Source organism: Chelon labrosus, assembly GCF_963514085.1.
Source record: "Chelon labrosus genome assembly, chromosome: 12".
NCBI lineage: Eukaryota > Metazoa > Chordata > Actinopteri > Mugiliformes > Mugilidae > Chelon > Chelon labrosus.
Genome location: NC_140345.1, coordinates 2,063,361 through 2,200,146, shown reverse-complemented (window position 1 = coordinate 2,200,146; position 136,786 = coordinate 2,063,361). Strand labels below are relative to the sequence as shown.

The following is a 136,786-nucleotide window of genomic DNA, read 5'->3' as shown; positions in this document are numbered from 1 at the left end:
AACCATTTGTCTTGTTTTTCGTTATTTATTTATGTTTTTATTTTATTTTTATTTTTTTAACAGATAAGCAGGTCATTTGCAAAATGACCCGCTCATGGCTTAAGGCAAAACTTCATTTCACCAAAACTGCAAGTTTTTTTTAGGTTTATGACCCCCAGCTGGTTTTAAATCCACCTGCCTGGCTTAAGGAATGTGCACAAATATGCTGGCAGCACTGCAGGCTGTTCTGTTCTGTGTTCCATCCAGTTTTCTTCTGCTTCAATAGTTAGGTGTCGTAATCACAGCTGTATCAACACACATTAAAATGTACGTGTTTCAATATCAAAACACCTAGACATAATCTCATTGTGTATACATACAAAACATATGGCCCTTTCCTGAGTAGGTGTTTTTCACACACAGTCTGGCTCAGTGCCTCATTCATATATGCACTGGAAATACAACCAGGAAACCCCCTGAGAGCATGATAAGAAGAAAAATATTTGTTTTCTTTGCATCCCAGAGATAGCTTTCACAAATCCTGTTATGTTTACATCTATAGGTTTACACTGCATGTCAACATTGACACTGTTCATCTTTAGACCCAAAAGAAGGATGCACCTAAGTCATGTTGCAAGATGGAGTAAACAACACACAGGATATACAGTATTTCAATATGTTAGTTTGGTGTACTCAGTCTAAAGTAAAACTAGTATAATTCATACAGTAAAAATCTTAAATGTTCTACTTTAAGTGCCAGAGAAGGTATTTTTAGCCTCTAAACCATAATCATTATCAAGGCAAGACCTGGGTCAAATTGAAAAAGATAACATTTAGTCTTTCTAAACAGCAGTTTATGTCTGGAATGATGGGAATGTAAATCCCTCAGTAGCAGAAGGAATGCTGCTTGAAGCTGGACTTCTACCTTACGTGCCTTTTGGAGACAAGAAAAAGTATACTTTCTGTTGTTTAGTTTACCTTCATTAACATGAATGAAACAGGACAAAATAATGGAAATAGTTGGAGCTGAATTTAATCCCAAACTACATCCTACAAGATGGTCAACTACCTAACTAACACTTCTCTCTAAAAAAACTGAGGAAGATAAATAAATAGTCCTCAAAGAGCTAGGACTGATTCATAGACTCTTTTTTATTGGACTACAATAGTTTTAGCATACCATTTGTCAACTTCACTCAGTCTCTTCAATAAAGATGGCATAATCCCACACAGGCCAAATTCATGGGAAATCATAATATTCTAACACAAGTACAGCAACATTTTCCTTTAAAATCTGCACTTGTCAAGCTGAGCCTGAGTAGTATCTTGGTGGAAAACAAGACAGTACACAAATGCAAATCTGACTTTCCTAAACTCCCACAAGTTTAACATTTATACTTTCAGCCAAAAGTCAAAACAGCAATGATAATAATCCCAATAATAATTCATTTATTTTCAAGCGTTCAAGCTCACAAGAGGAGTAGGTGTTGCATTTGTCATGGTTTGTTTAGCTTCCTGGGTTTCTGTTTATTGTATTTTGTTAACTTCTTGGTTTTTCATAGTCATGGTTTAGTGTTTAGTTTTTCTGTTTCCCGTTTTATTTTGTTAAGTTCTTGATTTCCTGTTGTGTTACTTCCGTGTTTTCCTTTTGATTAGGTCATTGGTTTCTCCTTGTGTTGTCTTGATTTGTTTCACCTGTGTCTCGTCACCCCTCTGTTCCTCGTGTCTATATATAGCCCTGCCTTCCCCTTTGTTCCTTGTTGTGTCATACTGTTTGTTTGCCTCGTCCATGTTCCATGTTTGTGTTTCATGCCATAGTTTTTTCATGTCTTTCCATGCTATAGTTTTTCCATGTCTTATTCTAGTTTTTCATAGTGTTTTGGTTTTTGGATATCCTGCATCATCAGCAGCGCTTTTGGTTTTTTGGTCTTTTTTATTAAATACTTTTTCGCCCACTCCTGCCTCAGCCTCTTAAGTCCTGCATTTGGGTCCTAAACTCCCAACCCCTGCTACCCCATCGTGACATCGTTGGAGTAGGTGAAGTGATAATTCGTTGCTAGTAGTACAGTATGTGGCCCATAGCAACTCAAGAATTCTGTACACTAGGGTCCACAGTGTGAGTCCAGCGTGTAATTACCAACCTGGCTGTGGAATAAATGGTTTCTATCACTGATTAAACTGTGGTATCTCTCAGATTTGCCATGAATAGCGTCATCCAGTGAGCCCAGAGCTCAATTACTGCATCTGATATTTACTCAGCAGTCAATAGGTTTGGTGGCAAACAGTTCTTTCATTGACATGTGTTAGCAGCCCACTGCCCCCTATACGGCAGATTAATCTGGCAGCAGACTTGTTTCACTGGCCAGTGTTCTGTACTCCTGGTTAATGAGGCTCCGTGCTTACATGCTGTGCACAAACACAGCTGCACTTGTGCTCGAGCTGTAAACATCCTACTCCCAGGTCAATATGTTCATCTAGCTCAGCATCACACACACATGCTGACGTTGTGCCTTCTGTATATATTTTGTACCTTTTTCCTTAACAGGACTATGGCCGTAAAGAGACAACGAATACTAAAGATAAACAGTTAGAATTAGGGTGTATTCACACCTGCCTTGTTTAGTTCGATTAAAACGAACTCAAGTTCGTTTCCTTGCTTGGTTCGGACCTTTTTGACTGGTGTGAATACAATCACTCGAACTCTGGTGCGGACCAAACAAGCGGACCGAGACCCAGCTGAGGAGGTGGTCTCGGAGCGGTTCCTACCGAACCCTGGTGCGGTTCCTTTATGGTGTGAAAGCAGCCCGACCTCGATCCGACCCAAGTTGCAAAAATCTACCTTTTTGGATTTGACGAGCTCCCGTAGTTTCCCGTAGTTTTCGCGCATTATGGGAAATGTAGGATAGCCCAGTGACACACACGACAGAGAGAGACACGTGAAGCAAACAAACGCAGGTAGGTTAGGTAGAGATGAGCCGTTGCAAAATAACGAGCATGATATGGTTAAACTCATGTTGCAACGGTCTTGACGCTCGAGCACAAGCTGTAAGTTTATAAACCATATTGCTAGCATAATAACAAGTAGACCTACAGTACGCAAAGTCTCCATTGTAGCCTATTTACGTGGGACATTTGGCTTCCTTCTTTACCCCGCCTATACGTTTACCAGCCAATGGCTGAACGACCTTAGCACATGTGTTTTTGTTTATAAATTCTGGTCCGGTTGCAATTAATCACAGTGTGAAAGCGAACCGCACTAAAAAAAAAAAAAGAAAAAAAAAATTGGTCCGGACCAAAGCAAGTGAACTGACGGACCTTCCTGGTGTGAATACGCCCTTAAATTACTTGTTCACCCAAATTACTCATATTTTATTTTTGTTTTTTTTTCTCTGAGAGACCTCTTCACCATTTGTTTGGATGAAACATGTAGTTAAAGTTTCGATAAAAAATTGCCCAAACCAGACAGACAGATACTACAGACCTTGGGAAATATAAACAAAATGCTAATTTTAGAAGCAATACAAAACATTTAAAATGTATCTAAAATGTGTAGCAAATAACACATTGTCCTTACAGTAGTGTGGAGCATGCAATTCCTTTAAAGGAACAGTATGTAAGATTGTGGCAAAAACAGGCCAAAACTGGTACTGCAATCACTTTCAAAATACTGTAGAACGGTGTATCCCCTCCAACCTCCCCCCTGACTCGAGGTTGCCAGGTTACCGAGGTAACGTTAGGCTACTCAATACGTCTCAATTACGTTTCACATTGCCATAATCGACGTGCTAATGTTGTTTTCCTCGGCGTTTCAGCATAATGACAGAGAAACGGGCTCATAATGCATTGCTAATGTTAGCAATGACGACTCGCCGTTTTTATTTCCCAAACAATTCCTTACCTTTTCAATTCGATGACCCACCTCCTCTGTATGCGCTAACGTAACGTTACTTTGCACGAACATGCATAACTTTGTTCGACTGTCGTGAATATTTTAAATGACCATTTACATTATGTACAAGTAAGTTAGCCAGGAGAAAATTAGCAACGTTGGTGTCTGTCTTCAAATTCTTCTCCGTTTTCAGCCGTCTCCATCTTTCAAAGGCATCTCCTATACAAATCCTTGTTTTATTTCGGACTTTGTCACGACGTAGTTCGGATTCATAACGAGGTCTTAGGTTTAGTAACGTTATACATGTTTTATCCGACATGTTCATAGCTGCAGCTGCGGTAACTAGAGCAGAGCTGGCAACCGGGATGACGAAACTCTACTGACTTCGTGATTAGTAGATAGGTGGAGGGTGGCGCCTCAGACCAAAACACAACATGACAACAATAACATCAGTTGAGGGCTTTCACTTTTAAATGACAATATCCTGGCCGGACCACTGTTGTCACTGATATAAGTATTTGAAATTAACATGATTTCTTCATGTCTAGTGAGATATCAGGGCCATTTTATGATTAATTGAAATACATTTCTTACATACTGTTCCTTTAAGTAATTGTTTAAAATGGGCTCTGCAGGAAATGATGTTTCATGAAGGAAATATCACATCAACATTCTCCCACCAACGAAGAAGAGACAGTATCTCCAGTGAAAATGTGTTATTCACACCTGTATGCAAACTGAAATCCTTTCTAATGCTTATTGTTGTGGCATTTCATTATAATTAGATCTGAAGTGTTAAGCAGGTTAATAGCATCACTACCTCCAACTTCTGTTTCTGTGAGTTGCCAGGAATTTTCAGGCTCACAAGTTGGCTAGTAAAAGTTATTAATTACACCTAGGCTTTTCCTGCCATGACAAATGAAATCATCCACCGTATGAAGGGTGTACATCTGGAGACACAAGGAGGTGTATATTTGGTTTTCTGATACTGTTCCAATTGTTTCAGTAGAAGTTTGCAAAATATGTACTTATGAATAGCTGTAAGAATGAAGGGCTAGAAAATGTTATGGTGGTCTGTCTTACTCCAGAAACATAAAAGTCTACTTCACAAATGAACATTGCTCAGGAAAGAACAATACGTACTGTGTTATTGTGATTTCGCCCCACCTAAATGCCATTGCCTTGTGCTCTGTGCTGTGATGTGTGCTATTGGCGGAATGAGTAATAAAAGAATGCATAATCAATGACTGAGTAACACCAAGTGGAGCCAGGGGTCTTATTCTTCATATCAAAGTAATAACTAACTGGGCAAAGGGACTCGTTAGTTATTTGGTTTAATGGTGCACCTGTTATTAACTGTGGTCCAGAAAATCACTCACTGATATAACCTGTGATGGGAGTCTGGGTTTGTCTTCTGGCAAGCTGCAGCATGCCTCTCTGAAGTTGTCACCACTGCTGTGTGTGACCACAGGACACAAGCATGTGTGGCCAAATCTCCAAGAAATAGGTGATTGTACCATGTAACTGGAACTGTTGGAGAATACCAGATGTTAAGTTTCTCATAACTGACAATGAATAATAACATGAAACCTAACTGTCAAACTGTGTGATAATCGTCTTGCTCCTTGCACAGACGAAACCTGGTTACAAGAAATAACTGATTAGACACAGTGGGCTAAAATGGATGTGATAACCAACCTGTGCTGATAACATTGCAACAACAGTTTACAACAGTGAATCCAATGTGTGAGAGTGTGGGCAATGCCAGCATTGCCCCATAGATTGGCACAAACATCTCTAAACAGTGCAAGATTGGAAAAGAGAGAAAAGGGAAAGCTGGTTTTCAACACTAATCTGAAAAAAAACAACTGACACTGGGCCGGTGAAAAATGGGTTTTAAAAGATTTAAAGGGCCACAACAGAAACATGGATCCAGAGACTTCAGTATACAAACAAATCCCCAAGTAACCAGAGTACCTTAGGCCACAGCTTCTGCTCGCGCTCAGTAAAACCCAGCTTGTAATCTTCTAAAAAGGGCTGCGCCTCAAAGGGTTGTAGGGGAATCTCCCCAGGCAATAAGTGTTTTAAAGAACACAGTAAACTGTTAGTTAATCTTTTCTAATCTGAAAATCCTATAAAAAGACTCAAACCGACAATGATCTGATCCTAATAAGTATTATTGTAGTGAAAACCTGAAATAGTGTCAGTGTCATGGGACCATATTCATTCTAATGTAGAACCCAATAGCTGGCCGCTTATGGCAATACTGGGATTTAAATAAAGAAAAGTTCTTCAACAGAGATGTGTCAAGCATTGGCACATTCACTGCACCATCAGCAAATAATATATAAACAAATAATAATAAAAAAAAAAAAACTCTTTAGCCTCTTAAGGTAGCAGCTTGGTAAGCACAACAGAGCTTTACGTAATCATGCCAGTATGCTCAAAATGAAAGTGTTGAGCAAATACAAAACAAGGTAACTTTAGCTGAGCTGGAAGTAACTGAATAACATATTGGATAAATTGATAATTTGACGTGATGACAGCACTACTTAAACTGTGGTTGGAATTATCTTTGATGGATCAAACACCTGTATTAAATATGGTAGCAGCGTATCTGGTAATTGTCACAGTATTTCAGCATCAGTGTTAGACTGACAGCGGATTAGCTGACAAACCATCCACCTCTAATTAGAGTCATTTATACTATAGTTAAAAAAAGCAAATAAATAAATAAATAAATAAAAAATAGCCCCAGCCTAAATCTGACAAAATAGTGTTTCAAGAATGTGTGCCAGTTTGTTCCCTGATGCAGCAGAATGCAACTGGGGAGAGGAAGTGAAAGATGCCTGCCTTTCAGCTTTACCACCGCTCAGCTTTTCCTTGAGCAATTCTGGCCTTTATCCCCCAATTACCTCAAAGTAGCTGCTCAATGGCCAGTAGATGAGAATGTGTGTTTGCACTACACTCAAAAAAATAATTTGTTCAAGTTACTTAATATAGTTATGTCAACAATTTCCACATAACTGTGTTGTGTTCAAACTAATTTAATACTACTATTACAGAGTACATAATTAACTTATGTGAAACCAACAAGACTGTATTAAGTAATTTCAATATTATTTGGTCAAGTTAGCCTTAATTGATCAGGCAGTGTTCAGCTAACTTAACAAGCATTCATTACACTGACCTAACTCACTAATGTAAATGTAACTCAGTTCCAACTTAACTGACTTGAATAATCAGTACTTACATAGTTTTCTTTATTATCAAGTTGGTGATTAATGTTGGACTTACTAAAACTAGTTATGTCTACAATTTCCACACAATGTAGGTAAGTAAATTCAAATTACACACCTTAGTTCTGTGAAAAATATTATTTATTAACAAACAAAACATTCATTCATCTTCTTCTTCTGTACCCGCTAAGTCCTGTTAAGGGTCGCGGGGGTCTGCTGGAGCCTATCCCAGCTGTCATTGGGCGAGAGGCGGGTACACCCTGGACAGGTCGCCAGTCCATCGCAGGGCCCACAAACACAAACAAAACAAACAGCTAGCGTGAGCTAACATGTGTTCATATATGCTAGATTTTCACAAGACAAGTAGTAGCACCGGCAATACCTCTCTCTAACCATTCACGAATGTTCCAACATCAGAAAATATACTTAGACAGAGATAGATGCCAATTTGATGAAATCAGGCACTTGACCGAACACCCGTCAGTTTTCACACAGCAACAGTGGAGTTTGTGGAATCAGCTTCTGAGCATTCTCAGAAACCCATCTAGAACATTCTCGGTGTGATTGTGCAATTCACTCAACAGTGTTATGTTGATTTACTTAGCTGGCTTCTTTTGCTTTGACAAGTTTTCATTTTAAGTTACACTTATTAAAGTGGACTTGGTTTTAAAACCAAACACAGAAATGTTAATTAAATGTAAAATAGGATCATTTATTTAATTCAACAACTCACAGAGTTCACTTTTTTGAGTGTAGGCAGCCTAGAGATGTGTCTTTTGTGAAAAAAGGATAGTAAGAAAAAATATTGGTCTGTTCAAGTCAATTCTGAACAAATCTGGAATTATTGATCGACAGCATTAATATCATGCTTCAAAACATCTGGGAAAACTGTTTTATTACTGTATTATTTATTACATTTATACATACATTTATTATTATTTATTATTAGTAGACAGACTTAGCATTTTACCTTTTTAATGAATTTGACCTGTGGCTTCAACAACGCTCCATTTTTAAGAAATATATATAACACACCAATAATTGAAATGTGTTTTATTTATACAAATACTGATTACTTCGGGAGGTTATCTTGTCTTGACTGATGAGTAAGCCTTCAATATCTGTGGTTAGGCAGTGAGAGTGCTGTAACATAGCCACATGATAATATTGCGTAAGTTAATAATTCACTTTACTCACAACCTCAACGACATAATTGTAGTAAGTAAGTAGTAAGTAGTTACGTCTGTATAATAATCCACTTAAGATAGTCCTGAAAGTTTTGAATACAACAGATTTGATTAAAGTAAAGCTAAAGTAGACGTCTTCTATATATAAAGCACACACTTTAAAGCCGATGTGAAAGAAAAATATCTTAAACTTACCTTGAGATGTGGAGTCAGACCCAACTACTCACTCCCGGCTTGAATTTTCAAAACAAATTTTAACCTGTGTTCGGCAGCAGACACTCAGAAGGAGTGACTCAACACTGGGTAAGTTAGCCTGTGGCATTCTGTCTGCTCAGATCATTTCTACATCTCTCTCTCCCTCCCTCGCTGTCTCCCTCTAACTCACTCTTCTGTGTGTGTGTGTGTGTGTGTGTGTGTGTCTGTGTGTGTTTCTCAGGAATGTGGAAAGTATCATGGAAAATATTCTCTCCTGCCTCAAGAGTTCACATCTTTTTTTTGTTGTTGTTGTTTGTTTTAAATCAGATGTGTCTGCCTTGAGTAATAAAACAGCTTGACCAAACATAAGAGGAAGACTGTCACTACATTAAACCAGTCAAATGTTATTTTCAGACATATCTGAGGGTATTATTCTAGCTATGCAGACACATTTTTGCTTTATTATTTTGGTGAGATTTGTTGAGATTTATGCCTTCAACATTGTTGAATGTAGAAAAGTTGCCCAATACTCACTGACTGATATCAGTGTAGAAACTTGTCTTATCTAAAAATGACGATGCTGTACCAGGCAAACACAAAATATGTAGGATTTTGAAGTGTTTTGAGAGTCCCGTGCCTGAGTCATACCTGCAAACACTTTTTCACCCATTTTCCCCAAGTTTATCTCCAATTTCAAAGCCGTCTTCCTCTTACTTACATAAATTACACAAGTTGCCATATTAAGTATTAAGAACTACATTCTAAATACTGTTTTAACCAATCTGTCTCTTCAAGCTGGCAACCTACAACCTTGAGGCACTCTGCGATCTGCTAGGCAGGCCAGTTGAATGTTAATATATCGACTAGCTAACGTAGCTATTGTCAGCATGTCAGAACAAGATGGCATTCCACCTAAAAACCCAAATACACCAGCAGATTTAAGCAGAGTTGGACTGAACAGTTTCCATTTATGTTGCATTTAGTGATCATGCCTTCTGCAAAACAAATGATAAGAGAATTTATTACCAAGCCACAGACAGACTCTAATTGTTGGCCCATAATTTTGTGAACTGTGAAATGAACATATGATTTCCAACTGTGAACGTAGACGTGAGTTTCGCTCACTGGAGGAAAATAACGACGTTCAACCCCCGTTCAGGAAAAAAACGAAATTTATGGCATACAGCATGGCTTGAGCAGCTGAAAGAGGAGTCGCCTCCGGTACCGCAGAAGCAGCTGGTCCACACAAACATTTGAAGGAGTTATTTGAAAAAAACAATACAGATTCTGGTGGGGTTTTTCTGCCAATTGTGAACATGACCTGTTCATTCTGGAGTCTATGAACTTAATTCAAAATTAAAAAATGTGAACTATGAACTTAAACTAGTTCACTTCATTCTGTGCGGACTGAACTTTAAACTAGTTCTTGTTTTCCACAGCACTGCCTGTGGTTAGCAACTACAATTCAGTCAGCAAGGCAGTCAAAGAGGGGAGTAAGTACTGGCTGATGAAGTTTATTCATGTCAGTCCCCAGGTTTGTTTTTAATACTTGGATCCATTTCAACAAGAATATTACTCAGAGACCAGTAGATCATGAGTAAGTGTATGAGACATCACGTGGACATAAACCAAAGTTCCCCACACATCTGAATTAAGTCGATGTATGCGTAACTACTGGAAGGTTTTGTACTTCTTTGGCTGAAAGAAATTCAGTGTCTTTCTTTATGGTTTATGATAATACAGTCATTGAGAACACTGACATCTCTTCCGTGGGACAGCGAGCTTGCAGAGTAAGATGAGACAGAGTTCAAAAGTTCAGAAATTATGCTACCTTTCATGTTATGAATAGGAAAAATACTTCTGATGATGTTGGTTTTTTTTTTTTTATTATTATTATTTTTTTATGTTTTTGTTTTTTCATCTCTCCGGGTATTTCGGCTTTCTAAATGGACCGTAGGTGTGCATATGAGTGTGAATGGTTGTCTGTCTCTCTGTGTTAGCCCTGTGATAGACTGGACTCCTGTCCAGGGTCCAGCATCCCCCTGCGACCCTTCACAGGACAACCGGTTACAGAAGATGAATGAATGAATGAATGAATAATGCTTACAGCATTCATCGAAATAATTTAGCAAGTTTAGATACCCGCCAATATCTGCTAACCATCTCAAAGTATAGCTAGGACAAATGGGTATGCCAGTAGTTATTTGCAAGTAATACACCATAAACAAGTCTTGGACAAAAAAATAAATATAAATCTGATGACGATACAATTCTAATCATTCTGAATGGTTTGACATCACTGTCTTCTATATTTAACTCAACCGAAAGTGTGTTGCAGAAGCTGTTTATTAAGCCTCTTCTAATGGTTTTGGGGTATGTATTGTGCTCTTGTTCCCTCCGCTTACAAGGTAATTACTGACCACTGAATCATTTTCCGTTTTCACGATCATATCTTCTATGTCGCTGTATGACTTAGTTTCCTAGAACAAATTCCACTCATTTAGTATTAAGGAGGTTTGGTGACTCTCTGGTTCAGCTCTGTTTTTTTTTTTAGCTCAGTGAACAATACCAGCTGTACTTGTGTCTCTGTGTTGAGCTCACTGAGTGTATGCTGAGTCACAGGCTTTCCTGAGCGTCTTATCACATCTGAGAGTGTGCTGTTCTTTTAACGTCAAGCAAATGTGGTGTGTCCGTTCTGGAAATTGCTCACTTTCCCCATTTGTCTAATTTGAGAAGTTTCACTGCCTGAACTGCACAACCTTCTCATTTTCATGGGCCAATGTTTCTTTTAACAATCAACATTTCAGAGAACACTTGTTTTCAACCATGTTCAACCAAAGTTCAGGGTATTTCTCTTTATATTAAACACAGATATACATGAGATGCCAGTGTGAGAAGTCTGTCTTTTTGGAAAACGACAGGAGTTCAGAGGACAGAATACAAACACAGGTTGCAGAAAGTTAGGAAGCATTCAGTTTAGCTACCTTTCTAGAAAGTATGCTGTTAGATGAATAATAAATACCTGCTGCAATAGCATATATGCTAACTTCTTTAGAAGCTGCCATTGCTATTCTAGCTTCTAGTTACCATAAACTGTATAAAGAGTGGACACCATGACAACTCCTCAAACGTGAAGTCAAAGCATGTGGAGCTCCCCATGGTGGCTGGCTGCACTATAGGTCATAAACTCCATGTTAGTGGATGGGACTTGGGCCAAACTAAAACGCTAAAGTACATGCCAAATATCATCAGTCATTGTAGGTAGTTAATATAATGCTGATGTATGTTCAAGTGTCTGTTGGCATGACCTTAAGAGTAGGGAAAAAAGTGCTGTGTTTCATTTCTTTGCAACTGGTGAGGGTAGAACACAGTGCAGTATTAATTAAAAGGAAATGCCAGTCAGTCTAGAGGAAGTATGGGTGGGTATTGGGCTCCACTCTTGGACAGCACTGCGCAGACTTCCTCCAAACTCACAAGATTTGTCAAAAGTCTATGGTTGCTAAAGTCACATACACTGACTGTGTATAAAAACTGATGAACCCTCCGCAATATCATCCATGAGAGTCCCTAAGAGCGGTTTTGAGACTTAATATGGGTGGCTCTCTTGGAAGTGACTCTGCATAACTGAAGTATGAAGGGAGCTGGGCAGGCAGGTGATGCCTAGAAAAACAACAAGTGAAATGTGATAGCACCCACCTGTCACTCTAAATAATTTTAATCCTTAATATACAGTAAAAAACCAGTATATGCTTATTTGCAGCAGGCCGTAAACATATTCTGTTCTGCAGCTGGTCAGTTTCACATTAAGTTCTGGAGCCACCTTCAAAGTAAGACATTTATCTTTATCTGAATGGATTTTTATTTTCAGTGTATCTAAGTTATGTTTAACCGTGAAAGAATATTTTAATATTTTGGGAAATAAAGCAAATCCTGTCTTTCTGGTTAGACACTTTCACGTCTGTGCAAAGTATGGAGCAACAGACAGAAAGCTGCATAATACAAAATGCCTGATTCTCAGTTTTACAATACAAGTCATTTACACAGACAATAATATGAACTGGAACTAATGAACCCTGTAATTGTTTGTGAGCGTGAGTTTTCATGGTATCTATAGCTATTTAATTGGGGTATGCAGAGCTCAAACCCACACATGTTGAATTCTCAACATATTATTACTGTCATTAACCTATTTTTTCACTTGCTGTGAAACCTAAATTTAAATCCACAAAATACATGGGATGTAGAACTAAACTTTATTTCCTTATTAGGAGCTTCTCAACTTTAGAGAAGCCGTTAAAAGGTGGTAAAGACAAATTTTCCGATGTTTTAGAAGTGTGAAAATCCCTCACCCTTGACAGACCTTATTACCCTGCATGTGATCAGCTCCCTTAATAGACTTATTTTAACTGGTGTGTGCAGTTCAATTAATTTTAACATTGAAAGAAAAATGAGCAGTCTCACTAAATACTCTTAAGAAAGACAGAAATGGATATTTCAGCTGAAACACTGTTGAATCTGAATGTATTGTTCTCCTTTTTAAGTCCTATCAAATAGCCCACTGGCTAGTGTTACATCAGTTCTGTCTGTTGCAGCGGACAGGTTTGACTCAAAGGTTATGTTTGTGCAGATTGGGGTGATTACCACAGGCTTCAAAAGAACGACTTCAGCCTTGAAATTCAAAACGGCATGCTGGCTGAAATAAGGCATAACCAGTGGAGACTGGATTTATGACTCCTTTTACAGCCTTTTCACACAATGAAAAGGCTGTAAAAGCTTTTGAATACTCTTGTGTAAACCAAATATTGGCCAGTAGATGGTGATGAAACCTGCTCGTCTTGACAGACAAGTCCAAATGAGTGTCAACCATTTTATGAACTAGTGATCAATCTGAGCAATATCAAATAAAAATGTAAGGTAATATTAGAACAGGGATTTTACTTAACAGGGTTACCCTTGAATAATGAGTAACATTATGGATTATATAATAATGTTTTTTTTTTTAAATAATTCTGCATGGAAGGTTACATATTTCAAATGAGTGTTTACCCAAGCTTGCAGTTTATACTGTATTATAATTTTAAAATAATATACATTCACCAGAATCAGTATTAATTTGTAACACCATAATTTTAAGCTAAATTAAGCGATTCAGTTGGAATAAAGGCAATAGATCACTTCTTTATACTTATATTTTATTAATTTTCACTGCACATGTTCAGGGAAACACATGTCCATATGGATTTGTTACATGAATATCTATTGCACTATAGATATCTGTTATTTAAAAATACATGTCATGAGATGGTATTAAACTGGCATGGCAACGATATAAATCTTTTTTTTTTTTAATATATAATAGAGTTTGGCATGTTACTTTTAAAATTAGATATATCAATACACAGAATAATGGGCACACATCATGTACAGTACTTGACACTCAAAACCCCAGAGCAAACAAAACAGCAACCCGCCTCACTTGACGTCGATCCGTTTACAGCAGATAGCATGATCCACCAAAAATGGTTTCCTGAAGGCAAATCAAGAGCTTACTTTCAAGGAGTTTAGCCTTTATCGGACTGGCTGACGATGACAAATGTAAGTGAGTGATAACTGAATTTCGAAATAGCAGCTGTGTGAAGATCCATATCAAAAGCAAGGACTTGAATGGACAGGAACTGACGCTTCAAAATAGCAAGTGTTGGTAAATGCTATATGTCTCCATTCCACACTTCCCTGACACAAGTATATACATTATAGTGATGCCATGTTCAGTGGAGGATGATGACTGGGTAAAACGCTGAATGATGGGTAATTCCACCCATCTAAAGAGTGGAAATCAGCTATACTGAACATCAACTCACTGACCATATTCAACAAGGTCATCACTCCTGGTGAGTAAACAAACTGTGTCCCAAATCCACACTACAGCAGCCTTTTAACACATTCTTACACATAAAACTGTCCTAAGTAAATGTGTAATGGTTAATGGTTGAAAATAACAGAGTCAAACTTGAACTTACCAATGGTGTCAACTTCTATTGGTTCACACATTTAATCTTTATGTTGTCATGTAATGGTCAAGTAAATGACTTTCCTATGTAGAACAAGCTGAAATCAGAAGTTAAGTAAGTAACTACTGTAAATGCATCGAGAGAAGTGAGTTATTACACTCATCTGATGTGCAGTCACTTTTTTTTTTTTTTACAAGCTAAGATGTTACATTTAATATGACAGCACGGTTAGATATTGCTGTTCTTGGGAAACAGCTGGTATACAAGGTCTTCATCAAAGCAGTTAACAAAATGGTTGTCACTCCAAAAAACAATGTGACGGGTAAGTAGATTAAGTACACCAATCACGCATAACATTATGACCACCTTCCTAATATTGTGTAGGTCTCCCTTGTGCCTCCAAAACAGCTGTGACTCATCAGAGAATGGACATGAGCCTTCTGAGGGTGTCCTGTGGTGTCTGGCAACAGAATGTTGCCATGGGTCCTATGGGTTGAGGGGAGGGGGCTCTCTGAATCATGCCCCCTTACTCTTGATCGGTTTGGGATCTAATGAATTTGGAGGCCAGGTCAACACCTTGTGCTGTTCTTCATGTTTTTTTTTAATTGTTCCTAAACTGCTTTTGTGTGCGTCTGTGTCAGGCTGCATCCTGCTGGGGATGGCTGCTGCCATCAAGGAGTGCCATTGCCATGGAGTGGGGGTACCTGGTCTGGTCTAGGTGGGTGGTACATGTCTAAGTAACATCCACATGAATGCCAGGTACAAAAATTCCCCAGCAGAACATTGTATTGTCACAAGATGGTCAATGTTATTTATTTCTCCTGTCAGTGGTCATAATGTTATGCCTGATCGGTGTATGTTCAGCTTTGTTACTAAATGTTGTAAATTTAATTTATTTTTTTTCAGTTCAGTTAGATTTTTATATCAAGAATAAGTCCTAGGCCGAAATGGCTTGTGTGACTCATATCTGCAACCTTTAACCTCAAAATTGGAGTAAGAGATCACAGTTATGGTAAAATAAACCAATGCTTTGTAGGTGACAGTCAATACACCATTTCAAACTGACTTAACTTTGTCTGTCACCCACCATGACCCCATGACTAACAGGTTTTGCAGCTGCAGGACTGTCATTTGGCTACTGAGAGAGACATTATTACACTGATTAATTACCAGAAGATACAGTAAACGTTTAAAGCACCAGAACAAATTCCTGATGCCGTTATTCTTCTGGTGGTCTCCTTTAGTATATAGTATGGACATGGGGCACAGTGAAGGAGCTAATGATGCCAGACATATTTGCCTGATCAGAACTGGATAGCACAGGGCTAGCTTCTCACAGTGCCTTCTAAATTAAACCACATCAACACATACAGCAATGAGAAGTTACAGTTACAGTATAAAGGAGGTTATTCAGTAAAATGCTGTGTCTGTGTATCTATGCTTGTAGAGTTTGTATCTTGCCAAAGATCCCTGACAGGATCAAGGCTGTTAACGTCCTAACACAGAGACACCAAGATGATTACTAAGCATCTTAGGGCTGCGGTAGGTTTGTGAGTTCGGCTGTGAGGAAGACCGATGTTGTACACATGCTCAGGGTTTGTCTGACACAAAATATTATGCAAGTTATGGAGCAAGGGATTTTGCAAATGAACATGAGAAGAAGCGATAAGCGCAGGGCAGATAAGGGTTAACACAGCTTTGTTTTTTTTTTCTTGTTGTGGCACAGTCAGTAGCCCGCGTCAGTGCAATGCAGAAAGCAAGCAGATCCCCGAGCAGCAACACACAACCAAGCTGAGCGAGAAACACAACTCACGATTTTCACACTTGAGAACATATTGGCTGCCCAAATCCCTAACGGTGTTGAATGAATTCTTTAATACAGCACATGTCGAGCCAGGTCCATTGTCTAATTAGCTATTGACAATATTTCTGCCACTGTGAAAGGCTTGGCACAACCAGATTTCTGTACCTTTAATGAATGACTATTCTCAGAGCTCTGGAGGACATGCTAATCCGCTGCATAATTCGTTACCGCACCATATCTATTCCTTTAGTCAGCTGATTAGTATTTATAAGGTTTGGCACGGTTTTTGGCATTCCAGTACTGCTGAACCGCAGCTACATTCTCAGCACTTTCTTTTTACATTCAGCTTTAATCTGTTTCCTTAATAATTTTTTTCCAAGGTTATCAGAGGTAAGATTAAATTGGCGTGATGTTTAATCCTAAACCCATTGTTCTCGTGGCTGGTTGTGGTTGCTGTTGTTCGTCAGTGAAGCATTTTGTAGGAATCTGCCAAGCCTTTAGTTTCACAGCATAAAGTTAACAATATATTTCCTTTTCCATTTTGTGCTGTTGTCTCTGGGGAAAGAGACAAAGCCATCAGTGGTTACAAATCACGTTCTAACTATGGCATAATAACCCAAACCATCAAGACAAACTGTCACATACAGTACGTAGGCAGCAATGGTAGAAATCAGCATCTGCAGAGCAATGAGATACAAAACAAATTCACAGATCTAAGTACAAGCCTTTTTTCCTCCTGGCAAACTGTGAAATGAAACTTCATTTCCCCTATTCTAATTGGTAGTCACTGAAATTTCTATAGCGTAACACCTTGTTCACACCTTTACGCATTGTCAAGCTGACAGAAATTGAATTTCATTTGCAGCTTGTAACTCCCCTTTGCCGTAGAGCTGTTCGCTCCATTTCCCAAAGCCTTAAGATGGACACTGGATTTTTGCACTAATAGCCAGCAGCTAGCATACCAAGAATTAGCAACAAGATCACTGTTGGTTGACTTGCACCCAGATTTTAGACTTAGAATTAATGATTTTGTTAAATAGATTAATATTTAACATTTATCTGTTGAATGCTTCTGAGCTCTTTACTGCTAACAGTAAGGAGTTGTGGGCGATGCGGTGTTCTGATGCTCTAGGGGAGGAGGATAGATGATGTCATGTATAAGGAAATACAACAAACAAAGCTGTGAACAAGGCGTAATGACGATGTCTGATACCATCTGCTAAAAAGTTGCAAGAATCTGCGTCATCTGAGAAGGAGGTGCTGAGACACAGTGATGTTCGAGGACGAGCTCTGGCCTATCCGCCTAGTTCCTGTCACGAAGCTGACACTTCCTTCCAGCGATGTTGTTAGACTCAGCTGCACTAATTATAGCGCCACGTCCAACCGAGTCTGCAGTATTCTGCCTTTACCGCAAAATTGTGCTTAGGAGTTTATGTCCCAGAAGTGTTAAGGCTTTTTAAATCTCAATACCAGACATATTTTCTAAGTACTAATGAGCTATACCAATGAAGTTTAACAAGATGAATGACTAGATGAAAGAGCAGTATTAAAGGTTTACACGTCACAAATAAGCACAATCAAGTCAATTTCAAAATAAGTAGAGAAATGGTAAAAAGAATTGGCCTGGTATTGATGTTTTTTTGCCCAACTCATAGGATATGTTTAGCTTTTTTAGTCAGATAGGAAAGGTTCGCAAAGCACGTAATTATGGTTTGACGTCAGCTCATAGGCAATAAATCCTAGTCACTTTAGTTTAAATGATACACATTTCCCAGTTTTTATCTTGTTAAGACAGCTGCGGCTGCAGATATGTTGCATTATGCTAAAAAATATAGAATTCTACTCCCTTATTCATTTGTATTTTCTTGCTTCTTTCACTAAAAACCAAAATACAAAAAGGTACAACCCAACTATATATTTCAGTGCTCTGCGAACCTATCCTCCAAACACTGGCTCCTTGTCTTTCCTTTCATTGGGAGGCAGTAAGGATGAGGAGTTAGCATTAGCATTAGCTGCAGTTAATGAAGCCACAGAGTAGCCAAGGCGAGCAGGAGCGATGGCCCCAAGGTGGAAGCAAGGGAGGCAGCCAGGAGCCTGCCATCATTGACCAGCCTGAAGGAGATGACCTCCACCTTGAATCCATCTTCAGTGGCCATGCAGCGAAAGACACCTTCCTTCAGAGGCGTGTCAACCATTGGCCCCAGGACACAGAAGTCTCCAGAGAAGAGGCAGGGGTAGTTCTTGATGCAGTTGTCCTTTTCCCAGCGGTAGGTTGCATGGAAGGAGCGCACAGGGCAGGGAAGAAAGACAGAGGTGTTGGACTGAACCATCACTTCTCTTGGGGAAGTACGACGTAGCTTCAGAGCTGTAGTGACATAGAAATAAGGAGTTTTACACCTGAACGGTCTAACTGTAAATGTTGATTGTACTTCTCTCTGTGGACACAGAAATAACTCATTCCATTTTAAAGCTATTTTTTTTTCATATATATTTGTTGCTCTGAACACTCAACACTATTTTGTAGATGCCAGGCTTAATAACTTGGCAGCATGAGCACCTGCCTCAGGGCCCCAAATGTTCAGGGACCCAAAGTCCATGTAGTCCCCATATTCATTATGTGCCCTGTTGGTTATTTGATTAATTGCAAATTAGTTTGGGAATGTGTTCCATTAAAGCACAATATTAATTTGAATGAGGAGGCCCTAAGGCAGGTCCCACATTATTACCTGTTTGATACAACCCCTCTTTGCTAAACAGTCAATATGGAAACACAGATCATTTTTCTGCAAGGTCCCCCTGGTGGGTAAACCCAATATAAGATTTGCAAAGGGGAAAACGTCTTAGGTGATTACAGTTTTAGTTTCATGCCTAGCAGAAATAAACAGAAGAACTAGAAAGTGGTCCTGAGCTAAGGGACCACTGTGCACGAACAGAAATGCAGACAACAACATCCAGAAGTATGCATCTTCAACAGAAAATAAGAGGAGGATGTCCACATCAACCCTTTGAAGCCATACATGGTAAATAACAATCAGGAAATTAAATTTTTGTGCTTATAAGATGTTTAAACAAAAATAAATAACTGATAACCATTTTTCAATGTTAATTTCATTATTTTGATTGGGTATCATATTTAATACGTCAGGCATTTATATCAATCTGATTGACCACTTTTAAAAAAAAAAAAATATATGATTTCAGAACAAAAATAAATGTCAAACAAACATGTCTTTTTATGGAATTAGCCTCATATACACATGTCAAACACAACAGAGGGTTTGGCATGTGTATGTGAGAGACTAATTCTGAATAATGTCCCTAACAGCCCCAGAAATCTCATTTGATTTCTTCCCAAACAGGATTCTTTTTATGTTGCCTTGTGGTAGACTGTTTCAATCCTTGATCAGGCAAAGAGGGACTGATTTTTTTCTCTGAACTGGTAAATCTATATTTAATAGGTTATGGTAGTCCATTAATTGTGTTAGTGAAAACTGAGGAGGAGAAAAGATTATAATGACCTGTTGCACAGAAAAATCACCCAAAAATATCTAAAAAGATTAAAATTATATTTAGTAACCGTATGGAATTAAGTCAATTATCAACCTAATTTTACTATAACATATAGTGTATGAATTATAGGTTTCTAGATCATATGGTAGATTCTAATCATATGGTAGATATCCATATGATTAATTAGCAATTCATTTCCCTCCAAAAATCTTCAAAGCCAATCCTTGCAAGCAGCCATTTTGAAAATGGCTCACGGACGCCTGCTATTGACTGTGGAGCATGGCTAAACCCACCAGGGGACAGATGACAAGTACCAAATTGTACAGGTTTTTCAGGTAAGTCTTGATTAACTGGGTGGTGCAGAGGTCTCAGAAACTGATGTATCATACATGATACATCATACAGGTGACAGTATAGTGCTGCTTACTCTGTTTGACTAGCAGGTAAACAACACAGAACTGAGCTCTTGCCATAACCCCCATAACCCCAAAGAGATCGTAAGAAATATTTCGTTTTGAAATATTTTTCTCTTACAAAAATGTAGTTTTTAGTGGTTTTGATATCAATTACTGCTGTGAATACAAACAACAATTATTTTGCCATTTTGGTAATGTTGAAATATCAAGTTGTGAAGACCAATGTTTGATGATTACACAGTAACTGGTCAGTCAACTCTGAATGTAGTCAGCATCATGTAATAAATATCCATATATATTTCTAAGTGTAACAAAAGGGTAAACATGTGTAACCCTTTGTAAACTAGCACCTTAACTACACAAAACATGGCAGGCCTGTGAAGCTTTCAGATTCATATGCATACACCTCATAAAAGTAATCATCTTAAGGATCCTCAAGGACAAGAAATAGTCTATAATATAGTGGATTTCAGTTTCACTGAATGACAATCTGTCATTATCTTGCTTTACTCTAGAGTGAGGATGAGCATAGTAATAGGCTTCAGTGAGTTTTAGCCTTTGAGTGTTGAATAATGCTGAATCAGCTCAGCTGGACAGCCAAGCCATAGAGTTGTTGTCACAGTAGCCTGCTTGGTAGCTGCAACTCATTCATAGCTGCCAGCTAAAAATGAGAAGCTTGCTTTTGGTGAACACCAAAAACAGCAGTACTGGATTCTGAATGTTATCACTGTAAACACAACTCTGTGTGAAACTGGAACACATTGGCAGGGATAACAGTGATCAAGTCCAAGAACGCAGGGTTTAGAAGTGAAAAACCCATCACTGAGAATGGCTCGCTGTTTTTTTACTACGTGAAAAATAGAAAGCAATTGAAAATAAATATGACAAAGCCTACTATAAAACTTGGTGGTGTTTTGTGTAATTGCCTTCCTATTATTCCTTTGCTCCAAGATATCAGTTAAAAGATTAAAACACATTGCTTCTTCACATTTTTAAATCTCTATTTTCTGAGAAATCAGATCGAAACTTGTTACTGTGTCCATAGGCAAAACATGTGGCCTCAGTGACACAACTGGGAATAAATGCAGTGTTAAAGTCAGATCACTTGAGTAGATAGCCGTCCCTTCAGAGGCTTGTAGTTGTCACGATTAGACGAGCTTATAACTGGGTTTTAAGCTGTGAAACAGGCCAAGCCGTTAAAAAAAAAAAAAAGTCTCACCCTGTGGGTTTTTGGACTGTTCAATTATATGATAATCATCTTTGTACTGTAGCTGCTCAGAGAGGTTCATTTTTTGTTCAGTTTAATTAAGATCCAGAGAGAGTGGGAGAGAACAGATAAGGGCTCACCGGCTGCTTCCCCGCAAACTGAGGAGTTCGAATGGTCCAGATTCTGAATGAGTGTCCTGTTAAAAAATAATAGAGGACATATTAGAAGCATGAAATACTACCACAAATGATTTATGAGTCTCTGCATCAACCCGCTGTTAGTCACAAATTAAAACATGCAGAGACAAATCATTCGACAATGTTGAGACGGGAAAAAAGGAGAAAGGACTCAAAAACTTATTATAGCATGATTGATTTTCCTATATTTGAAATGGAAACGCAACCCTGGAATTTCTTAACCAAATTAAACACAGTCCACATATTAGTTATGGAGTTCTTTAGGGATTTTGGTGGTTGTCGTGTTATTCTTTGAACTGCAGTTACTTTGTAGCTAAAGCAAATTTCATCATCTAATATCATCTCATTACGTCTGACGGTACTGAGGCTGTGTTTTTAAAATTGCGTTGCCTCTTATCTCCTGCCGGCTCAAGTAAAAGCGGCCAATAGCTCTGCAGCAGTGACGTCATATCTAATCATACCCAGTTGTGACGTTGTATCCAGGCGGGATGGCGATGCACTTCCTCCTGGCCTTGTCCCAGGCGCAATACGGATCCCGGGCAAGGATGCACTCCCTGCATGTGTTGCCATAGCGACTACAGTCAGCCAGTGGCAGTCGCTGGACCTCCATCGCCGTACCAACATACAAGTGTCCCTGAGGAGGAAAATATGTGATATAGTATGTGCCTTTTGGACTCAATGACCACATGGATATTACTGAAATATATCAACCAATGTTTTGCAAGTCAGATGAAGACCATTCCTCTGCCAAAAAAGCTGAAAGCATATTTGATTTTTAGGGTAACGGACCATCACTTTTGTAGTTATTTCACTTCTTAGACCATTTTTTAAAATTACTTTTTAAGTGAAATGATCATCTGATCATCATCTATGGCTCTGAAAAAGCCTTAATGAAAACATGAATTATCTTATTTTATCTTTTTTTTTTTATCTCATTAACAAGTAATTCTTAACAAATTATACAAGAAACTGTGAAAAACACATTTTTCCCTTTTTCTCATCTGGTCACAGCTGCAGCTTAATGTCATTAATCTTCAGTACATGCACAAGGGGGTTTTGCAGCCTTCTCCAGCATTGTTCAAGCCCTGATGTATTATTTATGATGAAAATGCAGATGAAGCCACCCTCTACACGGTGCAACAGTATTACTCATACCTTTTGGGAGTCGATGGCCATGTTCAGAACGGGGCCCTCATTGTGGAAAAGGGAGTACTGAGATATGATGAAGGCCTCCTCGCTGGTGTGAAGGACTTTGAGAACTTTGCCTTGTTCTGTAGAAACAAATAAAGAGGAGACATTGTAAATGTAGGGGAGGGAGGGATCACAGGTCTGCAGTCTTACCTGAAAAAAGACACATTGTTGGAGTCATGTGTTAAATATTGTCTTTTCCAGTTTGGAGGGCTACTACTGTTGCAGTATTACTTTCGTTGTATTTCAGGACTGTCTTACATATTCTGTATGTCATGGTAGAATAGGCTTCATCTTTAATGACACTTGATGAACCGCTGCTAGTTTGCTAGGTGACTTCCTGCTTAATGCATCATGGCACAGCAGTCGGTACAACCCCTAATACCTATTACTATTAATGCCAGAACACATCAGTATTTTCAGGTGTTTCAAAACCATTCTTTAACTCATTCACTGCCCACAATGTCCTGTCATGTAATAATATTTGACTGTCAAATAAGATATAGAGACAACAATATGGACATAATTTCCTAGGAGGGAATACTAAGGAATACTTCTTGAACTTGTGCGTGTGCGTGTCTTTGGAAAAAAAATAAAAAATAAAAATTCAGTTGAGCATGAGCATGATGAAGTATGCCTCATGAAGTATGTTGAGTAGTTTGAGCACTGCTGTCACCTAGTGACGGGAGGCTTGTTTATCATTCAAGCATGAATAAAGACATTAATACATTAAATGGATCAGTCATTATTTTAGCTGTGAGCCATCACTTTGCTTCATACAATGAGCTGTTATAGACGGTTTACAGGATCTAGCATTTCTCAATATTATTTTATTTAACAATACTTTTTTTTGGTTCTGTCTGTTTCACTGGACACAAAGCCAATGAACACATTCTGCCCTGACTGCACAGTGTTCCTTTTTATTTCTTCCTTGCCAAATAAATTGACAGAATTAAAGGCTCCCTGCAGAAAATACTATCCAGCTTGTGTTGTCTTTTGTCACATCCTAGATAATTCTTCCTCCCCCACTGTGAAAATGTGATTACAGTGATACCTTTTTATCTCACATCCTCGTTTCCTGAATGCTCCCTCCTCTCTGAGGCACATTAGTAATTAGGCAGCCAGGTTCTTGCTGTCACTTGGACTTTTTTGTCTTCAAACTGCCTTGTCTTCTTCATAGATTTCAAATATTTTTTATTCTCTGTAGTCAAAGATAACATTTCCCGTTGTATGCAGTTTACTTTCTTGATGATTTCTATGACTCTTCAGTCCTGACTACACCTATTTTCAGCTCTTTCATCAGCAGTGTATCTGCACAAAGATAGCTGCAAGACACTCTGAAGGGGGAAAGGGTGACAACGCTGAACTCATGTGGCATCTGCAGATTGAATCTGTTTTTATATTTATCCAGAGAGGGTTTGCTGAGAGTGATGTTCTTTTGGAGTAAACTCCACAACCCTGTCACATCTGTGCAGCGACTTGTACTTATTGTCTAAAAGCTTTGATTATTGTACAGACAGCTAACACACAGTATAACACATTTTTGCAGCTGTGATTCAAACTCTCCTTATTCTACTAACAAGATCCCTTCTTGTTAAAGTACAATCGTTCGCTAGTCCAGTTTATATTTTACCCAGCCAGGTACCACCTCGGCCTGCCTCTGTAACCTTTAAGCTACTGGCACCTCAAGAGTCACAATGTGTGAAAAGAAAATAGCTTCTGAACTCAAACATAAAGTCAACTTGAAACAAGAGCAAGCCCCTAACATTCCTTCTAAGCTGCCTAAGGGGACCTTTCTGATGTATCACCTCCATGACTGAAATCGTCCAAGCAGCTTTACGTTCTCTGTTGGTCAGTCTGGCAGTGAGTTACAGGGAAAAAGGAAATCTTTTACTATAGCCTGTTGAGGTCTTTTCTGAATCAGAGACTAACAACCCCAGTTTCTCCACTGACTTATAAAGGCCAGCAGCATTTCATAAACCCTATGTTGCTTTTTCTGAAGCAACTCTTAAGGGCTCTGGCACAACATGCTCGTAATCAGTTATAGCTGGTCTGTTGAACTCCACTGACCAGCTGTTGATCCTTTGGATGGTTTGCATTTTTCTTTTCATAGACCCATCTTTGTCTAGATCCCAGCATACTAGGAATTAAGTTGTTATTGGACAAATCTTTATTGTGGTATTCATGCCCCGGACAGTAGTCAAGGAGCGTATGGACTGTACATACCACTCAGTAGACACCCATCCCAGGCCACCTTGCCGCAATGTTGGTTAATTGCATTTGCGCATCACATATGATCTGTACAGTGATCGAATGAAAATGTTTCCTGTTGACATATACAAATTCATCATGTGATAGCACTTTTATAGCAATGTGTGTCGATAGCTCCGATTAACATTTGGAAAACTGACTCTCGCTGCAAATTGTGGTTTTATGTTGACCTCTTCAGCTGCATTGTATGGGAATTTGATATACCTGGCTGACAGTCCTGATCAGTCAGCCAGCTCCCTCTGGAATGCCCCGGTTGCTAGGAACCCCAGTGTGGCCAGCACCTGTATGGATATAGGCAGCACATTGCCCCTCGCTGTGTCGCGCTCCAAGGCCGGCCACATCTCTGCGCACATTTCCAGGAGGATTGCCCTCGGGAACCTAAAGCAGCTGAGCTAGTTGTTATCATGTGCCAGTAAATCCTCTCTGTCTCTGAACACATGCTTTCTTCATATTCCACCATTTACAATTGTGCATGCTTTTATATCCACTCATAAAATTGCAGACACGTGGGTGTGTTAATTATTCATCAGTGTTAATAGTTCATGTGTCTCTGATGTGCACATCACTCAATCTGAGGACTAATTGTTTTTATGTTTATTTATTATAACAGTTTCCCAGCATCACCTCAAGTGTCATCAAAGGAACATCAGCTGTAGAAACGTGCGTACGCCAGCCATGAAGTTGGCGTGAGGCACCGCACGTTTCCACAGTCATTTCACTCTTCATACATCTGAACTTTGCTCTGAAAAAGAACGTATGCCACAGTTTTGTGCATATGCGCCCTTTGTATATGAGGGCCTTCAGAATTTTTTCATAATATTTTTATACTTGTGGATTTCAGAGCATTGCCACCTGACACAAGTAATCAGATTCAGTGAAGCTCTCCTTGAAGGCACAAAATTATTTTTACATTTGTTTTTTGTATACTAAACCAACAGATTTTAATGTGTAAAACTGGTGGAGTTCCCTTTTAAGACACTTCTGACCAAAAGTGACTCTGAAGGAAGACCCACCAGAAAATACTTAAAACACCAACCATTAAGAGAGATAGAAATTACTTATCACTGCAACCAAAATACTGCAAAATGGTCCATTCTTCTCCTGAGTGTAGCCTAAAACATTGAGTAATTAATTAGTCAAATGATCAAGGAACTAAAAACAACCATATTCATTTATTTTAGGAAACATTACATTTGGACTCTGGTCGAGCAACTGCTCTTTTGCAACTTGCAACATTTTGTTGGCTATGTTATGAAGATCACAGCTATTGAAGTATCTGGTTATTATATGCATACATTCTACTTATTTCTCCACCAGTGATCAAAAGGCAATCTACTTTGTCTGTTGAGGATTGTCAGCCTGCATCTTTTGCGGGAGTCCCAGAGAGGCCAGTTAGATGGATATAAAAGTCAGGCTACATTGTGCACTAATTAGCTAATCAGGGCCATGGCACTGCCCTGTCAGTTTCTTCTAGGTCATCATTTTAAAGTGACTTCCTTCAGCCTCCAAACACATCACTGCCAAGCAACTGTGACTGAAATAAACAAGATGTGTGCCTCTGTGGGTGCAGGAATGAGAAAGATGAGAGGAAGTTGGATTAACTATGTTTTCTGCCACCGACAAAATTCACTTTTGCATGGCACCAAAAGCTGAGTCACTCTACTTGAGTCGATAAGCGTTGAGATGAGAAGACAAACGGAGAGAAGATAAACATGGAAATATGGTTTATCATAACAGCTAAGATTACAGCTCTCACTTTCTTAAATTGTGCAGAAATATGACACACAACGGAGTGAAAAATATATCACAAATCTTGCAAAAAGTGTATGGTAACAAATCAACTGATGGTGGCGGTGGTGGTGGATGTAAATTTCATCTGAAAATGATCCACTGATGTTTTAATTAAAGACTGTGATAAAAAAATGGATATTTGCAGCTATAGTTCTGCTCAATCTGTCCCACTTTTTATTTGGTGATAGGAAAAAATAAAAGTAAAAACATTAACATTACAATTATTCTCTGTTAAAATAATGAGATGAATGTGTCCTGTCTAGTTTTTCTATAAATGGAAAATAAAAATAATTTTGTGCTTACCCCGTCATGTGCTTCCTTGGAGGCTAATATATTCTGCATTTCTCCCTTATAAAACACACCAATTATCTGACAGTCTTGAATCCAGTATTGTTTAAATTCTGTTTGCTAGCTTGCAATCTGCTCTGCATTTTTCTTTTCTTCCATCATTTTAAAACCAAACTGCAGACCATAAACTTGGAATAATTTTGTTTTCAGACACAGTCCTCTTTTTAATCTTATTTATACCTATACCTACTGTATACCAGCCTGATACTGGGGTGATATCACCCTTTTGAAAAAGCTCTTAATCTGAATTGCTTGCCATTAAAAGGATTTCTGTTTCACTAATATGGCTACTACTCTTCCTGGGGCTCATTAGTACACAGAGATATAAGTAGAAAAAAATCTGTCCATTTACACTTAATAATACTCATCAGTTAGATGCCCTGTTTAAATAGGGGTTTTAACATGAATTAAAAGGAACCCCAAATGTATGTGGAGGGAAACACTGCATAAAATTAGTTGGGGAGTAATTTAAGCAGGACATCTGCTGTGTGTATAGAGTAAATGTTGGTGTTTGGTCTGATTTTGAAAGAGTATTCTCACCAGACAAAATGCATTAGCCCAAACAGAAACATGCACCAGAGTCCCTTTACAGCCGGCTAATTCAATTAAGTTTATCTGGTCTTCAACTGGAGCACCCTTGTTGAGGATGAGCTCATCCCTTTCAATGGTAATTATTGTTCGAACAGTGATATTTGCTCTCTTGGCTACCATGCTAATATGAGCCACCGCTTGTTTAACAGCACAGTCTTTTTGTGAAAGATATTTATTGGAATTTCCATCACCAGGGAAGACTAATACCCCTGGCTGCCCAAAATGCATCTGCTTCGATTTCACTGTCACTGGTCTCGAGGTGGACCCTGGCTTGTCCGCCTCTGATTGGTTCAGACTGCTCTAATGCAGCGATCCATCAGGACGAGCTGTCTGTCTGCTTCACTCACTAAAGATTAAATTATTTCAAGATGAGAGCTTCTCTCCATTATTTGTACAGATACAAGAGCTCGTTGGGAATTAATTATGCAGATTGATGAGCTTGATCTGTTACAAGGTCTGAATATTTATAGCGTTGAAGTGAAGGTGATGCAATACTGAAAAACAGGAAACAGGAATGCTTTTAAACCTGAAAAGAGAAATCCTAGATTTCAACCCTTTAATCAAGAGTCAGTCGCTGTTCTTGAAGAAAAAAAAATGTAATAAAAAAAAACAAGAAGCATTCTGTCAGTGTGTAACAGCAGATCAGTACAACCTGTTCCCCTGGCCTTGGATACCAGTGTGACTCAAACTGCTCCAGTTTCTTTTTAGGCCACCACAGAGACCGTGGCTGTTCATAGCTCTCCATCCTTTCCCTCCTATTACTGACACAGATTGTAAAGCCCACAGCGAGAGACCATCAACTTGTCTTTTTTAATGCTATATTGTTTGCCATGTGTTAAAAATACAACCAGCCCAGAAAGGCCTGATGAATGACAAGCACATATCGACTGCAGCAGTGAGAAATTGCACTCTGAAAGATGACACTTTGCTCATCTTTTGGTGAACTTCAGAGTGGCGAGACACTCATACACGCATGAGCATATGACTTGTGATGGTTGCCATAGCAATCTCCCTGAGGCACAACACAATTTTTGAAGTAACTGCTGTGGGCAACAGCAGCGGCTCAGAATGGCTGCTTTAAACACACAGAAGGAGTGAAGGCCAGCAATTGTCTGACTAGATTTTCAGCAGAACAGATTTTGACTTTTTACACACCTTTTTACTTCCCGACTCTTGAATTATATATATATATATATATCATAGACTCCACAATGAACAGTTTGCGTTCATTTTTTTTCTTTTTTTTTGCAAATGAACAGCTTCAAGCTATTCTTGTTCAATAGAATCTCTGACTGACCTGCCCATCCATCCCCAGCCTGTCATATTTTTTCCCACCAGGTTCTGTACTGCTCTCTCAACCACTGACTGTATATACTAGGAAATAACTCAAATGCTTGTGTGGACCAGCTGCTTCTGCGGTGCCAGAGGCGGCTTCTCTTTCAGCTGCTCCAGCTATGCTGTATGCCGTAAACTGCACGTCAGCTTACAGCTGTCGTGAACCTTTTTTTCTTTTTTTTCTGAACGGGATGAACATCGTTATAATATACTCCAGATTGAGCGAAACTCACGTGTACGCTCACAGTTCACAAAAATATGAACGCGTTGAATGAACGTGTTCAACGAACGTTTTGCTTAGAGATCTAACACGTTTTCTGCAGCTCCAAAGAGCTTTGTAGTTACTCTTGACATCACAGTTTTGGCTCTGCAACTCATTCACTGTTTGGTTCAGTTGCAGCGACCAAACACTTTCCCCTCAACATCAAGCAGCTGTTTTCAGCTGTAGAGTGCTGATAAGCCAAGCAGGCAAAGTTTGTAACCAGAGGACTGAACTGAAATATCTAGAGGTTAAAGAGCTTTTTTTCCCTTGGCTTGTAGTTCCTTGTTTTTCCTTCTTTCTTCTCTTGTGTTTCTAGCATTTTTATATGTTCCTTGTGCCTCTGAGTGTTTCCTTGTCTAAGTCTCCCTTGGTATCTCTGTGTGTGAGTTCTATTGTCTTATCACGTCCTGTTTTCTTTTGGTACTTACCTACCTTCTTTGTCTCTAGTGGTTTTACTTCCTCCCTCTCTGTGTTTTTCCTCCAAATTTTGCACTTATCAGTCCAGCTCTTCTCCTTGTCAGTTGTCAAGTGCTCCTTGTGTAGTTACTCGCTCGTCGCATTTATTTATTTATTTATTCAAATGAAGCCCACTGTCATGAGTATTTGACTGACTTCCGTGGTTTTGTGTCCCTGAAGTATAACACTTGTGAAGAATATTTTTTTTTCCAATGTCAAATCAGATCCCAAAATACTACTAGAAAGAGCCTTTTGTTCATTAAAGCATTTGTGTTATGCACTCTCTTACCTGCTGGTGGCAATCTATATGTTCTCTACATGTCTCCAGTTTTCTGTGACTCATGGGGATGACAGAGCTGCAGTTATGTGATCAGTCTGCAGTTTGTGAAATTCCCATTGGTTTATTTGCTTTAGCAGTAGTTTCCTTTTTTTAGGTTATAGGAAGCACACAGGTCTGACAGCTGCAGCAGGGTTTGCCTAGGTCACTTGCTGTTTTGCTAAGATTGAGTGGTCTGTCATTTCCTTTTGACTTTCTGTTCTGTTCAAAGTTCACCCTTTATTCAGCCTACTGCTGAGTGTACACATTACTCTGTGAATGAATGGATGGGTCATATGCAGGAAGATAATTTCCCCACGAGGCATCAATAAAGGATTTATAATATTATATTATCATACAATTTAGCTGGATTACCTTTAGACATTCAGTATTCTAAAGTGCCCCAGTTCACTGCAGCTGGACTTTTTTGATTCTTGGGTTTCACAAGAAGAATCACTGTTCTACCGGCCACATGGAGAGTTCCAGGTTCTATTCAGGACTATCTGTGTTTGTTAAAGAAATCCAGTTGCCTTACTTAAGCACTGGAATCTTCACACATATTCAAAGCACAATAATATGGCATGGGTTTGTCTCTCAGCTTGTTTAGAGTCCTCTATTTTCTAACATCTGAAATAATTAATGCAACTTTAACAGGGACTCCAGTTCCAGTGGTTGATCTACATATGTTAGTATCTGCATACAGTTAGGTTTAGGCTAGTGTTAGTATTAAAATAAAGGTCAGAGTGAGTGGGCACCGACAGGCAGAGGTGGCCATATGAGGCGGCAGCTTGTGCTGAATGAAAAAACACATACAAGGAATGGGTTCGCTACTTTTAACCCATCCAAGTGAGCACCCAGGGAACTGTTTTCAAAGCTCAAAGCTGCTTATTTAACCACAAGTCAGTACAATCACCAGATTCAAATTTAGAAATATGATGTGTCACCAAAAGCATACTGCTACACAGGAAATAGATTTTAAAAACAAACACTGATGCATGCACACACACACCTGTTCCGAGGTACAGGACGCTGTAGTGCTCGTCGTTGACCGCCAGGACAATGTCCGCCACTGTATGTGTGATTTGGTCATCCGTGGTGAGGTCGAGAGCCGGACCAACAGGCCGAATCACGTCTTCAATTTCTGGGTGGTATCTGATTACCCCCAGGTTTTTGATGTTGTTTTGACTTTCAGCTGTCAAGGGGTTTTTGCGGACACACTGAGGAGAGAAAGGATGTAATTGATTCAGACCAGGATGCCCGCTTGAATAAACAAAACACCTTCGGACTATGAGCTTGAAATTGCTTCTCTTTTATCAGCTCGGGCCTTTCAAAAATAGCAATTCAGTCTTTTTGCAGACTCAGCACAGTGACAAAAAAATAGATAAATAAAATTCTTTCTTACCATCCCGGGGCGATTGCTGCCGAATGGACTACTGTAGCCCTTCAGTTTAGATGTGGAGAAAGCATGGTCAATATCTTCGATGGAGTATGCACAGATTACTGTTTTGCCCCTGAACAGAGGTGGAGAAAAGGATGATTATATTCACAATAAAGGCAAGACAAGCAGTTATAAGGGCAATCATCAGCTTGAAATTGTCAGCTAACTACTCATGCTATAGTCTCAACATTCATATGACATCCTAAGTAAGTGAAACTTCCTGTTTTAGGTCTGGTTCTTGTTCATGCTTTCTGATCTTGTCCTGTATGGAACGTCAGTCACTGAATTAGTTGTATTTTATCCTGTTTCTTCAGTCTCACCGTTAAGTCCACCTAAAAACTTGTTTTCAGTTTGTTCAGTATTAGTTTGTATGCTATTGTGTTTAACTGTGACCTGATAAAGGACTCCAACTGAAACAAGCTTTAAGCTTAGCCGTGGTTAAAATTAAAAATCCATTTTGTCAGTGCAGAGTGCGATTATCGTCAGTCCTTGCTACATTCCAGTGCATCTCTCTTTTGTTTGCACTGGACAAAGACGCACAACTTCATAACTCACTGTATGTGAAAAAGAACAATGTTTTACTTTAGCTGGTATGTGACTGGAATAAAAGACTTATTTGACTTATTTTGGAATTTAAATTATGCATCATTTATCTGATTATACATTTAGTAATACGCTTCTCTCTACTGAAGAAAATTACAAAGCATTCTGTTCTGTACTTGTATTAGGATGATAACTGATATCAGTGGATCATGATTTGCATACTTAGTGGAAACTATTTGAGATTTTGAATCCATCTGAAAACTGCTGTCACAGTAAAACATATGTAACATGACAAACTTTGTTTTAAAATCAGTGGGTGCACAAGTGTCTTTGTGCTATTTATCAGTTTGTTGTGAATATACCAAATTATTAAGTCGACTGACAGGCTTGAACCTTAGATAACCCTGGTTCCAGAGTTTTACCTTCAAGGGTTTTGTTTGTGTTCCAGCTCACCATGCGTTTGAAAAGAGGCCATACAGGACACCAGCCCTTTTGTCCTGAGCAGTCAGCACCACCGCCTGCTTCATGTTGTTGTACTGCTGCTGACTGTTTCCAGCACTGCACATCACCCGTGCCTTCATAAAGGTGGTCCAAGAGTCTGACAGCAGGGCTCTGATGCCCCCTTCATCAACCTGGATATGACATAGAAGAACTGTGACAACGAAGTCGCCAGACAGGTTTCCAAAATGATTATGAGTATTTCTTTGTGTCCACTTCCAAAATACCATCCCCTAGCCCAGGCCACGTATTTCCTCTTTCTGGTATTTTGGAAAAGAACTCTGTGATGTCATGGAATTTACCAGAAATACTGCACAACTTCTCAGAGCATTTAATACACAGACACTGGTTCAACATGTGTGTAACCTGGTTTAGCACAAAGACTGTAGGTAGGTGGGACAAAGCAAGTCTAGAGTCACTAAAGTCAGCAAAGTAGGGCATAAGAGAATGCAGTTTTACCAGCTACCACAATACACAGTAATGGAGATATTTAATGAAAGATACCTGGTGCATTTATTGTAACTTAGCACAAACACTTATAGCAAACAGTATATAGAGCTTGTTCTCTACAAGATACTCCAAAGCTGACTCATGTACATGTTATCGTATGTGTGGATATCAGCATGGCGTAGGAGTCATGTTGTGTGATATCTGCTGGCATTTTAGATTTTTTTTTATCATATCATGGCATGGAGTTTGTCCCATCCCTTGACATGCATGTCATCTCAACGCTGTTTAGTGATATTCAAAAGCTTAAAATTTATATCTATAACACATTGCAAAGTTTAACAAGATAAAGTCAGGTGTACTGCTTACTTCTTAATTTTGAAGAGGTTAGATGAGATGACATTCATCTGGTAAAACCAAATTAAGAAATTCCATGAATGCTTGAGACAGAGCCATCAGTAAAAATAAAATATAATTTGATTTGGACCCAAGTTTGACATTCATTTCAAGATTAATTCAGAGAATAAATCATGAATCACGAAGGACACCCCGGATGTCTTATCTTTGAAAGCTAATTAAGAAATGTCTGCTTTGACATTACTGATTGGAAGGTTTTGTGAAAGGCAACATGCTTACAAGTTTGTTCCCAGACCTGTGCAGCAGCACTTGTAAATCCTATATCCAGGTCAGATTCACCTTATAAAGTATAAAAAAAGGGAACTTGTAAGGAGTGGGGGCGGCACAGTGGCTTGGTGGTTAGCACTGATGCCTCACAGCAAGAACATTCCGGGTTCAAATCCATGGGCCGACAGGAAAATCTGCTTTGAGAATACTGTTCCCTCCAGTGCTTCTCAGATAACAAGCCATGGATTAACCCTGATATTAAAGCTCTGCTGAAGGAGAAGAAGAGAGCTTTCAGATCAGGGAATAAGGAGGAACTGAGGACTGTGCAGAAGGAGATGAGAAGGAAGATCAGGGAGGGAAAGGCCAGCTACAGGAGGAAGATGGAGAAGCAGCTGCAGCGACAGAACATCAGAGGGGGGTGTGGAGAAGCCTGGAAACCATTTCGGATCGGCAGTGGGTCAACGATCTAAACTACATTTCAATATGTTTGAGCAAGCACCCACTCTTCCCCCCATGCAGCCGCTCACTCACTTGCTGACACCTGGCTCACATACAACCACTTCACACCAGGATGGACCCACTCATCCCCCACCCCGTGCTTCACAGGAGACCAGGTGAGAAAAGAGCTCAGGAAGATAAAAGCAAGGAGAGTAGCTGGAAATATTCAGAAGGTCTTTCCTTCCTGCTGCTGTTAGGCTCCACAACGAACATGCTTAATATGCAATATTATCACTCCTCAAGGTTCCACACTTTTACTACTTACCATGTACTGTGTACAACTTCATACCCCAGTTACACCTGGTCCATCTGTGCAATATGTTCATTATATTTTATTTTATTGTTTATCTTTTATACCCTACACTTTTTACTCTTGATATTTTTTCTGCCCTTTTGTATGCTGTTGTACACTGCAATTTTCCCATTGCAGGACAAATAAAGGTTTTTCTTAATTCTTGATTATTTGGCTATCACTTTTGAGGAGCTGTTCTGCCATCCATCTTAATTTACAGTCTATGCTCCAAACACGCAAGATGGCACTGCCCGTATCCCTGGAATCCTAGCGTCAGTTTGGCCATTGGGACGAAGTGGAGACCCATTTTTTCTACACCCTATGCTTCGAACTAATTAAAAAAACTGGACTTTTAAAAAATTACAGGCAATGTAAGTGTGATTTTTGTCTTACCGTGCATACTCGGCCTATACGGGCCCTGTATGGCTCCTCATCCACTCTGGCGGTCTTGTTGATCTCACTGAAGAAGAAGTAGATCTCCTCCTTGAACTTTTCCGAAGATGGGATTATGGCTGCACCGGCAAACTGCGGATCTGACAATGAGAGTTACATGAGTCAAGATATCCAAGACATCTCTTGCAGTAAGTGTAGCTTTATTTCATGATTGTAAATTAGTTTTGGTTTAAAGTAGGACTGACAATATTAAAATGATACTGCGTAAATCAACATGAGGATAAATGGCTCATCAAAATGGATGGGTTTCTGACAGCGAATACACCTACATGTTTTCCCCATGGGAATGATAGTAGATGATTTACAGAGAGTACCACCCACCATCTCCATATGCATTAGTCTAAACCTGTATGGTGTCTGCGTGACTATCCTACTCCTACTCACTTAGCAGCCAAATGTTCTCTGTCTTCAGGAGTTTCTGGGAGCCAAACGTACGCCGGATCGTGCCAGCGTGACCTTCCACCGACGACATAGCAGAATACAGACTCCCGTCTGAGATGGCACAGAAAAAAGCATAAGAGAGGGTGAATGGAGGGTGAAAAAAAGAGAGGGCACACAGTAAATTTGATGGATCAGTGCAAGTTTCAGAGGGAGAGAGATTGGAGCAACACAGAAGGGGATTGACTGAGGCCAGAGGAGAGGAAGATACTGAGAAGAGAATACTAAACACAGAGTGTGAAAGCAAAAAGAGAACAAATACAGAATAAAAAAAGGGGGAGGGGGGGTAAAGCAAAAGCAAAGAAGACATCAAGGCAGGAAAGCTTTCTGCACAGTTGAGCAACTACCAGTCAACATATTCCTCCAAAACCACTTAGAGTTCTGTCTCCATAGCAATGCAGAGGGGGAAGCATTTGAAATCGCGGCAGTAACATCTTAATTAGGACTGATTGTTATTTGAATGCCGCTCAGCTCAAGCGAAGTGCTGCCTCTTTGCTTCCACAATCGATGGAAGAGCATCCTGCAGCGCAAACTCACCTCTTACTGATGAGAGTGTCTCTTAAAACAATCCATCTGCGTTAGATGGTTTAGCAAACAGACTGTTTGTGTGTGCCTGTCATCAAGCACTAAAACTACTGAAAGGTCACTTTAATTAGAAGCATCCCAGTTTCGTTAATGTGATGCACTGCTAAATGATCACGCCATTAAGAGTTCCATTCCCCATGGAGTGGAGCAAGGCATTAAATGTGACAATCTTGTGAAACTGATAGACACAAACACAATGATACAACAGCGGTAGACAGATATATGTCTCTTGATTGTTTGGCACTCAGGGTGGTGTGATGCCTTCATTTTGTTCTTCACTTGACAAATTTCATATATGATCTGCCAAAGTGCATCTGTGTACTTGCTTAATTTATTTTTTCCGTTTTTTTTCTTCCACTTTATGGGGGTTGGACGTGTTTTTAACTTCTGCCTTCTTGCCTTCAAATGGACCTTGAAAACCTATGGTTGCAACATGAGAAGAGGTGTTCACAAAATATTTTTGATTCAAATGGGTACATCAACCCTAATGCGCGGTTTATACCTCCGCATCAATTTGATTCCGTAGTTAAAGTGACAGCCCATGTCCTACGCAGACCGTAACGGCCAAGCCTGACGTGCACCTCCCCAGAAATGTTAGTATTTCCGGCTGCTTCTACATCTCCACAATTTTTTGAATTGATTGTTTTGGATCAATAACGATGGAACACATCAAAGAAAGGTTAACTGAGGAGGTTTGTAGGATTCATCTTTGGTGAAAGTTGCAAAAAAGTTTCAGACGCCAGTGCTGAAAGTGAAGCAGGAAGTAGAAAGTGAAGAAGGTAGTAGAAACAAAAATTAACCCAACGGGCAAAAAAAGACAGTGCGGACTAGTGTTTGGGTAGCGTTTTTACAGAGTGAGCCAGACTGACGAGTGCACAAGTATAAATGGCTGGCACCCGCGTATGCAACGTGCGTAGGTTAGCGAGAACAGCACTGCCATTTAGCAAGCCAACAACATTGCAACTTAATGTAGAAGATACAACGGCACAACTTTGGTGAAAAACAAAAAAAAATAATATTTTACTCAGAGATATAAAATTACAAAGGAATCTCTATACAACTGAATCACAAAATATTAACTTACCATTAACCTCCGTCATTATAGAAAACGTCAGTGAACACGTCATAACTTGTGAACTTGGACATAAAATAACTTTTTCCAGTCACAAGATTGTGAATACCAGAGCGGGGAGCCCTTCTCATGAACATAGTTATCACCCATTTAAAAGAAACATAAGGGTAGGAAATCTTACACCACACTATACAGATACAAAAGCCCTTGGGGACCAATTTGGGATTTAACACTAAACTCAGTTTTCCAGTTCCCTAAGCAGCTAAATGCTGTGGGTAATGCCATACTCTTATATATATAAACAAGAACATTGTTAAACACGTGAGGCTTTGCATGACTTGAATAGAAGGTGGTAATAAGAGACAGATCACCCCTGGGAGCCCAGGACTCACAAGTGCCGCTCCGCTGCTCCTGACTCAAATGAGCAAAGTTAATATAAAGAGCTTAAGGTAGCTTTGTTCCAAAATAAGATGCGTCACAGAGCAACCACTTTCAAAAACTGAGGTAAGACTTATGAAATGTTGAGACTCTTCTTACAAAATTGAACGACTCCAAGTGAGACTTCAGTCAGAAAAACAATTTCTTGCTTAACCCATCCATCGACCCGTACAATCCTTTTAGAGTTGTTACATTGCTCCTGAAAGACATCTCGTTTCAAGAGTGGGAAAATTAGCATTCACTCCCCGTAGTCAAGACAACTCAACCAAGAGTGTACTAAGAGGCTGAATGTCAACCAAAACTGTGTGACATGATTTTCAGGAATGTCGACGTACTCTTATACACAGAAACATCATAACTTTTACCAAAACTTTGCAAATGTTACCAATGTTTTGTTCATCTTTCATAAAACCGTACGTTTGATAAAATACAGCTATTTTTATGACTAACATGCATCAAATTAATCTTATGTCATGGCTCCCTTGTTGCCTTTCCTTTGCTCTTCATTGTCACACATATACCGGAAAGAGCTATTTACAAGTTAAACTGGAGCAAAACAACAAGATCTGAAACACAACTTCCTGAAATGTGACCACTATGAACTGTGAACAGATCTGCTGTCTTGCTGTCATTTTTTTAGCGGATACAGGTGTGTAACCTTCACAGTGCATTGCTTTTGTTCACTGAGGTAGCAATACATGCTGATTACTGTGCTGTTGTGTCATGGGTAATGGCTATCTTTCAGCACTGCACACTCATATTACAGAGGGAATGTTATTTTCACTTTCTGGTGTGACTGAGTGGAAGCAAATCCTTTTAGTTCTACACTTTCTTCAGTTCATATGATCCAATGAAAACAGGCTTTGAACGACACAGTCCTTCACTGTAACCCACACAGGTGCCAATTAACCCCACTAAAAGCACCTGTATGCTGCCTGCAGCTTAAGTTCATCAAGTTCACTGTTAACAATAAATCCTCTTGGTCAAGGGTGTCTCGTAGTAGTTTCTTTGATAATGAATTCCAGTGAAGGTGTATTTGTAAGGCTTAGTTCCTTTCTCTCCCAGCTAAACATACACTTCAGCACGTAGACTTATTACCTGCAGGCAAGCTGATGGACCCGTGGGAAGGGTAGGGCGGTGAGATGTCAGAGGCTGAGGCTATCTGCCCACCCTGGACATCAGTCAGCACCGTGTCATTTACCTGCACGGAGAAGGGAGTTAGACATTGGAGCCGGGTGGAAGTCTGAAGCATTTAAACCTTATTCTTCCCAACAATGTGTGTTATGCTCAGCACTTACTGCTATCACACAGAGCATATCAATTTAACCCACTTGAGAAGATTTTCAATGATAAGCATAAATGTCCTCTGTGGCAATAAATAACTCACAGACTCAGAAATAACAGAGCAAATAAATAAATGCTAATTGCATCCCATCTTTATTCAGGCTCTTAAGTGAATCACTCACAACAGCAAAATGTAAGACCTACATACTTAAAGGTACTCATCTGAAGAAATTCTTACCAGCATCCAGCACCTGGGGCTTCCAGCATTTGTCCCACATACTATGAATGTGTCATTAACTTTCTGAATGACGGTGATGAAATTATCACACTCCAGCTGTTGGACAAAAGGAAGAGTAAGGTGAAAAAAAACCCCCGAAAAAACAGGGACAAAAGCAGAAAATTATGCACAAATACACAGATTGGAAGAGGGATTAAAGATTAAAAGAGACGGGGTGGGGGGAACAGGAGTGCATGTGAAAAGTGATTAGAGAGGATGAGACAGCACAGAGGGAGAAAGACAAAAAGAAGCCAACCAAGGGACTGACAAAAAACAAACTGAGGAAAAGAGAAAGGTGGAACAGAGACAGAGAAAAAAAAGCAAGAGCACTACACAGAAAAAAGATTACGGGAGAAAAAGCGGACTGCTCAGAGAAAGACATTTAAGAAAAAACTGGATCCCGTCCATGCTCTGAGCATCGTTGGCAGACAACACACAGGAGGATTAGACCTGCAGTAAAGCACCACAGTACTCAGTATGCATCACTTATTCATTATGCAGAAAATGGACTGCTATCCTCAAGACGTTACTGGATGGAGAATAAAATGTATACTGAGCACAAGTTATCTTTATTTTCTGCTTTGCTCACATCGAATCAGGTTGGCTGTCTTTAACAGAAATGTGTAGAAATGTGTCGTAAAGTGTCAAATCACAAATCCAGATGGTTCTCTGAAGACAGTGGAAGTGTGTTACCAAATCCTAAAACCAGGGCCAGAGCTCGTGTGAGTGTGGGTGGATATGTAGGAGGATTGGTAGGCGTGTGGGTGGGCTGAGAATTGTGCAAGTGTGTATGTAAGTTTCTGTTCTTGGGAGAAGTAGTTTGTGTTTCGGCGGCGATTTTAGATCGTCCTCGCTAACACGTGGGACTGGAGTTAGAGTGAGGGAGTTTAAATTGGGAGGGTTATTAGGCTTATTTGTCAAGACTGCCATAACTTATCTGGCAAAATAACAGATACGTTTGTGTTGTTTTGTGAGCAGAAGCTGGTAAGTTTTGTATTTTATGTGGCAGCATTGTTTTTCAAGATTCTCCAATCGGGGCCATTCTTCATTCATTCAAGGCCTGCCTTGTATTCACCTCACAATTTGTTTCTAAATCCAGCTTTCAGTGGTAATCCAGTAAATTGCATTTGCGTCCAATGCAAAGACTTACAACAACATTTATTTTAATTAATTCTAACCACAATCTTTCTCTTTTTAGTTGTTTTATCCTAACCTTAACCTTGCTGCCAGGCACACAGATTGTAAAGGCATTTGCAATTTGATGTTGGATTTTAATAAAGTTGTCAGACTGGAGACAACTCAAACAAATAAAAAAAAAATGAATATAATGAAAATAAAAGCTGCGGGCTCCTATAATCTCATTTAAGAGGCTTCACTTCACAATTTGCAATCCCCAAACCTGAGCCATGATTACGAGTCATAAGGGAATTGGCAAAACTCCTTACATTAGACAACTGTTTGTATGGCCTGAGCTGTACTCCTCAGGATTTAATAAACAAATCTGTCAGCATCAATGATGTAGTCCTTCCAGAAACATTCTCTGTAGCTGATCACAACCTGACTGGCCCTTAGGGAGAACTGATTGAGTCATTTAGAATGTAGGGTTAAGATAAGAATGACTTTCTTCTTACGTTCCAGATGGACTGATTTCATCATGAGTGTAGTTGCTTGTTATTCTCAGCTTTGGAGACTATGTAAACTCCAGATGAGCTCATCCTGAAGTGGGCTGACTAAAAACCACTCAGTATGTCCGTAACACTAAAAGTGCTACCCACTGTTAACCTCTAATCTCCACCTCACTTCACGGGTAATGCTTACCCCTGCAGGCTGTGTCTGTATATTACTGAACAATGTCCTGTCTTTCATTCCCCTTCACAGGACCATTGATTTTGCTGAATCACTCAGGACATTTTCATTTCCCACCATCTGTCACTGCCAGACTATCTGGAAGCTCTAGCTGTTTGTGCAGGAAAGACACTGCTTTCGTTCATGTCACATCTCTTTACTAATGCTTTTTTGAGACACAGTTGTGGTAGGTTCAACATATAGACATCGGTAGCAGTACAGAAATGGTAGAAATCAAGGCCCATCCAAACTGAAAGCTCACTGTGAAGGTTATCACTACAGGACTTTTCAGTATATGTTATAAGGCTCTCTTTCTCACATCAGTTCTGTTCATGAACCACAGAACCAATTGCCCTTTAGCAAACCAACATATTTCAAACCACAGCACAACTTCAACCTTGCAGTCCAGTAGCTGGCTAAACCTTTCCTTAAGCCTGTGGTCGCAAACTCTTCCACAGGTTTCACATACAATTTGTATTTAGAAGTCTTCGAGATTCTGGTGATAGGTGTCTTGATTGACATAAAAATGGGAGTTTCATTGGATGCCCAGAAAAGATGTTTCCTCCATTTTACTTTTATTTACGTTTATTTTCACTAATTACTACACTAAAAGTCATTACACCATGAACACTGTGCACATGAACGAACTTCCATGTGAACGTGTTGGTCAAAAATCTTCACGACCAGTATAATCAGAAAGAATGAGCACAGCCTGTGTCAGTGATCATACAGACACTTAACTACTGCTTTTACAGACTCGAAATCTTTCCCTAAAGAGTTCTAGGTGCTGTATTTTAAGATTTAAGTTGTTCACTGGGAGCATTATTAGCTGAAGTTTTGCAGTTTTCCCCAGACTTCCTTGTTTTTAATCCCATGGCATTAAATTTAAGACATTCATTCTGGCAAACATCTTGCTTTCTCCTCACACTCATCAACTACATAACAACTACTACATTTAATAATATGGAATGTTGGGCGGCACTGTGGGGAGGTGGTTAGCACTCAGGCCCGGAGTGGCTAATTGGGAGGACCGGGACAATTCCCGGTGGGCCGGTCTGACTTTCGGGCTGTGAGGGCCGGTGTTCAATTATTATTTTTATTTATTTATTTATTTTGGGCCGGAGTTCGGGTATCACGTGTATGCTGTTACCGCTGTCGCTGGGCCGTCTCAGACGCAGCCTGACGTAACACGTCCGTGCACACCCCACACACTGTCAGTGGTGTCTGGAGCCTGGCTCCAGCCCCAGAAGTGCAAGGGTGTTTGCAAAATGGAAAATAAAAATAGCAAAGGTGGCGCAGAAAAAGCAAGAATTAAAAAGAGAAAAGCACTGGAGACAGATGCAGCCAAATGTGCAAAAATCGGCAGCTTTTTCAATAAAACGTGCTCGTGGTCTGAAACGACCAATGAAGATGATGAAACGGGTAAGACAAGATGTTGAACAAAATGCAACTTTACCTGCACTGTTCAAGTTAATTAATTAGCCTATCAAGTCAATGAATTGCGTGGCGTTGTAACATATAGCCTGTCTAACCTAACGTTATATAATTTAAATAATAGTATGATGCGACGCCACATAACTGGCCACATAACTGGCCACAAACTTTGTCTTGTAGCCCCTCAGATGCAAGATGCATCTCCAAGCACCAGACATGAGCCCACAGGTCCAGAGTGTGCAGGTAGGATTGCTCATTAAGTGAATATTATTAGAATTAATATAATGAAGAGTATGGTGTAGACCTGCTCTGTATGATAAATGCCCTGAGATAATTGATGATGATAGATGATTCAGCACTACAGTAATGAAAATGACTTGAATTTTTGACTTGAAAAAGGGGAGATTTGTGTTGAGATTTATGACCATTTTTATGATTTAGTGTCAGAGGCAGAGCACTCATGTTGAAATAAATCCACATTGTGAAGCAACCATTACTTCCACTGAATTGGAATTATTTTAGAAAACATACACAGAATTACAAGGCTTTAGAGAACAGTGCGCTATTGTAGCCTTAACATGTAAAGTTATAATTACATTATTTTAATATAGGTCGTGATCTAAAGTGGGCTGGTCTGAGGCATGAAACTCCAGGGCTGAAAATGAGTCCCACTCCGGCCCTGTTAGCCCTGATGCCTCACAGCGAGAAGGTCCGGGTTTCGAATCCATGGACCGACTGGGCCTTTCTGTGTGGAGTTTGCATGTTCTCCCTGTGTCTGCGTGGGTTCTCTCCGAGTACTCCAGCTTCCTCCCACCGTCCAAAGACATGCTCATTAGGTTAATTGGTGATTCTAAATTGGTGATATGGAATCTTATTGAACCGTATGGACCAATGTTTAAGAATTAGTTTCTATATAATATGAACTCTTAGTTTAATTACCCTACTAATGATATGAGGTACATAACTGGCAAGTGTGAATCTTCAAGTTAATAATCTGCGTAATCTGTGATTAACAGAACTGTATCAAAACTGTAAAATGGTAAATGTGGTCTTTAAATACATAAATAAACTAAATGCAAATATACTGTATTTCATTCTCTTACCAAAATTGAATTTTATTTTGACCTGCCCTGTATCCTGCGCCTCTTAAGATAACAGAATGTCACAAAACTGTTCAAATTATCATTATTTTTGTGTGTACTGCTCCTTTAGCAAGTGCAACGGTAACAGCCAACCAGGTAACTACAGCGCTGCTCGCTGAAGGGAAGGAGAATAATTAGCGCAAGAGCAAAATGGTAGGCACGTACAAAGTTTGCGGACTTTTCACTCTTGATACAACTGAACTTTTCCGTGAGCGAGTACGTACGGAACGTTTTGGTACGTACGCAACCTTCGTACATGAGGCCCCAGGTTTTTAGTTGGGATTGCTGGTGTGTGAAAACACCTGCCACTGCAGAAAGAAGATGGCAAGCCACCCATAGGGAGAGATTTGGAGGATCACTATTCTGCAACTGGACTGATAAAGGACTGGTAAGGCACCAGACTGCGGAAATGTGGATTATTGGTTATATACATTGATCTGTAAGATCTGAGATTTGAGTTGTAATTTTTTGGTACTTTAGTGAACTGTGTTTTTTTTTTAATTATTTACTTTTTCCTTATTGTGTGCCAATTGGAATTACATGAATGTAAAGTTGTGTAAAGTGAGTAAAAGCTTAAATAGAGCAGGTTAAGCAAAGTAAAGAGAAAGTATAAAAATAGAACTAAACTCATAAATAGGCCTAATGGAGATAGAATAAGAACTTAAACTGAGTAAACTCAAAGGACATACCAGGAACTAAACAACCAATGTAAGAAACCTAGGTATAAAATTATATCTAAACTCAAATAGGTTGGATTAAATCCAAATGAGATAAATAGGGATAAATAACCTTATTTTTGGAGATTTTGGTTTCATTTTGAATGATTGAAGGGAAATTGGTTGGTTGAAGTAGTTCATCTTTTTTATGTGTATGTACGTATTTGGTACCAACATATTATTATTATCTGTGTTCCCGTTATCCAGTAATTACCGGTCAAAACGTCCGGTGAAAAATATTCCCTCCTGTACCAGGAAATTGTGCACTGACAAAAGTTCTGCGTTGTTTGGAATGCAAACTGTGGTTACATGTGTTAAGTTTTTTAAACGCGTTTTTTGTAATTAATTATCGTTATTAACTTTTTTTTTTAAATGAGCAGCTTCGAGCAATTCTTGTTCAATCTCTCACTGATCGTGCTCATGCACAGCACTGCCCATAACTTTGAATTTAACTTTATATCTATTAACACAGTTGTTTTAATTCACGCCGATATATTAATGGATGCAACATTTTTTGCTATTTAAAATGTTTACCTTTTTGTTAAAAAAAAAAAGACTGACTCGTACCTTTACAAATGGCAATAAAGTCCATTCTATTATAATCTAATAGTGGTCAAGTAACTACATACATTTTCATTGGTCTGATTTTTATTTTTTATTTATTTTTTGTTGTTTTAACCTGTCTTCAAGATTTGTGGGAGCAAACCGGAGCACCCGGGGAAAACCCACCGATGAAGACAGGTTAAAAGGGGAACTACTGTTTTTTACAACCTGGACCTTCTTTCTGGCATAAAATACGATTGTAACCATATAACTTTTGTGTAATTTGCTGTCGTTCGGGAGATAATCAGCTCAGCGCATATCCATACTGTGTGAGTGAGTGGGGCACCAAAACGCAGCCTCTAGATAACGCATTATCTGCCGCGAAACTTGTTCATTTCACCAATAACTAGTTATCGTACAATAGTAATATTCCCCGTTGAGTCCGGAGTTACCTGTTGTCTATTCGCGGACGTGCAGCAGTTTGTTGTTCTTAGGCCAAATGTTCCTCTCTCTGCCTCCACATACTCCTGTCAACAAGCTCCTCATCCGTATACTCTTGGTCACGGTAAGGACGTCCATCATAAACAGTCGTTGTCCACAACCTCAGAATCTGAATAATATTCAGCCATGTTGCAAAAATCTACAGACCCCGGATGAAGTCTTCTGACCTGGATGATGTCATCTCTGAGCGGCGCGCGCACCCGGCTTGTTTCCCTGTAATTTGCTACTGCTAGTTTTTTGGAACATGGCTGAATATTTTTCTGAGGTTGTGGACAAACCATAGCAGTAGCAAATTACAGGTAAACAAGCCGGCTCCTGCATGTGCTTGCGCCGATCAGAGATGACATCATCCAGGTCAGAAGAGCTCATCATCCGGGGTCGGTAGATTGACCTACTGACCCCGGATGATGATAACAGGTAACTCCGGATTCAACAGGGAATAGCACTAATGTACGATAACAATCAATACTGGTGAAATGAACGAGTTTCGTGGCAGATAATGGTTATTTAGAGAATGCGTTTCGGTGCCCCAGTCACTCCCACTATATGGATATACGCTGATCTAATTATTTCCCGACTGACTACACATTACACAAAAGTTATATGGGTGTGTAAACGATCGTATTTTATACCAGATAAGGCCCAGGTTGAAAAAAAAAAAAATGTAGTTCCCCTTTAAGTCAATAGACTTCTTATCAGATGTCACTGTTGAATGTGGAGTTGTTCTTCCACTTAGCTGGTTTCCTCAAACCCAGGAAGTGGCGGGTTCTTTTCCAGACTGATTGCTTCTTCTCCTCCAAGACATCATTAACCTCCATGGGATCAAGGAGGGTAAGGGTGGACATTTCTTGCCTGCAGAATGACATCTCAGTTTGGTGGTTTTCCTCAGCCACCTCCATGGGTGTGGGATCAGGGAAAGCATGAGGGATGGGTGCCTCCTGACTGTACACTGATGTCTGATTCATTGTCTCTGATCGTGGTTCTTCAGGGACTGGATCCCATTCTATGGGTGTGGGATCAGGGAAAGCATGAGGGATGGGTGCCTCCTGACTCCAGAATGATGTCTTATTCACTGTCTCTGGTCGTGGTTCTTCGGAGACTTGAGCCCTCTCTATGGGTGTGGGATCAGGGAAAGCACAAGGGACGGGTGCCCGCTGACTCCAGAATGATGTCTTATTCATTGTATCTGGTCGTGGTTCTTCGGGGACTTGAGCCCTCTCTGTGGGTGTGGGATCATGGAAGGCATTGGGGATATATGCCTCCTTCTTGCATGGTTCTTGACGTCTGGCTATTTTCCTTCGGGGAGGCCCATAGTCGTTTCTCTCCTTGATCTCGGTGGAGAGCTTAATGTTGATGGAGACCTGCTTTTTGAGCTCCAATTCAGTCTCCTGTAGTTCCTCTCGAAAACAGATCTCCTTCTCAGAGAAATACTTTTGAAGAGCGGTGATCTCTTCAGCCATTTTTTCACTGAGGGCATCTCGTTGAGCTCTCAGGTTGTTGATGAGCTCCATATCTTGAGCCACCTTCTCTGTATGGGACTTGTTTGTCTTTTCAAGTTCTTGCTTAAGGCTTTCAGCTTCCTGCATCACTGTGATAACATCATTATGATATTTGGTGCTGAGCTCCTGGTTTAAAGCCATCAACTTCTCCATATCTTCTTGGAGAGCCTTGTTTTTCTCCTTCTCCACCTGAAGCTCATGTGAAAACCTTTCCTTGTTGACTATATGGGCCACCTGCAGCTCCTTATAGTCTTTGTGCAGGTCTTTCTTCTTCTTATGCCTGGTGGTATTGTGGACTTGAGCTTCAATTTTTGCAGTGCTGAGCGTCTCTGCATCGGCGTATTTCTGCACTCTCTCTAGCTCCTTCTTGGTTTCTTTCTCCCTGTTGATGTACATTTCTTTCAGGGATTTCTGTCTACGCACCTCCAACCTTGCTTCATTCAGTTCGTTGGACTGCTGGTTTAGTTTGAGCCCCTGCTCATCCACCAGAACATTCAGTCTTCTAATTTCTTCAAGAAGCATTCTGCGTTCTTCACAGTTAATCGGCTTCCTTCTCTCCTCTTTAAGCTTCCTCCTGGTTGGGCACTTTGGGTTGTAACCTGCCATTTCTTACAAAGTGGAATCAATGTAATGAAATTGGAAAGTAATCAAATGTTTTGAATTGCAGTGTGTCTCTGAACAGATATCTGTATCAGTGATCCGCGTGTTCGCTTCGTCTCAGTGGTGTGTGTCTCCTTCTGAAATATCGAAATAATGTGTTCTTCTGAAAAGCTGAGCTCCTATTTAAAGATTTTAGGATTTCAGAATTTTACCTTTGATCTTTGTCTTTGATCTTTGTCTGTGATCTTTGTCATATGACCTTTGACCTTAGTCATGTGACCTTTGAACTTCAGTCTTCCAACGTTCCATTCCGTCTTCTTCTTCTATTCTTTTTTAAGTGTTTACATTCAAAATCACATTCTGCAATTCAAATATGGTCCATCACATTCAAAACAAGTACAATTTTATCTGTCTGACATGTTTCAGTCATAAAATAGTGATGGTCCGACTGTATGAAAACCCAAGTTGTCTTCAGTTTGGCACCAAATATTAACACAGTGGTTTTCATTCGCACTGGTTAATGAATGGATGTAACATTTACACATTTGGGCAATAAAGAGTAGCCAATTAACCTATGGTGACACATGGATTCACTGGTGCGTCAAGTGTTAAAGAGTGACTTTCAGGTTTGTAAAAAAGGGGGATGAAAACTGCCACAAAAGAACCAGACATATCTTTTTTTTAATTTCACGCATACTTCATCCTTATCAAAAACTGAAGCCAAAGCATTTTGCCAGACAAAATTGTCAACTGGTTTTCCAAGTTGTTGCCTGACAACAGCTTGACAATGGTGTTAGGTCTGCCCATGCCGGGATTGGATGATTGCTTTCTCAAAAAAGATGCTGCTGTTTCATGTCACAATATGAGTCGAATCAGTGGAGTGGAAATATTCAAAGGTCTGAACTCTGGCACGCCAACATTACCCACAGTGCAAATTGAATACAGATAGTTTAGTCAGAGAATCCAGTGTGTTGGGAAAATTGTGGAAACCTTATAGGCGGCAGATCATGAAGTAGCAGATCATGCAAATGTGTTGCATTCCTTTTGGTAAACATGGTTCTTCCCACCGACAATGGCGACCATTGTTCGTTACGTTAACGCTCATGAAGACACACTCTGGTTTTACACTATATCTCACTATCCCCAGTGCTATTTTAAGGTCTCAAAGGATAGACAAGATTGTAAATGCAGTCTGCATGTGGCCACCTGGACTGGGTGTTTGATTAGCCACTTGGTGTATTACTTCCCCTTTAGTGTTGTGAAATGCAGCGAAATATCTCTGATTGTACGATTGCATTTTTTTTTTCTCTGTATCTGTTGAAACATGCCCCATGATGAAATCCAAATGGCTACACCAGGCTACACCACAAAGACCTCTTCCGGATTACAATAAGCTACTACCTAGGAGGCTAAGAAGAGTTACAAATCCCAGTACCATGCTGGCCTCTTCTAAGTCATACAGTTTGCCTATAACTTACGCTTTAGTAACCAATACTAAATGTAAGCCAATAATTATAACATTTGTGTTCAAGATATTTTTCTCAACCACTAAGCATTTAAACACTTGCCTGAAGCTCTACCATACTTCATTCTTAGGTTGGATCCTGTAATAAAACCAGCCATTCTCCCAGTCTCTCTGTGGAATCACATTAAATTATGACAAACTCCTTGCTGAACTGCAGTGTTGTTTCAGGATGAAGTTACCTTCATGACCATTTTCTATGGCTGTATACGCTACGGTGTGCATTTGTCGTTTCTATTTGAATTATTTGCTCCATCAGTTGATTAACATAGGTGAATAGGTTAATTAAACCTGAGTTTTGCAGAACAAAACTCACTGTAGATAATGATGATGATGATGAGAAACAGGAAGATGTAGATGATATGCACAGATGTGAGAGCTTTGCAGAGGTCATGGAGGTGCTGACAGTGAGGATGAGTCTCTACCTCAGTTGGTGCGGCCTTTGCCTTGCAGGTCTCAATTGCAGTCTGATCGGATGCCGCTGGGATCTGTAGGAGGAAGGACCGTTTAGTTTGTGCCAAGTAGTTTCACAGCTGCTCTGTTCCAGCATGAAAACAGTGACCCTGCTGCAGCTTTTAAAACACAATCCTCTCTGAAAAAAAAAAAGCCAGCTTGTTATACAACAGTAATCCTTGTTTCGGAGAGAGAAGAGTTATTTTATCAGTCAAGATTTACTTCTTTTCCTTGAATTGCCTCCACATTTCCCAGAATTACAGTAACAAACCCTAAAAGAATCGTCATGAATTCTCACTACATGAAGGTGAGGGAGCAGAAAGAGTCGTACGAAGAGGCAGAATGAATTAATCCTTTTGAGAAAACTCCTGCACCCTTGAGTCTTGATTCTCCATTGCAAAGTAGATATGTGAGTTTTCTGACCCTTTAATAATAAATGTCCCACTCTGCAAATGTGAAAAAGAACTGTCACTTTCCATTCTGTGCGGCTGACGCCAAGAGCTGATGTTTGCTCTTGGTGCATTTAAGAAATTTGTTATTTTTCTACGGCTACACTCCACTAAACAAAACTGCACTGCACATACCTCAACCTGACAAGGTGTCGCTTAAATGTGTAAGTAAGAAAAACACACCGTCACACAACATAATAAAACTTTATGCCAAACATATTAACCTTCAGTGTTTTTCCACAAGCCGTTATTCCTACGTCGAGGAACACCAAGCCAATAATCATTCTAAAAAAAAATTCAGATTTGGCTGAAACACCAGCTTTGCAGTCGCTTCAATTTGTTCGGCTAGTCAGTGCTGACACTATAACCCACACACAATGTGATCTCATGCCAGTCATGACATTATTACCTCAGTGAATTATGTTTTCTCCGCACACAGAGATAGATGTAGCATCATTAATGTATGCATGACCTAACTTCCTCTGTCTTTGCTAGATCTCAGCTGCTGCACTGGGTCAGCAGCAGGCTGACCATCAGATGGCTCTTTGCTCTCTCTGGCTCACTATGTCGTCCTCACAGCGGGATGGCAGCTATTTTTGTTTTCAACCCAATGCCCTTGGCAATCAGTTACAGATTTAAGACACATTTTTTTCATATATTTTCAAAAGAATTTTGTCTTTGTGATCCCATGTTACCTTTTTAAACAGCTATAGACATTTTCCAGCAAATACCGTACTTTACAAGTTACAAACTTTAGGAGTTTTAGGTCTCTGCTCAGGTCAAAACTGTGTGGAAAATCACAAAACCTGGCAAAAAGACTGATATCCCTCAACCTGTGCCTAATTTCTAAGTAGTTGTTGGTGATTTAAAACTATTCTCTACACTGGTTCCTATCATAAAGATAATGATTAATCAGTCCTAATAGATTCATTCATTCATTCATCTTCTGTAACCGCTTATTCCTGTTAAGGGTCGTGGAGTCTGCTGGAGCCTATCCCAGCTGTCATCGGGCAAGAGGCGGGGTACATCCTGAACAGGTCTCCAGTCTATCGCAGGGCTAACACAGAGAGACAGACAACCATTCACACTCACATGTACACCTATGGCCAATTTAGAATCACCAATTAACCTAATGAGCATGTCTTTGGACAGCAGGAGGAAGCCGGAGTACCCAGAGAGAACCCACGCAGACACAGGGAGAACATGCAAACTCCACACAGAAAGGCCCAGTCGGCCCATGGATTCGAACCCGGGACCTTCTCGCTGTGAGGCATCAGTGCTAACCACATCGCCACTGTGCCGTCCTCCTAATAGATTAAATCTCGCAAAACATCCCATTAATTCATGCAATTCCACAAAAGCACTTCAAAGTAAAGTGTACCTGCAGGTCGCGGACCCCTCTGTCTGTGAACGTCAACACGTAGATCATTGCCTGGCCGCCCACGTAGAGTGTGTTGCTCCCTTCCTGATGGAACATGCTGATGTAGTTCTCAGGCTTGTTGAAGTGGAACCTGGAGGGCTCTGAGGGTCAGAAATGCAAACTATCAGCTGGCAGACAAGAGCTCTCTTGGAGTGCAATTATTGTTTTTATTGTTAAAATGTATGTTTTTTTTATGTGTGTAATTAAAATATACCCTGTGGTACTAACGTTTCAATATTTTCAGTTAAGTGAGCTCCATTAAATTTATTCTAAAAACAAAAGGGAAAGCAACTACATAATTCATTTTGGGTTTTAATAACATAGCAATACTTTCTGCTGCTGCTCCTACTAATGGTTTACTTCAAATGTTAATACAACTGTAAAAAACTAAGAAGAACAACAATTTTTACAGGTCATTGTTAGCTCCAAAGGAAATATGTCAGAAAAGGAAAAACTGATTAAAAAGATACATAATGTAATGAGGTCAAACATTCATTCATTCATTCATCTTCTGTAACCGCTTGTCATGTGAAGAGTCACGGGGGTGCTGGAACCTATCCCAGCTGTCATCGCGTGAGAGATCGCCAGTCTATCACATTCACACTCACATGTACACCTACGGTCAATTTAGAATCACCAATTAACCTAACCAGCATGTCTTTGGATGGTGGGAGGAAGCTGGAGTACCTGGAGAGAACCCACGCAGACACAGGGAGAACATGCAAACTCCACACAGAGAGGCCCAGTCGGCATGGATTCCAACCCGGTGAGGCATCATTGCTAACCACCACGCCACTGTGCCGCCCGAGGTCAAACACAGTAACAAAAACTCAATGCATGACAGAAAAGTATCTGGATGAAGTGTTTGATGTGCCTGGCCTAACCTCCTCGGGCAGGTTGAATCAAAGACCAGAAGCCATCATGGCAAAGAGCCAAACCTGTGGTATTTAATCTACATTTGATCCCATCACTATAGGAGGCAGCTGGAGGGGTCTGGTGTGATTAATTGGTGTTATTTACATAGACACGTGAACTGACATTAATGCCCTTTACATTCAACACAAAGTCTTTACAGAATGTGGTTTGGGTGTTAGAAGAAAAGGGCATTTGGTGGGAGCATAAATATCACTGAAGTAATCATGTGGGCAAATCCCATCACACATGAATTACACTCTGGACACCTCCAGAAGGCTCAAAAGCACATTTGGGCATCTCTGAATCACACATCCAATCAGACTCACACTTACCTACACTGCAACTGTGCCTGTATTTAGAGATGAGATTAAGATCGCAACTACTGTTAAAACGATGCAGATAGAGAAGGTTAAGTAAAAGAATTGTATATAAAAGAAGGATTTATAGGCCATAGACCTATTAATAGACATATTAGTCTTTTTATTTCATTTGGTCTGCGCTCTTGAAGTGTATTTCTTAATTTATTTTGTCCAGAGACATTCAGAAAACTCTAGCTCCACCTGTTAAGGCTTCTCAGAAATTAGATTTTTTCTCATCCCTTGGAATAAAAAAGACATTTAGTTTGACAGCTAAACTAGGATAAACCAGGATGAAGTAGTGGTAAGCGGTGGTGATGCAGGTTGCTAGCCAACCAACAAGTTTCTATGGAAACACTGGCCTCTCTCATTGGAGGGGATCTAATTAATGAAGCTTGCACTTCACAAGGAAGTGAGAGATACTCAAGGAAGTCCAATGTGGCTGTGGCATAGATACGAGTGTATACATATCAATTTCACGATCTGCATTAGGTAGCTATCAAAGCTCTTCAACGGATTTGCATGAATATTAGCTTTTGGCAGTTATAATGGATACAATAACAGCTTCCCAAGTGTTTCTCTGTTGAGTTAGCCTGGCTTCAACAACAGAGAAAAGGATGATGTTCTGGCAGCTAGAGTTACATCAAGCTCAGAGAAGATCAACATGGCCGTGGTTCTCCCTCATACAGTAGATATAAATATATATATATATTTTTTTAAGCATGAAGAATCCATACTAAACAATGTTTGTGTTTGTCTATGTGTGATATATAACTATGCAGTTTTGACTTCTTATTATGTGTGAATGGGGTTGTCATGTCATGTTAGTGTTTATAGTTTTGTACATATTTTTTTTACTCTAGTTTTATTACATTTCTTCACTTTTTATTTATTTTTTATTCCAATACTTCTACGGCACCTAAGGGGGACCTCAGGTCACCTCAGTTTTGTTGTACCTGTACAATGACAATAAAGTGCCTACATAAATTAAGGCTTCATTCATCTTTTCAAACACTTGTCTGTGCTACCTAAATGTTTCTGTCCCCCCTGGAACCTCGCCATGAAGTTTAAATCACAAGGGGCCAGTATGAACATAAAGAATGCATTTATTTCACCTTGAGAGAAAATGGTATCAAGTGTGCATTTTTCTTAATCTGATTGAACAGTCCTTCCATTAGGGCCACTCTGTTCAGGTTAAGGTGGTTACATAAGGCAGTATATTCTGACTGGACTGTTATGGTGGTTATTAGAGAAATACGTGTGTCCATCTAAACGCAACAACTGACTGTAATGTTTTGTTTTCAAAGAAACTACACAAAGCATCTTGAATTCCTAGAATGAGAAATCCCACACATGAGGAACAGGATGTACAGCCATTTAGTCTTCGGTCCGGGTGTAATCTCAGTGTTCTCATTTGTACTTCCAACAATATGTATCTGTGAGGGCATCATTTTCCTTTGTTCTACCCTTGGACAAAAGTTATGCTGCTGGGTGAAAATCCTTCATTTTTAAAAGGTCAGCTTTTCAGGAAGTGAGAAAAACAGCCTTTTTTTTGGCTTGTTCTTAGAAAGTGGCTTCATTAAAATCTACGCTTGGTGATTTTCTTTACCCTCTGAGGAGCATGTAATCCTGGAAGTTAAAACATTTTATAATTAGCAAATCACAAAACATAGGCCTGATGGCACCAAGGATTGTACAAATTTAAGAGGAGTAAAGCACCGATGCAATTTTTGGGAATAGCTCGGACTTCGAAATGCATTCTGAGTGTTGAAAGAAGAAGAAAGTCAAAGGCTCTGGAAGCTTTTGAAGTTTTTTTTTTTTTTTTGACTGCATGAACTCTTTCCGTCCCTGAGACTGACCTCAAGGTCCTCCATTATGAACATGACAAGAAAATCTATGAGGCCTTTGGTTCAATAGCATTATGTATTGACGTGCTTAGGCCTCCAACTGAGGGAGAAGGTCAACACAAATGATGGCTGAACTTCAGTAAAATGTTCTGATATTTAGGATACAGCTGCAGATGTCAGGTTAGATTTGAGACGAGCTGCTGTTCCTTTTTTAGTTGTTAGCTCTTGGTAGCTTTCTTTAAGTATGTCTCCATATATTTCTCCAGCTCTGTTTTTCCTGCTTTGCCTGTATCTGACTTTCCGTGTTGCTCTGACTCTCGGACTGGCACATTCAAAAGATGGTGTGTACACAAAAGACAGTAAGGTAAAGTTGTTTTGCTTTGTTCACTAACAAATCCAAATCAGAAATCAAGTCAGAATGAGGAGAAACCCTGGTTTTACTCTTGAGCAAAACAATTTTACACTCTCAAATGTGAGTAAATATCAAACCATATTACTGTGTTTGCAGGACTTTAAGCTGCACTAATTAATATTTAACATAAAGTCTCAATTGGCATCGTGTAATGTGAACACCAACAAAGAATTATCATACAGCTCTGTGAAGCATTTTAGCTTATATTTTAGTAAGTTCTTCTGGTTTTCATGGTCCTGCATTTTTACTGTGCTGGTTCTGCCAAAAATTTCCATTAGCAGCAGGAAGCCGGTCTCTGACAAAAAGCCCTGATAAGACAGTTTAACGCTACCTGAACAGCACCAAAAAGCACAAAGAGAAACGTGAGCGACATGGATAATGGAGCATTTTCAAGAGGCACTTACAGTTCTCAGGAGTCGATGAGCAAAACATGGCTAAAAACCAGCGGGAAATTTAACTAAAAATCATCAGGTGGACAGAAACAAAACCCTCAATGAATAATGATCTTTGCCTGCATCAGTTGGATGTGTTATTTTGGCATTTTAAGGCTGTGGAATTGTGTACCAAGCATCGTGGTGAGTTGCACAGCTCCATATCAGGCCATTATGTAGGATTGATAACTCTCTGTATTATTTGCTTTATTGTCCCTTTTATGTCCACAAAACGCACACTTGAACTAATGCAACCTCCAAATTCTACCTTCATGGAGGGCTCGGTGATCATTATTCGAGTTTTACTGATTGATTCGCCTTAATGGCCTTTTTGGAAGCTGTGGTTTGTGTCCTGTTGCACTGCATTACATTGAGATGTGTGTAACGAAAATGCCTTCCCCATTTATATTAATGAAGGTAAACACCCTGAGACTGAAATATTTATGGGGGCAGAATTTATTACCTGCGCTCCCCTTGTTGCTGGTTGGGATGGAGGCACTTACAGTTTCTGATGACATCTTGTTTTTCCTACGGCTCAATGCACTTATTGTAATAGACTAAAGTACATGCCCAAAATGGATGCAGTGTAATGTATTCCTTAGTTCCCACAGTGTTTTGGGCAATCACTGCTCGTGTAAAGTAACCCACTTTTAACCTAAAACCAGGTTGTAGCTTTCAAACAATTCCTTGAAGGTATCAGAATCTGCCAGATGCCCTCATTTTTGTAAACGCTGCCAAATGAGGAGCCGACAACCTCGGAGCTGTCCGAGGTGCTGAAGCAGCAATGAACTGTGACTCTGGGTGGATTAGACAGATTTCTACCTGTTCTCCCTTGTGTGCGTTTCTCTTTGTCCTGGACAAGCATCCATCACTAACCCTGGAATTGCATAACAACGAGTTTGATTGATATGACGTGCACGTCCGGGCCCGTCATCTTGCCCGTTTTGCGCTGTGCTCATCCGCGGGGAGGGGAGCGATCCAGATCCAGATAACTTGACACACAGTCCCCCATCTCTATTGATTGCTGAATACATTAGAGGGCTGTGTGAGGTGTAAAAACGCGTGAGTGGAATAAATAACTAGGAGTCGGCTTGGAATTTTCCATTCATTGCTCTCCTCTCCTGCTCCCCCCTCTGCCTTTCTGTGTGCATGTACATGTATGTGGTGGCTGGTACATTAAAGCTCCCTTTTACTGACTCCTCTGCTGCAGTGTAAAGCAGCTGCCGTGTCCGTGTCCCGCATTGCAGCTCGGCAAGGACGCGGCAGCTACAGTGGATGTGTCAACCTCCAAAGAGTCATAATTCACAGTAATGATGCTTTTTTTTTTTTTTTTTTTTCGCGATGGCAGGGGCGGGTGTTTGAAGGGTACAGGCTCACTATGTGATTTGGGCGTCTTGACAGACGAGAGGCTTCTGGTTTTCTTCCACTCTGTGCGCCTGAAATGATGCTGAGGTGTGGAGAGACGGTTACTAATTAGAGCCTGTGTGACCCAGAGACGAGCAGACCTTCAACTTAGTAGTGCACTGAGATAGAAGTGAACCAACGAGCTGTCAAGAACAACCACAGAAAAGCATCAAGTTGCACAAATGAGATCCAACTCACTGTAATTAGATGCCGTGGCAGACACCTGCAAAAGTCGCGGATTTGAGAAAGATTGATTCCTATTCATTGTCATTTGTTTACATTGGGATTAAACAGCAGAATTCATTCTCCTCCAGATGTTTATCCTATTAGAGCCTCGGAACATGTTTATGGGGCCTGAATGGTGGAGCGCGTAAATTACTACTCGGTCAGAGGGGGGAGGGCGGTGTTTTAATAGATGAATTTCAGAGGTAGCCTCATCTCCAAGGCTTTTATGTGTACTATTTCTGCAGCTTTTTCAAATGGCAAGACAATAACAAGGATATGGTGAGAACTGGAAAATAACTGGGTACATCACCCCCCATGGCAGAACTCATTCGTTCACTCATCCGTCCGTCCCTCCAACCATTCATCCATCCATTCATCTTCCGCCACACATCATACATGAAACACGGATTACTAAAACATCCTGTGTGATATAAATTAGTAGCTGAGTGAATATTCTGAGAACAGCAGCTTCCTACCGTGCATAACAAATTTCAGCCGAGGTGACTTTCCGGCGATCATCGTGACCAAAAGCGACAGCAGGATGAAAGAATTCATCTTTCTTGAGGATCTGTCGAGTGCAAACGGATTCCTGTAAAATTGTTAAACCCTACGAAGCGGTCCCCACGAAATCCCTCTTCTTCCTTGCAGCCTCTGTGCTTCCTCCCCGATCTGCCGCGTCCCAGAGCTGTGCCAACGACTGCTGGTCCCAGTCCTTCTCGTCGGTCTGCTTCGGTCAGTTCAGTTTAGTAAAGTCGGGGTATCAGGCTCCACCTCGGAAACAAAAGGAAAAAAAGGGGGGGAGTGTATCCTTACAGCTGGACCGTCTGGATGAAAAGTGGGATTGGAAATAATGACTATAAACACATTCCTGTTGGTTTGCAATTACAGGCGTGTGTGGCTTTAGGAAACACGTCATACCTGTTGCTGATAAAGATGAATCTCACTGATATTTTTTATCTATTTTGTTTTACATCTAACTCCACATTTTAAAAGTCTGACACTTTTATTCTAATGCAGTTGAATTTAAACCAAACATGACAGCACATACAACATACATGACCTCATTCATGAGCAGCATTAACCATTTCACACGACATTCTGAAATGATTTATGAGCATATAGGCCAGTTTCCTCATGGTCATTGTGTGTTTGCACCCAAGCCCTGACACCAGTAGGCAATAATGGTACTGCCTCAGCCACTGCTTCCACTGTAATGTCCAATCAATATGTGTCAATAGTGCTAGAGTGCCTGAATAGGAATGAATCAGCAGTTTGACTGTGCTGCGCTTGCATTTGTGAAGTTAATTGACTCAAATTTGAAAACCCCAACCACTCTAAATGGTGAATGCCTGTCAGTGGAAGCAACCAAACAGATGCTTCCATTTTCACAAAATGGCTCTCTGCAGGCACCATCCAAAAGCATCATCTGGGCTTCTGTGAGGCATTTCGCTGAGCTCTTTGAGGAGAAAACTCAGCACGAGAGTGCACTGAAAAAGCAAGGGGAGGCATCCCTGTCTTTTATCCATTCAGAAAGCGCTATGTGACACACACAGGTGGATCCTTGGAAGAAACAAGCCTGTAAAATCCCATCCACTGGAGGGCAATTTCTCCCCTTTTTGATTTCTGTCAAAAGCCTTAATTGTCTCTCAGTGTTGAATCACATCCTTTGAGTTCAGTGAGAGAAGTGCTAATCTAAGAGTCGGGATTTAGTTGTTTCTCCTCATTTAATCCACATTTAACATCAAACATAGAAAGTATAACGGATTTGAAAGGCGATTTTGATCACTTGTTATTTGGGTGAATGGTAGCACCACTTAGGGGTTTAAATGACTAATTAGTGTTTTACCCTCAGTTATCAATTACCTCCTGTCTTCCCTGCCTACCCTGGAAGCAGCAGACAGCTGATTATTTCAGTTGTGATGAAACCTCTGTATGTCTGTTACACAAATTACTTCATGGTTGTCTGTCTCTCTGTGTTAGCCCTGCGATAGACTGGCGACCTGTCCAGGGTGTACCCCGCCTCTCGCCCGATGACAGCTAGGCTTTAGCAGAGCCCGTGACCCTTCACAGGAACAAGCGGTTACAGAAGATGAATGAATTAATGAATGAACAAATTACTTCACTGTGGGCTCCTTTATATATTGTTCAGGGCATTGTGTCGTGTTGAACCACCACTAGATGGCAGCAATAACAGGGTTTTCAGTCATTGTTTTATCACTATAACATAATGATTTTGCCCCCAGAGTAACTTCAAAAAGCATGTTTTAAGTACTTGCACTGTAATTAAAGCAGATACAGAGGAAATTTGGTATGAGGCTTTAGATGAAACTAACACAACTGGAAAATCTTAATAATAACAGCTAATATAAAATTGGTAAAAATTAAAAATGGTAAGCAGATACTGTGCATGTCTACATGCTTGTGCATACAGCCAAAGGAAGGCAGCTGTCTTCTGTGTAATTAACTTCTCTCATCTGAAGTGAGTCGGGCTAAATGCATTACGAGATGATCATTACAGACTGAGATCCGGTTACAAAACACTTAAAGATAATTGAGGCAAATTGGGGTGTGCTTGTTAAATGCAATCAGTCTGTTTAATTAGTGGTTTTACTTTCAGGTTAAAACCAGCATAAGACAGTAGACTGCAGGATAAGTCTGGAATAATTTTATATTTGCAGTATTACGTGCAAGTGGGTAAGATTATCTCAAAATCAAAGGGAAGAAGGACTGCAGCGTAACTTTAAATAATACAGTGATAATGAAATTATAAAACAGACAATTTTGTTGAGCAGGAGAGACAAAAACCCTGAAAGGCTTTAAGAACAGCAAAGAAATGTCTCAGTCCAAAATGTTGTTCCAGATTGAGACATCCTGAAAATCAGTTGATAGTCATGCTCTCAGTGCTTTCTTCCGGCAACAGACTGTTCAGTTTCCCCAAGATGGCGCCCGCCTGAATATGCGAGCCCGACGCGAACGGTACTGCGTTCCTTTTTTAATAAACTGCCTGTATACTTGCAAAGTTCTCAGTGCTTCGGTTTACATGTAGAGACCCTAGTTATGCTACCGTGTAAGTGTGGTGATATTGTGAGCCTTGTTAGTGGTACAGAAATAGCGATTTCTTTTTATGTGTAGGTGTGCCCCGAAGGCTAGCGTTATACGCTAAATAGCGGTTTGCAAGAAAACTGGTCACATTTGACTAACAAAACAAATACATGAAAACAAATACCAGAGAACGGTCGAACTCGGTACACATGTGTTATTAACCCCAGGTTCATTTTGCGCCGGAGTTCCCCTTTAAGTGTTCTGGTCTCCATTTGTTGTATGAGTATTATTGACCAATCATATGTAAATGATGTGTGGAGTATGTGTGTGTGTATGCAATACCCTGTGGACATGCTTCAAACAAAAACTGCTGAGCAGGGGTCGCTTAACCGAGTATTTTCCGTGACTGACCGTTTTTTTAAACTGTGACGGAAAAATCTGAAGGCCATCTGTCATTTTGACAGATTGCAATTCACACCCCTCACCACTTGGTGGCGAGTGACATTATTAATTGGCTTTTGTCTCTAATCGCACTTTGCATTCCAAACATCGCGGAACTTTTATCAGTGCACGATTTCCTGGTTATACTGATGCACACGGCAGTGCTCGGCTAACCATAGACGAATATCGAACATATGTCTATGTGGCTTACGGCTACCAAAATGGAGGAATCGGATGAAAGCGTTGCTAGGACTGATGAGTTTGTGTGCAAATTGTGCAAAATAAAAGAGTTTGCATACCACCGAAGCACTTCAACCCTACGGTACCATCTAAGAGCTGTTAGCGCAAGCAGTCCTGGTCCGAGTACGGACAAGACGTGTCGGCAGCCCAAACTTTTTTTTTCCTACCATTTAAAGTCAATACTGTCAATACTGAAAAAGTACTTAAAGTTAATGAAATTTTAATGAAAATTAAATGCTATTGTATTATTATCATTTAAAAAAAAATTTAAAGTGACGGGGGAAATAGATTATGACGGGATTTGTATGACCCTGTCAGTCAAAATGACAGACAACGAAAAAGTTTAGCGCAACCTGCTGAGCGAGTGTAAACTGGCTATTTGTCACAGAAGTCGTCTCTCACCTCTCACTCCACTTTGACATCTCAATGACTGCAGCCCCAGATAGCCACTGGACGCTGTAACGGAACAGGGCCGCAACCGCAAAACGATAGAGCCGGGTCTGGCCCGCATCCGCCTCGCGGACTCGTTCCTGAGTCCAAACGCACATTGGGCCGAAGCCGTTTCTGGTCTGTTTTTAGGGGTTGTTGCGGATATGTGCCAGCGCCGATCCAGCACCGCCTGATTATCCCGTTACAGATGCGTAACGGGTGCGTGAAACGATTCCGCCTACCGGAGCTGTGCCGGATGTGTTACGATTCCGCTTAAATCACCACTGGATTGTCCTTTTGCCTTATTTTCGGCAGGTTTCAGTTGGAGCAATGCGTAAAGGCTATAGCTGAAATAAATCGTTTTAATGATTAAAACGCATAGCCTACTAAAACAACGTGAACAAAGTTAACAAACACAGAGTTAATGACCATGAATTCATAGATTTAATTATAAAAAACGAACAACAAAGTCATGAACAAAGTCAACAATTAACACAGAACACAGAGAACAACAAACACAGAATTAATGGATAAAAAAAAAACCGCACAGGCTATTAACACAACGTGAAAAAAAAACAAAAAAAAAACATGCACTTAAACAAAATCACTCGGTGGGTGCTGTGGCAGCTGTTGCTGTTGCTCCTGCTGCTGACGCCCTCCTCGATCCTGTCCGCCGACCAGATGTCCGAGACCAAAACCGGGGACATAATCCCAAAATTTTGGAAAAAACGGGGACATTTTTAGTTTGACTGTCAATCTGATTGAAATACATACAAGTTTTATCTTCAAAAAACAGGGACATAGGTAGTTTTTTCTGTATTTTCCCGGAGGCAACCAAAAACGGGGACTGTCCCCTGAAACCGGGGACGTCTGGTCATCCTAGCTAAGACCACCTTTTAAAATTCAGCACATTAGCGCAAATATATGTCATGATATTAAAAAGTTGATTCGGTTATCCTATAATTGGGTCTATTCTGTGCAACACTCATGCTAGCCTATTTGTGTAGCGCAGTAGCGCTATAGATGCGGCTTTAACATCAAACGGCTAACACAGACTCGTGGTGCGCAAATAACAGCCTGTAACTGCTATCTACAAAGCAAACAGCATTTCACTTGCACGTTTAAGTAATAGTAAATTAGAATAAACACATACAAATAGATGTACATAATAAACACATAGAATAAACACATAAAAACTTACGTGTGCATAGCTGGTCAGATAAATCTGCGTTGACAGCTTGGTTTGATGATTTATTTTATTATTTTTTGGCGCTTCTGGCTGAAGTCCGTAGTACGGATGTGGGCCGTATCTGTAAGACGACAGTCAAGCCAGACCCAACGTTCACTTGGCACTTTGGGCGCTGTCGTAAAACGGACCTAAAACGGAGCTCAAACGGACCTGTGCTGTAACGGACCTTATAGCATCACAAAATGTACTGTATTATTTTGTTTTTAAACACTGATAATATTGCTCAGCTTAATGACAATGCATTTATCTCATGCTAACTGACAAAAATGCCGAAAATAAGGCAAAAGGACAATCCAGTGGTGATTTAAGCGGAATCGTAACACATCCGGCACAGCTCCGGTAGGCGGAATCGTTTCACGCACCCGTTACGCATCTGTAACGGGATGATCAGGCGGTGCTGGATCGGCGCTGGCACATATCCGCAACAACCCCTAAAAACAGACCAGAAACGGCTTCGGCTCGATGTGCATTTGGACTCAGGAACGAGTCCGTGAGGCGGATGCGGGCCAGACCCGGCTCTATCGTTTTGCGGTTGCGGCCCTGTTCCGTTACAGCGTCCAGTGGCTATCTGTCTCTGTCAAAACAGTGCTGGCTCAAATCCGTTTTGCAGATATGGGCCAGAGCAGTTTTTAGCCCTTTTTTAAATGCAATCGGCTCAGATATGTATCACAGATTCGGGCCACACCAGTGTGGCCTATGTGAAAACAGTATCGGCTCAGATTCATATTGCAGATCTGGACCAAATCAGTGTCAGACACAGCTAATGTCTTTCGGTAACCTATGGGAAAAGTGATCTGGGCCAGATCTGTAAAATGATATAAATACTGAACTGATGGCAGTTAGAATGTTTAAGCTGAAACCTCTATCTGGCACGGATCTGGTTCACAATCAGAAAACGTCTCTAAGCTAGAAACGGAGGCAAGGGGCTTAAAACGGATCCGGGCCAAATGTAATTGCTATCTGGGGCAGGAAGTCGTCGTCGTCGTCTTCCGCTTATCCGGGTCCGGGTCGCGGGGGCAACAGCTTCAGCAGGGAAGCCCAGACAGCCCTCTCCCCAGCCACTTCCGCCAGCTCCTCCGGAGGAACCCCCAGGCGTTCCCAGGCCAGATGAGAGATATAATCCCTCCATCGTGTCCTGGGTCGGCCTCGAGGTCTCCTACCGGTGGGACATGCCCGAAACACCTCTCCCGGGAGGCGTCCGGGAGGCATCCTTACCAGATGCCCTAGCCACCTCAACTGACTCCTCTCGACGTGGAGGAGCAGCGGTTCTACTCTGAGCTCCTCCCGTATGTCCGAGCTCCTAACCCTATCTCTAAGGCTGAGCCCGGCCACCCTACGAAGGAAACTCATTTCGGCCGCTTGTATTCGTGATCTTGTTCTTTCGGTCATTACCCAAAGTTCATGACCATAGGTGAGGATTGGAACGTAGATCGACCGGTAAATTGAGAGCTTCGCCTTTCGGCTTAGCTCTCTCTTCACCACGACCGACCGGTTAAGCATCCGCATCACTGCAGATGCCGCTCCGATCCGCCTGTCGATCTCTCGCTCCCTTTTACCCTCACTCGTGAACAAGACCCCGAGATACTTGAACTCCTCCACTTGAAGCAGGACCTCCTCCCCGACCCGGAGTGGGCAATCCACCCTTTTCCGACTGAGGACCATGGCCTCAGACTTGGAGGTGCTGATCTTCATCCCAGCCGCTTCACACTCGGCTGCGAACCGCCCCAGCAGGAGCTGAAGGTCGCTGTTCGATGAAGCTAAGAGGACCACGTCATCCGCAAAAAGCAGGGACGGGATCCTCCGATCACCGAACACAACACCCTCCCCCACCCGGCTGCGCCTAGAAATTCTGTCCATAAAAGTTATGAACAGAACCGGTGACAAAGGGCAGCCCTGGCGGAGTCCAACCCTCACTGGGAACAGGTCCGACTTACTACCGGCTACACGGACCAAACTCGCACTCCTTTGGTACAGGGACTGAATGGCCCTTAGTAAGGAGCCATCCACCCCATACTCCCGGAGCACCCCCCACAGGATGCTCCTGGGGACACGGTCGTAAGCCTTCTCCAGATCCACAAAACACATGTGGACTGGTTGGGCAAACTCCCATTTCCCCTCCAGCACCCTAGTGAGGGTAAAGAGCTGGTCCATGGTTCCACGTCCGGGACGAAAACCGCATTGTTCCTCCTCGATCTGAGGTTCAACCATCGACCGGACCCTCTTTTCCAGCACCCTGGCATAGACCTTCCCAGGGAGGCTGAGGAGTGTGATCCCCCTATAGTTGGAACACACCCTCTGGTCCCCCTTTTTAAAAATGGGGACCACCACCCCGGTCTGCCACTCCAGAGGTACTGCCCCCGATGTCCACGCAATGTTGCAGAGGCGTGTCAACCAAGACAGCCCTACAACATCCAGAGCCTTGAGATACCCAGGGCGGATCTCATCCGCTCCCGGAGCTCCACCGCCGCGGAGTTGTTTTACTACCTCGGCGACTTCTGCCCCAGAGATTGGATGGTCCAACCCCAGGCCCTCCGGCTCCGTTTCCTCTATGGAATACGTGTTGGTGGGATTGAGGAGCTCCTCAAAGTATTCCTTCCACCGCCCGACTATATCCTCAGTTGATGTCAGCAGCTCACCACCCCCACTGAGAACAGTGTGAGCGTGTTGCCGCCTACCACCCCTGAGGCGCCGGACGGTTTGCCAGAATCTCTTCGGAGCCGATCGATAGTCTTCTTCCATAGCCTCACCGAACTCCTCCCACGCCCGAGTTTTTGCCTCAGCGACTGCCCTCGCCGCAGACCGCCTGGCCATCCGGTACCGGTCAGCTGCTTCAGGAGACCCACAGACAAGCCATGCCCTGTAGGCCTCCTTCTTCAGCCTGACGGCTCCCCTCACCTCCGGTGTCCACCAGCAGGTTCGGGGGTTACCGCCGCGACCAGCACCAGCGACCTTGCAGCCGCAACTTGCAACAGCCGCCTCCACAATGGCGGAGCGGAACATGGCCCATTCGGACTCAATGTCCCCCACCACCCCCGGGACGCGGTTGAAGCTCTGCCGGAGGTGGGAGTTGAAGACCATGTTGACAGGTTCCTCCACCAGGCGTTCCCAGCAGACCCTCACTACTCGTTTGGGCCTACCAGGTCTGCGAGGCGTCTTCCCCTGCCATCTGATCCAACTCACCACCAGGTGGTGATCAGTTGACAGCTCTGCTCCTCTCTTTACCCGAGTGTCCAGAACATACGGTCGCAGGTCAGATGATACGACTACAAAGTCAATCATCGACCTACGACCTAGGCCGTCATGGTGCCAAGAGCACCGATGAACAACCTTATGTTCGAACATGGTGTTAGTTATGGACAAACTGCGACTCGCACAGAAGTCCAATAACTGAACACCACTCGGGTTCAGATCAGGCAGGCCGTTCCTCCCAATCACGCCCCTCCAGGTCACGCTGTCATTGCCCACATGAGCGTTGAAGTCTCCCAGCACGACAATGGAGTCCCCAGTCGGGGCGCCATCCAGCGTCCGTCCTAGGGACTCCAAAAAGGGCGGGTACTCTGAACTGCTGTTTGGCGCATATGCGCAGACAACAGTCAGGACCCGTTCCCCGACCCGAAGGCGCAGGGAAGCAACCCTTTCGTCCACCCGGGAGAACCCCAACGTACAGGCCGATAGTCCAGGGGCAAGCAAAAAGCCCACCCCGGCCTTCCGCCTCTCACCCGGAGCAACTCCAGCAAAGAAGAGGGTCCAACCCCTCTCGAGGACTTGGGTTCCAGAGCCGACGCTATGTGTCGAGGTGAGGCCGACTATATCTAGTCGATAGCGCTCAACCTCTTCCACAAGCTCCGGTTCCTTCCCCGCCAGAGAGGTGACGTTCCATGTTCCGAAAGCCAGCTTCCATAACCGAGGATCAGACCGCCAAGGCCCCCGCCTTGGTCTGCTGCCCGATCCCCATTGCACCGGACCTTTCATATTCCTCCTGCGGGTGGTGGGCCTACAGGGAGGTGAGCCCATGTCTCCCGTTCGGGCTGGGCCCGGCCGGACCCCATGGGCGAAAGCCCGGACACCAGGCGCTCGCCCACGAGCCCCAGCCCCAGGCCTGGCTCCAGGGTGGGGCCCCGGTAACCCTCCGGGCCGGGTACACGTTCTCCTCTTGGTCTTCTTCATGAAAGGTCATCTGAACCGTTCTTTGTCTGGCCCTTCGCCTAAGACCAGTCTGCCTTGGGAGACCCTACCAGGGGCAAATTGCCCCGGACAGCATAGCTCCTAGGGTCATTAGGACACTCAAACTCCTCCACCACGATAAGGTGACGGTTCAAGGAGGAGGCAGGAAGTCTTGATCTTGATATCTGCTGGCTTGACCAGAACGCCCAAAACATTGTCTGTTGCCCCCAAAGGTTATCAGAAGATAGCCGACAGGTTCCCAGATTGGTATTGAGTTAATGGGCAACAGGAAAAAAGCTTTAAATGAACACCATGCGTGACTTGTTTGGCACAGAGGAAATATAATTACTTGACATATCAAGAAGTCTCAAAAACATTTTTTTTTTTTTTTTTTTTTTTTTACAGAGCATATACACCAATCAGCCACAACATAAAAACCACTGACAATATACACCTGAACTCAATAACGGCAGTAGGAATCATCACAAAACAGCAGACGATTCCTCCATGAGTAACCTCGACATTGTTTTGACTTCTTCGCCTGATCAACATTTTAGTTTTCTAAAGAGCAATCAACAACCTCAAAATGCCTGATCACAAAAGACATTTCCCTGTTTGTTTGAGGCTCTGCTAGGAATTTTTCTGACCAAACATGTCAGCAAGCAAATGTACCCACATTTGTCACAGTAATTCAGTCTTTCTTTTCTCTCATTTTTTCAAGGACCTCTCGTATGCTCACTGAAGGGCCACAGACATCACTTTGTCCATACTAGCACAATTCGAACTGAGTCAGAATCAGACAACACTGTTTGAGACAACCAAGGCTACACCGCAGAGATACACGTAAAATGGAAAAGTTGATCGTTCCTTATGAAAAGATGATAAATCTCTTTTCTTCAAAAATGTCCATGATAACAGTACAAATAAAGAAGGAAAACAACACGAACTGAAAGTAAGATGCACACTTGTTACTCCATTTCAAGCTCTTTGGTTTTATAATCAGAAGCTTCCTGAATATCCAGCTGCTGTTGGCTGCTTGTGATTTAGTCATTTAAGCCTGTTCCTCTGCCGCTCTGGATAACACTGTCAACCAGAGTAAATCTTACATGTCTGACGTTGTGAGAAAATGCTCTCATCTCCCCCATCAAACAGAGAAGGAGCCTGAAACTAGCAGCGGATGCGAAGAGACCATAATGTTCTTGGTGGCGTGTGCATGCCAGCCGCAGAAGGGAGTGGCTCTTAAACACCACTTTAATCTGACCCTTTGGCTTTCTGTCCAGTGGGAGCAAATAGTTATATTAAAATAGATAATATGACAGGCCAGGCTAGGCGGGAGGATAGCACCAGCCAGACAGACCTATATAACAGATTGAGACATGCAGAGGTAATCCAAAAGGGTTTAAATCTCTGCTCATACACGTGATTATTATTTTTTTCTGGGTTATTCCGGGCACTGCATGAGACCAACCAAATCATTTGCTGTCCAGTGAATTCACTCAGAGTACTGCAAGTCTCTAAACTGTAGGCCAAATAAGTGGAAATCGTTTGTTAACATTCATCTTATCACACTCAAGAGCAATGTGCTGTTTTTTATGGAGAGCTGGCATTGAAGGATGCAGCAGCAAATGTCTAAAGAGATTCATCGCATTTCAGCAGGTACACGTGGCTCTCAGAGAAAACACACACAACCCTTCGTCCTAACAGAAAAAAAAAGCAGACAAATGAATTTACAAGGCATTATTTTTGTCTCAAACTGAAAGATTAAGTGCTTTGGTTATGCAAGAAAATGTTTTGCTCTTCCAACAATAGACTCATTTCAGATCAAGAGCCTCTGAGAGGTTGGTTTTAAGATGATTAGATTTCATCCAAACATTCAAACACATTTCACCTGAAACAAATTAAAGGCATTGTATACACACAAAGCAGGTTTAAATATCTGCATTTAATGACATAAAATGAAAAACAGTTGTTTACAAGATCGCAGAACACCAACAGACATGTCCATGATGTGTGTTCACCACTTCCACCCTCCTTTCCTGGCATAATAACACACTGCTTTGTGCGCAGTGCATCTACTAAGTTTACTCGCAACAAGAGTGACATATTTGAGTGACACTAATCCCCACAACTAGATAAAATGATAGACTAAAGCAGAGCACACACAAATGCCCTTGACCTAAATATTTATGCGATAACAATTGTCAGGTGAGCATTCTCTCTGTCGATGAGGAGAATATTACCGAGGCACATATTTTTCAGTGTGTTTTGTGGGTAAAAAATAGAAAAAGTGGTTTCTTGAATATAAAAAATGGGAAATCATATCATCTTCAGATAGAATGTAGAGTCATAAGGTAGTCGTATGGTAAATTCACCGTATATGTAACAAAAGAAAGAGAGACAGATCTGAAAAAAACTTTTTTTTTTAAGTAAGAAATGGGAAAGGATACATTCCTATTTACATTATGCTTAGATATCAGTCCCTTTGATCATTTATGCAACTATTATGCACAACAGAAAACATGCTTTCAATGTATAAACCTTGAAACATGCTACAAAGCTCTAAAATGTTCAAAACTTTACCATAAATTTGAGAATCATAAACTATTTGGCTAACCTATACCGTTATTTATTGCATGTATCAAAAGCTTTATCATAACATATTCACATGTCTTACAGTAGATTTTGAAATTACAGTCTGCAACACCAGTGTTGATGCAGGAATAGCAACCCAACGGTCACAGGGCAAATGTTTTACTTGGCTTGTGTCAGCAAGTGAAGACAAAAGTGAGCACATTAGTACAACATGGATGATTAAACAAGCACCGGCATGTTTCAAACCGTCCTTATGTGTTATTGATCTAATCAGTGGAAACAAACTGCTTTATAATTGCATGCTACATACAAATAAAAACCTGTACTAAGTATTTATTTATTCAAAGTACAAGTTGCAAACAAATGCACAGCAATCGTGAAACAGCTTGGCCCACAATGTGTTAACATTGTACTATTTTAGGCTCATGAGATTTAGATAACAGTCAAGTGATTGGTGAGATGTAAAGACTGTCTCTAAAATTAGAACAGGACTGGCACAAGTGCAACAGACTCTGATTTGACTCCTGAAGGGGCCTTTGAATGGAGGTCTCTGTATTCTAGTGTCCCATAGGGAATCCTCAATGCAGACAAACTCAGAGTCAATACGTAGACCTCTTTCACCTCTTCACAGCCTTTAAATAAGTTTCATGGTAAACCTGCCACCATCACCTCCGTCCCCTCCTCCTCCACCCATTGATGACCGAGGAACAAAGTCAATAGTTGCTGTGTGCTTGATCTGACCTTTGCTTTGGCTCCAGAAAAACATGAAGACAAAACAGATGGCAACCGAGCTGAGGAAAGAGAGGAAGCCCATGGTGGTGGCGATGATAAGGGTCTTTGCATCAAACGGGTATGGCTTGGCCATCTGAGCTGAGGAATTTGCAGCTTGGGGATTAGAAGGCTCTACCCAGCCTTCCTCAGTGTAGAAAGGGATGGTTCGATTGCGTGGGAGCCCTTTTACATACAGGCCAACAGTCAGGCTGTCATTGCCTGCTGCATTGCCTGCCAGGCACTGGTATGTACCGCTGTCCTGAACTTGGGCAAAACGCACTTCTAGAGTACCATTCGGTAAAACTCTGATTCTTCCTGTTGGAGCCACCACATTCTTATGGGATGAGATCCAGGTGATAGATGGGAATGGATCCCCATCAGCCTTGCAGGAAAACAGAACTGTAGTGCCTTCTTCTACTCTCGCCTCCTGCGGCCTTCGATCCATAATACGAGCAGGGCGGCAAGTAAACAACCTTGGGAGTTCTTTCTCTGAAAAGTCTCTGAATTCACGCTGTCTCACTGCATCTGGAGAGAAACAAGTGGGCTGGTGTCCATCAAAGTTCAATCGCAATCTGCGACGGACCACCCAGAGAAGCCGGCAGTCACATGCTAAGGGATTCCCATCTAACCGCAACACCTGAAGGTTCCCAACAGAGTGGAAGACACTCTCCTCCAGAGTAGTGAGCTGATTGGATGTCACATTAAGCATACGAAAGTAGGCCAGTCCCCTAAAGGCTCCAGGCTCTATTCGTAGCAGGCTGCCCCCTGCTAGGTGTAACTCCTGGAGTCTCAGGAGGTCCCCTAGCAGGTTACCTTGGATAACAGTGATGGGGTTGTAGGACAGGTCCAAGAAGCGCAGATACACCAGATGACGAAGAGCTGAGTAAGGAACCACACTTAGGTTGCAGCCACTGATGACAAGCGAGGTCAAATTAAGACCAATCAAGCTGTTGCCAGCCATAGTGTCCAATGCTGGCCAGTTTGCAATCAAGAGGCTGCGCAGACGATGGAGCCTTCGGAAAGCATTGTTGGACAGTGTAGAAATGGTGAGACGTAACATGCGGAGACGCGTCAGACTCTGGAGCTGGGACAATGCCTCAGTGGGAACAGAGGTCAAGTTGCTGCGGTCTAAGTTGAGCTCCTGTAGATTTTGCAGACCAAAAAAAGCCCTCTGAGAGATGAACACCAGGTCATTCTCCCCAGCTTCCAGTGTCTGCAAGTTCACCATTTCTTTAAAAGAATAGTCCAGGAAAACCAGAATCTCATTCTGGCTCAAGTCTAGAAACCGCAGACTGGACAGGCCAGAAAACACCCCAACTGGGATTATCTTGAGACGGTTATTCTTGAGTCGAAGTGTCCTAAGATTCTGTAGGCCCTGGAAAGCCTCCACCTCAATCATAGAGATTATATTATCAGTGAGGTCCAACTCTTGAAGTTGAAGAAGCCCAGGGAACTGGCGGCGTCCCACAGTCTTAATCTTATTGAGGGATAAATCCAAATGCCTGGCATCACTGGAAAAGCCCTCTGGCACTGAACTTAAATGTTTGCCAGAGCAGATCACTTCTTTAGCCTCAGGTCGGCACACACACCGTGACGGGCAGCCTCCTCCAGATACACCCAGTCCAAACTGGAGCAGGACGCTCCACGCCCCCCATCGGACGACTGACTCCACAAACATCTTACCCCCTGCCTGAAAAGAAACACAGACAATTAAGAATTTAGATTTTTAACAAGATATTAGATATATCTGTATTGCATTTACTTCCTTCAAATGCATTGAAAGAGGACATACCGTTTCAGTCTTGGAGTGCAGATTTTCATAACCAGTGGCAGTCAAGTAGGGATCAGACTTGAGTTAAGTCCTCTGCACAGATGTTTTGCTGTCACCAACATACCCTTCAGAGTGGCCTGAACAGAGCAGAAAAAAACTAAAGTTTAACATTTTTAAAGATTACTTTATGGCCGATGTTTAATAAAACATCTAAAAGCTCAACTGTTCAGTTTCACTTTTCTTGAAACAGACATGAGAACTGTTAACCCTGTCCATCTCATCAGCTTGGTGTTCCCACTAATGGAAAACCAGGACAAACTAAATGCATTAAAAACCAACACAAATACAACGTTCTGAGCAGCCTGTCCTGCTCTGGGTGTTAAATGATTCATTTTGTGGCAGCTGGCTACTTGCAGACAAGTGACCTCGGTACCAGCACTTAAATGGAGGGAAGACAAACGCTTCTTCTTTACTTAGTCAGGATTATATTGCAAATTTCCCCTCTGCAGAATAAAAGGATTATCTTACTTTATCTTATTAGTAACCCAGTTGGACCATCCTACACCGACCCACACTAAAATAGCGTAACAACTAAACCACTATGTCCCACAATTAATTTCTGGTCGTCCGTTGGTACATTTTATAAATGTGCCATTTGACATATGGAGAAACAGAACAAAAAGCACATATTTTAGGGCAGCAGAGTATGTCCAGTGCCAAGCAGATGTCGCATCTGATGAGACCAGCCATCGCCTCGGTATCACAGACAACTAAATCCCTACTTAACCGATTATCAAAGAATACATCTTACATTTTGCTCAGTACATTTTATCCTCCCAAAGACTGGAAAAGGACCATTAACAGCACTTAACACCGTGGAAGTGTCCACATGTGATCCGCCCTAAAAAAAAAGTATTAGCGGGCCCAGCCTCATGGCGACGCTTCTGAGAGTACAGATGAGGCCTCAGTGGGATGAAGCTCTGTACTCTTTTCTCAGGCACACTGACTATGATCTGACCTGGCAACAGGATACGAGTGATATACTGCATTTTGGAAATAAAACCTGTTTATACATCACATAAGAAACAAAAGTACCCTTTAAAATAATACAGTGTCAGCCTTTGTATAAAACACGTATTGCATATACTGTATGTTTGAACTGTTAGAAGGACCCCTACTTTTGCCTCTTATTAAAGAGTACTGTATATTTAGTTGTTTCCTAGTTGTTGTAAATCCCTCTAAGACTAATGTATAATTTTGCACATGCAAGTCACAGTTGCAAATACAGATAACAATACAATAAACAGTAATGTTACAGAGAAGAGTACAAGTAACTTGAAACTAGAGGAAAAGTCCAAAAAGAGAAGCCACTGTTGTAAAATGCTACACAGTGAAATATTACATAATTAGCTTATTCTGCAACTGTCTAACCTTGCCAGCTGAGTAAAAAAGAAAGTGATGTAAATTATATATTTCCACTCTGACAAGCACCGCAGAGAGCTGCTACAGTACGAGCTTCAAAGCTAAAGAAACAACTCTCAACATGTCCCGCAGCTGAACAGGAATCTCAAAGCCCCAAACAGGTTTACTTCCATAACCAACAGGGATGTGAAATACACTACAAAAGTATGATCCGAACGCTTAAAAATGCCAAACTGAGTCTGACCTGCAGCAGCTTCAGCTTCTCACTCTTCACCATCAGACAGTTTCCAGAGTGTGGACCCACCCTCGCTGCAGTCTCTCGTCTAAGTGGCAGAGTTGCCAGCAGTCCAGAGCTCTACAGTCTTTGTCTCATCCCTGTTCTTCATGCAAACAGCTCTTATACTGGCTGGCTGGGAGCGCTGACTCACAACCCCAACACTTACGCACCTATGCTCGTGTTAGACTGATATATGAGAGTGTGGACACACCAGAAAGACGCCAATTATTATCGCCTATTATTAAATGTTGGACTTTAGCCAACTACACCTTTTATTGACCACAGTTTTAATGTTTTAGTTGGTTCTGCAAGATAATTCAGATTCAACCTTCAAATGCAGCTACTCTAATATAATAACATGGTGACTGTATTAAAAAAAAGTTTTGCTCTGGAATCTATTTATCCATAATGGTCTTTCTTCTCTTTCAGACACTTTCTCAGCATCTCTCTTCTTAAAATAAATAAAATAAACTGTATAGAAGTTGATTATCAGCAACAAATACTGGCGTTTAGAACCAGTATTAATCTCTTTTTCCAGTCCCCCCCCGCCCCGAGTTAACTTGTGAGAGACAGAGACTGGCAGGTGTGTGATATCTCAGGCTGGTGGGCTAGTCGGTTGCTGAGCACTTCCAGCCAATCAGAACTCTGGAACACTCTTCCTCTGCGTCTCTGCACACATCATAAACCTACAGTCCAGTCAAAGGTCACAACCTCAGAGTCGCAGCCAGGATTGACCCCGTCCATCAAATTAGAAAGTGAGGGAATAAATGCTTTTGTAATTTACTCATCTATTTCTCGCCCTGCGTGGAGCGCGGTCACATGAGTGTCCTGTTACAGCGTTAATTACGCTAACTATTTTCTATCTCACAGCGCCACTTGTTTTGGTTTAGAGCTGGCAACTGTTACTTGAGGAGCCGTTACTGCTGTTGTGTAGGACACACAGAGAGAGGAAAACAGCTCAAACTTGTGGTACTTTCAGTAATATAATTCAGTTTTTTATGAATTTGCATGTTTCTACTTCCAGTTTGAGGGAGAAAGCCAACTTCTCCATTTTGTCTATATATACTTTTATGACTTCAAACCAGTCCTCCACCCTAGGTACCTCTGTTTGCAGCCATTATCTGTAATAGCCTTTTTACTAGCAACTGACTTCATTCTATAGGACCTTGTAACTAGACGACATGGAAATATTCTGCTCCATCTACTCCACATTTTCTCCAAGATTGTGTACCTTAATGTCGCTTTTGTGTCAGTGTTATATATAAAGAATATCTGTTTATCTATACATCCAGCACTGATGCCTCACAGCAAGAACGTCCCGGGTTCGAATCCATGGGCCGACTGGGCCTTTCTGTGCATGTGTGCATGTGAGTGTGAATGGTTGTCTGTCTCTCTGTGTTAGCCCTGCGATAGACTGGAGACCTGTGCAGGGTGTACCCCGCCTTTCGCCCGATGACAGCTGGGATAGGCTCCAGCAGACACCGCGACCCTTCACAGGAATAAGCGGGTACAGAAGATGAATGAATGAATGAATATATCTGTATATCTCTATATATTTATATTCATATTCTCTCCATGATAGGGAGCAAAAGCAGCAATGTTTTTAGGAAATAAGGAGATAACTAATTGAAGATGTGAGCTGAGATTTAATTTGTTGGTAATTGTAAACTTACCAAGCTCCAAGAAGTAAAGATTTATACATATGTTTATGTAAAGTGTGTTCTGTTTTTAAACATGTGTCCACATATTATTAAATTGCAAAATCAGTCCTTAGTTTCACATATCTTTCTGTTTGTCATTTCCTGCTCATCCCATTGTCTGCCTGATTCATTTGGTCGTTTCAAAGCACTATTGCAAAAACGTCATTATGTGTTTGAGGTTCGCCTTATTTGAGTTTTCATTAATGTAATTGTGAAATTACAAAATGACTATAACATATTTCAGCACTAATCAAAGCTCCTGCTTCCTCTATATCCTGCAGGTTTTTTCTGTCTAATCCAGTCTAATAATGTTCTCTGATTAAAGACAGAAGAGTTCTTTCTTAATTTGCTTACTTTGCCGCAGAGCTGGCAGACCAATATGGAGCTGCCTTTTGATGTCCCTGCAAAAGGTCTTTTTGCATAAGTCAAAAATATCCACTCTCCTAAAGTGAGCAGGGGCCAGCTCTCACCTAACAGAATGGACTTGCTGCCAAAATGCAAACAATATCAAAGTCAATATCAAAGCCAATGGGATGTAACCGCTCTCTTCAGACAACCCTTTGGAGGAGCCCAGCAGTGAGCTCCTGCCGTAACATAATTGTTTGAAATAATTCAACTTCCCGACTGCTCACAGTTTGTCGTCTCTGCTCTGTCATCAGACAAAACTCATCAAGCCTCTAAGCTTGGGCCCTTATCGCCTTACATCAATCTGTGGCCAGTTGCCACCCCATGTTAAACTTTGTGCTCAGACTGAACACAGCTACAGGTTTAACCATTACCCGGATCATATTTTTATGCTTCTCCAAACATTATGATTTTCAAATTACTGCTGAAATCAAAAAACAACTACGTATCATATTCATTGTGTGTCATATCATGTTTTTCCTTTGTAGAATGGTCACTGAAGGGTTACTGGGGTTGGGTTTGCTTCCTGTTTGAATTCATCAATTTAGCCTTAACAAAACATTTTAGCTGCTTATCTCATTCACTGAGCTGCTAACTTGATGTTTTCTTCCCAGAATCATGTTCAACAAAGTACTACAGAGAGCAGCGACTTGTCTTGCTGTAACACCACCAGGAGCAAGGAAGAGGTAATGACTCTCAATTAACTTTCGCTCTTTTTCTCGTCAACATTAAGGCTTCATTAGCTTTGAGGAAGCAGTCTCTCTCAGAGCTTTGTTCTTTCAAGTTTTACCCTATCAGCCATTCCTCAGCACTCCATCTCTCCCTGTTATTAAGGGACCTGCAGCAAAATGTGAAAAACTGTGACAGACAGCATGCAATTACTGAGATGAAGACTTTAGGTGAAAACTTCACAACAGGTGCTTTAAACAGGATCATCACCTCACAGAACGACAGTCTATGTTTCCTTCTGAGTTTGGATGCCCAGGGCATGGATCCCTACATGCCAAGAAATCTGACAGAGAATGTACAATCTTGAGCCTAGCTGGGTTTTCTGACACTTGTCAAAGTGTTATTTTTAGCTCGTCACAGTGAGAAAGACAAGAGCCTGGCTCAAATCCTCAATTAAAGCGGCTGCAACAGAACAACAGTGTGGGGATCACAGAGCATGAGCTTGGGTCTTGTGTGTTTTCTGTGTGTGTGCTTGAACTGCGGTGGTAGTGGACTTGTGTTTGTGTGACTTTCTTGTTTTGTTGGTTTTTTTTAGGGCTTCTGGCACCTGCTGCAGTGTGATGGCCCCTGAGAGCGCCAGCATGCAAGCAGCAAATATTAAAAGGTCTGCTGGCAGAACAGCTGTCGGGTGCATAGCAGGAAAACAAAAGTCTCCTGCTCTTTCCCTGTTGGCTTTTCTCGGAAAGAGCTTGTAAACAAGATCATGTCAGAGTCACATCTATGTTAAACCATCAGAATGTCTCAAATTTTCCAACAATGTGTACAATTACGGGAACAAAAGTACAAACGGTGGGTGGTTTAGCCTTACAGGCTGTGTCCCAGTGGTCAGTCAGACAATATTCTGTGTGTTCAAACCTTGTTCAAACGCATGAAACAACAAAATAAAAGTCAAGTTAAAACAACTATAATGCTGATCCCAAGGTTTTAAACAACAACAAATACCTCAGACTGGATGTTGGTAAAGTGTAACCCACTGAAAAGAATACACAAGACTTGTAGTATATTGAATCTAAAACTTAGAAGACTTTGTGACAGGCAAAACGCAGTAGTCCATACAAGTCTTGTGTTTGAGTATTTCTCTCAATAACATATAGAGTAAATATTGGAACAATCTGAGGTTACCAAAAAGTGAGGAACAATATGGTGATTGTACAAAACATCAAAACAACTGAATACCGACTTCTAAAACGTGTTAAGATGTCAGTATTCACACATTATGATTAATGTCATGAAGATCTTGAACGCATGAACAAACTTTGTGAATGGTTTAAAAATAGCCACTGGCTTTGCTGCACGTTTGTAGAAACAAGACGCAATGTGGCAACATGAGATCATGGAATTTTAATGAAATTCAACAAACTGTAACAATGACAGGTAAAACTAAATCAATATGACGTGAAGTGGGTGGGTACCAAGTTGAGCTAATCTCAACTTTGAGGTGACGACCAATGATACAGTTGATTGTAGTTGTTTCCGAACATTTTACACAGGGAAACACCATCCACAACTTTGGTTCCTACACCATGTTAGCTTAGGATTGGTGGATGGTGATCTCAGATGAAGTGGCAGTGTTGCTGACTGTATGTTCTTGACTTTATGTTCTCTTTAAATAGCGAGACAGCAAGAGGAGCTAACTCTGTGGAAACAGAAAAGTTATGCTTCTTTCACCACAGAACGTTTGGTGATTTCCTACACCACCACTGGCAACCAGCTGTTTTATTAGGTACCATGAAGAAGTGGCCTAATGTTGTCTAATGTGGTAATGTGTATGTTGACAAGTGCCTGAATCAGCACTTATGTTCTAATGGTCTAAATACATGTTTATAACTGTTTACCACTTAAGGAAGGCAAGGAACCATAATAACACCATTTTTTTTTTAGAATTTCTAAGTTTTTCAAAGAGTGCCTATGAAGGGTTAATATGTGGATGGGACTTTAAAGCTCTTTGCTTTGTAAAGCTTCAACAAAAGTATTCAAAACAATATCATGTCAATCATTGTTATTAAATTGTAAGAATATGTGCAATAGCTGACTGAATAGTAGCTTATTTAGTTCTTTACAGCTCAACTAACAAATCAGTCTTGATTTTCAAATATGTCAGTAATAAACACAGGGGAAAGCTGATTACACTTAACTGCAAATGTTTAAAAATGTATGTATAAACTTCTTTTAACATTTTTATTATTCATTTAGGTTCTGTGTCATAATATACTCATATTAAATATGCAATGCTTAGATCACATCCTTAGTTACAACTTTCAAATCATGTTTGATAGGTGGACATTGGACATCTGTTCTTACAGGCTGGTGTTGCTATATCCAGTTTGTGGTGGTCTTCACATAATTTACTGTGTGGAGGTCAAGTGATCCATTTCTGATGTTATCACTTTGTAAAAGGCTGTGAGGAAAAAAAACAAAAGACCCCTGAATACTAATATGGCCGAGTGAGGGCGTGTTTGCTTGTTTGCATATTTGAAGCTTATATGTGGAATAGAGATAAAGAAAAATGTGAGCCAGTGTGGCTGTGAGCTTTTGCCTGTGACCAAATGGATTATATTAACTGTTTGCCTCTGTGCCGACATATTATAATAGACTTATTTCATTTAATTGTTATGGATTTTACTGTTTTTATTTAGCCTAGTTTGACATGATCATGTTTAACTTACTGCTATCACCAGAGATATATCACAACAACGATGACATTCAGAAGGGACCCATTGATATTTTCCTTTGCTTATGTTTAGTTACAATTCCTGGAAATCTATCCTTGTGATTTGTGCGTGAGGTGAGAAGAATGCAAGTTCTTAGTTGTTATTACCTGGTGCACAAAGGGGTTTTGCCCACTGTGGAGGATTAAATACAAAAGAAGAAAAAGAAAAAGTATATATTCTGGCTTCCAAACACTTATTCAGCTGCCTCTGTGTATTTGTCCCTTTCGAGAAACTTTCCACAGTGTTTACCCCACATGGAACAAACATGCACAGAAAGTATTTAATGATGGCTTCACGCCTTTACACGATTATTAGACTCTAATATTTTATACCACTCACCACTCTGAAATTGTCTTTGGGTCATGGGCCAGTCTGTTCCAACTGAACTGGTTGCATGAGACATTTTTATTCGAACTGGGTTATTAGTGGAATATGGGTGTCAATGTAAAGACAGTTAATGTAAAATAAGACTTAGAGCCACAGTGAATGTTTGCATAGGAAAAAGTGAACCTGATTGTAAGTATTAGTAGACACATTAAGTCTGAGCATGTTTGAGTATTTGCCCCAGTGTCATGTGTGGTGGAAGTGGGTCACAGTGGCAGATCCACTCACATCGGTTTTGTTCCAGACTGTGTGTTGGGTAAAGCGCTCTTCTGTAATTCCTCATTCTGACAAGGAGAGCGTTAAGACTCTGTGCGACGTCATGCAAAGTGCACCGTCTGCAATATTAATAATAGCGCAAATAAATGAGAGAAGGGAATTAGTTTCAGTGCAGCGCCTATGTGATGTGACAAATTAGGTCGTCTCAGCTAACACAAATGATGCATTGGATCCATCAGCGTGCTTCAGAGGGATGATGGGAGGTCACGCGTTAAAGGGGAGCTGACTGACAGGACACAGAGGGCTCTCGACCTGGAACAGGTCTCATGTAAAACATGAATCATAACATGATGACTAATACAGGGAAACTTACATTCTGACTGTGGGGTTGAACTGCAATCAGAAACAAGACTGACTGGGTGTTAACTGGCTGGAGACAGATTCAAACTCTTGATTTATTTGGACCTTTGAAAGAAAAATAATGAAATCAAATTAAAAGAAATGTAGGGGAAAAGGAAATACCAAGGTCTCCCACCAGTTTTATGAAAGTCCGCAAGCCCTTTCTAAACACCACTTTCAAAGTAGAAATAAGGTTAGATAATGCCATGCAAACAAAAGAAAAAAGTAATGCATGATTGTGATTTTTTTCTTCTTTCACAGAAAAGTCATCAGCTCCATAATCTCCCCTCACTAGTGTGCAGGTGGAGCTTTTCCTCTTTGACACACTTACCAGCCTGAATGCCAATCTGATGGGGCCACTGCACAATCCCACCTGCTTTCCAACTGAGCCGGCCAGAGTGGCATAAAAGCAAAAAAAGGGGGGGGGGGGGGCGCGGGGGCGACAAATCATACATGTGTGGGAGGCTTTTGGATCAAGGCTTCCTGTAACTGTCAGGTTACAGACTTGCTTCCCCACAGCCTGCAGCACCCACTATTATTGATGTGCCTTTGGACAAACACTACTTCCAAATGTGTGCTTTTAAAATCACTTTCTGCCACCAGTCCCTGCCTCTACACGCAGCTATCACTTCCCACATAAAACATGGAGAAAATACGCCTTGGAGACATTCAGAGGTATGTTTTGTTTGGTTTTAAATCCTCCTGCGACTCCTTGAATTTGTACACTCGTCTATGTTTCCCTGAGCGGCGACAGTTAAATAATTATATAAAAGTTTGCAATTTTTTATGTAACTACAAAAGTAACTAACTCAAAAGGCACTCAAGCCAGAAGCCCCAGGAATTTTTATCTGTGGGACATTTACACCCTGAGGGAGACACGTTGGGAAGACCTCTTGGAAGAAATATCCTCAAAAATAGAACAGCTGATCAAGTTGCCTTTCCCGTCTAATTTACATGGCTCTTCTAAATCAGTGTCCACTGTGTACTGAACACTAAACGCTATAGTAGATACCATGCTGTGCCTCCTTACTCCAAAAATAACACCACCACCACTGTGGATGGCTTAGTTTAGGCAACTAAAACAAACTGGTAAACGCTGGGAGACATTCATTTTCATACTTAAAATAAACTTGTGTCAAAGTCATGTTTTTTACACCCAACCATCCTTTAAGTCAAGTCACACTATGTAAATTCTATTCCACCACCACTGCATATGTGAAAATGGTTGTATAAGTAAGTAAGTGTAATAAGTAACTAGCCTAACATTTTTGTCTGTTGTTTGTCTTTTTTTTTTTTTTCTTTTTGTCTTTTGAAGAAAGTTGGTCAGGATAGAATACCACCTGTCCTTAGACCCTCAATGAAAGAGAGGTCAGTTGTCATAAAAAACTCACACTTAGTTTCACAAAGCATTCTGATGCACAGTATGTCAGTGCAAGGATCTAAATCGGGCAGCAGGAGCTGTAGATGTTCAAGAAGGACATGATCGTCTCACTGCTTCTCCTTAACCCCTCTAAATCACCTGGTTGCATAACATCATTGCTTTAATTATCTTGTATTAATCCCTTGGGAATTCTAGACTGAAAATGGTCACATCCCTCTTGTGTACTGAAAAGGCTCCGGCCCCTATGAACTTGGTTAAATGGAAAATGGACACAAGGAGATGAAATTATAATTGAACGTACAGCCTATTAATGGTGGCTTTTACATTTGCTGTTTTATCTCTTCACTGCATGATAGGCCTTTGCTTTGTTAAAACTTCTGCTGGGTAGAAAGTGATGTCTCCAACATTGGCAGACAAATTTGTCTGGGATTAAGAGATTGTCTGGGAGTTTAGTGTGCGTGAGAGAAAACGAATCTGTGACGTCCAAACTCTAAAAGTCTAGATTATTTGTACCACAATGTCTGCTCTTAAAGGGTGGAACAAAAGAACCTGACTCATTCTCCCACTGGCTGCATCACACTGTGTCTTTGACCCCTTTGTCTCTTTAGAGAATCTTTTGTGTCTTTCATTTAATGCAATGAGTCGTACAAGCCTGTCCTTGAAGACATTCATGAAATTGTACTCAGATCATCCACACATTAAACCCTTTCTGTTGTGTTTTTTAAATAATGCATTTCTTCTCCTTACATGAAGCTCTTTGAATGGCCTCTGTCTCTGAGTTAACTAAACTGCTTGACACATAGGTGCTACAGTAAGCGCTACTGAAAATCAATCCTCATCAGCTTTAAAGCCTAGGATGAAGGACAAAGACATTCCATGCACACTCGCTGACAGACAGATAATCTATGTGTTAAGGTAGATAAGACACCTCGGTCATAAAAACACACATGCAGACTGAGAGTGACACATGTCCTTTCTCATTTTTGTCCCCTCCACCCTCACAATCTATCACCCTCTGAGTGGGAGACAGTCATGGATGCTTCAAATAGAAAAGCTTCAGGATGTGCCTGTGCTCTGCTCTCTGTTGGAGATAGGAGAGTTAACTAGATATGCTTTAGTTCTCTTCCTTGAAGCCTTCCCTCTTATGTATCGTTTGTGTGGCTTAACCCAGTTAGGTTTCAAATGTGGAATAGGTTGGTGGCTCACAGATGAATAAATAAATAGAATGCAACTGGATAGGAAACACACATTTTGGAAAAGGAAATTCAACATGAAAAAAAAAGACTTGCAGCATGAAAGAAACCCAGTAAGATGTGTTTTTCATGGCCAAACAACACAAGACTGCAGCTGACATATGCCCTGGGCCAGTGACATTTCGTATTCATGCCCTGGCTACATGTCTCCAGTGGCAGTGAACATCTGATCTTTCTATTCATCTACAAAAGGATTTCAAACGACGATGTGGCCTGAATAGTACTAGTGTGCACGATGGTTTCAAAAGTGTCGTGCACTACAGATTCTGCCCTCGATAGACGTTTTTGTGTGCAATCCCTTCAAAAGAAGGTCTGGCTGAGATGAAAAGGTTCACATATTTATCCTTTGCAAAAAGAAAAAAGCACTGAATATAGCTGTTATGTTAATCTCATGGCAGGCTCTCATGAGCCTGCATTGTTCCAGGCTCGGATACATCTTATCCCAGACAACTCCATCTTTAGTTGAGAATGGTATTAAGGAGCTGCTGTTGGAAAGAAGTCAAAGCTGGCTCATGGTTTCTAATGTGACCCATTAGTACGCTACTGTAGCTTTATGACTTTTCAAAGACACTTTTAAAGTATTGCTTTCAAACTAAAGTCACCAGTGGATATTGAACATCAAGAAAACACAGAAATGTTTGTTTGCTGTTCTCTAACGTAGGCTGACTCATTACACCTTCTACATGATGGATGATGGGGGGACACTTTTTTGACTTCAGACATATCTGCAAAAGTTGACTTGGACAAAAAATTTCTGATTTAAACGTTCTTGTGTCTGTGTTCAAGGGGAAACTCGAATTATGTTGTGTGTCACTGGAAATACCATCACACAGACTGAGAACTTAAATAAAGTTACTGTGCCTTGTATAAGAGTTACTGTTGGTTATTTTTTGTTTTACCTGTTTTGTTTTTGGCTACCAGTGGACAGTTTACAAGTTCTTTTAGTAGCTCAGCCAAGGCTGAATTATAGACTGGGCAAAGCAGACAAAAGCCCTTGGGCCCCAGACCATCAGCGTCCCCAAACCCAAGATTTACAGTACTCTTATTTCTGTCTACAAATTTTGATTATCACATTTGTCAAACATTTGCAATTGGCAAGTACAAAACAACTATCATGGGTCCTCCATCTCCATCTTCTGGTTCAGTTCTTGAAGAGAAACTCGGTTATTCTAGTTTATTAAAATATGTGCAAGGTCCAACCATATTTTTTTCATAACCAGCGTCCAACCATTGTTTTCTTGAATAATCAATTGGGAGTTCAGTTTATGGTGAAAATAAAGAAAATGACCTTTTACCTATGAAGTTCAAGTTAAGATTCTCTTATTTCATGCCTTATCTGATCAAGTTTTAAAAATCTGAAAATGTTGAGTTTTCTATCATAAAAAAGTAAGAAAAATTACAAGTTAAACTTAACAATATTGGTTGAAAAAAGGGTACTTAAAGGAATTATTCATATTTTTGTGTTTTAAATCTCCAGAATCTCTTGACTTCTAGGTGCCAAGGATGACAATGATACTCACGGAAAACAAGGTGACAAGAGCATATAAAGAGCCCAAAAGGAAGTTAAATCACGACTCTGATGGTAGAAAGTTCTCGTAGAAAGAACGGAAATAAAATAAATATATGTGGACACACAAAATGCACCAGGAAATTCAAGTGTATCTCTGATTTGAAAACAATTTAAATCTTTTACGTCTACATTATCCTTTTCTTTCACTATTACCAAAAATCGTCCTGTCATGATCCTTTTATCTAGCTTAATCCAAACACTTTTGCTGAAATACCATGAGTTTGTCCCAGTTCCAGAAGGCACTTTGAAGGAAATGTGGAAACATAATGGGTGTAAAAACACACTTGCCGGATGCAGATCTAACTTATAGCAATGTGTAACAGTTCAAAATGTCAAACTAAATGTAAAATATTGTAAGAATGCAGATCAATGTACTGAAAAAACGCCACATTCGCATGGGAGATAAAATGCACTGTATAATCACGTCAAGGCAAGTTGCATATCTCCAGAATAGGGCCCATGCAGTGAAAGCGAAGAAACCAGTTAAAGACTTGTCATATACTTATTTGCCTGAGGCTGAAATCAATTGAGGTCTGGAGCTGCTGCCCAATATAACAGTCCAGATAAATCATTTCCTAACAAGGAGACTGACATACTTCCTGTGCATAAAATGCCCTCTGATTAAATTGCCCATTTGGCAGAGTCCCAAGCGTCAAATCCTTGGTGCTCCCTTGATGGTGATCTGCTCCTCCTGCGCCACAACCGATGTGATGTGTGTCCTCATTATGACAGGAGGAGAGGACGAAGAGTTTGCTGCTGGTCTGAGCTCACCTCCGTGCCCTTCCCTAAGTGCTGATCCTGGCTTATATCACACTGCAGCTCAGGTCATAATCAAATCTAAAGCGACGAGCCAAGTTTGGAAAAGACACAGTTTTGGGTGACAAACGCAGGTTTGATCGGAGTTACTTTGACATTAAAGCATCTTGATTCATTGCACACACACATAAACACACACACACACACACACTCAGGGAGGACTCACGCTGTCCCAGGGGGAATTGAGGCTGCAGTTAGTGCTGTCTGTAATCCTGCAGTTAAAACACAGTCTGCTGTGGCCCTTTTTAGGTTTATGGAACAAACTATTGTTGAGGATTATCGTTCACATGGACAGTGCAACTCCACAATAACAAAAACACAGACTCACGCAACCCACAAATGAAAATAGGGCCTAACATTAGAGTCATACTAACGGCATATTTTTCTACATTTCTAGAAAGATGGTTTCAATAAAAACATCAAGAATAATACTATTAATATAGGTCAGTGTCTAAACTACCCCCTAGCCATATATAAGTGTTACATGCTTCTAAGAATGAAATTTGTCATTTGGAAAGAGTTGTTTGGGCTATGAATATGTTAAGAAGAAGCTTTAATACCTAAATATCAAAACAGGTCGACCTTATTGTTACGGCAAAACAACACGTTGTTCCAGATTTGGAACCGTTATAAAACATTAGCACCAACAACATCCTATTTCCACTTTTTTGTTTGTTTTCATCCACTTTAAATTCATTCTGGCAAAAAACAATTCCGAAAACCCCTTTTAATAACAGAACAAAAAATACGGAATAGGTCGAGCAGCAGAAAAGTGGATATTTAAGGATTATTGTAATCCCATAATAATACATGACGCACTATTTAGACATTAAGTGCCATTAAGAGTCAACTCTAAACTCAGCATAAATGCTTTCTGTCAAGGGCTACATGAACACACCGTAACAGCTGGTTCTGCAAGTAAAACTGTTAAAATCCCCTAAAAGTAATGCAAGTTTGTTTAGAAACAAAACCTCAAAAATGAAACTTACCAGCTAGGATTTCCAGCGAAGAAATCATCGCAACAAAGCCCACACCGCTTCAACACTCCATCTCCGACATAAAACGTGCTCATCTCTGTTCAGGACACTTTCCCCCTCTCCCTCGTCCTCCTCTCCTCTCTACGTTCAACCAGACTTTTCCAACATCTGTCACGCCAGAGTCGCGCAATTTACTTCGCCCTCCTTCTTCGTTAATTTCCTGCCGAACACCCCGGGGAGTTTCCCGATAATTGCGCTACTAAAATAATTTAGGTCGGCTCCGTGTGTGTGTGCCTTGTTGTGCGCGCTGATGCCGTGGAGAGGCTGGTGATGGCTGCGCGCTCCGCTTCTCCATCCCTCCGCTCAGCTGGAACTAAAGTCCCACAGATTTAAGGTTGGATCAGCGCCATGTGTCGCGGCCGTAATGCCTTAAATCCCCACGTAACGCAGTAGTGTAACGTAGAGTGGGTCCTAGTACTCTCCTAACCCAGGATGCGGTTACTTTTCTTGCACCACATGTTCAATTACATTATCCTGTTAGCATTTACTCTTTAGGAGCAACATTCCCATAATGAAAGAATATAAAGATTAACATTACCTTTTCAGCAACACCTTTGATTATTAAAAGATTTAGATTTTTAAATACAACTGTAACTTCGAGTGAACACTTTCAGTGAGTAGTAGTAATCTTACAATTCTTGAGCTAATACTACACTTTTACAGCATTTGCATGATTCTCCCGTTTTCAAAATGCAACTAAATTACACATGTTGAGACTTCTTAGGCATGATCCAAGTTCGTCACTCTAACACTGAACCAGCAGAACAACATGAAAAGAACCTTTGATTTTTAACTTTTTTTCAGTAAAAACAAAACAATTCAGTAATATGGTAATATGGAGAATATCCATCCATTATCTATAACCCCCTAATCTGTGCAGGAGGCTGGAGAGTATTCTCAGCTAACATTAAAACAGTAGCAGGGTACACCATGGACTGGTCACTGGTCTAACATTAATACACAGAAACAAACTACCATTCACACTCACCTACCTACAGCCACTTTAGAATCAACCCTTTCCCTGAACCACATGTCTTACTGTAGGAGGAAGCTTAAGATCCAGAGCGCCCCAGCACAGGGAGAAAATGCACACTCCACACGAAAAAGGCCCCAGATAAACCTTTGAATATTATAACAATGTATAACATCTGTGACTGAATTATTATCTGTTGTGAAGGGAACAGGAACTTCTGTGTCTTTAAATTTCCCTTTCATATCTAATTGATAATTGTGTAGTTTTGCTATTTTGCATCGTGGCTAATCCTAGGCTTGGATAACGTTTAAGGATTTGGGGCGCATGCGCAATTTGTATGCAGATACATTTGATTAAACAGAATTTAAATTTTCAGTAATTGATGTTTCACATCTTCGCTTCTTAAAGAGGAACTGCTGTTTTTTTACAGGTAACAGGTAACTCCGGACTCAACAGGGAATAGCGCTAGCATATCATAACAAAATATTGGTGAAATTAACGAATTTCGTGGCAGATAATGCGTTATTTAGAGGCTGCGTCTCGGTGCCCCGTCACTCCCGCTATATGGATATACGTTGATCTAATTATTTCCTAAACAAGTGCAAATGAAACAAAAGTTTTTTCGGTGAGTAAACCACCGTATTTTATGCTAGAAATAAGGTCCAGGTTGTAAAAAACAGTAGTTCCCCTTTAAGAACTACTTGAAGTGTGAGTTATTCCCCTGTTTACCCCTCATGTTAAATTAATGTGGGTGATTTTTTGACTCACCCATTTAAATTCTAACAAGCCTTAAAGTTATGCATAAATTAGGCTGTGGCCCCTTTTTTAGACACGTGGATGCCTTCTCAGGTTGTCAACTGTTTGCTTTGGTGTCACATTCTGTTCTCTGCTCCACTAATGCATCACCTCTTTGACCGTTTTTGAATTAGCCAAGGGTTAGGTGAAATAAGGCACCACAAAGATGGCAGTGCCCAGAGCCAACACGCCAAGCTTCAAAATACACACACAGCGTTCAGTCGATCACAGTGTTCACTCATGTACCTTCATGTGCAGTCAGTGCTGTTGCTCTGTCGTGCTTCTTTTGGTGGTTGCTGCCAAGTTCCCTTATCTCAGTACTTATTCTGATGATTACAGTGTTTGGTATCTGGTATCATACCAGTAGCTATACCTGGTTTATCCTTTAAAGGGTCACAAGTGCGTTGGAGCCTATTCCAGCTGACACTGAGCAAGAAGAGAGGTGCACTCTGGACAGCTCGTCTGAAATAATGGCCAAATCAAAAAAAATAATGTATTTACATAAGTCCTGTCTCTGCTGGTAGTACATAAAAATTAGCCTTTAACTAAGAACACAGCTGCTCTATCAACAGGTTGATGCACATAAAAGCAGATTTTTGTCAACAACGTAACTGTCAGAACAGGGTGCTGGAGATGTGCAAATAATAATAACATGGGTGGTAAAATCCCCAAGCTGTCAGCTCTGAGGGGATTTGTGATTTTTTTTTTCCTTTCTTTCTTTTTTTATCCGCTACACTGACTGAGTGCTGGCAGGTTTCCAGGACAGTACATTACTATCACAGCTTGGAGGGAGAGATGGGCAGATATGCATTGGTCAGCCAAATCTCTGGATTGAACAACAGCTGGTTACCATAAAGATGAGTGTGCTCGACCCTGTAGCAAAGGCGAGGAACCCGCCCCCCCCATCACTGCACACTCTGAAAATACACATACACATACTGCCTGTACTTATTAATGAGGCATCCCAACATAATCTGAAAAACAAGTCTTTAAAGTACTAATGGCCCTGGTGACAGTTCATCCATCATACACCTCATTTCAGTTCAGCTCAGTTCAGTCATCTTATGAGAGAATTATCTTCTAAAACCAGGATCATCACAGACATACAGGCAGACTTCACTTGCTTAGATAGGAAAGTAAAGTGGTCTGTTTGTGTACAGCTGTTGTTTTTCAGTGCAGTTCTGCACGGCGATACTGGGAAGCGGGATTTGTCCAGAGAACAAAGTGACTCCCTCGCCCGGCGGACTGACCTTTCCTTTGCGGTCAGAACAACAGAGACGCTCCCCACTGCAGGCTGAAAACTAAACCTTCTTAATATGGACCTCACGTTGTACACACACACACACTTGTACCTGCTGTGATGAGTAGTTGGTATGCAGTGTTCTCCATCCGCTCTAACAGCAAGTGTTTACTCTGAATGGCAACACTGGAAACCTCTCATTCTAGAGAGATTAGTAGGGAAAGGTTTAATGACAAAGGCTTTCTGACAGTGTCTCTTCAAAGGTATTCATCATGTCGCCCTTGATTATACATGGAAGAAGTGACAGGAAGTAGTGTGTTGTGTGTAGTGGAGCTGGTCCCCAAACATCAATGATTCATATCATAAGGAGAGAAAAAGCTGTTTAGCTGTCTTACCACTAAACTGAGGCTGTAGGCGTCCATGTTTCAACTGTTTTTCGATTTTTACCCAGTTCACTAATCAAGCTATTGCAGTTTGTCTTCAGGTGATCGTTCAGTCAGCAATGTGTTACAAACTCAGCCGCAAGCTCAAAAGTTTTCTTGGTGTTTTCTCGCGTTGCCTGCAATTTCAATAACCTTTTGTTTCTATGTGTTCCAGGTGTTCACCCTTATTTACTAATTTTATGTTTGTCCAGCTTAACCAGCTATCCTCGCTCCTCTCCCAAACTCTGCCGGCAATCAGCAACCTGCCTGACCCACCCTCAGCCACAACCACTGGCCCTCATCTCCAGCTTGCAATTTATTCAAGAACATTTGTTACCATCCACCAAATATGCCTCTGAGGTCTGCATTTGGGTCATCGAGAAAAAGCCAACATAACAACTAGCTCTGACTGAAACAGAGAGGTGTGATGGAAGCTGAGAATAACCCAATTTGTATCTGTTCTCTGCTCCAACTATCTCTGCTCTGCTACAGAGAAATGGGCTAAAGTAATTTTGAACCTGTTACAGCCTCCTCTGTTGTTCAGCGTAATTGACTCTTCGGCTGACAGTGCTGTCAGAAGCCAGGCAGAAAAGATGTTCTATGGTGCTTTAGGATTTAATAACCTAACTGTAGCCAGGAGGCATGCATTTTTATTCTTTTTGGTGTCAAGGAATCAGGCAAAAGTGCAAACTCTCAGTCAACTCTGTCAAAAACTAGAGTTTCTGTAGCACTTATGTTTAAGTGTGACCAGAATTAGTTTTTTAAAAGTGTTGGTGCAGGCCTCCATGTAGATATGTTTTTTGCACTGTGTGTCCTCCCCAGTTAAATTCTGAGAACTTTGAAAGCACAGTTTTACATTTAAAGTGTTCCATGTTCACTTGAGGCTTTCCGGTACACTGTGTTTTCAAACACGGCCGATTCGTTGGGTGTTTGCTGCAGCAGCACTGGTTTTCGGTCTCAGAGCACCCGCCGAGTGGGAGCAAACATACCTCAAAGGCCGCTGCTGAACTATTCAAGCATTCAGCTGTTGCAAACAGGTGCAGAAACATTTTCACAGTGAATGCATCCCAACCTAAAATGCAAAGTCGCCCGTCCAAAGAGACCTTCCCTTCCGATTTTAGCATGTGTGCCTGTCAAGAGCTCTATTCGTGAGCAACAGGAACAGACGAAAACACCTTTAAAAGGCAAACCGAGAGTAAGGTGAGAGCAGACTTTCAAAACAGAGGATGTCTGGTGAGATGAAGAGGCATTAGATTCTACCAAAGTTGTTTTTGCTTGGACCAAATACGTCTCAAAAAGTCTGTCATCACCAGAAATATTTTATTTTAAATAGTAATTGGACATTTTGCCTTTTAGTCAATACTTCCAGTAGAGATAAACACATAATGGAAACAGAAGAGCAAAGGAGAGTGAAAGAACAGTGAGCCAGTGAATCTACACTCATTTGGTATGACTGACTGCTCCTCCATTGACCTTTAAGTACTATGGTCTCTAAGCAGCAAAGACAGGAGTAATATAGCATTGTTAGCACACCTGCAGACCTCTACAGTTATGTAATAGCCTGTCTTATTGGCTGTTAGGGCTGTGGTACCCTCAAACCAACGACTTCCTCTTCCAACTCTTGCAAAAATACGCTGCCAGCAGAAAGGCTGTTTTCAAAAGCAGCCTTCCCATGTGATTTTTGTAGATCTGTCCAAAGACTTGAAGGAGTCTGATTTGTACGTGCACAGTAACCAGACAGTGTGCACTTGGCACACAGACCATTTTGAGCCCTATAGGAAAGGGGATCAAGGCGGTGTCTGACTTTGAAGCTGCAGTGTACATTCCAATGGGTAAAAAAAAAAAAAAAGCAGATATGTGAAGTATATAACTTCACATATGGAAACGTTCACTTTCTTCAGACAACGTTTAAAAGTTTTAAAGCATTATGTTCTCCCAGTTATTACTGCTGGCCTGCAGTTCTCTAACATTTTATGCTTCTGTCCTTTCACACTTAGATAAGAAAACTCATTAGACAAAAATAAATCCTTTAAACAGACCAGGGGGAAATACAAGAAAAGGAAATATAAAAAGTACAAAAAAATCAACACAAAATGGATTCGTCTTGGACAATCGTTGCATTAAAGACACACGACTGGAACAAGCACAACAGAACAACAAACGTCTCCATCTTATTTTTGAACCACTAGCAAGCTTTGGACTGCTGCTGTTCTTTCACATTGTAATTTTGGCTCATTTGGTCCACACACAGGAGAAGAAAAGCTAAATTGTTGCCGCTTGCTACATTCTTTTACACTTATAGTTTGTGTGTTGTTTTTTATTTTATTTTTTTTTTGTTTCTTTTTTTTTTTCCAAACTAAACAAAAGCTCTAAGTGGGCAGATCTCAAACGTAATGCAGGTAGATCGTGTGCCATTCAAAAAACTGGTTTTAGACGTTAGTCTATCATGTACCCTGACTATAGCATTTGACACTTGATGGACGTACAATACAAATTTAAGACGAGATTTATGTTTGTTAAAATTGTATTTTCTTTGACTTATGAATTCAACTGTATAAGATAACCTGCTTGGTCTGCAATATGGGTTTTAGATAGTTTCGCTGAAGGATGCAAATGTGATGTCACCTGAGGAAGGACAGGCAGTTGCCTGAGTGAGTGAGAAGAAGAAAGATTCAAGCTTTCAGCTGGATCACAGAAGCTCTCCCTGTGTTCTTTATAAGGACCACGGCCCTATAGTAATGATGGATTGACAGGCCGCCAGTCTGAGACCACCCCATGCATGCGTAAGCTGCTGCAAAACTCTGTCAAGCTAAGTAGTTAGCCTTCCAGTTTATATCGACTAAGGAATGGGTAGACAGATGAGTGGAAGTGCTAGACCAAGAAGGAAACCAGTGCAGTGCAAATCATCAGGGTGAGGTAAGTGATATATACACTGATCAGACATAACATTATGTCCCTCCAAAACAGTTGGGACTCATCAGAGAATGGACATGGTCCTTCTGATGGTGTCCTGTGGTGTCTTGGCAACAGAATGTTGTTAGTGGGGGCCTTTGGGTCATGTGGGTTGAGGGGAGGGGCCTCTGTGGATCATCCTACAGATACTTGATCAGTTTGGGATCTAGTGAATTTGGAGGCCAGGTCAACACCTTGTGCTGTTCTTCATGTTTGTTTTTTTTTGTTTTTTTTTTCACTTTAATTTTTATTAAGAATTTTTATTTTATATAAATGCAAAAAACAACATAAAAACAGATAAATACCAAAACAAATAAACGTGGGAGTTACAGCCATGTTAATCTATTAACAATTTATCAGTAATCCTGTGGTCCTTGTCGCTGTTCAGTCCTCCTGAATAATGTCCATTTCATCCATTTTTCTTCGAGTTGAGTTTCTTCTAGTCTTAGACGGTGTGTCATCCTTTCCATTGTGTAGATATCATCTACAATCTGTGTCCATTGATCGTGTGTAGAGAGGTCTTCCTTTCCCCATTTCCTTGTAATAGCTGTTTTACCGGCTATTAGTAATATTTTAACCAGGTATCTGTCCTTTGATTGTATGTTGTCTTCACATAAGTTACATAGATATAGTACTGTACAAGACATAGGGATCTCATAACCAAGTATTTTCAATAGCGAATCACATAACATTTTCCAAAATTGTATTATTGTTCTTCATGTTTTTTGAGTTGTTCCAAAACCGTTTTTGTGTGTGTGCCTGTGTCAGGCTACATCCTGCTGGGGATGGCTGCTGCCATCAAGGAGTGTCATTGCTATGGGGTGGGGGTGCATGGTCTGATCTAGGAGGGTGGTCCATGTCTAAGTAGCATCCACATGAATGTCAGGTCCAAAAGTTTCCCAGCAGAACACTGAATTGTCGCATCTGTGTATACACTGACCAGGCATAAAAGGCTTTCACACATCAAAAACAAAATCTGTCTAATTGAAGTCAAGCCACAGTTTTAAATGTTGAATGTAAGATTCAGCAAGTAATAAAAATGGGATTTTGTTTTTATTTTTACCTGGACAAATACTTGAATAAAGTGTCCGCTCAGTAGCTGTTGAAAAGCAATCTGGGATTTTCCTCAAAAGACTGTTTTCTCAGGCCGTAAGCAGATTTTCAGGACGCTTTGAGTTCTGCATTTTGGCTCCCAGCAGGCGATGCAGGATGAGGCTCAGCCTCACTTTCCATTTTAATTAATCCTCATCCGTTCGCCTCTGGTTCTCTGATTAGAGCAGGGCAGCCTTGCGCTTCCTCATTTCCCTGTAGCAAACGATGGAGCATCTGCCAGGCATGGGGCTCCTCTTGACGGACAACACCGCAGTTCATACACAGGAAGGTGCAGGAGGTTATTAAGGTTTACTACAGTCAGCACACAGGAATTTTAAATTAGGTCTTGTTGGAATAATTTGGAGATACAAGGCAATGTGTACTTGGATAAAACAACAAAAGCATCATTCCTGGGGCTCAGACAGTCAGCTTGTTCCTCAACACTTTTTAGATGTTGTAAGAAGACAGTTCATCAATAACTCTGTTAGAAAAGACAGTGTTGCCTGAAGGTAAACTAGCAATCTACATTTATATATCCGTCTGAGTTTTGGGAGGATGGGGATACTCTGTACTCCTGGGTCTAATTAGATCAGAGCTCCCTGAGAAGGGTCAGCGCCGCCTAAAAACAACCGTTGAGCTAATACGGAGAGAGGAATGATGAAACCTGACCTTTGATCCCCAGGACATGCACCAGTCGAAATCCGTCAAATCATAGCAGCACTGACAAAGAAAGGCAAGTTACTTGACAATGGAGAGCTTGTTACTTTACAGTTCACCACTGTATGACACTGTAAACATCAGCTGGAAATTGTATATCCTTAAAATGATATACAAAGCACTTTCTCAGGGCTTTAAATAGTTTGTTGAGAGCAGGTTCCACATGATAAGGCAGGAATGTGATCAGATTCCAAACAGCATGTGTTCAGTGCACTAGACAAAAATAAACAGCTGATATGCATCGTGTCCATATGCATGCGAGGAGCATCATTTGCGGGGTTGGTTACTTCTGATTGCCCTCCTCTGTTCTCCCCTCTGTGAGTTTTTATATGGAAATGATCACTGTCATATGTGTTGCTTTCAAAGTGGGGAGAGCAAGATCAAGAAAGGTGAATGAAATTCAAGCACACAACAATAGTTTTTAAAGGCCAAAACAGGAAACCTATTAACTTTATAAATTGCGGATAGTTTCAGATCAGTTTTCAGATTTTGTTTTGATCGCTGGTTATGTCGAACACTGTTTTAGGTTTACATTTTAATAAAGGCCATGACGCACTAAGCCAGTGGTTGCCGGCTGGACGGTGTCATCTGTGAGCGTCTGCGGGCCTTGTTTTGCCTGGCCTAGCCTGACCTTTGATGGTAAATCAGTGACAGAATGAGCGATCGCTCTGATTGGCTGTTCAGATTAGCAAACCAGTGTGCAAGAAAAGAAAGCAAACAAAACCTCAAAGTACTGGGGCACACATTAGGTTCTTCTCATTTTTCATTTTAATCTCACTGAAACATTCAAATGCACAAATGATTTTTTTGGGGGGGGGTCATTATAACCATCTTAATAACCACCCCAACAAGCAGGGGACTCTTAGATAAACTCTCCACTGAAAACAATAATATTAAACCTCTTAGGTATGTTTACCCATGTGCCTATTAAAGTGAAAGAAAAATCTCCACCAGTGCTGACTGGCCAATATGATTACATTTAATTAAACGTCTGCATCAGCAAAGCAAGGCTGGCTTCTGCCCAGCATGGACCTCAGCGCAGTGAGCCAGCAGGAAGTCCTTCCTTGTTGTGTGGGTGCAAGTGGTGCTTCTCAAGTGCTGATCCTTTTTTGTAATGGCTGCCAGTGACATCTGGTCATCCTGCTGCCATCCACAGACTGGACCCGTTCTTATTGCCATGAATACTACAAGGGGATTATTTCATTTCTGCAGATCTGGATCTAAATCATAATTTTGTAATGAGGCGCAGAGCAAACAAACAAAGGCCCTCAAACAGAGTTGGCGAAGACAAAGATAGCCAGAGTGATTTCTATAATGGGGGGGGGATTTTTCTGACAAATGGGGCCATGTTAGGAAATTATACTGAGGCAAATACCATATATACCTTATTTCCTATCACTTCCTTATCACATGCTCATACAATCACAACCTGCAACCAGCCAACACATTGTCCTTGCAGATGTTCGGTCACAAAGGTTGACAGTAAATTCGTTAACCCCCCTTTTATTGTCATCCAATGAAAGATTTTCCAATATGGCTTTCCTCTGAAGCCTCAAAGCTTCTATCAGTTAAACCTCCATAAACCCGTGATGTAAATCTTTGTGAATGAAAGACTATCAGCTGATTTAGGCCCTACTAATGCTGTTCCACAGACTACGACATACAAGCACAAATAGACCTTTTAGCTTTTAATTCCATGTTGAGGCCTCAGCTGTTGCCTCCTCTAATGAGAGTCCAGCTAATGCTGAGTGCTCAAGTGTTCTTTGGGGTTAAAATTTTGGCACTACTATAAAGAGAGTATCTACAAGCCTGGAGCGCATTAGATTTTCGCACATCAACAATTTCTGCGTAACTCTCATCTAAGAATAAGAGTTAAAGGACAGGAGCGTAAGACACTGTGGCACTTTAAATTTTCATTGCGACGGCTAATCCCTAAAGAGCAGGAGTACTTGGAGACAGATTGGCACGTGACAGATCAACCGTCGGAAAAATTATGAATGTGTGCCGGCAGCTTGTGAAAGGGTTTTCATTTCAGTGTGCGTGAGATTGGTGGGGTTTTTGCTCTCTGCTTAGAATAAATACTAATCCTTTAAACAGCACATGTATGCATCGACGGAATGCACAGATGCACAGAGACCAGGCCATATAAAAAGATTAGATGCCAGGAATCATGAATGACTTTGCTGCCAGTTTCTGACTGGATTCGTTGATGATTTTTTCACAAGCACGTGACAAATACAAAAAGAGAAGGTCCAGAGTGAAGTGATGGTCTAAAGGCCTACACACATACACACATACTGTACAGATGTCACAGTTGGATTCAGTGCTTATGTGTAGGCTTTGTTGCTGATTGCACAATTATATTTTGTGTTATGGATGTTTACTGTTGTTGCTTACTGTATGACAGTCCGTTTTCCTTTAAAAATATTGATCCAAAACTGGCGAATGTCCAGCTGTATTTTAACAAGTTTTCTTTGTAAAACACATCAACAGTGCTCGTCATTGGTAAACATAAATGCATCGTATCCAAGATCAAGCATTTACTTTTATGCAAAATGCAGTAAATATTTTAAAATTTTAATTTAAAATCAGTTATTCGCGCATGTGGACAAGATTTTTGCAAATTTTGCTTTTAGGATACTCACTACAACTTGTATGAATGTTCTGCACCATCGGGAGGCTGGTATCAGTGACTGCCACTAAACTGGTATTTGGATCCCTGTGTGGAACAGTTTGGATTTTTACATTTAAGTTTACTTTTGGCTTAGTTTCTGTAGCTTAGTTTTTGTGTTTCGCTTTTCTCTCACTTTTTGGTTTGGTTTAGGCAAGTTGGTTAGAAAAAGACTGAAACAATCCAAATCCATTACTTTCAAAGTCTGTGTCACAAAAAACAAGAGCACAAATCACTCGAATGACATTTTGTGATATTTTTTAGAACCTCCTGTAATCGGAGTTAGGATTACAGTCAGAGTTGGGGTTAGACTTGCAACACATGAACACTGTTGAGGTATTTTTTGGATTGGGAGAAGCTTATGTTTTCATTTTTGTATGTTTTCAGTAAAAATGAGTCCATATACTTTGCTTGAATTTGCCCAATGGTAAATTTGTACTTCTATTTACCACTCTGATTAGTGCAAAGACCTATCCTCATGCACATTACCTGGCCTCTACTTTATGCGGACAGTGTTTGATTCTTGCATGAACTTTGTCTCACAGCAAGAAGGCTCTGAACCTATCTGCCTGCTGAAGCCTTTTCGTGCAGAGTTTGCATGTTCTCCCTGTGTCTGCGTGGGTTTTCTGTGGGTGCGCTGGCTTCCTCTCACAAAAGACATGCTTGTTAGGTTAATTGGTGATTCCAAATTGGCTGTAGGTGTGCGTGAGAGAGTGAATGACCTGTTCAGGGTACACCCGGCCTCTTGCCCAATGACAACTCGGATAAACTCCAGACCCCTGCGATCCCTCAGGAGGACAGGAGGTAATAAATAATGGATAGAAAATGGATTAGTCATTGGAAGAACAAAGAGATGCAATTATACTGAAATGAACCAAAGTCAAAACCATCTGTTCAGCTAAAAAAAACTAATTTGCCAGAAGATTTACTTACCTTTACGGCAAGATTAAACCACCTGCACAGATGATGCATTATTATAAGAGGAGAAATCACATTTTTTAAAAGGATTTTCTTTTTGGCCCCTGAAGTATGAAACCTAGGGAGGACTACATCCTTCTATGCTATGAATGTGCTTACCTTAAATCCCCTAATCCCCTCTTTCTTAAACTTGAATTTACATTTTCTTTATATCTGGAGTTGTTCATTTCTGTGGCACTGCTGATCAGATTGCCTGTCCATCAATCCATATAACACTGTGGGCAAGAGCAAAATATTTAGCTGAACTGGTTTACCCTTTGGTATAAGTTATCTTCAGCTTTATCACCATAAAAGGGTGAATTGCTCCAGTTTCCAACTGGTATTCATTGTGTACTTGTATAATATATTGTTCTGAAATGATTATCTTGTTCAAGGCTGCAATGAAGTAGACAAGCAGTGCTATGCTAGAGGAAAGCTGTCAGTAGAAAGCCATTATAATAATTACAGCAAAAAAAAAAAAAAAAAAGCACGTCACAGGTCACTCAAAGGATGGATGGATGGATGCCTCTAAATATATAGTCAGTGATATGACTCACTCAGTATTCTCTATTAAAAATGTAACACTTACCAGTCAGTATTTTGCATTATCACTGGCAAACTAAAATTCAGAGAATTGTATACATATCATAGAAACCACTTTTATTTATTTTATCCACCATAACATCAAGTGCAGACAGACAACACATATGTTGATCGGTTACTGCTAGACGTTCCACTTTTTTCACTTTCAAATCCACCAGTTGCCATTTGTTGCTAGACACAAGGTTAATCTAAGTTTAGCTTTGTTTATTGTTTTTGTCTGAAAAAAGCTTGCTGCTGCAGCTGGAATTGCAGTAAATGAGAGCACTGCCATGTGCCTAAAAGCACAGTTAAAAGAAGCTTAAAAGCTCTCTAGGGCTGGAAAATGGGCCATGATTTAGGGTGACCCTCTTAAATTTGAATCAAAGTAATTTCAGTGCATCAGATTTCTACAATCTCCAACGACTGAATCTTTCCTGACAGTTCCCGAATCTCCTTACCTAATCCAAACAATGGCTAAAACCAAACACCCGGTGGACCTATGATTCAGGGATGTGGGTTGTGCATACTTGATTATTGTCTGTTGTGTGTTCTTGTTCATATTCTGTTGCTTGTTCCATTTTGTCCTTTTTCAGTGGACAAAAGGACTCCAGGATGTCCTCTAGGGTGAATTAATTTGCCTCTAATTGACCCACTGAACACAGTCTGATTTGGTTCAACCTCATTTTGCATCCTACTAACGTTTTTTTTTTTTTTTAACCTTGATGATATGATCACATTTTTCATGTAGGTCATGGAGGTTAGTTTTCAACTTTATGGTGGTGGTTGGTGGCTCATGTGACTGCAGGGCTGTCCTCAGTTTGTCTAGATTTATTGTAAAAATCAGGTCAGTTTCCAAATTTTGTATTTTGAAGTCACTTAATGCACTGAAACAATCAGGAACAAAATATTAGAGCATTAAAAAAAACGTATATTCCACCAGAATGGATATTAGATGACCTTCCTGGTATACAGTCTGGCTGTGGAATCAAAAGATTCAAATCTGATCAGATCTGTTTGGATGAATACAAATATTTACAGTGTTGTCTGATGTCTGGTGCACTCAGATGACCACATGGGACTAATCTCATTTATGTATTCAGTGCATACTTGGTTAGCTGCCGTTCAAGAGTAGCTGGGGTCAAAGGGATGTTTCCTCTACGGAGTCTCCTGGTTCAATTGCCTCTTCACAAAACATCACTTGACCATCAACCCAGCAGGGGCTAATAGGAAGCACTATTTTAAAAGCAGAGATTCAACTCATTCAGTACTGCCCTTTATTCATTGTTTATTGCATTTGAATTCCCACCCAGATCAAATGAGCAACAGCATGGAAGAGTGTGAAAAAAAAATAATAAAAAAATCTATTCCCCAGGAAGCTCATGGTGAAATTTACAGATAAAATTGAAGGTCATGGGAAATATTTAGGCATTATCAGCTATATAGCATTATCACAAAGCCTGTGCTTTATTACATCAAACATGTCTCAATCATTGCAAAATGTGCACAATACTCCCACAACTACATCCCTTCTGTGTATTTCTCTTCTCTTTCTTTTCTCTCTTCTCTCTTCTTGTCTCCTGTATTTGAATTTGTTGGCGCAAGTTAAAGAATCTAGACATCTTGCTTTCTCATTGAGATCTACTGGAGGTTGTCTTCCACGAGCCAGTTTAAAATGCATGTAGCAAATTACAAAAATAAATATGTAGATTGTATATGTACATGTAGGTTGTAGATCCAGCACTGGCACAAATCATGTATCAGATACAGTAAGAAAGAAATTCTGAATTAAGTTTCATGTCAAATGTTCTTCCTTGTTCTGTTTTTGTTTTTTTTTTATTTTATTTTATTGATACATTCATATTCAGTTATTTCTCATGTCTTTTCACCAGAAGATATAAAAACATTAGATAAATTTCTATTCACTGTAAATTGAAAGATGTACATAAATCATCATAATCATAATCATCATTGAGCTTGTGTGCACAAGTACACACACAGTAGCCTGACTCTTCTCTGTTGCTGATGGCATTAAAGGTCCCATCTCCATACAAATTAACAATCTAGGTCAGGAAAAGGAATAGAGACATTCCATATAAACAGGGGTTTGACAAAATCACAAAATACCAATGAGAGTATCAAGCATTTTTGAAGTATGATGTATGTGCAGTTATGTACAGAATATACAGGGTTAACAGATTTACAGTATATATACAGAATATCGTCAGTATCTACGTGGATGACAGCGTGTTTGAATGAAACATCATATTTAGCATACACAATTATGCAGTACGTATGTGGATTGCTGACAGTCTGAATAGATTAAATCTAATATTCAGAATAAGTATGTGCTGTACTGACTTTCAAATAGAGATAACAAGGTAAATCAGTGCTATTTTGCATAATCTAGTAAGCTCTGAGCCTCACGATGTACACGTACCAACACCTTGATCTTAAATTAACCATAGATGATAAAGCCGAAAAACACATTCGAGGAAGTACTGATGGCTGCGTTCCTCTTAGGAAAGTTCCTGGTTTATTGTCTGTATTGTCTGTTTTTGACCATACTTTTACATTTCTATATTCATAGAACACAGTCGACAAAAAGATGCAGCAACAGTATGTGACATCTTGACATTTTCAGTTCATTTTTTAATGCGAAACATCCACATGCACACTTTTAGACAGAAGAGAAATAAGGACACGTGCAGCTCAGACGACAACAACTTTTTACCACGGTAAATACACAATTGTTTTTTTCAAAAAAAAACAATATCAGCATGGATTGAAGAAAGAAAAAAAGGAAAAAAGACATCACAGTTTGATCTGATGGAACCAAAACAAGGCTTTAAAACCTCTTTGGTGTCTGCTGCACTAATCTCTGAACTGGTCAGTGAAAAGTGCACACAGTTCAGATCAGGATTTAAAGCCTCTCGGGCTTTCTCAGTAGATTGGCAGGGGAAAAGATAATCAACATGGCCTGTTGTTTTCCAGTGCTTAAACACAATTCATTTAAAACAGGGAGCAACATTAGGGTTACGTAATCTGTCCCTTGATGCAATCATATGGCTGCATAAAGAAAATGCAATGTCGAGCGACTGTCTCTGCCGTGCCTCCCAACTGTGATGTAATATTACTTATAGCAATTTTTACAGAGCCGATGTTATAACAAGAGCAAGTCCCATGACGGTGTGAGTCAGCAGATCATGTGACGAGAACAGAGGATGCTGGGAACTGAGCCGTTTCCAGTTTTGTGGCGGGATTTGGCGTTGAGATACGGAACAGATGTTGCCTAACAGAAGAAGCAAGAGAGAAGGCGAGGGGAATTCACTGTGGAGCTGTGCCTCACTTTGAGCGTAGACATCAAAGAGATTAAAGCAGGAAATCAATCACAACAATAAGATAATGGCTGCCAACCTTCAGAGTCATTTTGATTTTAGAAATGCCTTCTCAGCACCAGCCAGATATTAATAGATTGTTCTAACACTCAAGGTAAAAATAGAGCTGTATTGACCGCTTGGTAACCGTCTTACTAAGGACAATAAATCCACACACAAGCGTACATTTACACACAGGTCATGACCCACTGCATGATGGTATGTTCACTGATTGTGAGAGGGAGGGAGGTGGGGTCGGATGATGGATCAATCAAGACACGACCATTCATGATTCTCATTATCTAAGTGGCTAAAGAGGAACCTGGGGAAAGAGTCTTAAAGGAGTTTAAGATGCAGCCTCCAGCCTGGTGAAACCTATACTCTAGACATTTAAAAAAAAAAAAAAAAAAAAAAAAAAAAAGCATCGATCAGAAAGATAGTGAGCTGTCAGTGATGAAAGCCAGTGCCTGGGGCTGCTCGCCTGCTCCACACTTAACACACCAGAGATCTTAACACAATGGAGATCTTAGCACAGCATCCAAGATTGTCTTGACTTTGAGGATAAACCGAGTGAGAGAAAGATCGATGGTCGCCACATTTTAAAAAGTTAATAGCTGAATCCTTAGACCTACATTTCTGGAGAGAAAATGGAGACTACAAGGCCAAAATTAGGTCTCAACATTTAGGCATCATGCTGTCCTACAGTATGAAACAACTTATAGTATAAAAAATGCTTAAAATAAATATATATGATAAATAACAATATATATAAGTACATAACAATTAAATCCATCTGTAGAGGTAGAAACACCTCAGTTTCAGCCATTGTTAGCAAACTTTAGCTAGATATTGTTACGTTATTTGACTGCAGTTACTCAGTCCTTTACATGAGGCTGCTATGCAGTTTTTTATGATTATGTTCTGTTATCCCTGTCAATTACAGCTACAGTGGCTGCTATTAAGCAAATGTGCAATAGTTTACATGATCCCCTATGTGAGTAAATTTCCATACTCTGGTCTCCCTTGTGCCTCCACAAACAGTTGTGACTCATCAGAGAATGGACATGTGATCATCCCTCAGATACTTGATCAGTTTGGGATTTAGTGAATATAGAGGCCAGGTCAGCACCTTGTGCTATTCTTCATGTTTTTTTAGTTGTTCCTAAAACTGTTTTTGTGTGTGTGTGTCTGTGTCAGGCTGCATCCTGCTGGGGATGGCTGCTGCCATCAAGGACTGTCATTGCTATGGGATGGGGGTGTCTGGTCTGGTCCAGCATGGAAGAAATCTCTGCATTTTACGGCATTTTGCAGCAGTTCGTCTTTTAACTGGGAGAAAACAACAAGATCTCATTACACCAGTACTGACATCCCTACACTGACTTCCAGTCCATTTTAGGATTCATTTTAAAATTTTACTACTAGTTTTTAAGAATCTGGCCGGGCACCACCTTACCTGTCTTCGTCGCCACACTCCACCCAGAGCTCTGCGACCTACAGACCAGCTGCTACTGGACCTTCCCAGATCTAGGCTCAGCAACAGGGGCGATAGAGCCTTTTCGGTGGTGGCCCCCAAACTCTGGAACAGCCTACCATTTTATATTAAAGCTGCTCAGAGTTTGGAGCATTTTAAGTCTTTGTTGAAAACCCACTTATTCTCGCTGGTATATACTATTCTCTCAGTGCAGGTTGAGCAGGATATCTTGGATTTTGCTAACACAGTTTTTGAATCGACAGTTTTACTTGTGTTTTATTTGATGTTTTATTCCTTATTTAAACTCATATTTATTTGTTTCATATTTAGCAGGGATTGTTGATTTATCTATATTGTTCTGCTTGTACAACACTTTGGTTCAACTGACATTGTTTTTAAATGTGCTTTAGAAATGAACTTTGACGTGACTTGAGAAATAGTTGCAGCAGCCAGATAAATTCACATAGGAATCAGGAACTGATGCCAGGCACATTAACTGACATCCTGCAGCTACACTGCTAGCTGCTGAACAAAAACCTTGGTATAATTCAAATTGATTCCACCACGACAGAAATCTTTGGCTGCATCTTGAAAACATGTTGTAAGTACATAAAACATTAATGATTTGGGACACTTCTGATGTGGACATGGACATTTTCTATTCCACTTATAATTTAAGTAACAACCTCAGAAGGAGAAGACTGGCCTAATCAGAAGGAATTTTCAATCACATCGAGAGGGGTGGTGTAAACCTTTGAAGATGCGTTCAATAGAAGAATACTCATGTTAACACTTGATCTGATGGTTTCACTCTGGAACCTTAACTCGTTGATTTCAGTCAGGTTGAAGAAATATTGTCCATTAGCCATTTAGGAAGAACAGAAGCACAAATAGTAACAGATATTTTAATGATGAACTGTGCTGTATTGGCTGTAATGTCAGGAGCAGTAGGTGTAAATAGTGTTAGCTATAGTACTGATACCTCTCCATTCCTACCACTGCTATAGTTAATGGAGATCACTACTCATCTAAGTAACTTCACACAACCATGTATCACTGGACATATGAGCTACACGGGATGCTCTTATATTTAGACCAGTGACTACATGTGCTAGACTGTTGTATGACTATGGGAGTCACACGACATGTACATATATATGCACATGACTCGCTGCATGAGGAAGTACCAATCCATCAAAAACCAGACAGAAATGCATGTAAATATAAATATCTATTTTGGCTCGGCTGTGGGATTTTTTTTTTTCTTTATAAGCTGTTACTCATGATCAAGTTTGAAACTCTCAGCTCTTCTTCTAAAATAGGCCTGTCTGACAGTCAGCCTCCAGCTAGAAAATCCACACTTTTTGTAGAAATGTACCGTACAGGTTTCAGATGTCACTCATGCATTCCCACTGTTTATCTGTAACGGTTGCTGAAAATGAAAAGAATATCTAGATTTTCTGCGCACTTTTCTTCTTCCTGCCCTGTATATGTACATCAGTCTTTCCACTCCAACCGACTGGAAGTTCCACAATGCATTATAATATATTCCGTATGCATGAGTGGAGTCCCAATGAGCAAAAATTGTTGTATGGGCTATCTAAAAAGGTTCAAAAAAGGCAACTGGACTTGTAGAGTTTTTTGAGAAGACGTTTCACCACTCATCCAAGTAGCTTCTTCTGTTCTAGCCCCCCCACGACAGGTAAGTACCCAACCGTTAATGGAAATTACCTGCACCGGTTTCTGGTTGTTAACACAACAAGCAAGTTTCAGTAGGAGTTCCTATTTAAACCTCAGACTTCCCACCAGTCCCCTAGAACTGAAGAAGCTACTCGGATGAGTGGTGAAATGTCTTCTCAAAAAACTCTTTTTTGAACCTTTTTGGATATACCATGACCTGGATGACAGAACCTTCACAGACATGTTGTATGGGCTGTTCTCTGTTCCCTTTACCGTGGCATTTCTGGTGGGTTTTTTTTACTTCTAGTTTTTTGCAACATGGTTGAATATTTTTCCGATTCTGAGGTTGTGGATGAACCATAGCAGTAGCAAATTACAGGTAAACATGCTGACCATCGCGGGTGCGTGCGCCGCTCAGAGATGACACCGTCCAGGTCAGAAGACATCATCCGGTGTCTGCACGTCAATCTACATGACAAACCTGATGATAACAGGTAACTCCGGACTCAACGGGGAATAGCACTAGCGTATCATAACAAAATATTGGTGAAATGAACGAGTTTCGCGGCAGATAATGTGTTATTTAGAGGCTGCGTCTCGGTGCCCCAGTCACTCCCGCTATATGGATATACGCTTATCTAATGATCTCCTGAACGAGTGCAAATGACACAAAAGTGATATGGGTGAGAAAATGATTGTATTTTCTGCTACAAATAAGGTCCAGGTTGTAAAAAACAGTAGTTCCCCTTTAAGTCAACTTCTGGTTAGACCAGAAACAAAGCACTTATCATGCTAGTTAACATATACTAGGACTGCTAACAGTTGTAGTATAGTTCTCATTAACAGGAGGACGAGAGGTGACATCTTTTCATGTGTCTCTCATGCGTTCTCGGTGGATCTTTTGATGTCCAGATGTTGTCGGTGTCTAATACGAATAGCTCAGTTAAGTTCATTTCATTTGTCCAAGTCTGAGAACTCGTCCATTGCTCACTCACCCCTGACTTCGACAATTAGATCACATCATCGCGTGGTACGGCAACACTACTGTCATGGACCACAAACGCCCGCAAAGAGAGATGAAGACTGCTGAGAAGTTCACCAGGACTCCACTGTCCTCTCTGCAGAGCATCTACCAGCGTAGAGTCCACAGGAGAGCTGCCTCCATCACCAAGGACTCCACATGCCTGCATTTTCAGCTGCGCATGTATATTAGCACTACTTATTTTATATTTTGTATTATATGTATCTATTTTATATTCTACTTATAAGATATATTGTGGATGGCAAAGAAGAATTTCACTGTAGAGGGAAACATGTTTCCATACTGCACATGAGACAATAAACTCTTTGAATCTTGAATCTCTACTCATTCTTCCTTGTTGCATTTTGATATCAAACTGACTTTAATCATTCATAGTGGCCTTATTACTACAGATGCTCAAGGGCGACCAGTTCATCCGCAAAATCACAGTGCTATTCTTCAAAAATGGTTTAACAGAAACTAAAAAGACTCTTCTATTTGATAATGACTTCAAAGGTAATTCATGCCCTTTTCAGTTTGATGTGATTTTGTTTCTTGTATATTGTTGCCAAGAACAGAGCTTACCATGTTAATGATTTTACAACAGCCTGATATATGCAAGCTAAATTTGAGATTAGGTCAAGAATAAAGTCCAAAGTCCAGCTCATTTCTTTAATTAAATGTCTAAGAACATTTTTCATGCAGTGACCCAGATTGCAGCCATTCAGACATGCCTTCTGTAACCTGACACCTGACATCATCTGGTTTAGGGATCTTTACTGCTGGAGTGAAACCAGATGTCATTCCCCTGCCTGAAAATGGAAAGAAAAAAACAAAAACTCCTCCCCTAACTCGGAGCTCCCATTGTACTTCCTCAAAGTCCAGCGCATATAAACTCACACACTGACCCACTTTAGAAGCAGAGGAAGACGATTTCACACTCCGAGTTCTTCACCAAACTGTTTGACTTTCAAACTTAAGGTAAGTTTGTTTCCTATTGATTTCCTGGTGCAGCGTTTTACTTTCAGTTGTGTCAGTCCCTTCTCTTGAACAGGGCATAGTTTATAGTTTGAATCAAGAATGAGTTGCAGTAAAGGTAAAACTTGTGGGACTAAGCTGGACTGAATAAAATAACACTGAACTCTCTGCAAAAGTGGCACTGATTTCCAAGAAAAGTTAAACTTTATAGGTGTCTTCTTTCTAAATCTAAAAAGGCTTGGATTGACCCAGTAGCACCTTAATAACGTGTTTTGGGGCATCAGAGCAGCAGCCTTATTTGAGAACCATTTGGATTTATGCAGAGTTAATGTAATGACATACCCATGGAAAAACTGAAAAATGATTATTACACAGCAACACAGCACAGCGGATGCACTGTAAATTATTTGCATATGCAGGATGCAGCAGTGTAAACCAGGATACTTCACAAATCTTCAAAGCTAAGAATAACAGATTGGTTTTCTGCTTTTACTTAAGTAAACCTACAAGGTCAGCAGCTTTTTCTTTAGGCAATGCAAAGAAACGGCAGGGAGAACTTGATGAATGACAGATGGCAGGAAACCGGAGAGGTGATGAGGTCGAGAAAAAAGTTCAGATCGTGGAAAATTTTTCAATCCTGGACTTGAAAATGAACAAAGAAAGTGTCTGTGTTTAGTATGAAACTGCTGAGAGGTATCACACATTTTCCTCTGACTTTTATGTACTTTAAGCCACAGACAGCTGGGAAGTTTGCGGGTGTTTCCTCTAAAATCACGTGAAAACCTGAACATGACACCATCACGTGACAGTAAACCCCAAAACAGAAACCCAGTGCAAAATGAAGAAATTATTTTGACAACTAGTTTATTTATCAATGTTATATGTTAACTACGTATAAGCCCTTATGTGGAAATCCATAAACCTCACAGCGCAACCTCAACTAATATTGTTTTTGTTCTTCCAGGATGCTGTCGTGTGTGTGCGTGTTGCTGCTGGCTGTCTCAGCTTTGGGCCAACTGGATGAAGTCTCTCTGGACGCCCAGTGGGAAATGTGGAAGAACACACACCTGAAAGAATACAGTGGCACGGTTAGTGTCTGTTCGCATGTCTCCTATGTAAAGTGTAGTGCTTCACAAAGAAGAAAAAATGCAGCAAAGTTTAAAATACTTTGTTAAAAGTTGTTAAAACATGTAGTTTTAATAATTAATTCTAGGAAACTGCTATTTGGTGTGCTGCATTAAACTAATATCTTAAATAATAATAATAATTATAATTTATACGGTATTGATCCCTGAGGAGAAATTATGTTCCTGCTGTTCGACCCATCCATTTGTTCACACAGTAGTGTGTACAGTTGGAGCAGTGGGCTGCCGCCTCTAAGCAGACTGCCTAAGTATCACTTCTTAATACAATGGAGATTGCACAACGTTATGTTTATAAGCTATAAATCTGTTGTGGTGCAACCTCATATTTCAGCAACTGAAAAAGCAGGCGCAGCAGAGTGATAGTGAAGATCAGTGTGACCTTAATGGGAAAGAATGTCAAATTTTGATCTGTTTTTTAAAATGAGTACAAATTTTGTCCACGCACCAGAGGGTTAGCAGTTCGATCCCCGGAATATGCCACATGCAGAAGTGTCCTTGAATAAGACACTGAACCCCCAGTTGCTCCCAGTGCAGTGGCACTAGCGTGTGAATGTGTGTGTGCTTGTGTGAGTGAATGGGTAGATGTGTCTGTGACTGTAAAGTGCTTTGAGTACCAATAGGTAGAAAAGAGCTATATAAAAGCAAGGCCATTTACCATTTACCATTCCCTGTTGCCTCCAGAAAACGTACATCTTCGTTGAGAGTACTAAAGATTCTACTTCTTTTTTTTTTTTTTTTTTTTTTAAAGCCAGCGTTGAAAGTCTTTCAAAAGTCATGCTAGAAACTGTCTTTGTTCTGTCTTCAAGGCTCTCATGTTATCTCTGTCCCCTCCCTCTCTCTCCCTCTGTTTCACTGAGCTGCTCATCATCATGTGGGCATGTTTGTATTTGACTCATTGTGTCTGCATCTGACTCAGCTGATCAGTTAGAATGGGTCTCTCCCTTTTTTTCTCAGCAGCCCCTTTTTGCTGCCACCAGTCTTGTGGGACTAAGCTGAATATATATATATATATATATACACACACATACCTTGTGCAGTACCTTTCAGGGCTTAAAATGAGGTGGAGTTGAGACCTAAAGTTTTATGTCTTCTACAAATCATTTCCAGTTCTGTTTCACATCCTGAATCTGCTCTGTGATAAGGTTTTCCAACAAAAACGAAAAGTTTTGTCAAGTCGAGGTAAAGATGGTAGAAACATGTCTTATACACTCTGAGCCGCTGTGAGTGTCTCAGGTGTTCCTGCAAGAGCAGATGTTGTAGGAAAACATATTTTATCAGTGAACATTTTGCACAATGTTTGAATTTTGCAACACATTCCAAACTATGCTGCTTGAAAAAAAAAAAAAAAAAAAAAAAAAAGAACTAGTAGGATCATAGTGTTTGCTTCTTTTGCTGAATGTTGGGCAAATTTGCTGTTAAGAAAATGTCTGTTAGGGCTGTCAGTCACCCAGGTCATTGTATATCCAAAAAAGGCTGAAAAAAAAAGGCAACTGGACCTGTGGAGTTCCTTGAAGACAGCAGAAATAGCCTCTTCAATTCAGAACTGAAGATGTTTCACCACAAAACATCTTCAAGGAATTCTACGAAGAACTAAGTCCAGTTGCCTTTTTTTCAGTCTTTTTTGGATCTAATATGACCTAGGTGACTGTCACCCAGTAAGAACTGATTATATTGTGTGATCTGTTTCCGTTTAGGTCTGGTAAAGTTTCTTAATCCCCAACTCTCAAACTAAGAGTGGGGAAATCATAGATATCATAATATTAAAACGGTATACTGGAATACCTCAGATGTATGCAACTCATCCAGCTATTTATGAATTCATGGCAGCTCTCTATTTTTAACAGTAATCATTCCAGTAGTGACTATGCTTGTGTTTTGAGGAAGAAAATATATTTCTTGCCTCAGCTTCTAAGATTCACCTGATACACCATTTATTATTGACAATACTACAGAGACTCACTCTCTGGTAAAACAAGACGCAGTGCTGCGTGTAAGAACTGACCACAAAGCAACACTGCTTGTGTTTGCTTTAATTAAATGCACAAGCGCTCCGTACTGTAACAATTGAGGGGAACAATGTTGACTGGAAAAACATGAAATGTGAAGCCAGCACTGGTTGATCTACTTCCTTGTTTTGGCCTGGAGTGAAAACAAGACAGATGGAGGTAGAGAAGCAAAAGTAAAGCAGGACATGCACGATGAGAGTTTACTGTATCTTTTTCATCAGTAGCCAGCCAGTAAATTCCTAAAAGAATTTATTTCCTAAAGGCTGAAGATCCACTTAAAAAAAAGTCTTTATTTGCTTGCTGTGTTTTGGGATAATTTTAATTCTATACAGACTTTCATTTGTGTCATCTTCAGCCATTTGCTCTGGCAGTGTAACAGCACTGTTGCACGTGTCTGACATTTCCAGCACAGGAAACACTTATTTTCCCATTTTTTTTTTTTCTGTTTCTCTGGCTCTAAAAATGCCTGGCTGGGAGGAAGGAAGCAAATGTAGTTCAGTTGGTGTTAAACCAGAGCTGACTGCAGAATTTACTTCCCGAATGCTTACTGAGCATCTGTTATCCCTCGGCTCTTCACCTCGGGCTAGAGGTCACTGCTCCACAGCTATGGACTGTGTATGTTTGCGTCTACACCGTGTGTGAGCATATACGGATGCATGTGTGCCGTTTATCTGCAGGATGCTTCCTTCCTCGCAGCAAGGCATGTGCTTTGGGTTTAAGAGGAGCCTGTGTGTTTTCTGCATGTGTTGATGCGGGTATCTGTATCAAAGCATGTATGTTTAGGATCATTATATCCTTGTGCTGTAGGCAGAAAAGACATCTCTTTTTCTCTTTTGTGATGATATTAATCAGTATTCCTGCAGCTATTCCTCTGTTTCAGTCCTCCTTGAACTTTCATCACTTCATTTGCTCCTCTCTCCATTTGCATTTTCCATTACTGGAATGGATATTAAGATAGAAACAATGATTATAGTTATACTAATTGTTGCTAAGACCTTGAATACTAAGTAGGACATTTTTCTCTAGGTAACCAACCAATTGCTTGGCTATATCTTATTCCCACATTAAACCTCTAAGTGACAATGCTTGATATCAAGTCAGCACATAAATGACAGATTTCTTAACGCATAATTGACGCACAGTGATGGATCGTGGATGAAGGAATATTTAAAAGCATATCTGTATGAGGTGTAGGAGCGGAGAATGTTGTCTGAATGTGCTCTGGTTTAATTGGCCCAATTAATGAAATGTGGTTTAAAACAGTGAAGCTTTTTTTTATTATTATTATTTGATAATTGTAATGCAAATGTACCCTGTTTGCCCAAATTAGTTTCATTTAGCTGTGAAGTGTTGAAGCAGGAGTAAGGCAAAACTTAAGACTGAAGTAAAGATTTTTAGATGCTTTATAATCAATTTATGCCTAAAAGTGGAGCAGGATCCTCAGAGTCACTCATTTTTGGGGTTTTTTGTTGGACTTGTCTAAGTTGATAATATGCTCCTACGGTCCCAGAGTCACTGTAGTCTTTGTACTACAGTAACTAACGGCTGAAAAATGGCTTCAGTGGCTACAGCTTTTCACGTTAAATAAAAAAGTCTATCTTCAAACTGGAAAAATATAAATGGAAAACAAATCTGTCTCCAACATATGTCAGCGTGACTAGAGATATGTCAGTATAATTTAAAGTCTTACATTTCTTTTACTTGTTTTACATTCATTAGACTAACGCCGGTCAGTTCTGCATTGTGAGACACACAAAATGAACAAAAGTAAAAGAAAAAAGAAAAAAATTAATTAATTTAAAGTGCTTAAACTCTGTAGAATGTCTTATGGTAGGAAATTAAACCTTTACAAACCTTTATTAGATTCAATATCATGTTCAGTCATTAATATAGGTCGCTATAATAAAGATACACAGCAACCTTTCGCCATGAACATTTTTCATTTAGCTCCTTATTGATAAGTAGCTTTATTGTCATTTTTTGTTGTTTGTCTTTCAGAATTCTTGCTCTTATTTAACACCATGTTTGTTTTATGAGTCTGAACACATTTTCTTATGACGTGGCTCATCATCTAATCACGTCTTATACTTTAATGTGCATCAGAAAGCTTGGAAAGCTAAGAAGGACACTTCCAAAGCTTCAAGTTATCAGGATTAGCCCAGTTTTTGAGTTGACACCAGGAAGTGACACCTTCTTGTTTTTGCTTCAGAATGAAGAGGGGATCCGCAGAGCCATCTGGGAGAAGAACATGCGTATGATCGAAGCTCACAACCAGGAGGCAGCGTTGGGCATGCACTCCTACGAACTGGGAATGAACCACCTGGGAGACATGGTGAGTCTGAGGCAGGGCCATACGCTCAAGGCTCCATTTCTACTCACACATCATTCTCTGTCATGCCAGACAAAATGGTATCAATCAAATAATGCTCCAGTTTAGCACATATTAGCGTCAAATGCAAACCTCTGATGTTGAGTGTCCTAGTGCATCATAGTAGAAGACATTAGTCTCATTCATTGACAAAAAGACAAGCAACTGTGCTCATAACTGTCAAGTCCCTCGCCAAACCATGGCACCATGGCACCTCTTTGACACTGTGACCATCTTGTGAAACACATTAAGAAAATGGTGTGTGATCCAAACAATATTTAGACCACCTGTTCTTGTCTTAGCTTTCTGTAATTTGTTCCAGCCTGAGCGGGTGTCATCAAATATTTGACTGTTTAACGCCAAAAGAAATTCACTTTATTGTCAAAAAAATCCATTCTCACGTTTACGAATCCAGAACCATTTTGTTTATAGGCCACAGCCCAGTGTGTTGATAAAAAAAGGTTTCCTGTCTTGAAATCGGTAGTTGTCATGCAGCGACGTGTGGAATCGGTGCATGACTGATGGCACTTTGCAATAAGATGCTGATTCTAACAAACTGTATATCAAAACCGAGTGGAACAAACAGGCTTCATGAAGTGCATGTCTTGTCATGCCTTGCTGAGGCTGATTTATTAGTGACAGGAACATGTATACACATCTGAATTCTGGATCGCCAGTGTCAAGAACAGGTGGCTGAAAATTAAATTAATTACATTCTGACTGCAACTACTTCAGTGAAATCAAATAAATTAATAAATAATTGTTCTGCTTTTAGAATCAGCTCTAATGAAAGCTCCAGGGATTTTTTAAATGTTTGCTGTCAGCCAGTCAACAGCACAGAACTCTTTTTATTGTCATGCTGTCATATCTGTTTTCCATGTGACTGTTTTGTTGTTTCTTCTGCTGCCTCCTCTGGTGTCCCTTTTTGACACTTGTGCAGTGACAAGTGACATTTCACTTTGGGGTAAACTGTGTTAAAGCTGTCTCTTCATGAATTAGTTTTCATCCCCTGTCACCCTGCTGAGTCAAATCCCCCCTCTCTGGGGAAGAATTTCCTCTTCTGCTTGTCTTAAATCTAAATCTAAATCTAAAAATTGTTTTAAATCTAAAAATAAATCCCCGCTTGTCTTGTCCTGAAGTTTCATACCATCTCTTGTCTGGGTGGTACCAGCTGCAACCCTGAACTTTTGCTCGCTTTTAATATGTAATAATATTCGAAAGAAAGCCTCAGCCATATCCTTGAGACTTAAAATATAGTGAAAAATGTTACACTATCCATGCAGACATCAGAGGAGGTTGCAGAGAAGATGACCGGCCTGCAGATCCCACTCAACCATGAGCGCAGCTTTACCATGGCATTCGACGACAAGGTGTCCAGGCTTCCTAAATCTGTCGACTACCGCAAGAAGGGTATGGTGACACCAGTGAAGAACCAGGTAAGAACATTAGTGAATGGAATCAGTGAATGGAATCTCTGAATTGGACTGTTTTTGGCATTTCTTTTTCTTTTTCTTCTTTTTTGGAAGCTTTTGCAGACAAATTTACAACTGAAGGAGACTAAAATAAATCATTTATGCCTGTCAGTGTGTGTGAAGGGATCACTTGTAAAAACAAACCTACAGAGAATCACCACCTACATGTGCTTCTCCTCTTGACTTGCAAGTTTAAACTCTTTGTTAAGCTGCTTGTCCTTCGTCTTTACTGTTGTGTGTACTTATGCCACTCTCATTGCATCACAGCATGCAGCTGAGTAGTAAAAGCCTTGACAACCTCCTGTTCCCTACATGACCGGCTCAGCACCTGGTGAACATAGTGCAGCATTCAGCCCCCCAAAGGCCCAGATATTTCCCTCAGGAGTAGATACAAGACCAAAAACTGAGCTGGAAAAGAGTGAATAGAGGGCTTACATTTACCAGGTGGACAGAATGGAATGAATAATGATGTTATTTTATAACTGCTGAGTCGGAAAATAAGCATCTGTTTGCAAACAAAAACCCTTATTAACTTAAAATATGATGGCATATCAGTGTTCACAAGGATTTCGCTAATCAGCAAAAGAAACTTGGCTTTTTGAAATGAAAACCTACTGCAGGACATTGTTGAAAGGCAATGAAAGCAAAACCTAAAGAATCGGTTTGCTAACTGAATCTTTGGAGGTTATGCTCTGTTCAAAGAACCTGATACGTAGCCAACAATCTGCCAAGTGTTTCTGTGGTTTATGTGACAGAAATAGAATGAATAAATACAGATCAGAAGAACACCAGCTTATGTTATAGAAACCTTCACTGTGATCACAGGTCACATGTTTGGAATGTCACGCCTCAGTGCACACCAAAACAGGTCGTGACAAGACAGAGCACACTGAAACTACTGTGCTATAGTGCACAAGAATCAAAACAGAAAGTGCAAATGTCTGTTTTGATTTTTCTGGTTTTTATAGTTTTTTAGTAGCTGTCGCATAGTTTTTCTACAGTAATATACATTGATGAGGATGTGATAAAGTTCCTAAAGTTGCTTTCAGGCAAAAATTTTCACAGGGACACACAAATCCCACAGCTGATTTCTATAGGCAAGTCGAACCAAAGATATGCATATAATACATTAAATGAAGTTATCATAACTTACATTCAGCAACAAGGCCATACCCTATGAATTGAATTTTTAATCACCTATTAGTCATCTTAGGACTTTTAAGACAATCTGGATTGTTATTGATGGTATATAAATAAAAAGGAATAGAACTGAATAGAAACTTTTTGGGGGGACAAGGAGCCAGATCTTACTCCCCTTCCTTCACATCTGAATACCATTATCCGTTTCCACATTCCACCTCTCTCATCCCTTTCATACTTTTCTTTCAACTCTTCTCATCAACACATGTGTGTAGCCTTTTCCAGACACCATGAAAAATCCTCCATTCCTCTGATGTATCAACCTTGATGTCGCTGCTAAAATGTTAAAAGAAGCACATAATTGCAATTAAAGCAACATGCCAATGAAGACAGTCAGTTCTCACTGTTATTGGTTAAACAAAGGAAAGGCTTTTGGTTATTAATGTGATTAGGCGTCATTAAACAGCCCAGCTTTATTTGTGAAAGCAAGACCGGGAAGTACATAGACTGAACTATGGCATACATCAGTGCGTTGTGCTAACAGGCAGATTAGCCATGTCATGCCATGTAATGAACATGAGCTGAGAGCGAAGCACTGAGCACTGAAACGTGTTAGTTCAGTCAGGAATACTTTATTCAAAGAGATTCATTCCCATTTCCAGTGACTTATCTTTGGTGGTATGGCTCTGTTCAGGGACCTCCCTACCCTTCCATGTGCCTACAGCCTAAGGCAGAGATAGCAGCAGCAAGGACCCCCTAGATACAGAACAGAGCAAGCATCACCGACACAGAAATGCCACGTTATTTGAAACATACAATTGTGCATAGAATCAGATCACAGATAAAGAGCCAGTATGCAGGATTTAGGAAGACTTACAGAATTAGTATTTATTGGTTATGTGTTGAGTTATGGATAACTACAAAACATGGTGTTTTTGTTAGCTTAGCCAGAGTCTGTCCTTCTCCACTTAGCCCACTGTGTTGTGGCGCCATGTTTCTACAGTAGCACAACCAGAACAGACAAACCAAATACTGGCACAATCTGCAGCTTCGCCGCTAGATGCCTCATCCCACCTCTCCTTTAAGCAGATAACCCCAGTGTGTCACCTCCATGCAGTCTATGGTAACCCCAGAGTTGGTGTGGGTGCCAGTGTCACCCCCCCTGGCGGATGAATTTAAATCTGCAGCAATAAACAGGGTTTATTGAGCTGCTCCTCTGCTCTCTCTTGCTCATGAATAATGGAAAAGATTGGCTGCACTCTCTGCATACTAACAACTCTGCTGCTTCATCCACAGCTCCCTTTATGATGACTGGATTGTGTTTTCATGTTTTGTTAGTTTGAGGTGAATTTCAGTTATACCAGCGCTCAGACCCAGTCTCAGTCTCCCCAGGTGAACTGATGCAACTACACATTTACAAAGTTTTTAATTGGGACAACCCAGAGCACTAGTGTGTTGAAGGTGGAGCAGAGGAGGTGCTTTAACTAAAAACTGGGGGAGAGTTTACATTCGGGGAGTTTTACTACTTCAGTAGTTGGGAAGCTTTAACACCGCAGCCCAGGGCTTGTTACGCTATTAGGTTTAACATATGAATTCAAACTTTGAAAAAAACATATGTAGAGATAATTATATCTCCACCAGAATGTTGATTGTTGAACACCATATGCATCAATCTGCTGCTGTTACAACATCCGCTCATCTGGGAAGCCTTTTTCTCAAGATGCTGAACCTGCTGCAGGGATTTGCTTCCATTCAAACACAGAAGCGTTAATGAGCCCTGTGATATGTGTTCCAGATGGAGCTTAAGTCACATTGATGTGCAGTCAAGTTCTTCCGCACCAATTGTTTACAATTTACAAAAAAAAAAAAACCATACAGTATATGTTCGTGTATTTCGTAGCTGAGTTCTTTTCTTCCCTTGGTGAACTTAAAACACAGCATCAGTGTCTGTGATATGTAATTACTCATTGGTAGGATGTACCAGTCCAGCCTGATGATACTCCTTCCCCAAGGCTGGACAACACAACACAGCGCTGCATAAGAGCCAACACACTGTATAACCAGTATATATACTGTACAACCCAAATACACAAACATCACCCAACAAAAACAAACGTCTTTGTCAAAGTTGTCAAAGTCTGCCCTCCAGTGGCCAAAGAGAATATGGCACACACAATTTCACTGGAACTAATTTCTCTCTGTCTGTTTGATCTAATTTGATTTATTAATTTCTTTTTTCTTTATCTCTGATTATCTTTTAATTTTTTACTTGTCTAAAAAAAAGTTGACCCTTACTAATAATTCAAAACTGCCAAATATTCAGTTTATCTTCACATAAGATGAACAAAGGGAGCAAAACACAGTTGAGAAGCTGGAACTCTGGCCTTTTTCTTGTTATCTGCCACAGTGCAACAGCTATATAAATATCTCAATTAAACCTCTAACTCGCTTCGCTTTTATTCGCTTCTGACAGGGTTCCTGTGGCTCCTGTTGGGCCTTCAGCTCTGCCGGGGCACTTGAGGGCCAGCTGGCCAAGAAAACGGGCCAGCTCATTGACCTCAGTCCCCAGAACCTGGTCGACTGCGTCTCAGGGAACGACGGCTGTGGAGGAGGGTACATGACCATCGCCTTCCAGTATGTGCAGGATAACGGAGGCATCGACTCCGAGGCTGCCTACCCATACGTCGGACAGGTAAGAATACACACAAGTCTAAGGAACATAGAAGTGTATTGAGACTAGACTTTCCCTTCAGTAGGTCACAGTGTTGTGCGTCACAGATTTGGGCAAACAAATTTTCGGTATCTATTAAAAACATATCATATGAGTCTCTGGGAAAGAGTTTCCAGTAATGTGTTTAACACTTACTTCTTGCTGTTGGTTCAGTGACGTCCTGTTTTGTGACCACAGACCACAATGAGTACCAGTCTTCATAATGCACTTATGGTGCACAGAAAAAGGTCAGAAGCTGTACTGTTACAAGTGAGACTAACTGATATGTTAGTTAGATTCTGTTGAATAGTAGTGTGTTTGGGAAGAGTCAGACAAAAATACATTTTCAAAAGTTCTCAGTTGTTTAGGTGTGGGTATGTCAAGAAAACAAGCTGGATTTGTAGGGTTTTTCTTGAAACTGAGGAAGCCACTTAGATGAGTTGCAAAACGTCTTCGAGAAAATCCAGTTCCCCTTGTTTTCAGCTTATTTAGATGTTGTTCTATAAAGCGGGGGTGCTTAGTAGAATCAGTTTATTAGAATCGCACCACACATCTACCTTCCAGCATCTCATCAAAAGCTCTCTGGGTGACACTTTGCAGCTCTGCCGCTCTCCAAAAGCCACGGAATGGCCACTGGTTGATAATCTAAGCAGTCATGTCAAACTGCAGCTTCTTCTCGGGAAGCTGTCTCTCCTAAAGATCTTTTATGTTTGTGGTTTTAAATGATACGCACCAGTAAAACCTGTTACAGACCTGCTCACATGATTCAAAAAATCCCACACACACATTTTCCATTTTGACCCTAAAGCCACGGCAAATGTTCAACTGACAGGAGGTGATTCAGCAGAAATGACAGGGGCGGAATTCTTCTCATGAAGCAAACATACTGTAGTTTCCTCTTTAGTAATTTTTTGGTGATAGAAGGAAGTATGTGTGCTTGGCTAAGGCTGAAAGCTGCACACGCTCCACTGTTTGCATACTTCGAACGTGATCCGTCATTGTCATGTGAAATGAGCATGTGACTGTAAAATCACAAGGTGTGTGGCATAGTTCCAACTAAGCATTAATGATTTATTAATAATTGTCTTGCTGATCATTCATTCATTTGGTTTAAAAACAAGAAGAGAAGCAGGTTTTCATATTCATGCATTCAAATGAAATGAAATTTTTTCTTAATTAGCTTGTTCTTGCTGCTTTTCATTTGTGTCCAGTTTTCTTAGCTGCTCACTGACACTCTTTCTCAGTTTGTACATGTCGAGAACTGCCATTTCTGAAATCAGAAACAAAAGCGCTCTCTCCCCCTTCGTTTCGCATGCAGGACCAGCCCTGCCGCTACAACTCATCAGGCATGGCGGCCCAGTGCCGAGGCTACAAAGAGATCCCAGTGGGTGACGAGCATGCGCTGGCTGTCGCACTCTTTAAAGTGGGCCCCGTGTCTGTGGGCATTGACGCCACTCAGCCCAGCTTCCAGTTCTACCAACGAGGTCAGTGAGAGATATCTGCTTTCCGATATCGCTGTAATGAAGATATGTGTCAGGTCATTCACTTAATGGATGAAATATATTGCTTTCCAACAAAAAAAAAAACAGTGTATGAAAGAGCTTTTAAATTAGAAAGACTTTATTATAAGGTATCACTGATGTGTTGGATTTAATTTATATTTAGACGCTTAAACCTTTCTTTTTTGCTTAAAGTAGTGTTGTTCTCATTTCGGTTTGGATTGCTGCTGTCATACTTTCAACAAGGAAATAATTAAATTTACATTCTTCTCCCAACATATTCTTCCTCATTGTGTATTTCCTGTTTTTTGTTTTTTCAATTTTAAAGGGATAGTTTAGTTTAGTTTAGTTTATAACACCTGATGGCTGCTTCAAATGATAATTTTATTCTGCTTAGACTGAATCTGATTTTAGGCTGTTTGGGATTTTGTCAAATGATTTTCACTGTGTCATTGTGACGAATTTGCATACAGTTACAGAAAACCGAAATAAAATCACACCCATTGTGTGCTGTGAGAGATAATCTCCAGTGTGTGTCATGTCCTCCACATAAAAGCTGTATGAGCTACTGTGTTTGCAGGTTGGTTCACTGATGCACAATATGCCTCTCTGTCTCCCCTCTGTCATGTGACCAGGTGTTTACTACGACCGCAACTGCAACAAAGACGACATCAATCATGCTGTGCTGGCAGTCGGCTACGGAGTGAACACCAAGGGGAAGAAGTTCTGGATTGTCAAGAACAGGTGGGAAACATCACCTGTCTGAATGGCATCAGGTGGCTCATGAGGCCACCAAAATGAAATGACGGGTTGTTTGTCGGCGTAGCCTTGATTTGATGTCTCCTGTCAGAGTTGTTGTTTGTCTCCTGGCGATGCTCAACACCTCTCATGTCTCCATGTCTCCATCTCTGTCCCCATGCTTTGTCTTTCCCTTGACAGCTGGAGTGAGTCCTGGGGCAACAAGGGCTACATCCTGATGGCACGCAACCGTGGCAACCTCTGCGGCATCGCCAACCTCGCCAGCTACCCTGTCATGTGAAGAAGCATGGAGCTCAGAGAAATACGAGGGAGGACGAGGAAGGAGCTACACAAAATACACTTAATTTCAACAACCACTACAAAATGTAAAACATATCACTGAATTTACACAGATTTTACAAACATATAAAAGCAATTCACATTGGATTTACTGTGTCTAAGGGAGGGAAGGGTTTAAATATTATGGAGTCTCAAACGAGGATGTTTGGTTATCCTGAGTTTTATAAAGCACTTTAAACCTCTGAAGTCTTTTCAGTTGATCTCTAAAGCAGCAGATCTCCACCGTGGTCTGATCCCCAAAGAAACACATGAAAGAAAAGAAACACATTTTATTACTTCCAATGTGTGGCGTTGGTGGAATTCCTCTGAGGTTGGTTTTATGCCGAAGTGCCAAGTTACATAAATCCATATAAACCCACTAGGCTCAATAAAATTTAACTCAATATTTGGCTGGTAGTCAGTGATAGTTTCAGTCCCCAGTTTTAATTTCCTTTTGTGTGAATGCTAACAGTCAGGAAACAGGAAAAAAAAAAAAACATTGCTGGGCGATGAGAGCCTTTCCTGTGAATGAAGAGTCACTTCCTCATGTCAAATCTTAACCAGTTTTTCTCTTGATCATGTGGACTTTTGTTGTTGTCGTTGTTCTGTTCAGCACTTTTCTAATGATTAAATTGTAAACTGATGTTTTCTATGAAATTGAATAAAGGTCTCATTTTGAAGTTGAATGAATAATTTGGATTAATTGATGTTAAAACAAGGAAACTTGTTACTAAGACCTGTAAATACCCAGCACCAGAAATGCAGACAAGTCTGATAAATGTGTAATTTGACAACTTGATACATCAATAATGCATGAGCCAAACACAACACAGTAGGGCTCATTTGGGTTCCCGTTCTGGGGAGAATCTCAACAGATAACTGGTTTCTCACATAATTATAATTTTCTCAAATGCTTCAGTTAGTCCTCACTCTTTTTTTTGAAAATAACGATTACACAGCAAGAGATGCACTGCAGACAGCCATGTTGTTAAATGAAATGTCTTTAACATATAGCAAAAATCTGTGAGTTACAGTAAATAGAATTATTGTGAATATGGTACTGAACCAGGCTATAAACGTACAAGTAATTCTCCGTATTGGGAAGTATGCTTCGAAATCAATTTTCTCATCAAGAAGCAGATGACTATAAACCACTCTTGTGTCAGCACAGTAAATCTGAAACTTCAGCAAGCGGCCAGTTAGTTTAACTTAGCATGGAGACTGCAGAAAGGGGGAAACAGTACATTTGCTTTGGTCAGAAGGTTTCAAAATCTTCCTTTAAAGTCACCACTAATCAGCTGCTCAACAGGAAGCATGCACAAACATAAAGAGTTGCTTACCATCAAATACCATAGCAATAAAAAAAAGAAAGTTAGAGACAGCTATAAATTGTCGTAGAGTTGGCTCCTCCTGAATCACTCTGATCAACATGGAGAATGAGCTGAAACACTGTGGACAGAAGTTCAACTAGTGGCAACGCAAAAAACTAGACCAGTGGCCCAACAGTGGACAGCATACAACCGCTTGCTTGGCATGTCACGGCTTTTGGAGTCACAGCTTAATAATATATTAAGTGAATGTGCAGTCCCAGAAACAGAATGGGAGGAAATCATCAAATGACCTCTTGACCTTCCATCTAAACTCTATGGCGGATGCACATACCACTGGATTTACTGACTGGATTTCCCAGATCTTTGTAAAGCATACAGCATTTTTATTTATTTCATATTTTTTTGCAACCTCCCTGACCTTTCCTTCTGAAACACCCATCAAACTACAATGTTCCATTCTGAACGATAAATACAAGAACATATTCCAATTTTATACATTCAGTTGATCTAGAGGAATATTATCTATTTTTCCCAACCCAAGGATTATTTCAGATCAAATTCTTCGAATAGTAAGACAATCATCATCGTATGTTCTTTCTACCTGCACTTTAGGTGTAATTCATATCACAGCCTCTAGAGGCAAAAAAAGTATGCATGTCTTTCTCATTTTATACCTGTTTTGAAATGCTAAACATTATAGTACCTTCCATAATTAAAATACATATATATATGTGTGTGTGTGTGTGTGTGTGTGTGTGTGTGTGTGTGTGTGTGTGTTTCCTGTGGTTGTTTGGCGTCTTTTAGGTTTTTAATGATGGATAAATAAGTGAGCAACTGCTCCTGTCTGCCGCTGTGCTTGTATTAATTACCAAACACACGGAGCTTTCTGTTTCAAAAGAGGAAGAGGTGCGAGAAATCATGTGACAGTTCCTCATAAATATAAACCAGGAACACACGGCCACATTTGATCCGAGGCAGAAGCAACGATGAGTCCGACTGGTAAAGGCAAGTGAAAAGTTATTACAACTTTAACTAAATGCTTCTCCTGTTAATGTCCCGATCTAAAAGAAAGGGATTTAAAGGAAAGAGAACATGAATAGCGTCGTCGTTGCTTTTACTTTCGTTTTTCTTTAGTTTTTTTTCCCCCTATTCAGTTTCTTTTGTTCTCAGGGTCCAGGTGTGTTATTCAAGCTTCAGACATGTATTAGTACATTTCCTCCCACTGTGTTGAAGTGTGACTGTAGTGGTTAATAATGACTTTATAATAATACAATTACTCAAATAAATCATTATCTCCTCTGGTAGTTTAGAGAGTATTTAATCGGATTATGTATAGTTAAGCTGGGACGTTTGCTTGCTTGGTATTTTTGTCAAGACATTTAGCTCCATAAAAATCCCGCTCTCTCTTTTCATCGTTAGTATTAATGAAATTAGTAATAAGATAGAGAAGAGAAGAACAAAATAACCTATCAGTGTTAAACCACCATAGTTAAGTTTTACTTGGCTAAGTGCTCAACTTAAACTAAGTCATATAAAAGTGTACAGAGTTTCAAATTCTGGAAACTCTTAAGATCTAGATTAAAAGGATTCTTAAATGATGCCTGTAGAACATCCATCTCTTACATTCATAAACAATGATTGTCTTTTTATTTTAACATCAAACATGCCTGTCAGCTATTGGAACAACTTTCTTTCTAATCCTGTTATTAACTTCACGTCTGTTGGTGACTCACTGGATATTTTGCTTGTTCATTAGTTTCATTTCTGGTCTCATGATCATTGCGTCAATTGGATGTCTATATACAGTTTGAGAGATTAAGGTTTGTGGAAGTGATACTTAGACCGCTGCCGTCTATATGACTGATATCTAACACCAAGACTGTAAATACAGTGTCATGTGAGATGTATAAAATGTGTTTTTAATAAGTTTGTTTGCTATATATAATGCAACAATGCGACAAGATAAATTATTTTTATTTACAGCCTCAAAGTCAAACCTTCAAAGACAGTAGAAACCTGAAGTGGCGTTTTTGCAGATCAGTTAGCAGATGAATGATTGCATTCCTCACAGACATCAATATTGGAAATATGCATAGTTTTCAGTGCTTTAGGTGCATGTTCATTAGGGGCAAACAGCACGTGTGCATGCCATATTTGCATGTAAAACTTATTTTCAAGGGTTAGAGTTGCAGTGTAGGACTTTGTCGGGGACATGTCTTGACCTGACAACAACAACAGCAGGAAATGCTCAGGCAGATCAGACAGTGCTGACACTCTGTAGCAAAATGTCGATTGACACGAGCGTGTGAAACAACCTGATATCAGACCAGGTAAAACTCAAAGTCTGTCACTGGGGTTGATTTCAACTTCTTTCATACAAATGGAAACATCTGTTCTTTAATTTCCTGTTCTGTTCACTTTGCAGCAGTACAGTATTTTCAATTTAGAATGTGCAGTTTTTGTGGCTGTATATTTGCTCTAAAATGTTCTGAGGAAAGTTAAAAGTTTTGTGATATATAAAAAAAAGCAAAATGTACATAAAGTTAAATTAATATGAAAATTAAATGTAGCCTGTCACATAACTCTGAAGAAAGTTAATAAAGCCATAAAAAGACACAGCTCCCATGTGGGTATAAATACTAAATCACTTCCTCCTCATACAGCAACACTATAAACAGAAAAAGTACATGTTGTTCTTATACTACTGTGGAACTGCATGGCATTATGACAATAGGCCCACTGGCATTGGTGCATCTGAAAAAAACAAGCTAAACTAGTTGATCGCAAGCAATCATAAAGCAGTCCATGCCGTGGCGAAGTCGTCCCCGAGCGGGACGAGGTAGAGGCATAAGCGGGTGAGACACTGCCTGAAAGGAGGCAAAGTGTCTGCGGAGGAATCTTCTGACAAGTGAATGAGAGTCAAACTTGGGCAGTTCAGAGCAACATTGGGAGCCTGTTATTGTACTCTTGAGAGAGTTTGTGTTCTGAAGAATCTTGAAGCAGAGTTTGCAGGTTTAGTGAGAAGGTAAACTTGTGAGACAGGTAACCAGACTACAGTCAACCTACAGTATCTTAAGAAAAGACAAACAAGCTGTGGTTTACCAGAGAAACCACACTGATAATAAACAAGTAAATGTCAAGGGCTTTATTATTGTCTTGTACTTCTGCCAACATTTAATGCAACCCCTGAAAATATTTTGTCGTGTCTAATGCCCCCGGTGTCTGGGAAGCTGAATCTCAGTATTTTTTATGTAGTGAAACCCATCTTTCAGTTTCTGACTTGAGGCTTGATGCCTGGCAAATTGTTTTCTCTGTGTTTCCGTCATCATCCGTCTCCTCAAATGTCAGGTGACATCCTGCCTTTTCATGTGGTCCCTGCTTCTCTGTGTGTTTGCAGGCCTGATGTTGGGGAGCCTGCTGCTCATCTCCTTGTGCACAGGGGCTACAGCTACATTTGACAGCAGACTGGACACCCACTGGGAGCTGTGGAAGAAGTCACACGAGAAGAATTACCAAAATGAGGTATGTGGTTAGAGTAAAGGTATACCCCAAAAAAGTTTTCTCTTCCCATTGCAGGCCACTATATGTAAGGTTTAGCATCACACTATACAGTACTTGACCTTGTGTTCTCTTATATATCTTTGTGTAAAGGCGGAGGATGCGCGCCGCAGGGATTTGTGGGAGAAGAACTTGATGCTTATTACGCAGCACAACCTGGAGGCCTCCATGGGGTTTCATTCCTACGATCTGAGCATGAACTTCATGGGAGACTTGGTGAGATACTTGTCTGTTTCATTTTATAGATGCAAGATTATCATTTGTATTTATATTGGAAGTAGGACTGGATAGATTCTGAGTCAGATCTCTGCAGCTAGCTTTACTCTATGATAATTAAGTTTGATGCAAAGTTGTTTGTGGATATCGAACTTTAAAATGCAAAAGATATGAATCATAAAGCATACTGTATCTTCAAATGCCACAAATTACATGCCAAGCCTTAAATAGACAATTTGATTCAGAAAAACCCTCTAAATATGAACCCTCTGAGGTCTACAGTATAATTGGCCATTTTTGACTACTTTTGGTTTTACCTTTATATTTCATCTTTAAAACAGTTCATCTTGCCTTGTTGGGTATCATTCTTTTCAGCACAACCTCACATGTGTGATTTTACAGTTATTTTTTAATTTTGACATACTGTATTAACACAGTGGTCCTAAAACCACACTAAAAACATAAAATCCGAGTAGGAAAAACCACAAACGTATTTAACGAACCATTTTTATAACTTAGAATGCAATCTAAACTGTAAATTTCAAAAGCTTATGTAAAAATTTAGCAAACCACAAGTTTGTCTGTAAATCTGTAAACAAGTTATTTACAGCTATTTACACTGAAATGCAGGAAATGCATCAGGCATTTTTTGTACAACTACTTACAACCATTTACAAAACTATCAGGCTTCACAACATGTAATGTCTAATAAGTAAGGTAAGTAAATAAGTATGGTCACAAATGTCTCAAATCTCAAAACTCGCTTCTCTCTTTCACTGTTGTTATTCCATAGATTGTTTATAGTGTCACTCCCACAGAATTTCCCTCTTCCTTAGCAACCATTGCTATATAATTTTCTGATTGGCTGATGTGATGCATTTCTCCACCAATAGGACAGAAGGTGAAGCCCGACTTCCCCCACCCACAGAATTTGCACATGGTTTATGTGGTGATGGACAGAAGAGTAACAGCATCGTAGTCATACACATCTCTTGAGCACAGTGGGGTTGAATGTGTTTTTTTCTGTATCAGTTGAAACACGCCCACATAATGAAATCCAAATTACAAGTTACCAGACTTGTATTCTCTTAAGAATTAAGCAGTGTTAGGCCAGGGTGTGGCACTGACACAACAGGGTATTCAACACTGAACCTGGACCTTATCCCAGCTTCAGTGTAAACAGAACCTCTCAACCTAAAATGTCCTGTTTATGAATATACCCAACATATCCAAAATTGTAAGCAACAGTGAAACAGCAGTGAAAAGTGTGTTTGACATACACTGACTTGCCAATTCATTAGGTACACCAGTGAAAACGAATGCATTCATCAATCCTGCACTAAATCTTAGCTTACCCACTGTATCTCTGCCAGCATTCAGGATCAAAGCCAAAGCTAAATATCCTGAGACAGCCACACAAGCACTAAAGAGGTTTTCTGCAATGAACATGAACTAAACTTAGGAGTACACTGGACAAGATTAAAAAACACACTTGGCGTTGCTGTTTACACACTGTATATAATAACAAACAATGACCAGTCTGCAAGAACATTGTCAGTATTGAATATTGAAACCAATATTGACCAATTCTTCACAACCAATAACTTCAGTAGGGACTAATTGGCTGGATTTGGTGCTAAAAGCTACAGATAGGTTAGAGAGAGTTTGTTTGATTCTGGAAAAAGGTTGTCTTTTGAGTGTAATATAAATCACTTGTAGGGCAAAAAATAGTAACAAACAGTCTTATTTCCTTACAAAAGCATGAATTCATTTACTTTTTAACAGTAATGTGAAATTGCAAAGCTGAAAACTGTGAAATGTTGCTAACAAACAGTTAACAGACTAATTAAATAAAAGAAAAAACTTGAAATATAATGAGAAAATGCACTGCAGGGACTTTGCTTTAACCACATGTAGAATGTAAATGAGTAAATATTGCTGCTAACAACTTGGCTTCATCTTTTTACCCTCTGGCTCTTCCAGCTTTACTTTCTCTGAGTAGCTGTAGTTTTTTCGGCTCTGCGTGGCCTTTGAGACTTGACTGAAGTAATGAGATGATTTCTGCTCCCAGCTTGACCACTGATCAAGCTCACTAGGATGCGCATGCAGTATGTACTGAACAGCCTTCAGTATATTCTGGTTCTAACTTAATGAATGACTAAAGCTCTCAGACCGCATGCTGGAATATTAACTAAGTGGAGTTTGGTCTGTGTTCTTTAACCTGCCTCACACCAGCCTGTGCCAGAGAATGTTTTGTGATTTTCAGACGGACTTAAGTCCACTTTATTGATTTATTGACTTCATCTATGCCACAAGAAACATGTCTGATTCCTGACCTAACCAGAGTCCTCACTCTGCTAAATCAAGGGGCCAAAGGTGAAACTGTATTTTAATCAGAGGATGAAACATGTTTATCTGGTCGACTGTTTGGCTTGGATTTTATCTGGGCACTAAAATATGTTCTCATAAAAGTCTGTTAATTTTCAAATGATCTCATGCAGCGACAACCATAAAGAACCAAAGGACAAGTTTTCCTTTTGAAAGGGTTATTTTTTCATACCTATTATTGGTTAGAGTATATTCAAATTAATTAAACCTTTTATAATTTTATAGTTCTTAATGAAAAGCAACCAGTTAAAATCAAAGCTTAAACAAGGTAAACAGGACTCTTTTGAGTTTTCCTGAAGAAGTTTCACTTAAAATCAAACAAATCCAGTTACCTTTGTTTTAGCCTTGTTTTTAAGATATATATCTTCACAGACACTGAAGAATAATTATTATTAATAGAACATTTTCAGAAATAAAGACATAAGTGTTTCATAATAGATGCATTTAATATCTAAAACTAGAAAAGCCGCCTTATAGAACTACCTGGATAAACCACAAAGAATTAGGAAAAGTAAAATGAATTGAAAGTTGCTGATTTCAGACACGCATGAATAAATAAAATATAGTTTTATGTCATTGTCAAGTCATTCTAAATCTATTTGTGCCCCTCAGTTGTTGATCATTTCACTCTTTTTATCTTCTTATTCATCATAGACAGAAGAAGAGATCCTGCAGCATTTTGCCACACTCACTCCCCCCACTCACGTCCAGAGGGCGCCATCTCCCTTTGCAGGGACATCAGGCACAGCCCTACCAGACACCGTGGACTGGAGACAGAAGGGCTGTGTCACCAGTGTCAAGATGCAGGTGAAAGCACATATTCAGTGTGATTCATACAGTCAGTAACTCCTTCAATTCTTCAGCATCGATTAGTGTTGTGGGTGAAGCTGAAACGTCTTATGTCGCATTCTGATAAAATCAGCAGTTTAGCCATTCCTTTACCACATCCATCCAGTTCTTGATTTTCTGAATCAGTTCATGTTCACACAGGAAGTTGCCACCACTGCTGCTAGTTTAGAAAGGTTTTTTTTTTTTTTGTGCTTTGTTTTGCCGCATCATTGCCACTTCTTTTGTGCAGAAGAGTTGCTTCCACAGTAAAGGCTCTGAGTCCAACTCATTAAGCAGCAGTTACTTTAAATTATATAACTTCAAAGCCAGAATTAACCTCAGCATAGGTGTTTGATCTAGTCATGGGAAGTTAATATTTAAATTTAAAAAAAAAAAAACATTTGTGCAGAGACGAAAATCATGCCATTTGCAGACTGCTTACTGAATCTGAGTTTTTTAAGTCCAACTCATCACAAACTCATGTTGTGCAGATGAGTATCATTCAACCAGAGACACACAAGTATTGATTTTGGCATTCCTTCCGTTCTGTGCAACGTGTTAAATATAATTGCCAAACAAAACATTTTCTCAAAGAGACAATGGAGTAGTTTAACCTCTGAAACTCTGTTGGACCTTCTGCTGACTCCATCTTTATAAACTCGTGTTCTGCTGCCAAACTTGAAAATATGTATAAAATCCATTTGATGTAATGCCATAGCTTTAGGAGTGCTATTGGACTGGAAATGTTTTTCTCAGTGTTTATCTAATATATTATCAATAAAGTTTTGATTAATATAGGGAATGTAATAATTTATCTCGACATTTTATGACAGTGTAGAGTAGAGATTTGTGTTAAAGTGCATGGAGAAGGTTTGGAATGTTAAAACTTCTGACACATTCTGAAATTTGTGTTTTTAAATCCAGGGTTCTTGTGGCTCTTGCTGGGCCTTCAGCGCTGCAGGGGCTCTGGAAGGACAGTTAGCCAAGAATACGGGAAAACTGGTGGACCTTAGTCCCCAAAATCTGGTGGACTGTTCTGGCAAATATGGCAACCTAGGCTGTAATGGAGGCTTCATGGACAAAGCCTTCCAATACGTCATCGACAACCAGGGCATTGACTCCAATGCTGGATACCCCTATACAGGAATGGTGAGTGCATTAAAGTGTTAAAGAGTGCTTAAACACAAACTATAGCTGGTCAGACCGAATATAAAGACTTGTATATAACCTTAAAAAATCCAGCTATGATGTCCATGACCTCATTGGCAAACAAGGCTTCATCAGAGTATCCAAGAGTAGAACCTTACTCATTTGATTAACCAACCCTCCCCAGAGAGAACGGTGTAGATTTAAAGGTGCTGATTTACCATCAAAAGTGAAGCCAAAGCAAGTAGAGCTCCCCCTGGTGACGGGCTGCAGTATAGATCATAAGCTCCACCCCCTCCTTGTTAGTTGATGGGACTGGGGCCAAACTACAACACTAAGGCACTCGTCAAACAGAAAATTTTCAAGGACGATTTCTGTTATTTCAGGTAGTTAATGCATACTAATGTATACTCAAGTGTCTATTTTTTTTTTTCTGATAAGTTTCACTTTACTTAGTTATTTGATGCTATAGACACATGATGAGTACAAGTTGCCATGCAGTAGGACAGTGGGAGTGGGAAAAATATATAAATAATTAAGTACAGTGTATAATCCAACATTTCTATGTAACTGGTGGAGGTAGAGCAGAGCACAGTATGAATTAAATGAAATCACGAGTGAGTCTGGCAGAAGTGTTTGCGGGTCATTGATAACGCAGCTCTGCATGACTCGACTCTCAGACCGTACTGCCCAAGAGGCTGGCTCCAAACTCCAAACTCACAACATGCTGCCGTATGTATCCCTAGGAAAATAGTGTCAGTTCAGCCAATACATGGAAGTGGAAACACATTGTCCATATTTATATACAGTCTATGTGATTTACAGTTGGTGTTTACAACCGCTTCTGGATAAAGTCCTTTAAGGGCCATGCCACAGTTGGCCCCTCTCCAGTGTCAGGCAGTCTTTGTGGCCTAGTTTCTTTATCTGTATAAAGGTCTGTAGCCCTTTGTCTCTCAGGTAATGGTAGCTCTTCCGGTTTCTCCTTTTAAATGACAAATGTTAACTTCTGACACCTGCATGGATGAAGAGTTATTTCCTTTTGCGCAGTCTTAGAACATTTGTGCCAGCTTGCTGTAGTCTTTAGTTGTGATTGGAGAAGGGACTATTCCCTATCATTCACAAACTCGTAAATAGAATAAAACAAGAAGTCTGGGCAGTTTAAGGACATAGATCTAATTTTGTTCTTTCGGACTGAGGTACTAAATCACAGTGTTCATTTTAAGTGAGAAGAGAAGACGCTGTTTACTGTTAACACATTTTTTGTATGAGACAACAATGTGGGTGTATGAACAGCAACAAAAGTTAAGTCCAACCCCCAGGCTGCAGACAGCAACACTCTTCTCACTTGTTTCCGTGGTCAGCTGTTAATGTCTCTTTGGAGCAACAATAAATTAATCGGAGCGGACAACATGTTTGTCCTGCAGGCTTCATCTGGTTCGCTGCTGTTGGTGTGGAGAAGGAGGGCAGTTCTGAACCGATTCGACAGATTGTTCTAAACCCACAGAGGTGTTTTAGTTTTAATTTATCCAAAAAATGAATAAAAACTCTCTGTAATGTCAAATATTATCCCAATAACCTCAGTGACTTTCATGTTTCAATTCAGCTACTAAGAACATTTACAAGAGAAAGAATTATTTAATATTTTCCCCCTAACCAGTATTTTTATGTTTAGAAATTTACAGTGGCTGCAGGTCCTCATGTGGGATTTGTGTTAGGTGTCATGTTGCCCAAACAAAACATTTAATATTCAGGGACTTAGGGCTTTACTGCTTTGAGGCATGACGTGCAGCCACTTCAAGAACCTGTGTGACAAACAAACAAACAGCTAGAGTGGTTTATTTTTATATTAATTTGCATCGCAGAGTATTCATAGTCACAGTTTGACCAAGCTGTTTTCAATCAGTGATGAAATCAGTAAGAAATAATCAAATCATTAAATACTGTATTTCATGACAAAACTTAATTTTCAGTTGGTTTGGGCCGGCCTCATGCAGATGAGGCCCTCCGTACGAGCTGGGTTCTGCTCAATGGGAGTTTTTAATTGCCACTGTTGCCTTCGTGCTTGTTCTGGGGGTTTCAGGTCTGGTTTTGTGAAGCGTCTTAAGACAATATGTATTATTATTGACGCTATATAAATACAATTTAAGTGGATTCAATTGTATTACCTCCCTGTTAGCTTGATTTTGCCTTAGGTCAACTTTCTACATCATATATGAGCCAATTAACATTTTAGAAAGTATTTTATTCTTTGTATTCTTGGTCAGTTCTTTCTTTAATAGGACTGGGCATATCAGATTTGTTAACACCAGTTTGTCCTCTAACTTCAGACTCAGCCTTGCCGCTACAACCCTGCGTACCGTGCCGCCAACTGCTCCACTTACAACTATCTGCCTCAAGGTGATGAGGGGGCTCTAAAGCAGGGGCTCGCAACTATTGGACCTATTTCGGTGGCAATTGATGCCACACGGCCAAGATTTGCTTTCTACAGGAGTGGTAAGTCACACAGCTGCACATTCTTGCATCTATAGAGACTGCAAGAGATTGGAAGCGATTGGAAGATCCAAATATTTTTAAAAAGATTGGAGGATGGATGGGTGGCACAGTGGTGAGGTGGTTAGCACTGATGCCTCACAGCGAGAAGGTCCCGGGTTCAACTCCATGGGCCGACTGGGCCTTTCTGTGTGGATGTTCTCCCTGTGTCTGCATGGGTTCTCTCCGGGTTCTCCGGCTTCCAAAGACTTCTGATTAGGTTAATTGGTGATTCTAAATTGGCGTGTGTGGGTGTGAGTGTGAATGGTTGTCTGTCTCTCTATGTTAGCCCTGTGGTAGACTGGCGACCTGTCCAGGGTGTACCCCGCCTCTTGCTTGATGACAGCTGGGATAGGATCCAGCAGACCCCGCGACCCTTAACAGGAACAAGCAGTTACAGAAGATGAATGAATGGAGGATGAGAACGTGGTTGGATAAGGGGTTTTCTTTATGCTTAAGCAAAGCTTACTTGCACAAGACTTGGTATCCCTCACCTGCTATATGAGCAAATAAAGAACATCAACATAATAACATATATTTCTTTTTGTTTTTGTGTTTTTCAGGAGTATACGATGACCCGTCATGCAGCAAGCAAGTGAACCATGCTGTGTTAGCTGTGGGCTATGGCACACTGAACGGACAAGACTACTGGCTAGTAAAGAACAGGTGAGATGTTTTAACTGTTGCAGGACTTTTCAATAACAAACCATTCTATTGGTGCCCTTGCCAAATAGTTTCACACTACTGATTAATCTAATCACCAGATAAACTTAATGGTTGTCAGGCCCTGACTCAAAAGCAGAGAAAGATTAACGGCAGATGCCAGCTTTAATAAACAGGACCAATATAAGCCTCTCAACGAAGAGAGAAAAAATAAACAGGTAACAGAACTTTAGAGAAATCAAAATCACTTCTGGAGGAGGCAAACAAAAACGGCTGTGGAAAAGGTTCAGTGAATTCACCGTGGCCAGCAAGTAGCATCTAGGAAAGTTCAAAAAAATCATTTGATCCTCCAGATAAACTGTATATATACACTTACTGGCCACCTTATTAGGTACACCAGTTCAACTGCTCATTGATCTGGTGTACAACACAAATGTCTAATAAGACAATCAAGTGGCAGCACCTCTGTCCATTTAGGCATGTAGACATGTTCAAGGTGATCTGCTGAAGTTCAAATTGAGCATAAGAATGCTGAAGAAAAATGAATGTGAATGTGGTATGATTTATGGGCAGGTCTATTTTAGAAACTGCTGATATACTGGGATTTTCGCGCGAAATCATGTCTAGAGTTTACAGAAAAGAGAAAATATCCAGTGTGCTGCAGTTCTTTGCACAGAAATACTTTGTTGATGCCAGAGGTCAGAGGTTGATAGAAGGGCAACAGCAACTCAAATAACCACTTGCTATAACCAAAGAACACCCAACACATCCAACCTTGAAGAAGAATATGGCCGACAGCAGCACGCACCACATGCCACTCCTGTCAACTTAGAACAGGCTACAACAGGCCACAAGGCCTCACCAAAACAGGTGGAAAAAATGTTGCATGGTTTCATGGGTCTCGATTTCTGTTGCAACATTCGGATGATCTGGTTAGAATTTGTCGTAAACAACATGATCCACGTTGAAAGAAGAAGTGAAATAAGGAAGTCAGACTGCAGAGAAAAGCACATTGAATCAACAAGCACAAAAACAGATGGTATATTCTGTTCATTTCAGGTTCATTGCTGGCGTGAGTACAGCATTTGACTGGCATTTAACATCACTCAGCACATGAAAAACATCACATCCCTTTTTGAGGTTTAAAACCTGCTCTTTGCAGTTAATAATGTTTTTTCTCTTTCTCTATCCTCATCCAGCTGGGGAACTACTTTTGGAGATCAGGGCTACATCCGGATGGCACGCAACAAGCACAACCAGTGTGGCATCGCTCTGTATGCCGTCTATCCCACCTTGTAGCTTCAGAGGAAACTGAAGTGAATCTGTGGATCAAAAGTAATAATATAAGATCATTTTTATTCATTTACTACAACTCTTCAAGTACTAAGGTCCCAAACCCGAACATTTTTTTGTAAAAACATACTGGATAATTAGTTTCTTTGCATGTAATCACTGACATTCTTACACAAACTAAAAGCACTGCACTTGATACCTATTGTGTGGATGTGTGTGTGTGTATCTGTAATAAAGAGACATCAGTTTACCAATCAGACCACTGTCAATCTTTATTTAAATATCACATCTGTGCCATGGTTTCAGGTTTGTTTGTTGAAGGTGACATAAAAAAAAATGTCTGAAAGGATTACTCTGACTCTTTGGCAAATTGGCTTGTTGGTCATGTCTGGTAAATTGCTGATGTGATAGTGTATTGTATACTAGCTGACTATACGCAAGTAACGTTGTCTTGTGTAAGACAAAAATGTTGTTTTGATATGTTTTTATTTTCTACTGACCCTTTCACTAGTGTTTGAGAGCAGAGGCTTGGTAAAAAAAAAAAAATCAAAAAAAAGTAAAGAATTTATTGAAGGTTAGGTGCAGGTATTTTGACTCCAGCTTTAGAGGTTCCTAGGAAAGCTAATTGGCATCTGCTTTGTCATGCAGATATGATTGTGTTATTGATCTTCTTACCTGAAGATAAAGAAGAAGAAGAATGGTAAATTTAATTATTTAAATCACTCAAATGTTGCTAGTCCCACTACTGGTCCATCGCTAGAAACCCATGTCGTTTGGACAAGGATTTTTTAAATTAAGAACATTTTATTTTAAACTCTTGGTGACGTCCAAATGTCCCAAATATGGCAAATGTGAAATGAAGCTAAATTTTGGGAAAATGTGTAAATAGTTCTGAAGACAATTCAGTGCTGAAAGAAGCAGACACTAAATATACCAGTTCAATTCAATTCAATTTTATTTAAATTGCGTCAATAACAATACAAATTATCTCAAGACGCTTTTTGAAATCTGGTCTGAAACCCAACCTGAAACCCCCAGAGCAAGCCTGAAGGTGAGGGTGGCAGGGAAAAACTCTTAACAGGAAGAAACTTTGAGCAGAACCCAGCTCATATGGAGGGAGCCATCTGCGTAAGGCCAGCCGGGTAGAGACAGAAAAAGAGAGAAGAGAGAGGATAGGAGGAACGAGATAAACATACATCTGTCATAGATACAAACATCTGACTAAAGCGTACATGTAGAATCTGATGATGATACAAATACAACATAGAGCTGATGACAGCTTAAGAAGATAAGCGGAATCGTAGGCAGGTTGGAGAATTGTTCAATCAGGTAGAAGTGGATAACTGCAGGCTATGATGAGGATGTCAGAGCCCCAGTATATATTGGGGAGGGCAAAATAAATTGTGACAATAACCAAGCCAGTGTGTGAGTAGTTATAGCCAAAAAACAGAAGCTAAAATATTGTACTACAGAAAACCAAAGGAGTCCAAAAAACTCTTGACACGACGGAATGTTTTTCTGAACTTATTCAGTACAACTGCTGATGAGCCTCAGAGATTTGTAACAAATTACGCACTGGATAAGATAGTTCGAAGAACAATAACGTTATTCTCAATATCCTGTATTTTTGACATGCAAAAAAAATATCTAAGCTACTTTAAATAGGGGAAGTCAGTTCTTGCATTTCTGTTGGACAAAAAATATAGTTTACTGGCAAGACACACGTTAAGACAGCGATTATGCAGCCTTTTCAAAAAAAATCCAGACATCTTCCCCACAAACTCCTCCAAAAAGGTCAGAACAAATTCGAACAGAGATCAGTGTTGGGTTACAAATGAGTCATTTTTATTTTTTTAGTGCAACATCACAACAAACAATTTTCACATGAGGTATTCAAAGGGATTTTCTTTAGTTGTTGATACAAAATGTCCCACCATGATTGACGTTTAAAGTGTTGTGTATCTTTCATTTTTTTAAAGCCTTTGGTTGGTTAGCCACATTCATTAGTAAGTCTAACACATGGACAAGAATGGCACGATAAAGCATGGTGGGTCGAGTCCAAGCTGAGGAAACCCGGACTCAGTCAAATACGTCCCTCAACTCTTCCCCGTTTAAAGCTTTTTGTATGGATTTCATTAATTCCTACTTACAACAGTGGGATCAAACAGTATTTCAACTACACTAAACATTTCGGAAAAAAACAAGGGTGGGGGGGTGGCTTACAAATGTGGAAAAATAGCTTCTGTCTCCTCTAACCTTTGTATTTTGGGATGAGCGCTTGATTCTTGAGCTTTTTCTGTTACAGCAAATCGCATAATTCTAGTTTTCGGAAAACAAGGAACAGGCAACGTTGATTACAGCAAGATCCTCCTTGCTTGGATTGTCACCTCCTTCTTTTTTTTGGTCTTGAGAATGATTTTATTTACATACAGAACATGTATCAATGGGACAACTCTAGCATACTGGACTTCATGGGGGCCTCGTTCGGCTCCTGTCACGGATTGATTCCAGCACATTTGGTTTGGAGTAAAAGGCATGAAGAAGAGACGGATGGACAGACAAGATAGATAGATAGATAGTTAGATAGATAGACAGACAGACAGACACCCTGACAGGATGGATTCTTTGGTTAAGGAATATCTTTGCCACACAACATCTCACACAGTTGAGGTAGATGGGTAAAGTCTTCATGTACACACA

The 136,786-nt window shown here is 40.4% G+C and overlaps 4 protein-coding genes across 4 annotated transcripts; 2 read left to right on the top strand and 2 right to left on the bottom strand.

Moving 5' to 3' along the window:
* Positions 1-18,322: 18,322 nt before the first annotated feature.
* On the bottom strand, positions 18,323-57,400 carry LOC311496464 (semaphorin-7A; the record flags this gene model as incomplete). Its single annotated transcript, XM_084556338.1, has 14 exons — positions 57,270-57,400; positions 51,165-51,304; positions 49,307-49,369; positions 39,041-39,136; positions 38,617-38,719; positions 35,370-35,477; positions 34,926-35,065; positions 32,627-32,805; positions 31,595-31,703; positions 31,202-31,409; positions 22,790-22,905; positions 22,096-22,268; positions 21,578-21,633; positions 18,323-18,669 (listed from the first exon to the last, which is right to left on the bottom strand). The coding sequence occupies exons 1-14, from the start codon at positions 57,346-57,348 to the stop codon at positions 18,323-18,325; spliced, it is 1,917 nt and encodes a 638-aa protein (XP_084412464.1). The 5' UTR covers positions 57,349-57,400.
* A 10,252-nt stretch (positions 57,401-67,652) lies between these two features.
* lingo4b (leucine rich repeat and Ig domain containing 4b) lies at positions 67,653-71,399 on the bottom strand (the record flags this gene model as incomplete). Its single annotated transcript, XM_084557398.1, has 1 exon — positions 67,653-71,399. One exon carries the CDS (start codon positions 71,397-71,399, stop codon positions 69,585-69,587), a length of 1,815 nt encoding a protein of 604 aa, XP_084413524.1. The 3' UTR covers positions 67,653-69,584.
* Positions 71,400-106,574: 35,175 nt separating this feature from the next.
* Positions 106,575-120,820, top strand: ctsk (cathepsin K). The gene is made up of 8 exons (XM_084557331.1): positions 106,575-106,720; positions 107,682-107,805; positions 112,078-112,200; positions 113,520-113,672; positions 117,322-117,540; positions 118,877-119,042; positions 119,693-119,801; positions 119,997-120,820. The coding sequence occupies exons 2-8, from the start codon at positions 107,683-107,685 to the stop codon at positions 120,094-120,096; spliced, it is 993 nt and encodes a 330-aa protein (XP_084413457.1). The 5' UTR covers positions 106,575-106,720; position 107,682; the 3' UTR covers positions 120,097-120,820.
* A 1,512-nt stretch (positions 120,821-122,332) lies between these two features.
* On the top strand, positions 122,333-134,375 carry ctss2.1 (cathepsin S, ortholog2, tandem duplicate 1). The gene is made up of 8 exons (XM_084557330.1): positions 122,333-122,470; positions 124,863-124,987; positions 125,117-125,239; positions 128,282-128,434; positions 129,380-129,604; positions 131,929-132,094; positions 132,694-132,796; positions 133,993-134,375. Exons 1-8 carry the CDS (start codon positions 122,452-122,454, stop codon positions 134,090-134,092), a joined length of 1,014 nt encoding a protein of 337 aa, XP_084413456.1. The 5' UTR covers positions 122,333-122,451; the 3' UTR covers positions 134,093-134,375.
* The last annotated feature ends 2,411 nt before the right edge of the window (positions 134,376-136,786 follow it).

Bases quoted from the DNA above. Each gene is read 5' to 3' on its own strand.
- ctsk (XM_084557331.1), top strand. From the start codon at position 107,683: ATGCTGTCGTGTGTGTGCGTGTTGCTGCTGGCTGTCTCAGCTTTGGGC. The intron at 113,673-117,321 runs GTAAGAACATTA...CGCTTCTGACAG, and splicing joins TGACACCAGTGAAGAACCAG to GGTTCCTGTGGCTCCTGTTG. The intron at 119,043-119,692 runs GTCAGTGAGAGA...TCATGTGACCAG, and splicing joins CTTCCAGTTCTACCAACGAG to GTGTTTACTACGACCGCAAC.
- ctss2.1 (XM_084557330.1), top strand. The intron at 128,435-129,379 runs GTGAAAGCACAT...TTTTAAATCCAG, and splicing joins TCACCAGTGTCAAGATGCAG to GGTTCTTGTGGCTCTTGCTG. The intron at 132,797-133,992 runs GTGAGATGTTTT...ATCCTCATCCAG, and splicing joins TACTGGCTAGTAAAGAACAG to CTGGGGAACTACTTTTGGAG.